Genomic DNA, 144179 nt, shown 5'->3' with positions numbered 1-144179 from the left:
TTTCTTACCGTCATTCATATTATATTCTTTAAAATGTTTTTTCTATATAACTTTCAGTTTAAAACCTAATTAATCAGAGTGCCAATAATGGTAACGTGTCCAGAAATGCGTTCAGACGGTTCATAGAATGGTGACGTTGACGATGACCGATGCGTGTGCAACATTGCAATGTGCATACAGAGCAATATACATATTATGTACCTATATATACATATATATTATACATAATGTATTATGTACATTGTACAGTAATGCCATCCAACAATATAAGGCGCCTGAGCACGAAAACGTGAAATTTAATGATTTCATGCTTTCCCGTGCCTGCCGGCCAGAAAAATATACAAGGTCCGACGGAGAAATATATACTTACTCATATACGCATTTTCGGACGATTCACTTTCAATGATTACCTCAGCTCGATGAATTCGGGCTAAACAGATTTATACATTCCCGCCTTGGAACGCGGACCGCGTCTTATAATATCATGTAGAAAGTGAAATTCACCGTACGGCACGGCAAACAGTTATAATTAGGATTCCGATTGATCGTATTCAAATATACAATCGGATACAGGGTGACTATTTTAGCATGAGCAATCAGTATTTGAATGACAAATGTTTTTTTCTTTATAATTTTAATAGGCGAGATTGGTTTTTGTCCATATAAATTCCAACAATAGCCTTCTCCACCTTACTCAAAATATGTGAAATTTAATATACCTAATATATTTTATAAACTTATTATTTTTAAATCATTACCCACGATAGTTAGTATTGATTAGCACAACACTTTACACCACAGTATTAGTACAGTTTTTATAACCGTATTTAGAATTTACGTTTTTAATCTACGACAGTTTTAAAGTTATTTAAATGTGAAACGATATTATGAGTGACTTGTACAAAAATAATCACCCTGTATACTGAAATAGGCAACAAATTATATTATGATTTATGACGTATCCATATTATAATAATAAATAATAATAACAATAATAATAATATTATTATGTATGGCATATTTTTTTTATTGTTATATTTTGTTTCAATTCAAATAATAATACTTTCGACACGGTAAATAATGTGACAACGATAGTGACAAGTTCCAAAGGTAACGAATTGACACATTGAGTGCTGGATATCATCATTAACCGGCGTTAACAATTCTATATTTGTCAGGTACATAGTGTAGCTTCGTAGACTTATAGTTAATTATTTTTTATTTCGTTTGAGAAGATTCAATTATATTATATCCAGCACAATTTTTCCAATTATTATGGATAAATGACGAACGAAATAAAAATGATTTTTTCCTTTTCGATACCGACATACCGTATACCTTGTTGTAAACAGAAATAATTGTTTAAACAAATTATTTTTATCTAAGACTCAGTGGTTGACAACCCACAGCCCGCCAGTAAAATGTATAATTTTTATAAAAATCCCGAACTAAGATAGTATGGACTGGAAACTGCGGATTTAAACGTTGTTTGCTTGCAGATACATTTGTAAATTAGATTCTAAACCCGACTTTTATGAACTCAAATAAACTAAATTTGATATGATTATACATTTTTGTTTGAAATAAAATAAACTATATTTAGATTATGGTCAATAAAATATGTTATCTTTATAAAAATTAGAAACTATATTAAATTGATAGGTATGAAAAATATCCTAACGTATGTGAAATAAAATATAAATTGTGTATTTGAGTTGTGCAAATAAATTATTATGATGAAATGGGATTATGTATACCTACTATTTTACTATTATAGAAAATAGTGTTAAGAAAAGCGCAATATACGTTAAACCGATTTCTCAATAAATATTATACAATATGATATAATATAACCATCAAAATATTTGAATTTTGTATATAAATATTGTGTAAGTGACATGGCGATGTTGTACTAATCCATAAAGAATTAAGGTTAAGAAAGAAAAAATATTTAAAGGATTATTTTTCTGACTTTGTAGATGTTTAAACGATATTAACTTACACTTAATAATAATGTTGGTTGACTGAAGGTTATAAATTAATTTTATAATAATACGACAAATTAAAAAAAATATTTTAATAAGATTATTCACTATTTAATTTTTTTATTAACAATATATTTAAATATTTTAATGTAAAAACTGTAAATTATAATTGTTTGGGTTATTTGACAATAACTATGGTAAAAATTCTAAGACTTCGCTTAAACTTATACTTAGTTATTATTAATGAGACCTTAGTTAGAATAGATAATTAATTATAGCTAAAATGTAGGTATTTGATAATAATACAATTTATATAAAGTACAAATATTTTTATCAAAATTAGCGTATTCATAAGAATAATAAACTAATATAATATACTCGGTAGTCGTTAGTAGCTTAACATTAAATTGTCTAACTTAAAAACTGATCGCTTCTTTAACGACAAATTGTTAAAACACATGTTGGAATTTTATAGATTAGTGACAACGATAACATGCAAACTTCTTCATTGCTATTTTCGTACGAGTATTTAAATAATAATTATTGCAAATTCATAATAAATTATTTAATATCTTACATAATATCATATTGTTTGACAACGTTAAATCTTGGATATTAAGTTAATAAGAGAGTAGTGAAATATTTACACACATTATAATAGCTTTATTTGTGCATTCTCGAGTCCGTCTAATTAGTATATATTTTGGCAAATATATATTAGACAGGTACGAAAATATTATATAATGGAACTTAATTTATTATAATTTTTAAATAATTATTCATGAACAAATAATGTCTTTGAAATTTGAATTTGTATAGGAACTACTATTACTATGTGTGTAGGTACAATAGTCAATTTGTAGGTAAAATTTATTTCAGTTTTATTACCTATACAATTATATGGATACTGGTTTAGTGATATGAATGTATGATATTAATTTACTGGTAGACTGCTATAAATTTATTATCGTTTCTTATATGGAGTAGAAGTCCGATAAGATCAGAAATTATTTTTATAACACTTTCTATTTTATATTAACTTCAAACTTACACAAGTTTCAGTCAATCCCAAACGGTAGGCTTAATGTAAAATTCTTCTAAATTAAACACAGAACATTGGCATATTACAATATTGTTTATTCTAATAAATCATACAAAATTGTGATAAACTGTAATGTACAGAATAAACTATTAGATAGAAATGATAGAATAATAATCCACTTCAGTGCTGCAATAGCTTAAGCCTTAAGTAAACAATACCAATAAAGAAAAAATTAACACCTGAAAACGCACGAGTAGGCAACACAATGATGCTTTGCTACCAAGTGGGTATATTATTATCATATTTTATAAGAATCGTTCTACACTATTTTTACTGAGGTTTCCTTTCGAAAAATCTTGTATTCTCCAGGTAAAACGATGCATATAAAACACAACTACATATTTAGCATTTATGCAGTTGATTATGGTACCTACTTATGTAATTTCCAAGTTGATAGATCATTACCAGTTACAATGATAGACCATATTTATGGAAAGTTTAAAAACACTCAATCATAGGTCAATAAATACTTAATATTATAATAAATAATAAATATAATACTTATCTATAAATAGTCCACCTTCATGGCATACGACCACACAGAGTAAAAACTGGCAACTATTTTTTGACTAATAGAATGAAATGAAACAAGTAATTTTACTCATAGATGGCGGTGCTTGTACAGGTTTTCATTAATATTGTTAATATATTTTTTTTAAGTCACTTTTGGTCCAATGAAAATCATAATATATGTTGCCTATTGCCTAACGAGGAAATATATAACATTTATACTGCTGACTGAATTTTTCTATACCAGTTTTATTATTAAATAGGAAAAATGAACACATTTTATTATCACTTATATATGAAGGAATATGATCACAGGACACAAGCCTTTTGAGTTTTTAAGTTCATTAATCACTGTCACCTAGTCGATTGTTAATAACTAGAAAAATAAAAAGTTTTTTCAAACAATGTGTCATAATATAAGATTATGTTGTAAATCCACTTATAGCCTTAGTTAATAAATAATATGTATATGTATATATAAATATGTATATTATATCAATAATTATTATTTTTATTACCTTATTATATATATTTACCTAATCGGATTACTCTTGACGTACCAATAATAAATTGAATATTAGATTTTTCTTTACTTTCAGTATTATACTAATATAATATATGATCAAACATAATGTCTTCATAGATATAGAGTTCGTTGTATGTAAGGTAAAATATAATTTAAATCGTCAACAGAACGTTGGGAATGGAGTAAATTGATTGAGTAAAGTCAAGATTAATTTAAATTATTATTCTTAACAGATTAAAGTTTATAATGATATAATTTAATGATATGTTCAGTGAGAAAATGTGTGGCTTTTTAAATCTATATGCCCCAAACACGTTTTTCGAAAATTAATTATCTATTGAGCTAGTGCATTGTAAATAACTCTAATATCATCACCTACGTATGCAGTTTAAATATATTTTTGAAGGACTTTTTTTAAGAGGAGTAGAGGACGTTTCACTAGCATGTCTCTATCTTACTAACACATAACATGGCAAATTGTACGTTAAGAAGAATTCGTTTTATTCCATTATTTTTTATACCAAAGAGAATTTACTTGCCCTATCTTAATAGATTATTTTTTGATATTTCAAAATTGAAGTATCTTATTAGAATTTTAAAATTTAAAAAATGTGTTTATCTTGTGTTATGCAGTGTTAATCCTGTGTTATGGATCAAGGTAGCCCTGACATGTTATAAATATTTACAAAAAATGTTACCTATTTTGCTACGACTATTAAACTATAAGAGTATAATACATTTTTCCGTGTACCTATATTATTGATAAAATATAAAAATTATACTTATTTACAAGTCACGATGGTTCTATATAATAATGTAACTAACTAAAATGCAGATCCACAATATGGAAAACGAGGCCGCAGTATTTTAAAATATTTTGAAAAAAATCAGAATGTACCTAATGGTCGTTATTTTTAACGTGAAAACCTTAGTTATAAAATTGAATATTTTAACTACAAAATAATTGTAGAGCCGTTATTTTGACAGATGTTTTAAAAGCTACCTTATTAAATATTTTAATGATTGAATTATTTTAGGCAAAAATATAATTTCAAAACACTTATAATGATTTTAAATTATATTTTGACAAAGAGTGTCTATAATCTTAAACATAATTACTATAGCTTAGTTTTAATTTATAAAATGGGTAGAAAAATCGCTAGATTATATAATATAAAAATTATAATTTTGTTATAAAATTTCTCCCGCCACAAATTTAATTTACAGATATTGTTGTACCTACATCCATATATCAGTCATTACTTTCTAAGTATGTATTTTTTTGGAACAAATAAAGTCTTAAGATGATGTCAGCTTTGTTTTCTCTCTCTGGTTCAAGCGCAACATGGACAAAACGCATTTCCGCAGGATCATTTTTTTAAGTTTTTGAAGAATCTTAGAGTAAACCTATCACAAAATCGATTGTGGATAATAAGTTTGAGGGATTGGCATATTTATTTGTATAAATATTGCCCCAAAGGCCCAAAACAATTTGAACATTATTTAAATTTATATTTTTTTTTTTTTTTGAAAGTCAAATAGTAAAATAATAAAATATAAAACCGATATACTATATCCTCAGTAATTTTTGTTGTATGTGATCTTACTAAAAATATGTGAAGGTTGCTCAAAAATCATAAACGATTTTAGGTGAAAGCGTTGTATCTATGTTGCACACGAGTCTGAGAGAGAAAACAAATATTTCGCTGACATCTTCTTAATTTTATAAACAATAATAAATTATTGTTAGTCCAATAGTCAAGGAATAATTGAATATTTGATAATTTTATACTCAGTAATTGAATTCACAGATAAAATAATTTCAGTGCAAATTATAAACTCTCAAATATATTATACCTAAAAGCAAATCAAATTTTAAATTTATAATATGGCTATAAAAATTGGTATACTAAGACAATTTTACCAATGTAAAAATTGTATACATCTAGCTCTAAACTTATATTTTTAGTTTTTAATATTTCTATTTTGGTACTTAATTGCTTTATTACGAGCACAGTATAAAGACAAATAAAAAATAAAAATATTGACTTCGCTATAGTATTCTAATTACTAATGCTATGTTGCACGGACCATCACAAGATATTTAATGAATCAGTGGTGAGCTTAATGGTCTCTTAACTTGATTTAGGGGCTCATAATTGGTCCATTCACTCAATTACATTTTATCGAATCATTAAATTAATACATTTTTCATGCGACAAGTCATAAGTAACTTAATACATTGTATTTAATAATTTTTAAATTTATGAAACAATATTATTTATTAATTCATATCTGATAAAAAAGTGATCATAAAAAAAATCAATACATCCTTTCGCCTTGCTTGCGTATAGATAAATTAATAAATGAAAGTACAACATTTTTTTGTTGAATGGGCCTAATTCTTTGTTAAGGGACGATATAAATTTAAAATCTCGATGTTAATATTTACGATTCGGCGCTGGTTTGGTTATATGGATTACTCCCGTACTATTCTATAAAAAACAGTTTAGCGAATCTAGATGTAGAGAAGAGTCTGCATTGCTATAATATAAAGTTATATACTATAGAGTATATACTTTTGAGAGGATAATCAAGATATTTTTTGTTATCAGCCTGTATTAGTCTTAGGAAAACGCGGCCATCACTTGCCTTTTTTCCGCGTCCGTCATTCCATTCGATAATATTGTACTTGCATACATCCATATACTATATTTATGAGTCTAATCATTTACTGTTACGAGACGTATCACTAGTTTTCCGCGGGCGATGTGTCAAGATAAGACGTATATATCAATATTTGTTTACAGGCACCTTGCAGGGATAGATATATTTATGCTTTCTATGACTGTTATTGACATTTATTTTTATTGGTTATTTAGAATTATTTGTATTTATATAACATTTAATATTTGATTGTGTGTAGTACGGTACTATGTATACCTAGATCAATTTGTAAAATGTAAGTTCAGCGTTGGTAAGTTAGTCGAATAATGCGTCGTCCGTCAATTTTTAGTGGGTATAATGGTACAATGGTACATAATATATAATACATTTACAGTATAAACATACAAAGGGACGAGAGTCCTTAAAACATAATTATGTGTAATGCATCAGCTACAGTAAAGTCTATGATCTACATCGTTACTGTAAAAAACTACAATAGTGAATAGTTAATGTAGTGCCAACAACGGAAGAAGGTATCTCAACACCGAGTGGATATTTTAATATATTTACTGTTAATAGTTAAGTAATAGTTTATATACAATGGAGTTATATATAAATATATAAGGGTTGTTTAATGCAATATATAAGTACTCAACCCATTATATTGAACATCGAGGTTGAGTATTCCAGGCCTCATTAATAAAAATCTAACGACATAAGGGTAACCCCGTCCATTCTTATTGTAAATTATAATGTTCGTATATCCATGTATAATATTACTGTTACAATAAAGACTAAACAAGATTATGCAAACTAAAAAAAATAAAACCGCGTAGATGTTAGAGTGGTAAAATTAAACTTTTGAGTAAAAACGATTGAGTATCTGTTCACATAAACATGATTATCGATTAATGTTAAATCATTAATGAAAAACATATAATTTTAAAATATTATGTATATCCGACCACGTGTTCAGTCCGTATCTTTCAACACCAACAATAAATAATTATACAACACATTTTTTTTATGGAAATAATCGTGTTTTATTCATTGCTCTTGTAATTGATTATTGTTGTTGATAAAATACATACTAGTTAACAAAGTTATAGTACAAAATAAAAATAAAGTAAAATAAAAAAAAAAACAAACAAACAAAATCATGTGAATGCACACTGGGTTAACGTGAACGATCAGTCCAATTATCATCAGTACCGTAACACTGCTGTGCTTACATAATTTATTAACATTTATATATAAACGAGTGTATACTTAAAAAAAATTGTTTATAAGTCACGTCGTATTATCTAAAACAAAAAAGAAACAACGGTTGAAAACAAACCGTACCGTTGCATCGTTGACCGTCCAGATTACGGCGCGTGTCGGCTAAATACAGCCAGGTACAGGCAGGGAAGGCAGACAGGTTAGGCGTACAGGTAATAATAGTTAAGTCGGTTGGGTTATAGGTCAGATTAGATAAGTACAAAACCTAAGCACAACTCAACCACGCGTGATGCGTGTTACGACTTACATAATATATTAAATTGTATGGCGTGGCGTGGGTATACGGTTATTACCAGTCCCTGAGCCATTTAGCCCACTTGGGCTCGTGGTAGATGTGCTTGATCTTGTACACAGGCACGGGGTATGGTCTGTCGACGGGCACCGGGACTTTCTTCTCGATGTGCACGGCGTACGGCTTGTCAACCGGGTATGGCACAGGTTTCTCGACCGGGTATGCGACCGTCTTGATGACCGGCACCGGGTACGGAACACGCACGGCAACAGGTTGCGGTACGCCCACAGCGATTGTCCTGTATACTGGCACGGGAATGGCGCGGTTGATCTCAACATGTTGAGAGATCACGTGTTCGGGTCCGTATGATGGGGCGTAAGCCGGTCCGTATCTATAAAACGGATTGAAAAAAAATTTGTATTACAATATCGTAAGTTTATTATGGTATAGATTATGAGGAGTATGGGTCAATTTTTTTCCACCTCCACTTCCAATTAATTTGTTGTCAATTTTGAGTGTTGTTCTTTTAAAAAATATATTATTATTATTATTTTTATGCATATTTTTTTTTATGATTTTCCTCATTGTTTATCTCGATGGACGTTTTCACGGGTTTGTACTCACGACGGCGATCGTTGACTATACAACTAAATAATTGGTCGCGGCCCACTGTCTGTCAACAACACGCCATTTCCGTTCGGCGGAATCGATTACCGAATAACGATTATTACCATGAAAACGTGCTCGGCCAAAGATGTATTACGTGGTCGTAGTGTACACAATATATTATATTATACCAGAGTAATATGACAAGCAGATGGACGTTAAACCCAACGAAATTTTAATTTATAGAGATGCCAAACGAGAGAAATGAACGTCGGAACAATTGCAATAAACATCATGAAATTTCGACTTTCGAGTCGGATATTAATACAACTTACTTATATCCATATACAGAACAGTCACTGCTGCTAATAAAATATTATAAATTATTATAATACCTACACAGTATTATTAACATGCAGATCGGCTTTCTATGTGGATGGACCTCGTGATATAAAATAACACGTTTATAAGATATTTACGTAAGGCTTTGGTTTTCTCTCATTCCGCCATTTGATGTTTATATTTTCTTTGAATTTTTTTTAGTTATTACGCGTGCAAAAAAAAATCTGTTTCGATTATTTACAGTCACATGACTAACCACGCGCACACACACCTCAATTCTTTAGAAGATAAGTCCGGGATACAGGATAATCACTGAATCCGCTTAGTGGGGATTTTTAAGTACCAGCGTACCTACCTATGTATACTTTTTATCGGCTTAATTATCTAATAACCGTGTTTAGGCTTCAGGCTATACATTATATTCAAATGATTTTCGATTCGAATTTATAAATGCTCGAGAGCTCGTATACGCAATTTGAAAAGTGACCGTAAAAATATGTGTAGCTTGGCTATAGAGGATTTAATCGTTACATACAGCATAACCTACTGGGACCATATGAGGGGTAGGGGGGCAAGCGACGCACGACAACACGCAACAAGTAACTATACTTAGGGTAAGCACAATTACTTACCCGGAAACTGAGGGATATGCTGACTGTCCGTATCCGTAGGCGGCAGGTGCGGTGGCGATACCGACCGGGGCAGCGGCGGCGGCGTATGCTGTGGGGCCAGCGTAAGCGGCAGGAGAGGCGTAAGCGGCAGGAGCGGCATATGCAGATGGGCCGTATGCTTCGCCGGCGGACGGTGCGTAACCTTCAGCGGCGGACGGTGCGTATGCTTCGGCGGCGTGGGCGACCGGTGCGTATGCTTCGGCGGCGTGGGCGACCGGTGCGTATGCTTCGGCGGCGTGGGCGACCGGTGCGTATGCTTCGGCGGGGGCGGCGTGTGCGTATGCTTCACCGCCACCGACGGCTGACTGAGCGTATGACTCTTCCGCTCCGTAATCTTCAACTGCGTCGCGTTTGATGGATTGGTGGTCCTCTTCCGGCTGTTGGTCCTGTTGCACCTTTTGCTCCTGTTCGGCCGACGCGTCTTCCGAGCACGTGGCCATGGCCACCAAACACGCCAGACCGATCAACACCTGTCAAAGTAAACAAGTACACTAGCTTATAATACGGTTGGTGAGTATCGTACATTTCCATAGCCAACAGCCGATGTCGGTTAGGTTAGGTTATACTTTGGAATCAGTCGTATCATGGTTGCTGTGGATTATTGTAAAATTTTAATTTTAATTTTAACTAAAGAACACAACGTAGTCAAGATTGACTTGTTTGTGTGTAAATTGTAGACATTTCCGGTTCAGTTTAATATTAATTAACTAGGGATCAGTTGCCCAATGCTAATTGGAAATTATTGAACTATATACGATTGACGGTGTTATTATTGATAAGTACAGAGCAGAAAAAAAAGTTAATAATAATACTACAAACAACTCACGTGTATTTTCATTTTGCCGATTGGTTTCGGTTCGTCTCGATGATAACAGTGTGCGCGATCAACGACAATATTATTATGTTACTATATAATATATACGATAAGAATGGACGGTGTGCCCCTTGGAGGTGTTCGCACTGTGGCGTGTGCTGCTGTTGACTGACGATTTTCACGGAGCAATCGGATTATATATACCACTTTGGTCGGGCGTATTTTTCTGTAAAAAAAAAGACTTTCACCCGGCCAACCGGGGAGACCGTCCGGGTCCATCATCCTGTGCACGCGCGCGCGCCGAACAAACCGGTCGGCGGCGGGACGTTTGTCCCCGCGGTCCCTTGTCAACGGTTGGCACGCGGATGATGTCGGAGACAAGGCATAAACTGTGCTTGTGACATAACTACCCGGATAAACCGGTAGGTACGGATCGCGGCCTATAAGGAATAACACAACAGACGTGTGTGTGTGAAATCACCACTTTTTGAGAAAAGGTGACCGACATGACGCATGTAACCTTAGCTGTAATTCGCAGTTTTGTATAACACATCCGACTCGTCTTTACGGCTTTGTTCAAAAATATTACCGAATAACTACAATTTGGTGGTTTTCTTAGAGCTCATTATTATAATAATTAGTTATTCTTGTAAACTATTGTTAAAGGCAATCTAAGTAGATTTGTTTTCAATATTGGGCTGAAATTTAAATTAAATTTATCATTTTTTTTTTTTTGGAAATACTGTAATATTGATACTTTTGATTATTATTTTAACTCTTTATTTGTATGTTGAATTTTAGCAGCAATATTTAAATAAATACATAAAGGTACGTCATGTTGTCAGTTTTTAGGGGTTGAAACTGAAGAGAGTAACTCAATAAAGTTTTGCGATCTTCAAAATTAAGTAACAAGCTATAATCATTATTGTATTTTAAACCAAAAAATTACGTAGTTTGTTATATTCTATACATTTTATAATTTATTTAAATTCTATTCATTCGGAAATTCGGAACTCCGCGTACCTCTAGGCACAAGGTGTGTATAGTAAACAGTACAATAGTCAATAAATTATTTTTTGGTTTATATGGTATCTATAATAAAAGTCAGACCATAAATAATTTGTTTACAGTGGCTAACACGAATAATGAATATTATGAAGAAAATAATCTTAATATTATAGATGCCGAGTGGATCGATTAATGTATTTTTTTTTGTAAAATACTTAAGTAGATATATGTCTACATGTCTACACTTTTTGTTATACTGGACAGTGGACATATTAAATATTAATCAATCTCGCTACAATTATAACTAAACTCCTACAAATACTTAAATTAAACAGTCACTGATTAATCAGAAATAATCAATTGTATCAGATTTGTAGGTATATAAAAAATGTAAGTAGTACAATAGTAAGGAAGATGGTACAATATGGCCAATACGGGTGAGTGTGAAGTTTAAAAAAATTGCTCACCCGTTGAACTAAGGGGTACCTTTGATAAATATTATGTACCTATATTATAATATATTATAAAGTATAGTATCATTTATTATTTATATTGGAAACACGTAGAAAAAAACTTAAAAATACATGAAACTACAACTTATGTCCTATAAGTATCATTGTATATTTGTATCAGGTATGAGGTAGGTATATCTTAGATTTTTTTTAACGTATCGAGGATCAGAGGAGGAACTGCTGTTGGCATTGCTTCTCCTCCAGCTACTATCGTTTATTGTTGCAAACAAAACATAAACTCAACAATTTGTTTCACCTTGTTGAATATTTCTGGAAACATGTCTGTGATGACAGTACTCTTTTATTTTACTATTCAATTAATAGTATTTAAGTTATTTAACTGTGTGTACTTAGAACAATATAGGCAGGGCTGGATTTTAGTATTACTAAATAAACAATGTGGGATAGGGTGGAAGCAATGTGAAAGCGATCCACACACCGGTCTCATAGAAACAGGAAAAAAAGCAGGGCCAAATTTAGGCTCACGGGCTTCCACAAAATTCAATTTATTAGAGACTATCACAAAATAAGTACCTACGTTCGCTATTTAGCAGTAAGTTCTACCCTGGCTATACCCTTAATTCATAAAGTGCAATGTACAATTCAAGTGTGCAATTTAGATATCATATATGGCATGAGTTGGTATTAGATACGCATGACTAAATTTTAATTAATTAAAATGCATTAATAAATTAAAAGAAGGACCCTGATTAAGGCCCGACATCATCTAAGAAGCCCGTTGACCAAATAATTGGTGATGCTATGTGAAGCTTAAAAAGAGGCAGTGGACGGCGTGGACCGATACGAAAACTAAAACATATTTTATTTTAAAGCATATCTGTAGTACAAGGACAGATCACTTCACTTCACTATTCAACAACCCGTCAGGGAGCTTACAGCTAAAAGTCGAGGAACAATAAAGTTCAGCCAAAGAAGACAAGCCAGCCATATTAATGATAAATTATTATATAATGTGGCATGCGAGAATGTCTTAGTAAATAAACTAGGAAAACGCATAAATGTTCTCAAAATATTTTCAAACAAACCTCATAACGTACCTAACCATGCATTTTAAAAGCATACAGCACACAAATTATACATGACAATGATCAAAGTTACAAAATAAAGCCTAAAACCACAACACAGTCAAAAACACGAATAATACCTACAGTCTCGTCGTAAGCAATATGTAAAAACTACTGAGTACTGAGTAGGTATCGCCGTACCGGTGGTGATTGAATCCTAGAAAATGTCATAACCTTGAATTTACATAGATTAACTGATAAACCCAATGCACTAAACTATTCAGAAAGTCTATAAAAATTAGTTTGAAGTTTCAGAGAATTATCAATTGAACATAAATGTGCATGATGTGTTGTGCAATTTTAAAGCAATTTTACTACACGCTATCGAGTTATTATCACAACAATAATAATTATTATAAGCCTAATCAATATATACTCATATTTTACATAATATTTTTATTTTTAACCTATCTAAATAAATGGTTGTAAATATTTCAATGTGCTATATTCGTAAAAAAACATATCAAGTATCAACCAGTTTTGAATGCTATAGCTATAAAGCTAAAACTAAAAAAAGTAAACATTCTTCATACATGAGGATACTAAATATACTATTAATTGGTTTTCAATTATTGAAGTGAGTATGTAAATGGTGTACGGTGTACCAGAAGTAACTTATCGTCAGTACCTTATTGAATAGTCACATTAAATACTGAAAGAGTTATTTTCGTGATAATTTCAAAATTGTATTTAAAATGAATGGGCGTTTTTATGGTTTTTAATATGTACGTATCACATGCATCACTTAAAGTAACTTTATTTCCAATACATATTTTGATGCCACGACATAAACAAAAAATATATTTTGAATTAATTTTTATTTGTGGGTTATAGTACCTATTCCATATAAAGTCAAGTTCAATTTATGAGAAAAAATACTTATACAGGTTATATTTCCACTTTCTATTGTTTGAAACTTCTATAAAATGTGTTTTATAATTACAGTAAATAAGTTTCCTTATTTAAACAATAATTAATATTAACTCAACTATTTTAATTTAAAAGAAATTTATCCGAAGTTTTTTCAGATGTATCTATTTCCAAAACTTACATAACTATTGTGGGTATAGGAATATTCTATTAATGACATTTAAGTATTAAAAATTAATCAAAGAATATTTAAATAAAAATATTTAATAATATATTTTTAGTTCTTATAGTATTGTTAGAATGTATGTATTTATATATGGTACTCTTTATGTCATATAATCATATAGAAACATTTGATTGAAATTGTCTGAATTGAAAATAAATAAAATGCTGTATTGAAATCAATTTTAAAATATATCTAAACATTTTATTTAAAATAATCCTATCAATTTAGTATAGCAAAATATACAAAAATTCTAGAATCCAATCAATGTGATGTAATGATTTTGTGTGGGCTGCAGTTAATAATTTATGATTTATTACAAATACAATATTTAAATAATTAAAAAAATCATAAAAATACAAAATACAAGATATTTTTTTGAAGTGCCAAATAAAAAAATATGTATATTATATAATTAATTTTATTCAAACAATTTTTTTGCCTCCAATAACCATTTGTTTTATTTCTGTCATCGGTTATTAATTATTATTATTTTCAATAAAAAGAGGAAAATATAATTTTACATTTATAATATATTGAAGTTAAAATACATTAAAAACGTTTAGTTTTTTTTTTCTTAAAGTACATTGAAACAATTTTTTTTAGATAGGTAAAATTATACTATAATTATTAAAAATAAATTTTTCAAAAACGATTATCTATCTGATAATATTAGTTGTACTTGTACATTATACATTTATACTACACCAAAACCATCAGCTTTCTATATTTGTGATATTAAATTTGTCACCACGTGAATTAAAAAATTCAGTCGTTACACATCCTGTATAAACCAATCAATGCAGGATTACCAGAACCAATACAGGTAATCCACCAAATAGTTTCACCGCTTGAAATATCACAATGAAATAAATCAATATAGTGTTAATAATGCCATTATGCCATCCAGTAGTTTTATGAATGGTCTCTGCGTTTTTTAATGAATAATTTTACACATTATGATTTTTTATTTACTCGTCCCTTGCTCGATTATGGTGAACTGGTTAGGAACATCGTATACGTGTGTAATACAACTAATACAAGAAACGGTGGACACAAATGAAATACCATTTATAATGTCAACAAACACTGGTGACAAATTTTTTTTATTAAAAAACAGAAATGCGAGCCATATATACATAAGTAAAACTGTTAAGTCAAACTGGTTTTGCCAAAATCGGTAGAAGGTAACATGTAATCTGAATACATCGTAGGTAGGAACAGTATCAAAGACAATAATTTCCTAAATCATATGATTTCCCTGTGTTACCATTCACTTTCTATTATTATTCGTTAAAGATGACAAGGTAAAGTAGTTTGCTCAATTTTTTTTAGTTAATGATAATAGTTATAAAATATTCATATCATACATTAATACTTAACATTGTAATCTTGTTTTGAGTAATGGCAAACTTCTCATAAATTATATTATTTTGGAATATATTTATTAATTTTTAATTATGTATTACTGAACTAAAAAATGGGCCCCACCAAACAAGGTTCGTGTGAAGATCCATATCTGATCTTTACTTATGATATCACTGAACCAAAAGTCCAAACATTACATTTTTAGTGTGGTCATCGTACCTAAAAAGTTTAGTTGGACTTAAAATTTTGTGAGACATATATTTATACATTATTGTTTGTAAATTATAAGTTATTTATTGCATAATAATACTGAAAGCCGTACTAAGGAATTTTGGAGCACATGGCTAATTTTTTGGTGCTAAATGTGCTAATGTAACCTCTCACTTCAATCATAAATTTGGTTTTTTTTGGATATATCGTTTTTATATTCAATTTATTTTTCAACATTATAAATACTATAAGTATATATTAAATATGTATCGTTGATTGGTATAAATAAAACGTATATGACTGCATTAATAAATTGGGGCCCCTAACTATGTTGGGGCCCGAGACTGCAGCCTCCCTAAGTAGTTCTCTGCTAATACTATATTGAAACAATAATAGTAAATATTGGAACTTCGTTAATATAAAAGATTGAAATCCTTGTTCTCGTTTCTGTATTACACGGTATCTTTGTGACAGCTTTTGGTATACAGCTGTCTAAGATAATGATTTTATTGTGATTGTGAATTGGTAATGAACATTTATAGCTAAAAAACGAGTTATAATTTTATAACTATATCCATTTTAGTTCCCTTCGACATAATAAGTCGAAGGATATTTTCTACTGAATTACAATCCGTTTAAATTGTGTGTGTGTTTTTTCTACGAAGGAGATTGAGTAAATTACAAATTGTTTTTTTATAATGATATTATACTTTGTAAAATATTAATTTTTTTGAATGTTTTTAGTAATAAACATGAAATATTTTAGTGTATGTTTAATTGTATTTTTTTTTAATACACGTCGTCTTTTTAATATTATGCTACTAATTATAATAATATACGAGTATTATAGTTTTTAAAAATGGAATATTTTTTTACATTTGCAAATATAAATATGGGAGATTAAGCCTACTAGATAATTCAATGTCTGTGGTTAATTATTTTACGGGAAAATTAAACTCAGAAATAAAAACATAACAGTTTGTCTGTGAATCAAACAGTGAAATTTTGTTGCAACAAAATATTATATTCCATTTCAATAAATGTCACTTAAAGAACGCACGCATAAAAACCGGATTTACGAGATATTAGAAGTCAACTACCTAATGCGTGTCGATAAATTACACATACCTACTACGTACCTATACACAAATTTACCCATAGCTTTATAGTTATAGTACATTGTTTTATGATTTCCGGTATAATCGCAACGACTTGAGTATAATATATTGTACCAGATTATACAGTTTCAGTCGACTGTTATCTAAGAGTTTGACTTTTTAACTTTTATGTAATACATAAAAAAATATTATAGTTTCGACTCATTAGTCATAAACTTGAATAAGTCAAAATTTGTGAAGTTTTACTGATTCTTCATTTGACCTTAAAATAAATAATAACCAAATATCTTCTCTTATTTCACTGGGCAGTGATAAATTAACTATTAGTTAAGTTTCGTAATTTAAAAAAAAGTGATGGAGTGTAAACGGACCATTTTATAACTCAAAGAAATCATATTCAACAATAGGATAAATCTTCCATTAGGTACTAGACATTTTTATTTCAAAGACCATTTAATTTAAAACAAGTTGTTTTGTCTTTTAATGCATAAATATTTGATATTATATAGTGATAAGTTACTGATAAGTGATAATTATTCAACAACATTGCATTTTTTGATTCAATAAAAATGTCAATGGCAAAATATTATAGTGATGATATAAAAAAAATGAAAATCAATAGTTTATTTCGAATCATTGCAATCTTACAAATAAAATATTTTATGGGTATTTGTTTGGTATATTAAATAGTCTACTAATCAAATCTAATCTCGTAATAAGACTGTAGTGATGGAATAAATAATTTAGGATATATAATTATCTTTAAATGAAAATTAATATTTTGATAATATATTAATATGCATCTATTTATACTAAATTCTTCTTCTTGGAATTTATCGGCCATTAAGACCACTCCGTCACTCATAAAACCTCCAATTTTCCCAATCTGCTGCTCGTGTTGTCTAGCCCTTCATTCATCCATTCAGTGGTTCTGCATTTTTTTAAAAAAATTATATCTTCTCATCTCAACTTATACTAACAAATTATGGAAAACAAAATACCATGTATATATATTATATAATACAGGTGATTCGTTGAGCGTAATTATATAGTTTCATATTAAATTTATCACATTTTGAAAATTAAATAAAAATTGTATTGTATTATGTGCATTTCTTATCTTGGTTACCATTATGTCTACCTAAAATTAAAGCATGTCAACGAAAATTATCTAACCAACTTTTTAAAATGTGCAATAGTTCTTAACATAAATATTTATTAAAATCACCGTTCAAGAGTAATTAATTATTAAGTAATCATAAAGAACTTATTTACTGCTGAGTTGTGTATTGAAGGGTATTATGTTACCTACCTTTATGGATATGAACGCAAAGATTGATTGTTGTTGAAAATGTTAACAATTTGGTTTCGAAATGATCATAATAGGAAGAAGATCGGATAAAAATAAAAAGAAAATGTTGTTAATTGTTGTGTAGTAATAATAGTCTTAAGTACATAAAAAAATGTGGTTTCTTAGTGCTTAAGCAACCTTCTAAAACTATTGTATGACGATATGATGACAACAATAAACAGAAGATTAACATGTTGATAATTGTATCAAGATTTCCATCAGAGTATAAAAGACAACGGATCCATCCAAATGTGAAGTATACGCACTTCGACTTTCGATTAGTTAGTATTGTGATTACTTTAATTTGTATTACCTTTACTTACTTCAACAACATGATGAAATCTTTGGTAAGTACCGAATTCAACTACAGCCCTGATGGTTTTATATTATGTATAACTTTTTTTTAAATGTATAATAACACTTTAGCCACGTTACCTAATTTAATCATCAAATATATATTTAAATGAAGTATGAAATAAGTGTAATTAATTGTCCATAGTCAATAATACAAAACATTTATCTAAAGTCTAAATTCTATTTTCCATATATTATAGAAACTAATTAAATTCGTATACATCAATATCGATTACACAAATTTTTTTACACCATTTTTTTTAAATTTTACTAGTTCCTATTTTGTTCAACGACGCTGGTAGTGCATTTATCTTAGTTTATTTTTATAATTTTTAAACTATTTTATGTTTGTAATTAAATTGTTTACGTGATGTAGTGTTAGGTACAGTAATTATTAGTATATTAAATTAAAATAAAACTTAACACTAAAATAAATAGGGTATTTTACTTTATCCTTAACTTAAAATTTTTTTAAATTCCATACAATTATCAATTTATATTTCTAAAAGTTGTCACTTATAACTTATAGCTCCTATAAAACGAATTATTTAAGCTTCTTGTAAATACTTGGGTCTTAGATCAATGGGCCAATCGTACTGTAAATATTATAGGTATGAATATTTTAATATCAATCCAAATAAACTAACTATATAAATTTGTAAAATTTAAACTTAAATGAATTATCAGTTTTATAAAAATAATTAAAATAAATAACTTTAACTAATAACAAGTATTTAACAATTATACCTAATTTATGGCTGTATAATTGTACATTCTAATGTTTTTTAATTTTTTTTCACTTTTGTTCTATTATTGGATTATTTTTTTATTTAATAATATTATAAATATATATATTGTATATATTGCAATAATCACCTTTATATCAATAGAAAACCTACTTTGTTTAAAGCTTAAAAAATATAAATAGCTCTATACAGTTATACTAAAAAAATGCATATATAGGTATTATTTTCGTAATTGTGACTAATGAATTTAAATTAAATTAAATTCTTAAGAAATTAATACATCAGTATACAATTTTAATATTGTATCATAAAAATGCTGATAACATTGTGCCAATAACTTTGGACAGAATATTTTTTTTCTTTTTTAAAATACTATATTGTATTCATTATAATAAGTACGTTTTAGTGCAATCAATAATGCACATCATAAAATATTCAAAAAAATAATTTATATTTTATTTTTCCTAATATACTCTTATTTTTTTTATAGATTATCATGGCGATCATCGTGTCCGTGGCCGTGGCCGACGAAAAGAATACTGCAAAACCAGATAAACGTCAAATATCTTCGTACAACGGAGGTACTGCAGCTATCGCTCAGTCGTTACAAACCCCGCAGCCGACACCTGCTGCAGTAGCGGTCAATAACGCACCTTCGTATCAACCGAGTTATTTACCGACTTGTGTCGTACAACCTTATGGCAATTCCATTTTCACTAATCCATCAGTACCCGTATATCAGCCTCCGTATTACAACGGGCCCGCCGAATCGTTTGTACCGCAATACCAACCGCAGCAATATCCCATTGCATATCAGCCACAGCAATATCCGGTCTCTTATCAGCCGTCGCAATATCCAGCCACGTATCAGCCACCACAATATCCGGCCGCGTACCAGCCGTCACAATATCCGGCAACGTACCAACCGACACAATATCCAGCCACGTACCAGCCATCACAATATCCAGCCACTTACCAGCCGTCGCAATATCCGGCCACGTACCAGCCGCAACAATCCGGCCAAAGTCCGGTGCCGTATTCGTACAGTTACTTCTCTTCTTCGGCCAACAACGCCAACAACAACGCGCAGTTGTCCACCACCAAGAAGTAGTACGTGTTTTTAAACATTAATCGACCCCGGAGGATATACCTAGTTATATAATACTGTCATACGTATTTTTGTCAAAACATAAATAATAATAAACACAAACGGTTCTTAAGAGAATTGAAATCTTTTTTATTTTATTAATAAACACATAATATAATATTTCATGATGATGCACAAATAATTATATACAAATAAAATAAAATAATATGATTATTAACAATGATTTACAAATACATGAATTAAAGATTGACGACGACGACGACGACGACGTAGCAATTATAGTTCAGATTATATGATTTTTTCCTATTATTGCAATAGCGTGTCGGTTGACGAGTGCGATATCATCTATTAGTAGATAGACGGGGCGTAGTACGGGGCCTTGTAGATTGGTGCATGGTGGTAGGACAGGGGGGATGCGTAAGAGATGGGAGCGTGATAGGGGAGGGGTGCATGATAGGAGAGGGGTGCGTGGTAGGAAAGGGGAGCGTGATAGGGGAGGGGAGCGTGGTAAGAGAGGGGAGCGTGGTAGGACAGAGGGTAGGACAGAGGTGCGTGGTACTTCAGTGGCGAGATGAAGGATGTGGGCAGAGCCAAGGGGGCAGCTGGGTAGGAAAGGGGTGCGTGGTATGCAGGGTAGCCGTAACCCAGTCCGTAGATGCTGCGCTTGTCGGTTGTCTTAGCAGGAGAAGCTTGTTGTTGCTTGGCTTCTTCGGCGGTTGCGCAGACGGCAAGAGCCAACAATAAAACGGCAGCTACGTACTGAAAACAAAAAAAACAAAATGTTATCGTCATCAGTCACAATAATAATAGTTTGTTTATTGATATAAATCAATAAATAATAACAACCCCCTCCCCAAGTGATAAGGGTTGGTACAGTAATAAGTGAAAAGCGAAATTTACCATTAAATAAAAACAATGATCTAGAAATAGAATAAAGAAGTATATCATTCATGTTATAATTGTATGACCTGCATATATCGATGTAGTTGTAAATTTAGTACCTATAGATAATAGTATTGAATAATTTATTTTAGTCAGTGCCGTGGCTGAATTGAAAATATATTGTAGTGATATGAGGTTGGTATAGGTAACTATATTAATTTTATAATAATTAATATTAAGTTTTATAAAATTAATGACAATAAGTAATAAGTAAGTAATAGCCAATAGGTAATAGTAATTATAGGTAAGGTAATCACAATGTCCAATCGACATTAAAACTAATAGTATTAATGGAACATTAAATTTTTTACAAGATAGTACCAAAAAAATGTAGATTATACCTACTTTATACTTTAATTAATAATATTTTTAACTAATAATTATAACTTAGTTGTACACAGATGTTCTTATAATGATTTGTTTAAATGAATCGTATCCATAATAAAAAGTACGAATGATTGTGTCGAATGACGAAACGTGATTGTGGTTTAAGCAGTGCGATGGAAAAATAAATGAAACATATTATATGACTTATGAGATACGCATCGCGAAGTTTATGTACACTTAGAAAAAATAATGAACTCAAGATTAATGGATTTAATATAATGTTAAGTGCGAAAATAAAACAAACAAAATAAACTTACGGATTTCATGGTGGTTGGTTTTAGTTGGTCTGCAAAATGTAGATGAGTGATAATATTGTATTGTGCTTGCTGTAGAAGCTGATTGATTTGTGATCTATTTCAAAGAACAGTTGTGCGTTTTATAGTCCGACAAAACTAGATCAACGGAGCCAGTCAAAGTAGCCGCCCCTGTGCTTAATACCCAAACGGGCCATCTAGTGGTCAGAAAACTTGTTTGCGCTTCGTTACGTCGTGCAATTAAACTATTTTGCCCTTTTTAACACGTAAATTGTATTTCATAATTGCTACCTACCTATTGTTATTCACTAAGGTACGTACCTACTACCTACTGTAACATTCGGTGACCTCTAGCCAGTAACCTTTGTCTTGCATAGTTTCATTCAACGAAAATATTAAGATCATATAAATTAAAAAAAATATTCCCATTTTAAGCACTCCTGCACAGGTACACGCAACCAATGTAATATTATAGATTATATCACGTCATAGTTTGCGTGTACACAAAAAAGTAAGAAAGGTATAAAAAAAAGCGGATTTATGATCTGGAAATGGGCGTAATTCTCTATATCTCTTGTACTTGATCATTTTTTTAATTGTCGCAAATGTATAATAATGACGCGGGCTTTCTGCAATATCCGAAGAAAAGTATAGATGGTGTTTATCAATTATACGAAATTACCATTGTAATTATTTATTAATTATTATTATTCAATTTAATTGTGACATAATTTTGTTAAGAGCAGCAGTCACAGAAATTATTCGGAGCTAGCGGTCAAAACCATGGGCTGGAAATTATCAATAAAAATTCAATAAAATGGATTGGAAAAATTTGATTTAAAATTATAATAGAGAGTTTGTAAGTCTGTGTATAATACATACATAATTCATAAAATATTGGACAACCATAAACGATCTCTCAGAATACAAAACATTGTAATTGAATGTGATACTTTTATAATAATAATAGGTACAAGTACAATATTCAGTATTACACTAATACACTATGACGTATCACGTATGTATGTTTAATTTTTTTTTACCAATAAACACCTGTAATTCATATGGTATTTGGGAGTAAATTTAAATTAATGTAGTTTAAGTATTTCAATTTTTAAGAATGATTCTACTCATTACAAAGTCATATATATTTTTTTTCTTAATTCATTTGACATAAATATAAAACATTGAAATGTATACATTATAATGTTTAATTAATTAACAAGCAACGCTGGAAATTAACTAGTTACTCTTGGGTTTTTGATAATTTAACTACTTACTTAATTAACTTAATTTTTTTTTTTAATTAATGTAAAATCAACTAATTCATTTCTCACTTAATTTTAGTTCATTTTCTCTTCAATTTTATTGTACTTTATTTCATTTCAATTGATTTCGTTTTCATGTCAAAAATATTTAAACTGTAATTATAAAACTGTTTTTAGTTTAGTAAAAAAATAAAAATATATTTGTTCTTAACATTACTTACTTAACTAAATTAACCAAAAACTAAATTGAATTAGAAAAAATTTCTTATTAATGCTTATATTAACTTATAATATTTAACTCAGTTAAAAAAAAATCACTAACTCCCCAGATCTTTAACTTTTCTAATTTAGTTGAAACGTATGTAATAAAACTAAACAAAATAAGGTATACATCTTAATTTTAAAATACCTAGTGTTTTTTTTTTTTTAGATTTTTGGGTTAGTAGAATTTTTTTATTAGAAGACTCAAAATACGACCTTCATGTTGAATAAGTTAGACACCTACGTGAATGGTAAAATGCTCTAAGTTATTCAAAAATTCAAATTCAAATACACATTAAAATATATATATTTTGAGTTCAAAATTGGATCAAACATAATATAATATTTTATTCAAAATAAAAAACATCCTTGATCTAAATAAAACTTGTTTAAATATACTATAATAAAAACTACTGGAGTATATCAATTGCAGAAATCTAAAAATCTATTTCATAAAATGTTTTATCCACTTTATACAATTTCATAACCTACCTATATTATATCAGATATAAAAACTTTTTATTATTATTAATAATATATTAGGTGTACGGAGATTGGTTTAAACATTTACTTAATAAAATGCATTTCTCTTAACAACATACATATTATATATATGTATATAATATATATTAAATTTAATATTGAATCGTAGAAATGTATACATTTTAACAGTTGGCCATGCATAAACTACGGATTTAGGTTATTAACAAAGCTTTTACATTTTATTCATACAAATAATTTCTATTGTATTTTATAGATCACTATAGAAATAAAATAATATAAATTATACATAAATATAATTTGTTTACAAAGTATAATGTAGAGATATGCTACAGTTGATCTATGTTCTACATAACATATAGTTTTTCCGAAAAAGTAAAAAAAAAACAAATGCAATAAAACTCATAAAGCCATAACTATAAATAATGAAAAATCTAGGAACTGCAAGAAAAATAGTAAATATTTACTAAGCCAGCGTATACATAATATCACTCGTTATTAGTAGAAAAAAATGTTCTTTTAGACTGGTAAAAGATCTTTAAATTACCTTTTTATAGTTGTCGTAGAAGATATATTAATTATTTACTAATTTTTGTTTACTACCATTTTATTTATTTATTCTGTAGAAATTCTAAATGATTAAAGTTTTTTTTTTTAAATTTGAATTATTCTATTTTACCTGTACCAATTGATATATTTTTATTAATATTTAAATTAGTTCTCTAGTATAAACTATCTTAAATTATCTTATGAAATACCTTTTATAAAGGTGATAATTTTTAATTGAAAAAAATAGGTAAATACTAACAATCTTTTTGTGTTATAATATGTCTCTGCTATTATTCTTTTTATTTATAGGTAGGTAATATAGAAATAACAATTAATTATTAAAATCCCATAATGTTTAATAATAAGTTTTGTATTGAAAATACTTATTTTTTGAGAGGCTCTTGTTATCATTTTGTTGGTTATTTTTTTATGCAGTCCCCGTGAATTCTGAAATGACACCAGAAAACAAGTACCCAACTTAAATTTTGAAAACAATTTAATCTAATCATTAATGTTTGTACATCGCATATGCTTATTGTAAAAATATCTTTGTATATTTTCAAATATATTATGTAAAAAAAAAAAGTTTTGAATGAAATTAACAATATAGTATCTAACTTAATTGTATGATTTTTATAATTCTAATATAGTTGTTTTATAAGAAAATAATGTGATTATCACATTGTTAAAATTAATTAACTGTAACATTATGAAAGTTTTCAACTATTTACTATAGTCGACACTTATATGGCTTATGAGTAGGTAATAATTAATATACCTTCCCATATACGTATGTACCAAACATTATATACAAATACAATAATTATTTAATGAAAGTGAATTTTATTATTATTATTAAATAGTTATAAGATATATTTTGTTATTTTAAAAGCAATATAAATGAAAATATTAGTTGATTTCGATTATTCATCATAAATACATTTATTTTTATTTTTGGTACAGAATACTAAGCTTACGTCAAAATACATATTAACTTCATATACCTAAATAAATACAATGGTTTTCTTAGATTGAGTTGTACATATCAAAACGTTTTAGAAATACGATGGCTTTGTTGATGTTGTCTTCAATTGGGCTAAGGGCTTCAAAGTGGTTGTCAGACATTTCTAGAATTTTTCTTGTTGCTATATGGTTTTTACAGTAGACAAAGAGGTGCTCGGCTGTAAGAGGTTCTTCTCAGCTTTAGCGCATTACAAGTTGTTGTCTTCGTATAAAATATGCATGGGACATCTCTGAGTGACTAATACGTAGTCCATTTATAATTACTTCATCTTTACGATTCAATGAATGAGCTTATTTTTTATACTCCAGTATGTCGTATATGGTAGTATTTTTGGTTCCTTTAAGTTTTTTTTTGGTTTACCGCCATTCGGATTCCCATAAATTGGTATAATAGGTGCTAATATTCTTATAGATGTCAATGAGCGAGGGATAGATGCTTATTTCCGTCGTAGGGTTCGCTACTGTTTCACTAAGTAGTAATTTTGCCAACTTTCTCATCGTCATCTAAATAAATATTAGTTTGTTTTATGAACGTTTTTATGATTTAAATTACTTATAACTATTGCCTATTTAAAAAAAATAAAAATAAATGGTTCGTGTGTTGAATATGTAGCCTAATGTTAAACTGTTTTGTTCAATTAAGTATTCATAACTATCTCAATTTTTTAATCGGCCCTATAAATAAATGTGGCCATTCTAATACATACAGTAAAAAAAAATGTTTCAAAAAGGATATTTATTTACACAAATACGGCGCAGCAGTTTAAGACTCTATAATATAATAAAATATGAAATATTGTGAAATAATGTGCATATTGCAAAGGTCAATTATACTAATTCATATTTAATAACTATGTGAAAATTATAATATTATAAAACATGGTTAGTTAATAGTTATATTACCGCATATTAACTACACTAATAATGGAATTGTTAGAATGCTAGTTTGATTGTATCAAACAAATATTAAGGAGCATTATTTTGTACTATGTTATATATAGTTGAAACATTATACAGATGTACTTATAAACTACATTGTGAAAACACATAATTGTTTATATTTTAGAATAATAAAAATATTTTGAAGTATTAAGTAATACCAAATTCAAATTTAGCAATCATCTATTATTTATAAATAATTGCAATTTAGATACTAATTATAATTTACTTAATTTCCTAAATGTGTACAAAAATACTTACTACAATATAATTTTTTACACTTGATTAATGATTTGTAAGCTGGTTAATACATATGTTAGTTATTTAAAAATATAAAAATAAATATTACATTACATTATTCATGGAAGTATTAGTTTAAAATTAAGTCTTATGAATATAATAGTTAGATTATCAAAATCTCGCATGTGGATATGCGATTGACATAAATTGTACCAGTTTTCCACGCTGTCCTAGCCGCTAGGTAAGATTTAGGTACCTGTGACTCCAACCAGACTTGAGACATATATCTATGGTTATGATCTAGGGCTTGGATTTCTAAGCATTCGCATATTTTTTTTCTCTAATCCAAATACATTGGCTGTCAGTTACGTCCACGATTTGGCTCATACAAAATTGAATTTTTATTTTTATTGCACAATTTTATTCAAAATGTGTATAACCGTATACTTAGAGCTATTGGATATTTATTTTAAAAAAACGTAAAAATTGTATTTATCTAATGACAATCTATAACTATATTGTTTTATTTGTCGTGAATATTATATCTTATTTATAACCTGACATGATGGGTTACATCGAATAAAATGCTATTTAGGACGCGTTTTTGTCGTGTACATACAAAATTCAATGGTTTGTATTTGATATTTGCTGTACATATTATAAACAAACAATTTCAAAGTGAGGATGTTAAACATGACACTTTCTAAAGAATTTTCAAAACTGATGGTAAAATACTGTATTTTATAGAGTTGTATCCCTCAGGCCCTACTGTCTCATTCTCCATCGTCATGTTTATGTAGTTTAGACATTAGACTCCAAACAAGTCAGTTTGCTTTTGATAATATTGCTATAGTTATTTACTATACCTATAATTGTACGATTTTTAACTCAACTACCCAACTTTTCCACCTGACATAAGAGGTTTTTAACAGTGTAATTAAATTAAATATATTTTATAATTTTTAATTAAATTTGAACGTTGAATCTATCTTAATTCTTAGAACCTTTATCCATTGTTATAATGTATTATATTGTGTATATTATAAATTACTATACTTATTTATTTTATTTTTTATTCATTAAATTGTTGAGTAATTTGTATATGTGTAACAAATTGTCTTGCCTGTTGGACATGTGAGGACATACACAGATTGCCAGAATACTCTATAGTCTATACCTAATCCTATATACATAGCAGACTTTATATAACTATATAAGTCTATGGGTGCTTATGTACTATATCTTTATATCTACTAGGTATTAAAGAAATCAATTTGTTTTTCTACTTGAAAGTAACTATCTTTTATTTATCGAGGTTATTTATGAATCTTTGAAAACCTGCTTTGACGTTATCCAAGATAAATTATGATTTTGTACAATTTTTTTTGTCTAGCACATTTTAATAAATTTTATTATATTAATTTACATGATTTTATTTATAATCACAATTTATTGAAATTGTGGGACCATGAATAAATGGCACCAAATTATCAGTATTAGACATCTGTAAATGTGTTATTCAATAACAAATTTGAATGTTATGGTATCATTAATTTAAAACCTCGTTATTTGGTCGAACTCAAAAATGACTAAGGGTAGATATTTGATATTGTTTTCGAATTTTTATATTAGCATTTTATATAAGTCATACAATTTTAAAAATATTTTTTATCTTTTTGGTCTATTTATAAACAATTTAAAGTTGAAATTTTGTTTATTTTTTTCTAAAAATATGTATAAAAATATTTTCTACTAGGCCAATGGGCTTGAAAGTTGTATACTTGTATACAAGGTTTCTCATGAGCTTTTATAATAGCAATTCAACAATATAAAATATATTAGACATGTTTTTTTTTTCATCAAAATAATGAACATTTTCAAAATATTTTACATTTAAAAATTTATAAAATGTTTTATTTTTATAGATAAGGATTGAAAATTGTAAGCAAGATTTTTCTTAAGTATTTCATAATGTAACCAAAGAATCTAAAAATTGTATAAGCACAGTTTTTTTAATAGTTGTTTATAGTTCAAATTTTTATGGAATTAGATATTTAAACGGAAAATAACGATTTTAGTTATTTTTTGTAGTTTAAAAATATCATCATAATAACTATTAGCATGATAGATCATTTTTCGAATACAATGATTGTACATCATTGAATTCAAATTTAACACATCCATTATAATTACAGTATCCACACGACCACACGACACCTAAATACCTAATGTACTGCACAGCGGTATCCACTAGCCCACATTGTTTTCTTTTAGCAGTCTAAAAACCGGCACACATATTAATATAATATAAAGTATAAACTGTTTTACTTTTGTAATTCATAATAAGAAATAATAATAAAATAATATGTGCACCCATATTGTCACTGTTTTTAATATTTTATCATATTAAAACTAATACTTAGTACCTAATAATTGTCAGTTGTATTCCAAGTCATTATTAGAAGGAAGTGAATGACAATTAATATAGGTACATGAATAACGAATACTATCAAACATCAGCCACGGAAATGTATGATTATTTTCAATACGAGAAGATATAATTTTTCGTGGTTCAGCAAGTTAGGTACCACTGCTTTACAATCTCAACAAGATGTTCAATATTATTTTCTCGTGATTAACGTCACCACTCATGTAGGTTGCCAGGTTCCTAACCTATCAGTTACAGCATGTCGTCAAGAATCGGTAATTGAATATGACACGAATGTGTAAATAGTCTAAACGTATCAAATCTAGCATAATATTGTATTGTTTCATTTATTTTACACTTCTATTACGATTTATTTTTGTAGTATTTTCATGCAATATTCTGATATTGCAATTAAATTGGAACCGCTCAAATCCGTGACGATCGTTACGCAATAACTGAATTAACTGTTAGGGAGAGGGAAAGGTAAGGTTTATTTTCTCTAGGTGTCTCGATTTTAAATAACTGTTTACAAAATGTTCTGGAACTATAATTAAATATTCGACAAATTTGCGCTCTAAATCGATAATTTATTTGTTTAAACCGTTCACAGTTTTTTCGCAGATAATTAATCAACGAGACACTCATCACTCATCAGCAGCTACACACAGACTGCAGCCCGACCTTGGACAATAGAAAACTAGCATTATCTTTAATGAATCTTCGGAATTCTAGGGGACACTGTGCATTCGTGCAAACTGCAAATCCATAACAACCTGTTGCGTCATTGGAAGTTGATGTTCTAGTTATTATTGTCACTGCCTTATACATAGTTTCACTGAAATCAATTAACAACTACTATAGATTATTTCATAAACTAGTTCGATAGAACGTGACAATTATTTTTTCTATTCGTTGTTTTTACTTTTTACATTATTTTCACTTAAAAGAAATCGAAATGGACGAAAAAAGGAAATGGGTGAAGTCGGAAGCTTATTCACCAGTAGTATGTATGCCTATCTGGTAGTACCTAAATAGGTAGCTATATACTTACCTACGTATATTATTCATACTCAAAAAAGACTTTAAATCATCTACAGCTACAGCCAAGTAGGTACTTGGGGTAATCGGAAAAAAAAGTCCCGGTAAAAAAAGTCCCAGAAAAAAAAGTCCCGGTAAAAAAGTCCCGGTAAAAAAAGTCCCACACTAGGAAAAAAAGTCCCGAAAAAAAAATATTATTCTTGTAGGTACTTGTACAGTTCTATAGTAAGTTGTGCTTTGTATTTTAGTGTGTAACTGTGTAAGTGTAATGAATAAAATGCTTGTACATATATTTGTCATCTACCATAATAAGTAATAAATAATAGAAAAAAAAGTTTACTGGAAAATACCAAAATACTTATTCTTATACTGCACTTGTACAGTTGTACTTTGTACTTATTTTAGTGTGTAATGTATTGGTAGGTATAAAATATATTTGTCCGCAGATGAAGCGAAATTAGCTTTAGATGCTGTAGGAGATTCGAAAACTGTTAAAAAACTAGGGCAAACTCGGACAGTAGAAAAACGGCTGCAAAATTTATGTATACAAATACAAGCGGGCAATATCGGTGTTTTAGATTTTTTAACAGCCGTAACTCGTAAGTCATAATATAAGAAAGAGGTGTACCTAATTATAATATTACATTTTTATAGCATTATTATTATAATTATATTGGTACTTTAATTGTATTATTATTATTTACTTTTATTTGACTTACTTATTATTGACTATTTATTATTGTAATAAATTGTAAGTAATTAACATCTTTTATGATATTATATGACTTTGTATGTATTTATATATTCATCGGGACTTTTTTTTCCTAGTGTGGGACTTTTTTTACCGGGACTTTTTTACCGGGACTTTTTTTCCGGGACTTTTTTTACGGGGACTTTTTTTTCCGCGATTCGTACTTGGGAGTTGGGGGTGAAATATTCGTTACAGCCCATACAACAAAATTTGTAGAATACCTAGGTATTTTAATTTATTACCGTTAACATATTTATGCATTTTATTCATATACGATAAAAATGTATAATATAATAGGTATAGACATTTATTAAAAATAATAGTAACTATTGTTTTCAATATATTAAAATTAGGTACATTTTTATCAATTTGATTTATTGGCACATACGTATTAATACACAGACCCATAAACATTATAAGTTGGGTATAATAAATATATATATATATAGGTACTCTGTAGACAGCACTTCCGCATTCATAGTGTGCAACAACGCGTTACTTATATCGTTGCGTTTGTCATATTTTTCGCTCGTTTCTTTTTGCGGCAGACCAGTGATTATCCATCGTGGTTTCTGCATATACCTAGTATGTATTCAATGTACATACCTACAAATGACAATACATATAATCCTTAATGTGTTCAGATGTAATAAGTGACTAAGAAATCAAACTTACGCAAAAAGTATTTTAGGCAGGTGGTAGGTATAGTGGTATACACTATAGACTATAGACTCTATAGTACAGAGTATGGTACGCTTATATTATCTATATATTTGCAAAGTATGGGTACCTATATTATTATTTTTTCTTTCTACCATTTACCGAACACACCTGCCATTCATAGTTGAAAATATCAAACAAATACCAATATTCGTTTGTTTACACGCCTCTGTAGCCGTAGAGGTTTAACATTTAGGTAGATAAAAGGTAAATACTATAACCATACATTCGTGTAGACGGATATTTACCTACTATTTAGTCAAATATTAGAGGACTTGAATTTAATTATAAAATTTAAATAAATAAACAAATACACTAAGCACGATGAGTAGATGTTAAAATTATGTGAATATTAGTGATTATTTTTACAGGAAGAAAACCATATTGTATCCATGTGTACCTAAAGACAAAACAGGACTTTCAAAATTGTTTTTATTTTATTAAAAATTGTTGGGGTGGGCCAGTAAATGGGGCAAAGGTCTAGATACTTTCAGGGCGGACAACGGTCCTATTTGAACCACCTCTGTTTATAAAGGTAGGTAGGTAAACACTTTTACTTTATATAATCGTACAACGTGTACCACTAGAGTCGGCCTGGCACACCAAACGTGAAAGTCAAATGGATCAATTTTTTTAAAGGGCCCCATATAATGAATGGCCTTGCCCCTGTAAAGAAAAATGAAGTGCTGTTAAATATTCTGATAAATACTTTGCAGAGTTACTGTACTCCCTATATAGACCAGGAACACGCCAAGCAAATAAAACATTTAATAGGTCCCCCCTTCCTCAAAAAAAACAGCGGGGCCCAGCCATAGATAATATTATATAATATATATTATCTATGGGACCAGCGGCCCTGGCCAGGCCTACACTGGTACCTATTACTAGAAAGCCTCAATAACAATAATAATATTCATAAGGCTCTCTACCTATTACGTATTATAAAATATTACACACACACACTTGTTGCTGGCCAAGTGGTCACTGATCCACGATCAGTGCTGAAGTGCGTCACTGCGTCAGTGCGTGTTGCAGAATTGTTACTCCCGATCACAATAATATGAATTGTTTACCTTTATGTAGCACCTGCCGGCCTATATCGTTGAATAATATATATCGCCGTGACTAATCAATGAGAAAGTAGGTAACCATGCGGTGGGTCTAAACGTCAATAACACACACACACATTATACCTACTAGTATGTATGTATATATATATATATACGATCTACGAATTTATTATATTAGGTATAGATGTATTGTCCGTTTACTTGAAAATAATAAAAATAATAACAATAATAATAGCCGTACCGTTGCTTACCGTATTGTTTTGATATAGGTTGATAGGTACCATAAAACTTTAAATATAAATATAAACATAATATTATAATTAGGTACCTACTATTAAATTTGTGATCCCAATATAATACCAACGGTACATGGTATATCCCATGTGGTAACATAATAGGGATTATGCGCTATAATTTATTATATATACCTACAGCAGAAAAATTAGTCAGCTAAACTACAGGCCTATTAATTACGTATTTCCTGTAATGAGCTTTCGACTAAATCGTTGAAATGTAGCACTAAATGGGCTTCCCACCTAACTACATTAATCGTCCAGTAGGTATATTATGTTTAGTATCATTATGCATTACTATGTGTAAGATATAAATCAATTGATTTCAAGATAATTTGTAGCTTAATACAAGATATCATATTATTTTTGCTCAATTTAGGACTGAATTTTAATTTAAAAGTCAAAACCAATCTTTGGTTAAGATAGAACTGTCGTACCAACTACTTTTACTTAGTGCTTACTATAAATACTCTAATTTTATTTGTTTGTATACTATTTACTTTTTTGGTTTATCTTTTTTTTCCTAGGCTTTTTTTACTCACTGACTAAAGACCACTGATCTAAATACAATACGAACCCAATAGTATTTTATACAGTTTGCATCGTTCCTTTTATATAAGTACTTTTAAAATCTAAAAGTATCTGTTTTTAAGAATTTTAGTTGTTTGTTTATTATTTTAAAATTGTATGCAGATTTTAGATTCTTAGTTGATTAATATTCACATTTCTGTATATAGGTATATAATAATATCAGTTGATTTGGATGTTTAACAAAAATGTCTAGTACCTAGGTATTTACCTAGTTACCTATAGTTATCTCTGGGTAGGTACCTTGGTATATGATTTCTAGCTTACACCCTTATATAATATTTTATCTTACATAAAAAAGTTATAAATTTTGCCTTATTACCAAATGTGTTGCAGCTGTTTTAGACTGTCATATATTCATATACCTACTGTCTTAAGTTTTAACCAAACATTGTTCCGTTTAGTTTACCTAGGGTGAATTGGAAGTATTACCAATCATGGTACCTATACTTATTACTTATTAGGTAGGTACCTAGGTATGTTAGACTTAGTGCATTCCAGATACATTTTAGTAGTTGGTACATATATCACACAAATCTAAATATATTGAATATTGATCGATTATAGGTAATAGGTAGGTAGGTAGGTAGGTAGGCGTATTAAACAATTATTAGATTTTAAATGCGTAAAATTGTAAATATAGGTAGTTACTCAATGATAGGTAAAATGTATAATAAATCAATTTCTATCTGTCCGATGCATCATGCATATCATTAGTTATGTTTTTTTCATTCGAACTAGGTACACACTGAATATATATATTTATTTATACATTCAAAATAAACATATCATTTTGAACTAAAACACTAAAAATGTAATTAATAAATAATATCCCAAAAGTCACGGGTCACCTACCTACCTACCTATATTATATATTTATAAAGGTTTCTGTATCTATTTATACCTAGCAAATAAAAAATAAAAACCAAACGATATATTTTACTGAGCTATGGGACATGTCGTTATACAGAGAAAGCCGCCATGTATTGGTTTAATATTTACCAATACGCTTACATTCGACATTATTATACCAATCAAACCGTAAAAATCGGAAAACTCAAGTGGTACATGGTGGGGTGGCGGTGGACGGCTGTTATATAAACGGATTTTTCACTTTTCCCTGTATATAGTTTGAATATTGTGGCTCAAGAAACAACAACTGATTTTCATGTACTTATAGGTACATATACAGATACTGAAAACACTGGCAAAGACAAATATAAATTATGAACACAAAACAGGTATGTTTTAATGATTTTAATAAAATAAAATAAAATTGAATTTTACATAGTTAGGTTTAAGTATCTATAATGACATAGGGACATGCTATTTGTTTTAAAAAAAAGGTACCTACCTACCTTTATTATATTATTATACCCTTACTTAGATAGTTAGATAGGTATAATTTAAACAAACAAGTTTTTTTTAACTATACTTTTTTAAATATGTTTTTCTTTTACTTTCTTTTAAAGCATGGCTTCTATTTTTCTTTAAATATTTTGTGTTGTATTGATTTACTTCTATAAGTAAGAGGTAGGCAATATTAATAATAAATAATTACCTACCTACCTAATAAGTAGGTACTCATGTAGTGAATTGTAAATATAATTTTTTATTGCAGAATTAAATTTGGTTACAACTTATTTTTTTAAGTTAGGTATTATTATTATTACTTTTCATATAAATTGTAATAATTAATCATTACCTATGTATTCTTTTATATCCTAAGTATGATAAATTATTTCACAGACCATTATCTGTAAATGAAATTGGTTCTACTTAGTTAATTATTGAATGTATAAAACATGGCTCTTAGTTTTTCAATACAATATTTATTTTATTTTCAATAAGTACCTACTTACCTATTCATGAAGATTCAAGAAATTTGTGAAACATATGTAAATATGTCACTATATTTAATTAATAATTTAGATAACTTAGCAATATTTGTTCATTGAACATTTCCATTAGTTATTTATTATAATTTTTATTTTTATAAACATCTAGCATACCTACATCAGAATTTATAATCTAGGTACTTAATGATTATTGTCAAAGCCTTACCACTAGACAAAAGATTTTTTGCTAAGCCGAATCGTGAATGTTGTATTTATTAATCACAATCTGGAAAGTTGATAACAGTTGCTTAATTGTTTATGTTAGAAAAAGCTAAATGAATTGAAAAGTTGTGTGTCCTGTTTATTCATAATACATTTATATTAACTGGGGAAGAAATGTAAGGCTTTGGAAGAAAACATAAATTCTCTAAACAAAATTGATTATTTTTTAACATACAACTAAAATGTCAACTGTAAATTGATGAAGCATTTTTTACATGTAAAACAAATTGTCAAATATTGCGCGAACATCACATTATCAAGAGATTTAGTTAGAAACAGTCCCAAAAATACTAACTTAAGCATATTTACATTAAAAATATCTTTATAATGTTTAATGGATTTGAATTGTTTATTAGCTAGTTTCTTTTGAAAATGTTTGGATAGAATTGTAGACATTAACATAATAAATTAAATTATTTTATTAATTTGTACAATAAATAATTTGTTAGTGCCATGGTGTGGCGTGGTGGCTACCACCAATTACGTAAGATTGCTAAAAGCTACACGGCACCCGGGTTTTAAGCAACAAAACATGGCACACATACATAAAATACCACATGTTACAACCCAACCAATTCAAAAACCTACTAAAAAATATATACAAAAATAACCCCCTACCATACCACCCCACATCAAATGGACTTTTTTTTTCGACGACGCCGCGGGAACTGTTTTCGCATTGCTTCCTCAGTGCCGCCATTATTTGAACACCAAATGGCCTATATTATTATATATTATAACTTAAGTAAAAAATTTTTTTTTCAGATTTTTTTTGTTATTTTTATAATCTCAATGGTAGCCACTACTTACTCCAGAACTTTGAATAAACGTGACCTACAAGAAGTTGAAGATAACGAGGCACTTTACACCTCACACGGAAATTATGGAGGAGGTGGCGGTGGCGGTGGAGGTGGTCATGGACATGCCACATCATACCAAAGTTATGTGCTACATGCCTTCCACCCATCTAAATTCCACGTTAAAGACCATTGAACATTGAAATTATTCTTCACTGATTTTAAATGAATATAGTTTTTAGTTATCAAATTTGGTCATTATTCTTAGCTTACTCAATACAATAGTTGGGTTTGAAATATAATTTTAATTTTTGTATACAACACACCATCATTATAATAATAAAACATAAGCAATTGAGTAATGGATTGATATTATATTCTAATTAAGATATTATTACAAACAAATAAAAATACATGTTATTGAAATTGTTTAAGAAATTATATTAATTACTTTTAATACAATTAATAAATTAGAAAATGGAATAATTTTATGCAAACTTTTTTTTATTAAAAAAAAAAATAGTGTATCTGAATTTAATAAAACTGTAGGTTTATTGTTATATATAAAGATTTATTTGTAGAATTCATGTTCTGATTCATCCTTTTTGATATTGTTTTTGTATCCTTTTTCAAAATCTTTAGGTAACACAATGTAACGATTTTCGCGCACAGCATGCATTCCAGCCTACAAAATAAAATACATATTATTTAATATAGTTATAACCGATTTTAGTGTTAATAATTAAAATAATTTAACAATTCGTGATTTTTACATTTGTTAAACAGATTTAACTAAGTTAGTTATCTTATAATATTTTCTGTAACTTAGTAGGAGACCCTACCAGTCCTTTATATGGTTAAGTACATTGTGACCTACTGTAGCTAGTTTTGTCTAAAAATATTTGTGTAAGCAATTTCATGATTTTCCATGTGATTGTAAGTGCATTTATTGGTATTATTCAACCTGATAAATCTTTCAAGTAAACATATATAGCTATACATCAGTAAAATTGTTTATGAGTAGTGCTGATTGAGATCTAGTACAGATCAGTGATAAAAGCATTATTTTCTATCATCATCAAATGACATCAATATTTATCGATTGGGAGATATTATAAAAAGATTATTGTAATAATAATTTCATAAAATTTGTTTTGAAATAAAAATTTAAGTTCCAAAATAAATAAATTGGAATGAATTATGAGGACGATTCAGCCACATGTGCCACACGTTTTACTTTGTAATTTTTAATATTAGAATGAATAGAGTTATCATCAAACTTTAAGGTAAGAATACTATCTATGGCAGCTTGATAAGTTTTTTTCGATACATTGATTTTGAAGTATGTTACAAAAATTTTTAAATTGTAAATTATGGGTGAAACTTGACTTAATTAATTTTTTTTATACATAATGCGTTAAATATTTAAGATATGCTTAAATGTTAGTAAATGATAAACCAATATCAGAAGGTTCATAGCTCAATTATTTCCAACTCTGTTCTGCAAGAGAACCAACGATTCTACGCATCCCTCCACATCACCCTGCTATTAAAACCAGTTTCTATATAAAAGGGTGTCGTGTGAGGATGTGAAAAAAACAGATTTTGGTAGGCCCACGGCAGTTCTCTTACTGGACGGAGTATAGAAACTAGGTACAGAAACATGGAAAATACTCTCTGAAGAAAAATATAAACATTTTAATAGTGCATGGACACAAATTTAATAATAAGTTTTTCTGTTATAATTTAAATTTAGTTTGAAATAATTGTTTTTTTTTTTGAATAAATGGAAATTTCAATATTGCCATTATAATAGTAATTAATCAGTTATGCAACTACCAATACAATTCCTCAGTAGGCAACTATGGACTTAATGAGTTACAGGAAATCAGTTTGTTGTTGTACATTGCTTTTATTTTCTTTACACTTTTAAGTTTTACCGAGCAGGCTTATTTATATTTGGTCTTGTATTTTAGACAGAATTGTCTTAAAATAATATAACTATAAGGCAACGTAAATCTGGAATGGTCGAAATATAGAATTGAGTTCACCACAAAACACCATATTTAAGGTAGTCATAATAATCGTTAAGAACCTATAATTATTTCAAAACGCATAATAAATATATTACCTCTTGACAAATTGCGTTAATATCAGCTCCAGAAATCCTATCTGGTCTGGCCACATAATCTTCTAAATCAACTTCTTCACTGAGATTCATCTTGGCTGTTATAGTTGAAAATACTAAACGCTTTTGTCTACGATCAGGCAATGGAAACTCAATTTTTCGGTCCAAACGACCAGGACGCAATAAAGCTGGATCTAAAGTATCAGCTCGATTGGTAGCCATTATAACTTTAACATTAGTTGTTTGATCAAAACCATCCATCTGATTAAGAAGTTCAAGTAATATTCTCTGTACTTCACGATCAGCTCCAGTTTGAGCATCAAAACGTTTAGTAGCAATTGCATCAATTTCATCAATAAATATTATAGCAGGTGAATTTTCTTTAGCCAAACGGAAGACATCACGTACCATACGTGGACCTTCTCCTAAGTATTTTTGGACAAACTCTGAACCAACCACGCGAATAAAAGCAGCTAGAAAATAAAATAATACAATAAAAAGGGTTGTCAAAGTAAATAATTCTTATATGTTCACAGGCAAAATGTATTTTTTTGATTAAATAGAATTTTTAGTTACCTGTAGTATGGTGAGCCACAGCTTTAGCTAACATAGTCTTACCACACCCTGGTGGTCCATACATTAAAACACCACGTGGCGGATCAATACCAATTTGCTTATATAGTTCAAAATGTGTTAGTGGTAATTCTACAGCTTCTCGAATTTCTTGTTTTTGCATATCCATACCTCCAATATCAGCGTATTGAATATCAGGCTTTTCATCTACGATTATGTTTGTTGTCAAAATGGAAAAAATGTAATTATTATTAAGATAACTTACCAGCTTGCAGCATAGATATAGAAGAATCAGCTTCTGGAGGTAAAACATCAACCAAAGCATTACTATGCTTATGCAATGCAACACTAGCGGATGGTTTTAGCAATTCTCGATCGATTGTTGACAATATACGTACATAATAGTTTGATCCAGTAGTACTTCCAACAATACCAGTATTTTGGTCAACTGCTTCTAAAAATTGACCAATTACAAGCGGGACACTCTGAATACGTTTCACTTCTTCTTGTGCATGTAAGTATTCTTTTTTTAAATTACGTTGTTCATCTTTAATATATTCTTCTTGTACAGTCAAAAATTCCAAATATCTTTGTAAGCGCTAGATATTTCAATAAAATAATAAGTTAACAATAATTTTGAGATTCATATTGTATTTAAAAAATAATAATTACAATTTACCTTGTATCTAGAATAATGATCCAAACTGTCTAAACATGCCTCAACATTATTCAAATTAGGGAGAGTGGGTTTAGCATCTTGACTATCATCCTGTAAAAATGAATAAATTAACCTGACAATTTTAAATTATATAATACTAATAATAGTACTACTGAAATATATAATAAACTCAGATTTTTACTGAGTAAAGCAGTCTTTTTTTTTTGAGAAATATTTGAATAATAATAATAATAATAGTAATAATACATTTCAGTTTTTCATTTGCAAATATTTTTAACATAATCAACATAGGCCGGGGCATATTATAAGTTGGAAATTATATGTTTGTAGACTTAAAATTTACATAAAAAAAAAGGACAAAAACTATTTAAATGGATAACTTATGTATTAGTGAATTCTATAGAGAATTGGTTTATCACAAAATCTATTAAATGTCAAGATTTTATAACATAACCCAAGTACCAAATTCAACATAATATGCATTATGTAGAAACAATCATACATTTATGTTATATTTGAATAGTCATTTAAACAAAGTATATTAGGCTAGGTACAATATATTGTTAGGCAATTGAAAATAGTAAATAGTACACAACATAAAAATGATAATACAATTATTGTAAAAAGTATTTAAAAATATTATTATTAAACAAAGTGGGACAATTATGTATAAAATAAATGTATTGCTTTGCGTTCTACTAGAAATGAAGAAAAATTTAAAAAGAATCTAGTGGAATCATTGATCAAGTAAAGTAACAAATGTTATAAATATGAATTTTACAAAACTTATACGTACCCTTTCTGGCAAGACAATACCGATTTCTTCCATTGCAAATTTGTGGTATTTAAAATTTTAAAATTGTAAATTTGTGTGATCGACTATTACGAGGACGAGTATATTAAATATTAATTGTTATTATGATTCTTATATTTTGCTTTTCTTTTTAACGTTATCAAAATGATTAATCACAATTGTAGTGATAATTGAAACATAACCTCAAAAAGTCGTTGTCATTGTTCTATTATTGTTTGTTGTTGTACGAGATGCTGATATTGGGTCCTTTTTCTGAAATTGCATGGAGGAAAAAAACTAACGTTCGAGTTATGATACCGATAACGTGGTTATCGTTGATAGAAAGTCATAGTTAATTGTTACCGAAATGGCGAGGGAAATTCAAAGTATCCGCTACCGCTTGCGAAACAAATGCTCGCTTGTCCAGCAACACAACGCAAGCGCTGACTAACAACGTTGTCGTCTGTTACTTACTGTCATTTGTGAATACTGAATGGACTGCAGTTTTCGAGTTCCGTACGTGTCAATTTTACAATAATTTACAAGCATTCGAGCCGTAGTGTACATCTTAAAGTCTAGGTCATTACATATCATAATAAGTAAGTGTGCATAATATCATGATTTAAAATATTATTGTATGTATAGATCAGTGTTTCCCAACCTTTTTACCACCACGGACCACTTCCACAATATTTTATAGGTCGCGGACCACCTCAATTTTACACAAACTAGGAAGACCTTTTTTTTTTTTTTGCTCATTAACAAGAATACACAACATTTATTAAAATTTTTTTATTATTTTACTGTACTATTATATATAATTATTTAATTATTAAACTTTACTAATAATTTACTTAGTGTGATTTTTGTGGCTGCATTTCTTTGACCAGTTTTTCAATTCTCGGATGAATGGCTACACGCATGTCGTCACTTACGTCCAAGCGATTTCTCTGTTTATTTTTGATCACAAGTAGACTGGAAAATCCTTGTTCACACAAATACGTAGTTGAAAATACTACTAAATAACGTAAGGCAATTTCCCGTAGTTGAATATGTAATGTTGCCCTTCTGCACCAAAATTCCTCAAGGTTCATACCAGAATCAAACATATTTTTGCAGTCAGAGTCATTTTGCAGTTTTAATAGAAAACTAAGAAAGGTACCGCGGACCACCTATGACTGGCCCACGGACCACCGGTGGTCCGCGGACCACCGGTTGGGAAACACTGGTATAGATGAAAGATAATATTGTGATACTCGAAATATATAATTGATAGCGATGACAATAAATGAGTGTATTATTAGGTAAATTTGTGGATTGCGGAGGAACTTATTTAAGTATAAAAATAATATTGCGAACAGAGTGAGCGAATGAAATTCGTCATGGATGTTGAAATCATTTGATGTGTGTGTGAGTTTTGTCTACTCTACTCAATCAATTTCGACTGTTGAAAATCGAAAAGATTTATGGATTATATGATTAAAATATAATATAATTGTGTAGTTATATAGTTCTTATAGATTATACATGAATAGCACGAATCTTAATAACTTTGATGTAAATAATAAAAGACTTATTAGGAAACTCAATAGCTGGAAATTATTCGAATGAACTTACTACAATGTTACTTGACAATTGTAGAAAATTAAATATCATTAGTATGTTGAATATTGAAAACAATTCCTTTACCGACTATTTTGTTCAGGTTTCTGAGGAAAATATGTTTAGATTTAAAAAACTGATAAATTATACCTACCGAATTTTAAGAATCACTCAGAGCAGAATTCGGTTTAATATGATTTTAATTTTTACGTGACATTGAGATTTAGAGTAAGTTGTGCAATAAAGTGTCACTTCTTTAATGTACGGAATATATATATATTAATAGTAATACACTAATACCTAAGGCAGTATACTACCCAATAGGCAATAACAATAGTGAATGTCTAGGATATCGTGGTTTAGTTAAATGGTGTAGGAGACTAGGAACTATTGTATATACCTTCCTCCTGCTATGGATGTACCTATGGAAATCGTATATATTATAACTTATCAATAATATTTATATTATATATAAGTATATAACTGATATATTTCAGTATGTATAGTATATACTTTTATTATATATTTTTAGTCTATGGTTAAACATATTTTAATAACTTTTTTTAAGTATATTTATATTTATTGTATGTGCATCATTTTATAATACATATTTTAGTTTTTGTATTTATTGTTATATGAATCACATTATTTCCAGTTTACTTACATGACCTCTAAAAGTTAGTCTTATCAATATCTGGCCTTATTACACAAGCTATATTCAACTTAACTTAAAAGTCGAGTGTAATGCATTTTTGGTTCGTGTCTTTCCTGGCTTAACTTTATAGTAGGCATGGTTGCAGTTGAACTAAAAGGTTTTCGTCTGTATTGCTATATTATCTACCAGGGTATTGGTGCCTAGTTCGTACCCTGTAATCTGTATAATAATTATTAACAGAATAAAATATGCACATTTAATAGACATTTTTGGGGTAGTCAAACTTATGTCACTAGCATAGATGTCCGCATTACTCAGTATACGACTTACCTATGTGGTTATGCTAAAATAATATAATATATAGCCACTTGTAGTCATACCTTCATATTATAATGTTGTACTAGTTGTAGTATGTTTGGCAGTTATCTTAAACGACTATTTGTGTTATTTAAAAAAAAATGAAGAAAGTCATTGAAATTTTACGCTTGTATATATTTGGTGTATTATTTACCTCTTTTTGTGCAATGTTAAATGATAGGCAGTACTCAGAGCCCTACCTAGGAATTTTGGGATCAAAGGCCAATTTTTTGGTGAGGCACTTCAACCTAAATTATAAATTCAGTTTTTTTGCTTGATACATTGTTTTTGTATTTAATTTATTTTAAAGATTATAAATAATTTATACTATAAGTCTATACTTAATTATTATGTAGGTCATAGGGGCTTTACTTATGTCGATGTCCGAGGCTGCATTCCTCCTAGCTACTCCATAATAATTAGGGCTCTGGTAGTAGTGCAGTATGGTAGGTACATTAAATAGTAAATTATATAATATTATGATATAGGTAACTAGTGGTATAGCTAAATTTACATTTTATTGGATACCTACACCATTTAGCAGATTTGTTACTTAGTTGTCATTATATACCTAAATGTATAAGAGTTTAAAATCGCGTTCTAATAATAATAATAGTATGGCTTATTTTCATTATTAAAAAGTAAAAATTACTTTGTAACTACCTTAAAGTTATAAAAGTGAAAAAGTATAAAGATTAACACACTGTGAGGGATAAATATAATATGTTAATTTATAGGGCCTGTTCACATACAGTATACTATATAGGTGCTCGAAAGTCGAAAGATTATTTTAGTTGTAATTAAAAGTAAGTAAATGCATCTTGAAATTTTGTTTCATCAATGTGTAAACATTTCAATGATATTATATAGCATGTGATCATTGAATTGAAAAATTACTTATTATAGTTTGCCTATAATATAATATTAAAACTTTTTTAAAACTTTTTTCGTTAAAAATAATTTTAATCATTGTGTCTAAAGAGCCAAACTGCAATTACCTAATGTTTTTTATTGTTCCAATTTCCTGTTATAATTATAATTAGGTAACTGAATGAGCTAGGTGATACTGAAAAAAGGTTTTCATGCCTAATTAAATATACTTTACATATAGCCTATCTACGAGATACGAATAGGTAAACTATAAAAAATGTTTAAAATATGAACTGCTATTATTGTATCAATGAAAGCATGCTTTAAAAAAAACAGTTCAGCTAAACAAATTACCTAGTTAATTGCTTATAAGTGCCTACTATAACATAAATCATCCATTTAACCATTTAGAACATAACTTTAATTTTCTATACCTATAATACTTTGTGAGTATTTTGTATACAATAATATGAGATATTTTATATACCAACAAATTTTATTGGATTTAAAATTTTCTATTTGGGTATAAAATATGTTTCAGAAAAATATTCAGCTTTTGATTATGAATTTATGAAATTAAAATTATAGATTTTCATTAAAACATCAATATTTATAAAAATATAATATAACTATATTTCATTGCAGTTCTATCAATATAGAGCACCAACAAGACAGAAAAAAAAAGCAATACGAAATATACTTATTACAAAATTACTCGTACCTACATTTGATTATGCGTACTTCTTTAATAAGACAATACATTTGGAAGAAAATTAGGTAATTGTCTTGAAATATTGCATTTTTGTGTTTTTAAGAATCATCTTGTATATTTTTAACTTCAAGTTCTTTTGTCTGATGGTTATTAAAATAAAAAGTTCACCTAAGTAATTTTTGTTCATCAAAACATATAAATTAGTTCAATGTAATTTAATAATATTTTAGTTTTTACTTTAAAATGCAAGAGTATTTTCTCGAGGCTCTAGTCACAGATAGGCAATGTGTGTAAGTCACATCCTCACATAGGTACGTATTATGGAGTATTGATACAAGAATAATTATATAATAAATCACGGAACCTAAATCCAATTAAGTTAATTCTGGTATTAAGTTTTTGAAATATTATTTCAAAATGGTAAATTTAGAACGGATTTAATTACATTTTACTTTATCTTCTAACGAACATCGATTATTATTTGTTTGATATAAACAATGAGTAAGGGGATATAGATTTTTAATTTAATCTCATTCATAAAATAAGTTACACTATAATATTATGCCGTTACGTCAAATTTATAAATAAACAATATTTCACATTTAGCCTTCATTAGAATGTTTCCTGAAATATACTTAAGCTGCAACTTTTACATAATATAACATAATAAAGTGTCTGAGCCTAACAAACTAACAACTGAATACAATTTGTACTAATGTATTAACTTACTAGTATGTTCCCTAGTGCAGGTGCAAGGTTTTGCTGGGTCCATTGCAATTCAAACTTGTGGGGCAATCATTCGTTCTTAAGCCTAATACTCCTCTATTCTAAGTTGATCATACATTTAAATGTATTGAAACATATTATAATTTTGTATCGTATTAATCATTATTATTTTTATTTATAAAAATCAAATCAAAACAAACAATAAAGCTAATGTATAATTATTTGCATTGAATGTTAAATGTATACTATTACTAAAAAAATATAAGAAAATACAAGTACAGTTAGTTTGTTATAATATACAATATAAATTTGTAAATTAAATAAAATATTTTAAATGTCGCTTATATTTAAATCTTTCTAACTTTTTTTGGATGCGATATCATTCATTAAAATTAATTAACTTGTATAACTAAATTGTTAAAATTGTCCCGTTTTAATAAAAATCGTAGAGAGTCTTGTAAGTCTCTGTTGAGACCTTAAGAGCATTTTGCTTAAAAGTCTGGAAAAAAAAAGTGCAACTTAATAAAGTTTTAAGAATCCTTTTTTTATTTTTAGTATTAATTAAACGTGATATGAGTATCATTATTTTTTTTAAATTAACACATACATACAACATTCTTATTAAAATTTAATTTGTATTTTTAGTTTAAAAAGATGTATCGCAGTATTTTTAGATAATTTTTAAAGAATGATAGCTATTATTTCTACTTTATGTTGCAGTATACTTAGTGATTTAATTTATCCAATTAATCATCTAGGTATGTTAAAATTCAAGGCCACCTTATTTCGATTAAGGGCGTTCTTGAGCTCAATAAAAACTCTTTTTCGTGTGATAGGTTGAGCGGAAAACGGCAATATTTAGTACCTATTATGGCAGTATTGCGTTTCATAATTTGTGATATTATGAAAAACGTCAGTCTTGTATTTTCAAATAGACATTTTTTACAGTCACGTCTCCAAATACGGCAGTCTTGTATCACATAAAAAATTGGGAAATGCCATAAGTCTAACTTTTTGGGTTCAAGAGAGTATTTAATAATACTTAATGAAGTAAAAATAAGAAGTAGGTATATTTTATAAGTATTTTAATTTTTAATTTTAAATGTTTCTGTAAAAAACTCTTTTAAAGAGTTTTAAATTTCAAATCTCTGTTTCTCAAAACTATTGATATTGAGTCGTGACAGTCTTGTTTTAGATGTGCGATGAATTGTGATGACAGTTGATATGTAAAAACTAAGAGACGATAGTAGAAGAAACATATTTATACATTTAGTAGGTACCTATAATTGTTAATTTCTAAATATTCTAATAGTATCCCAAAAATTAAAAATGTAAAATAACTTTGTATTTTACTTTGAACCTATTTTGTATAAAATTTAAAACAATTATGTTGATTTCAGAAGTAAATATTATGGAACCATGGAAAAAAGTGTGCTTATATGTTTCAGTGTATGTGATGCTCCGAGAATTTCGTCCAATAGATCCTTTTATTATTAAGTATCTGACACTTCTTCCAGAAAAATACACCGTTAGAATAGTAAGTTCAGTATAACTGATGAACCAAGGTTAATATAGCTATTAATAATTTTAGCTGTAGATCATAGATATTTGCATGCATAGGAACAGTATACATTTAAATAAGATTGTATTTAAATATTGTATCTATTGTAAAGAAAGTGTTTCAGGACCAAATCACCTTAAAAAAGGATTAAAATTATAAGGCCTTAAAGATGAATATATGGGTAATGGGTTAGCAACTATAGCCAAATACATCCAGTATATATAGATAGAATATTAATGTTTCAACGTACTTAACTACCTTTAACTTTTAAGCATTATCCTAAGCTACCTATATTATAATTATATAGCCAATCATACTAAACTATAATTAGGGCTGAGATTTATGCAATGTGATAAAAAAGCCAAAATAATGCTTATTTATTTATTATTTATTATGGTGTTACAACTAATAATCAATTAAAAATATGTAATAACAAAATTTTTACTATATTAGATCTAGAATGTGTTATTTGTTAATATTATTATTTTTGAATATATAATATTGAATTGAATCAAATATTTTTTACATTAACATAAAATACAACTGTTTTTAATTACTTATCATTTTAAAGTACTACAATTAAAAACCATACAGTCTTAAGAATGAAACCAAGACTTACTTCTTAACACTGACTCACATCTACCTAGTAAATGAACGTTCCACATCAAAAGATGATCGGACTCAATCGCGTTTAATCTTATTACCACAAAGAATATTTCCTACGTATTGTATGGTATTTAGTTTCAAATTAATGTTTATGGCTGTTTTATTTTAATTTTTAATAATTCAGCTGTTGATCCTTAAGATTCAGTCATTTTTAAGCTCTTACTTAACAGAATCTTGGTATTTTCTATCTTTGGTATTTATTGATTCACTTAAAAATGTATACGACTGTCCTTTTTGACTTCGATTTTTTTTTCAAATAATAACCGAACGTCATCATTTAAGGTTGTTAAGATACATTTTTGAAATATCAACAAACGCTGTACCAATACTTTGTCCAGAAGAGAACGAGCCGATTATGCTCATCCCCCCTGCTATTTTAACCGAGAGTATAGTTACATTAAATCTACTCAACCACCAATTTTGATGGTATAAATTCACAAATTATTTTAGTCTTCTTTTTTAGCATTATAATTTATAAACGAAATTTACAAATATATGTATCATAATGATATATATAACTAAAACGGATAGTTTATAATTAGGTAGTGTAAAAATGATTAAATATGTAAAATAACGTATGTCTTATTTTATTGCATTTCACCTGAGACGATTTTATCATGTTTTAATATTATTATCCAAAGGGCTAGACCCTTAAATATAAATAAATAAATAAATAAATAAATTATGACATTTTAAATATTGGAATTACCTTCTTAAACTAAAAATGATTATTCACACGCATAGTTTTATTTTTATTTGTATATATAGAAGGTTATTCTTAATTCATATAGTAGTAGGCAAAGTCAATATTTAATAAATCATATAAGTTGTATTTTATACAAATCTATTTAACAATATCAAATAGGTAGTATTTAACTACATGAAATTGTTTTATTATTAAATTAATACATTTAAAGCATTATTAAAATTATAATTTTAATGCATATCATACTTTTTATAATATTTTATGTATCCTTATATTTTTATAAGTATTCTTATTTATTTTATCCTTATTAATTTGTATGGCAATGTAATACTGTTATTGTACAACCAACTCAATTACGTAATTTGCACTCCAATAGTAATTTCGGTAAAGCTTAATTGTTTGAAATCTTTTAAAAAAGCCTATACTGTTATAAGTTGTACATATAATTATACAAAGCCTTGAAGTAAATTTATAGTTCATCCACATTATTTTCACCTTACTCTTTTTTCAAATTTAATATAGATAAGAGAAGACGTTTATCCAGTGGGTAGTTATGTTAGCGTGTTATTTGTAGTAATCGTATTCCTAGTTACCGATTATCTACAATATAAGCCAATAATAATTTTAAATGGATTATCCGGTATAATGTCTTACAGTTTACTACTAGGATCTCCAACAATAAGTTTTTTGAAAGTACGTACCTACCTAACCATACCTAACTCTTTTAGATTTATTTTAAAATTCTATTTTTGCTTACACAACCAACTCATACATATTTACAATTTATAATTTTTATTTTTTAGTCTGGTCAAATATTTTTAATGCTGTTTAGAGCAGCTGAAGTTGCGTCTTATACATATATGTTTGCAAGTATCAGGAATAAAGATAAATATCAGATCGCTACTAGTATAGTGAGAACTTCAGTTTTGATTGGAAAATGTAGTTGTGGTATAATAGCTCAAATTCTTATATCATATAATATTTTAAGCTATGCATATTTACTCTATTTAAGTATATTTGGTGAGTAAAATGCTATATTACATAGTACCTACTTATTTTTTGTGTTGTTTTAAATATCAGTCATTTGTCATTTTGGACAAAAATAATTGTACAGTCCTGTACATTGTACTAGAACAACAAATTTTAAAAATAACTTTTTCTTAACACGTTTATAAGCGTTTGGGTATAAAAATGTAAATGTTACTGGAAATGTTGACACTTAGGAAATGATTATAATTTCTAATAACGGAAGGAAATGATATCATTGACAAGTACATGATATCATTTTCTAACGATATCAGGCAATGATGCCATATTGCCATACAGCATAGACCTGGTCAGTTTAAATACGTATTTCTGTATGTTTGGCAAGTATTTGTTGCTAAAAATACCTGATTGTTACCCATTCGGGAACTTGTAACACCGGCCGGTACTTACACTACGTACGCAACTAAGAGTAGACATCACGATACACCACTATATACTAAACAATTATAATGTCTTCAGAAATAATTATTTATGTTTAATCAATGTATACTATATATTTAGTTTAAAACGATTCAAAATAAAATTTTTTAAAACAATTATATTTATATCGTTGTAATTTTTTAAGTTTTTTAATATCTTATATGACAGAATACATTTTTAATTTTATATTCTGAAGTAGAATATTAATTTTCCGTTAAAATCAGTGAAGTGAAGTGGCACAAAGGTATCCTTAACAATACTGATAAGTTATAACTTTTAACTAATTAACTTCTTATTTAAAATTCAATTTTTATGTATTGAAATTATTCTCAGAATAATAATATGATTGGGAGTATGAAATTAAAAATACATGCTGTCATTCAAAAGAATAAAAACTTAAAAATATTAATAATAAAAAACATAATATTATTTTTATTCATTACTTGTTTTATAATTAATTTGAATTGTGTTTAAATAATATTTCCAATAACATTAATGCCTCGAGATTAATTTTTGATCATAAATATATTTAATGATGAAATTTAGATATATAAGATATAATAATATAATAGATACATTTTGTTGCATTTTCTACATATTGTCTACACTTAAACTTGTATTTGAATAATTTGTTTTAGGTATGATTTTAACTACGATCTGGTCATTAATTATGCCACCAGTTATGTTTAGTTTGTATTTTTATAAAGTAAAAGAACCCGTTCTAGATGTGATTGTAGATGATAATGAAAAAATTATCCTAACAAAAATCAATGAATCCACTAATATGAACCTAGATAAAAATAATATGAAAGTATGTAAAACATAATATTCTTTGTAATATTTATAATGTGGTTGACTATATAATTACAGAAATTCTTTATAAAAATGAAATGTTCTGAAGTTATTCAAAAGCTATGGGATGATTTCTATGTAACTTATGCGGATGCTAACGTATTTAAATGGTCAGTTTGGTGGTCGTTGTCACTTAGTGGTTATGTATTGGTAAATATTTTTCATTATATATAATAGCTGATATTAAATTTGTTATTTTGCAACAAATCATAGTCTTATAAGACTGATTTATGTTCTTTTAGGTTTCGCAATATATCCAGCTTTATTGGGAAGAAATTGAAGTGCACGGCAAACTAAACTCTTTGAACGGTGCAGTCGAATCATTGGCCACATTATTCAGTAAATTAATGCAATTTCTCTTATTTATCCACATTTACCTAATTATTTTAATTGTATTTTAATAATTATTTAGAATAGTTAGTAAGTAGGGTTCATTAATCAATACAACGTTTGATTTTATTATACTACATTTATACTATTAATGTTTCCTAAATGTTTTGAGGCGCTGCTGCTACGTATGGAATTGGAAGAGTAAACGGAGATTGGGATAAGTATGGAGACATTGTAATGGCAATAGTAGCCATGGGACTTGGAGTAGTGTTATATTTTCTTTCTTTTACTGAATCTCTAATAAAGTCGTATGCCTACTTTATAATATTCTGTTGTACATATCAGACTATGGTGACAATAGCAAGGTAAAATCAAAATGTACCTAAATTATTTATTTCAGAAAATTTTCCATTTATATAATTTGTATTTTTTTGAAAATTATTTTGCTGCCAAAACTACTAATTTTCATTAATTTATTTTGTTTATTTAATCGACTATTAACTCTGAATAGTATGTAATTGACAATTTTCTTATTATTATATAATATTATAACATGTAGATTATAATAAATAGACCATAGACAGTATATATTTTTGATAATGCAAGTTTATAATATTTTGTCGGCATGAATGTCAAATATTTTTTTAACTTTTAGCGCAGAAGTTGCCAAATTCTTGAAACGTAATTGTTATGCCTTAATATTTGGATTTAACAAGTTGATTGCTTATATTTTGATTATTATATTCACTGTGGTCGTCATTGAAGATAAATTTTTCTCTTTTGATATTCGTCAACAGGTAATAGATTTGTATTAATAATTCTATTGTACAACCTAGCATACTTAATTGATAAAAATAGTATACAATAGGTATATAATATTATACTATACAATTAGTCATAAAGTACAGTTATAACTTACAGCCATGCTGTTAAATGTATTTGCGTTAATTGTTTGGTAGGTAGTTAATTAAATGTAGGTTTAACGATTATTTAACAAATGACAGATTTTCAACACAAAGTAACTTAATAAATAACATGCTAAAAATATGAATCAAATTTCTTATTTATTATGTTAAATAACAACTTGAATATTTTGCATTGATATATTTTCAGTTTTTGATCTACAGTGTGTATTTTATGTTCTTGGGATGTTTGTTTTTCTTAATGGCATTCATCTCATCTAGGCGTCTATGAAAAAACCGAATATATGAAAGAACATTGAACTATTGTCGTAACACGTGTATTCTTTGTACAAATATATGGTAATATTTTATATTATATTATATTTTAAGTGTTTTATATTTTATACATATTAATACACTTATATGGATGTATATAAATTAATATATTTTATTTTTTATTAATTTAAACTTATTTACAAGAATCATTTAATATTACGTATAGTTTCTAAAGTTACTAAAATGATTTTAGATTCTGAGCGGATCGATGAATGTATTGATTTTACAATGATGTGCGTTTATTTATTTTTATTTTTGTCTGTCATCATGGTTTGAGGCAGTAAAAGTGCTTCGATTTTTTTCAACAGCAACTTTACTGGTAGGAAAAGTGAACTTAGTTTGAAGTGAAATTTTGAAATTCTCAATAGTTTTCAAGAGCGACAGGAAAAACGAGAATTGGTACGCAAAACTAGTTTTCTAAAAAAATCGATTTTAGTTTTTAGTGTAACTCTAAAAAAAATTACCATAGACACATGAAATTTTCACTGAATGTTTTGTGTTAGCATTTTCTATACACCATAATAACATTTTCAAAATATTTTAACTTGTTATAAGCTGTAGACGGACATTTTAAATTAAAATTTTTTTTTGCTTTTTTTCTATAAATGTCAAGAAAATTGTATTTATTGGATCAAAAAGCATGACAATTGTATTCAAGACTCTTATTATATTGTTACAATAGTAATTGAAAAATATTAAAAATACTTGAGCACTATTTTTTTTTATAAACATTTAAAGTTCAAATGTTGACAACATTTACCAAATTGAAAAATAAAAATGTATTAAAAATGTATGAAATTTTCAATATTTATAGCTAAGGATTGAAAATTTAAAACAAGGTTCCATTTAGCAGTTTTTTTGAAAGGAAGTCATAATAAATAGCAGTATGTTGCATTTTTTTTATACCAATCAGGGCTTATACCGCAGGAGTTTTTTGGTGACTAAAATATTGTTTATTTATATTATTTTCACACTGGTGTCAATTACATTATTACTATATTTGTATACAAGACATCCAGAAAAATAAGTGACTGTTATAAATAAGTCATAATTCTAAGCCACCAAGTAAGTTATTGTGTGTAAGTGGAAGGATCGACTGGATAAATATAATATATAATAGAATATCTAATTGTTGACTATTTACATTTGTCCGAAATGTCGTTTTAACTCTAGAACTACTTCCTGAGATATTTTTAAATCTACTACTACACAATGAACTGAAGCATTGTTTTGAGTTGCTCCGAATAGGCACCCTTCAATCTCAATATTACTCGACTCTATATAACGGGTCGGTCGGAGTTGACAAATTTATCATACTACGTGTTCTCTTGGTGATTCAAATACTTTATCTGTAGTATCCGGCTGAGGCAATCAGCATTACTGTTAAAGACTCAAGAGTCAAGGTCATAGGCAAACATACGGTATTTACTTTAAATTGTTCTTTGTATGCAACGATACATCATTGAATTCAAATTAAACATATAAATTATACTATACTATACTATACTATATTATACATCACTCTATATTCTGTGTGAAACTAAATATATCTATTCGTTTTTGTTTTGTCTATCTTATTTTGAAAATTTAAACTCTATCTTTTGAGTTTTTTTTATTATTATATATATTATTTTATTTTAATTTCCGTTGTTTCTTGTAGACATCGTGTAGTTAGCGGTTTGCAAGGGGTTCATGAGGAAACCAATGCTGGTTTTTTATAATTTGTTTTAAGACTCGCTGTTTAATTCTGAATTGTGTAACGTAATTGAATTTACGTGGTTTTTCGAATAATTAGGGTGTCAAGGTCTGTATTACTATTACACTTGACATCGAATTACATCTTAATATTGCACCACAAATAAATTTTAGACCCATAGTGGTTTTCATAGTAAAAATCTTATTGCTGTTATATGAATGGTACCAGAAAACTTTAGATAATGTATACATATTAATTATGGTGATAATATATCTATTACAGTTATCACTCATCAGCAATTTAGTAATCTAAATAAACAATCACGAGGATAAGTACCCATCTACTTAATAAGTGACTAAATTTACTATGTATTTTTGTGAAGGGATTGAAGTGGTGGTACATTTTTTACATTATAATAAAATGGTTTTATGAAGTAAGGACTAAGGATCATAAAAATGAAATACATATTATATAGGTATATATTATTCACTTTTTTTATTCTTTGGGGCGAAAACACCGCGAGTTCACAATGTTGTTAAGCTATATACTATTATGTTTTTTTTATTACATTATATTTGGCCAATATCAGACAAACGATGCTTTGAACTAAAATAATGTGTTTGGTATTCCCTGCATAAAGGTCATTTTTGTAATGGACATTTTATTTGAATATATTTAACACCAGAAAAAATCAGTTTTAAAAGATTCTCGGGAATCAAAACTATATAATAAATGTCTTGTATATTTCCCAATGACATGGGAACTTATTCGATGCATATATCTGACATATAACATAATTCATATTTTGTATTCAAAGCGGAGCGAAGAATGTATTGGTTGTACACTGATGTGTGGTTTTTATTTATTTGTTTATTTTATTTTTTGTATCTTAAAAAAGATTATGGTTTCTAGAAGAAAATAAGTTTCCAGTACATTTTAAAATTATTGAGAAAAACAAAAATTTTTTTTCCAAAATAGAGAAATATTTAGATAAAAATTATTTTGTTTCTTATTGTACCTAATTAAAAATTATTGTCATTAGAGACTTTACATGTTCACCAAATATTTAATTCGAATTTTCTGGACATGGTATAATTTTTAAAATTTATTTCTGAAACATATTTACGATTCGTAAGGTGTGACCATATTCATGATCCACATACGTCTTGTTTATTTGGTAAAACGTATTATCTCAAACATTATTTCATTAGATGATAGAAAATTCCAGATTTTAACGGTAAGAATTGAAATCGAAAATTTGAAAACAAGTTTTGCATCAACCAAGTTAAACCCGATAGCCGATATAAGTACCTCTTGGTTGTATTATGTTATGTTAGGTTAGTTTAGATTAGGTTATAAGTGGATGTATACATATTTCCTCTTGTAGTTATTCGATATTGATGACACTATGATTATGTTATAGCCTATAGATGACCATTGAGGGTATAAAATTTAGGTACGACTATATACAATTTGCCACTGGCTTCTTATATTTTATTTTATTTGTTGATAAGATTTTAAGGAATAACATTTAAAATAATATTTGAACTATTTTTGATCTTAAATGTTATCTACTTATCTATGTAACTATGTTACATACCTATAACATATATAACATCTCCGCCATGTTAACCATAAAACAAATATGAAAATATAACTATGGAATTTTCAACGTTTGACTGCTTAGTATACAAAAGTCAACAATTGATGGGGATATCACTGGCTTTAGCCCATGAACTGTTGTAAACATGTGTGATACACGTCGATAACGATGCACTCATCACTGTTGTTAGAAAAATGTTCTAAAAAGCTTGTTTAACGGGTGTTTTATTCTTACGCTATTACTGAGATGTTGTTAGCCGTAATAAGTACCTATATATACTTTAAAACTGTAAGGTTTCTGAAAATGTTTCGGTAATTTTCTCTACACAATAGTAATAATAATAATAAAGACTGTCGTGCATCGTATATTAACGTGAATAAATACTTCGTGCCTGATAATTTATTAAACGACGAGAACCGCACTTAGTGATATAGTTGTCTCACGGGATGAAACGCAAGTCAAATGTCGAAAGGCTTAAAAAAAAAAACAATTTATGATAATTTTTTTTTATATTTACTTATTTACCTACAAAAATAATATAGGTATCGCCGTGTGCAGCTTTTAGTGAACAAAATTTTTATTGTGTTTTATATAGGTTTACTAAGTATATTTTTTATGTGGCTACCAAGAGCCAACTACTACAGCTAACAGTGCTGATTAATCTTTAAATCAACCCACAAGCATCGTCACTTATATTTTTGCAGACTGCAGATACATATATTTTTTACATTATCTTTAGGTACTAATTAATATTATTGCAGACAAAAATATAATTAATGTTTGTAATTAAAACACGCATAGTTAAAGAAATAAAAAAATTAGGATACAATGTTAAAAATAATACAACATTTTATTTTTCAATTATTGCAACTACCTATAGGTATTTTTAAATCTGGATACAGGTGCATTGATTTTAAAATATGGATTCCGAATCGGTGATTGTAAACCAGATCGATATTAATAATTTATTCACACTAAATCGATTGTAGAATTTTTTCAATTAGGATTAAATTATCAGCAATTACAGAACCAACGCACTTGCCATTAATAATATAACAATGAATAAGTGACGTTCAAATGTTGTTTTTGTCCTTAACAAGTCACGAGGATGTCCAAATAATTTGTTTCATAAGTTAACGGCTGAATTGGGAAGATATTTATAGTTACCGACAAGTAAGTGAACTACAGATAGGTATTACATTTATATAGCACTCGGATGAAACACGGCCGGAAAAAAAGAACAACCGGTTTCTAGTGCACGTTTAAGAAATATTTGTTAACTATACGATAGGTGCAAGTGAATGAATCGAAAATTTAGTCAATATTAAGTATACATGAATTCAATAATAGTAGAACGATTTCAGTATGCTTATGAGTTATGACATTAATACATTATAGGTAGTGGATTATAGTGTTGTGGACCGGCGCTGACTCATGCACCCATCAATACACAATATTGATAGTTGTTATGCTGTTTTAGATTATGTTCACTAAATATGAATGGACGGCCGTCTCTCCAAGTGAAAGTTGGAAATTACGACCCTTTATGTGATTGAATGTTATTATAATATTATGATGATGACGATGAAATATTGTTATGTATCATTTTTTCTTTCAAGAAATACCTATGCAATCTAATTATATAGGTAATTAAAAATATTGAATATATATTTTACAAAAGTTCTGTAAAAATAATCTATATTTATGCATTTTTCAGTTCAGCAGTTGATGTGATCTATATTTTCTTTGATTCTGGATGTTTGAATTCCATAAATACCTACACGATAAAATGTTTACAAAAATAAGAGCGATTTAAAATGATTCTCTTATTCGTTTTATTTATTTATTATATTATGTTATGTTAGAAAAAACTCTAAATGATGATTTAACAATAATGTGTTGTGCATATTAATGCATATGATGTATTCACATTTTGTTGTTGATATGATTTATATTTTCTGTGATTCTGTATTTTTGAATGCTATAAATATTTATACTATAAAATGTGTATACAAATAAGAGCGATTAAAAATGATTCTTTTATTTATTTTTATATTTATTTTATTTATTTATTGTATTATGTTATGTTAAAACATGTCTAAATGATAATTTAACAATGTGATATGTTTGAATTTTGGTTAGGGTAGCTGTACATTTCGATATATATTATATACATGTGTACAAGATAAACATGTGTATCGTTCATTCAAATGAATTCTCCTACACCCGATCTTTGCTCTGAAATCGTCCCTGAAATAAATATAGTCAAATAGCAATGACTGTCTGTCAAAACCCGAAGTAGGTAATATATTGATAAGAAACAGCAGAATAATGGTCAGAAATTATACATAATATACAAGCGCGATAATATCTGAGGTGACATCACTATGATGACAACAATGCGGGAGTTTGAATTTTGAGTAAGTACATCGAATACACGGAGAGTTTGTGATAACACCGTTGGAGACATTTATATTATAATATGGACGCGTTGATGTAGATTGTAAGTATTGCATGACGTGTTTTCAAGGAGACAGCCCCAGGTGTTTGAAACATTAATTGGTCAAAGACTACTTAAATAATAATATATTACTTCGCGGGTTTATGACGATAGTGACAACGGAAAAGTTGAAACGTCCGAATGTCTTAAGAATTCACAAGTGTCGAAAGATGTATAAGTATGGGCAATGGGTATCATATTATATTCCGACTAGAATTGTAGGAAATTAGATAATTTTATTTATGTGGGTAAATATTTTACAAAATGAACGATACGTTTTAACAATTAAAATGAATGGTGAGACTGTGAGGGTATTTTATCGGTCATACTAAGGGTATAATAGAATTCCACTACTTCATTTGGTCAATTTGCACTCAGGACAGAAAAAGGTAATGTTCAAATTCCAGTATTGCACTCGTTTCGACGAATATATAAAACATATTTATCAACATATATGCGTCAATGGTTGTAAGTATAAATTGTGTTTTTAATATATTATTTAATATTAGTTGTTTTTATTATGATAATATTAAATACGTTCATTTTTAAAAATTAATATACAATAATATAAAAATGGGTTTTGTATTTGAAAATTAATAAATAGCTTTTAACTAGTGTAAACTGTTAATGTCACAATTGATTAATATACTTAAAAATATATCAAACATAAAATTCAAAATATTAATAAAACTACACATTGCTGTGTAGTTATAAATCAATAGCAACTACCTATTGATTTTTATTGGATATCGATTAAGTGATTGTATAATATTGACACTAATGAATAATGATATACCTATTTGACTTACAACCAAGAAACACAACGCATAGTTATCCTGCAAATTTACCAGTTGTATAATATACCTTTTTAGGACACAATTACTATGCAAAAGTACACACTAGTACCTATAGATTTTAAAATATTTTAAGATCATAATAAACTGTAATATATTAATATAATTTATAATATTTAAACTAGGTAAAATGGTCATGAAATAGAATTTGATTTGTTTAAGGTACGAGGATAAAATATTATTAGTACCTAATTTTGTGTCGGTATGACTTGGAGGAAATATGTATGTTATGTTGTATGATCACCGTGAATCATAATAATTATAATAATATTCACGTATGCAATAATATTATGGAATATTTTTTTAAAGTCTTAGACGTGCATGCGCATTATCCTCCCTTGGTGTAATAAGAATTGTGTCAGAGCAGCACGATGTAAACGTTATATTATTTATTTCAGTATAAGTTATTGAGTTTTTCGAAGGAAATATTTTATCATTACACCGCATGTTTAGCTATTTTATTGGTCGTACAGCAAAAAAAAAACTACGATTCCCAACACGGTACACTTTTTTGCATTCCAGATGGTCATTTACGTGTCAAGATCCTAACTATTTATTATATATAATTTGGTGTCGTGCAATATCAATAAAACAATTTCAACGATATGAAATGTCACTATCGCAGGGTACTCACTACAACGTTCGTTTTTCACCAGCGAATTTCGACTGATATAGTTATAAACTGTTTAGTTAATAACTTAAATTAAATTTTAGGTTATAATATTAAGATTTGATGATGAAATAACACTATTATCGGTATATATTAGAATTCCAAATATTGGATGGGGAATATAACATTTTGTGCAGTTTTAATAATAATGACGTCATTTAAAAAAGTAAAACGTTTTTATTTATATTTTTATGATGACCTACAAGCTGAACGTTGTTAATATCGTACAATCGGGTGGATCCGAGTTCACAGAAACAATATCATGATTTTTCAAAAATAACGCTATCACATTATTTCTTGTGAACATGAACATTTCCTCGTATCTTTGATATTATTTTGCAAATATGTATACATATAATATAAATATATAACTATTTGTTTACGAAAAAAGTTCTATATACTGTTAGACTTGTTAGAGTATAAAACATGCATGCATATATGTATTATAAAATGTGTCCTTATCCCGTACAATCTCATACGTGAATTTCATAAAGTAATTTAATTAAGTAGAAAAAAACTCTGAAAACTGGAGTTGTACCAAAACTAATTTTTGCGAGATATGAAGTTAAAAAAAATTGTTTTACCAACGCAATTTAGACCTTGTCATGTTGGTACAACGTGAGCACATGATGACATTACTATTATCAAGAAAACCTAAAAGAACAGACTTTTGTTATTTATTTAAGTATATTATTATAATAGAAGTTTCAAAAAACTAAATTGAAGACTACCTATATAGTTACCAAAAATATTCATAAATTGTGTCACCATTATTATTATAATAGATATTATGCTAATTTATTAAAACGAGCATATCCCAGTCTTATGCTCATATCGTTAGACTTTGTGAATCATCAGAAGTTATTTAGCAATTTGAACAAACTTGATTTTATATTTAACGACTTTTACAGTTATTACATTTTTAGCCATTTATTAGTTCAAAGTTTTAGCTTTAAAGTACATAATTCGCATTTAACTTCAAGTTTTAACAACAATAAGATATTTTTATTCTCTGTTCATTTATTAGAAAACAAGACATATTTTTTTTCATTGAGACTTGAGAAAGTTTAAAAACTGATATCAGTGCCTACAGTTTGTTATGTTTATTTAAAATAATAAAATATATGTTCATGCTAAATAATACTAAAATGTTCTATTTTAAAGCTTTAATAGGAAATATTATACAACTCTATATTCTAACGCACTAGGGAAGTAAGGGGATTATGCCACTACTAATAATGTATTTAATATGCTTTGGGAAGTTGGTTTTAAACCTTATTTTAGAGGAAAATATAGTATCATTTACCTAAAATTAAGCCTAGAACTTGTTAAATATTGAAATATCATAAAATAAAGACATAATTATCTAACTCAATTAGTTTATACAATTTTTATTTTTTTTATTTTAATACTTAAAAGGTATTATATAACAATGTAAAAATTTCCTCAAATTCAAATCGGTGCGCATTATTATGTCCACATATTTTATTTATAAAAATGTGATGATTTATTGATACCAAAATATAACCTTATATACAATGGTCCGTACATATGTGAGCTCAGTAGACCTTATAGTATTGTATATATATTGTATACAATAGGAGATAATTTAACAGCAAGCTTCTTTAAAAAAGGGCGAACATTTTTAACCAAGAGTTCGTAGATTGGTAGTCATTGTTCCATGCGGTGGCTCTGAAGTGAAAATAATTTTTTTTCCAAACAAAATGTAAAACATTAAGTTTAGAATTTAATTAACCCATTATATTGTGAACATGTTGATAATATTATAATACATATTCAAATTTTGAATAATATGGTAAAAAAAGTATTTTTGATTAATATGATAATTATTATTAATAATAAAAATTTCCATGACCCAAATAAAACGTTGCGATAGGTTCTTATCTGCCTTCTAATCTTTCTTAAAACTCCCAAATCGCACCCTTTATAATTAATTATCAATACACCTCCAATCCATTAAAAACATTTTTCACTTCTCGCTTCTTTTATACCATCGTTGTTTAACAAATTACATATATATATATATATATATAATTCTTCATTCACCATTTTCCTCATAATTCACTATTTCTTATTTTTATTTTTCCGTGTTTTTCATTCTTATTATCATTATGTCAATCATAGTATGCATGCTTGTCATAATTAAATAAATAGTGTGTTATCGTTCAGTTGTAGGTAATATAAGTAAATAGTAAGTACTAATATTCTGAATTATGAATTATTATCTAATAAAAGCTCTATAAAAAAATCTATATTTTTCGAATTTTATGTTCCCACTAAAATAAGCTTAAAATTAATAAGGTTTGCATAATATAATATTTAATTTATGCAATATTGATCGCTTTTTCTTCTGTAACTTTGTTCTGTTTGCATTCAACATTTATAGAATTCGTTGTTGCATTGTTTTATAAATCCAATAAGCATGTTGTTATTGTTTTGCTTAACAATTGATTTATAGTCATATATTTGTTTTGCATGACGACAGTCTGTATGGTAAGTTGTGCGATTTCGGTAGACAGTTTGTGTTTTTATTTTTATGTTTCAGTTAAGAGAAATCGTTTTCTTCGACGTCATTCGAAGATAGTATATTATTATTATCAGTATTTGAAAAATGAAAGGTTACAAGACAAAATGCTGCTTCAGTTGTTTTTTTATTATTATTTTTATTATTAAACTTTAACTTATCCTCCCTGTGTCACGAACCACGACATTACACGGTTCTGCTGAAATTCTACGAAGTAATCCCTCTTTACGGGTTTTTTGCATTGCAAGCTTATTTTATATTCATGTCCTGTTTTTTTTTTTAATTGTATTTGCATGCAATGAATTGTAAAAGTCACTTTTCTACGATAAATGTACATAAAACATAATTACCTAAGCTAATATTCTATATGACATAATAACTTTATAATATTTTGTTATATGTTTTGAATTTGATACAATTGATATGACCTATAAGGCTATATACATACAATCCTTACGAATTACTGTACAATAATGTCATATTTTCTCATAATTGTTACACACAACTTATTACCTAAAGACCATTGCAGAATTTTACTGGTGATACATCATAAATTCATAACAGATGCAGGGAAGAGAGGTTTCCCTAGTCCCTAGTTTTATTTGCAGGGAGGCCAACACTAAAGTTTTAAACTAAGTTTTTGCATATTATAGTTTTAAGTTGTTAGAAAATATATATTTATTTTTATAAAAATGTATTGAGAGGATGTGTTGTATCCGTCTTATTAACTCACAATAGCATCATAGTATAACATAGTATAACACATAATATCCATAGTTGGATAGAGACAATATATTATGTGGGTAGGCAATTTTAACCACACAATAATATTACAAAATAAAATATACATTTTTTTAAATGTACTCATTTAATTTACTGTTAACAATTAGAATGTGTATACATTAATCATTCATATGCTATATTTTATCAATAAATTAATGTTATAAAAATAAATTCAGTTACAAAATAATGAACAATCAATAAAAAATGAAACATTTTTAAAAACGTACAAGGTAAGAATCCTGTGGATTTTAGCCACATTTGCCCTCCTCCAAAAAAATTCTCCTAAACGGACGATGGATTGATATTGAATATAAATGAGTTGTTTGAAATAAAAACGACTAAAATCTGTGAAACCAAGTTGTCGAAAATGTTATATGTCAATTGCGTGCTTGTCTCTCTTATATAGTTATGTAAAATACAAAATAAAAAAAATATTTATCGTATTCCGGATTAGCAATAATACCCGATTTAATATGAAACGATAGCGTTGTAATAATATTGTAAGTACATAATATTATTATTATATCGCAGGTAATAACTAATAACAAATAAAGGTAGTCTTCCTTTTCATGACCGGTAAATTGGCTACAATAATTATTCCGCGAGCACCGGGTCTTCTCACAACGCGAGTTTCGTATCTAGAAGTTCAACGTGTATTAATTAATAGTCGTTTATTTTTGTTCCGTGCTTTGTGAAACGTAAATTTAATAGACATTTAAATTAACGTTTCGTTTTATCAGTTGGCATAGACAACGGGAATGGTTCGAATGGGAAATTGAATTTTTTTCTTTCATTTTCCGCAAATACTATACGCCACTACGACCTAACTTATATAGTATACGGGGTTATACTTAAGTAGACCTAAGTAGTGTATATTTTATAGATAAAACATTTTAACGGGTGCTAACAATAATCGACGAGCTTTCATTTGACGAGTTCGGGTTGACAGACTCGGAAATTGTGGGTGGTGACCGGGATCCCAATGCTAATAATGATATACAATAACGATGATAATAACAATAATCATTATAATAGGTAATAATTTATTATTATTCACTGACAGTAGTTGTAGTTATCGATTGTAGTATAGTAATAATGTGTATGTGTGGCTTGGCGTGGCGCGTTGGCTGCTGCCATTCGCGGAATGCGACTGTGAGTGAGTAACGGCCACAGCTACTAGCTCCCGGATGGGTGACCACCTGTGTTCATAGTAGTTAAAAACCTTGCCACACATACACGTGTTTGCTACCCACTGCAATAACCCTAACAATCGTAAAAACAACCTACAGTACCAACCTTATCCCAACCACAGCTCACAACCCCTACAACAGCTAATGGCCTTAGTCGCCGGCCTTAAATTTAATAAAAAAAAAAAAAAATGTATATCGATACAGCTACACAACACGTGGGATTCCAAACGAGGTTTCTCGTCCTGCTGTGATATATATACCCTAGATTGAACCAATTCTAATAAGCCCGTTTGTTGTTATAACTATATCAAAACAATAACTTGTTCAGTAGCTATACATACCCCATATCTGCGTATGGCTATGATCTAGTGTCTAGTAAAAATCAAGTACAAAATGTCGATATAGATGGACAATCGGTGAGTGTATAGATACCATGGGTGTTTAAAAATCTTTTATTTAAGAAAGGATGTGACCCACTATCGCAGATATGAGCGAAAACCGTATAGGACAAAACCGCACTCAGATTTTAAAATATCTAGATATCCCATTACCGCACACAAATTTAGTCGCATATTTTTAACATAGTAAAAAAAAAATCATAACTCGGAATTTGGCCACTCGAAAAAATGTATTCTTCAAAATTATTGGACACCTTTTATGGTTAAGAAATAATCTTTCAATAGTACACATGTCGTAAAACTATTTTGATAGCAGTGCAAGCCATCTAGTTTTTCTGTAGCTCAGTAATTTCGGGTACTCAGTTCTATAGAATCCTCGGAATTTTGTTTTTTGATTTTCGTTAATTCTTGTGCTACCTTCTGGAAACCGGACATCTTATAGTGCTCAGAAGATTACTCAAAGAATAAAGAGACATGGGTACGAAAAACGTCACTGTTCTTTTCAAAACTTTACTTTAGTCACCCTATAAAATTTACATTTCTTACGATAGAAATGCTGCTCTTAATTATTTTGATGTAATAACATGCACATTTTGAATTTTTTAATTCAGATTGAGTATTTTAATTTAATTTAATTTAAATTTAATTCTATGTAATATTTTATAATTCAGTTTGTCTGTTTGTGTTGGTTTTAATAAGTCTGTGTGGTATCGAATGGTTATTGTGTGCGGAAATAGGCTATATATTTTCATAAATCTGTGTGGTATCATACTATTTTTGTGTGTGGTATTGGGTCATGTATTTTGTGCCATAATGAAAAGAAGTGCCGTTAAAAAATAGAAGAAATTTTCAGGCTAAAATATAAAGATTAGGTAACAGTTTAGCTTAAATGATGATTAAATAGAAAACCAATAGTTTGTTATAATTGTATACGTTTTATTTAAAAGGTGGCAATTTTGATTTTCAAGTATAATTTATCAACTGGTCCAATATAGGCAACATGAATTATGGTTCTCAACTCAAACCACGAGGAATTATTAATTTGATTGCCAAAATAATAAACTCATATCAAAAAAGGGTTAGGTTTCCGTGTGGGTCACTATAATAGATCATGGATGTGGTGAATTTGAATTCAATGATATAAAATCATTGTAATAATATTACGATACAAAAACGATTCTGACCGAAGACGGTTTATCAGCCTACCTGCCTACCTATATACTGTTATCAGTTTATTTAATGATATAATTGCAATTTATTTTACTATTAGTAAAACAGTAGGTTGAATTTATTTTTGCAACAATATTTCACTAGATATACTTTAAAAGTTTCAAGTATACACTAATAATACCCATAAAAAACAACTTAAATCGTTATTCTTCGTAAGTATAAGTATCCAATTTTATCAAAATTTGAATTTAAAATATCTATTTAAAAAAACAGTGTTTTTAAAATTATATAAACTTTTAAAATGTATCAACTTATAAAGAACCTTGTATTAAATTTTCAAGCTTTTTGACTCGGTAAAAATGTTTTTATCGTTATTTTAAATTATAACATATATAAACAGCTCAAAAAAATTTAAAATAAAAGAATACACATCAATGTAAAATCAATACATGCAACGCTTCGTCCAGTATCTAAAATTGTTTTAATAATTCATTAAAATATCAAAAACTAAAGTCAATCAAATATGACACATTGAGGTATCGACTTGGAAATAATAATTAATTAAAATAACCTCATAGAATATCATGCAATAAAATGCATATTAATTAAATAGTCAATATAAACCCTATAATTATTTGAATATTGGCTAAAAAGCTAATTAAATAATAGTTTATAAAACTAACATTTTATTTTTAGGTAACAGTTGGTGGTCAAATTTAAACAACTCAATAGTTCTTGAGAAATGTAAATAATTACATTTTAAAATATTCTTAATAAAGAACGAAGATGAGTATTTATAACGACTGCCCGAGAGTGCGAGAGCGTAACAAATATAAAAACAAGCTTTGCTCACTCCACTGTTGGGGGTTACTGCATGAGCAGTGGGGCGTTGCATCAATATTCACCTTCTCCGTTGCCGAGTTGAGTGCTCTCAACGTACCTACCCCACAACACCTCACCCAATCACCATTTATGAGCATTTCACTTATAGTTGTATCCTCCTATTTGCCAACATGCCAACTATAGTGTACTATCTATCGCGACATAAGAAATTTAACTTCAAAAAAGTTTTTCGCAAACGTTTGCCATCACTTTTGGGAAGAAAAAAAACAACCCTTTTCTGAAATCCAGTTCTAGCTGGTTGTATTATAATCATAGGCGGAGATCTTGTGAAATATTGAGGGGGGTTCAAATATTTGATGGCAAACAGACCAGTGGGGGCATTGCCCCCACACCCCCAACAAACTAATTTTTACATTAAATCACTCATAAAAAATTGTTCTCGTTGACTCGTTATCATAACAACTTAAATAGTTACAAACATAAAAAAAAGAATAATTTATTAATAAACGATTTAAATTTAAATATTTTAAACATATTTGAACTAAATTATTTATTTAAAATCTAAATCACAATCTCAAAAGAAATGTATTCCCAAGAACATCAAACAATAAGTAAAATATAATTTAGTATAAAATGGTTCATTTAATCACAATAAACTTTACGATAGGTTTAATATAGCTATAGCGATAGTCCTATAATAGCTATCGCTTCTCGAGAATTAATAAAAATTAGGAAAAGAAATATTTTTCCCATCTAAAATAGAACGGTATAATATGTTATTCAATATAGATGGCCAATTGGTACAAAATATGTACAATATTAGTTATATAAACACAATTTAATATTATTGTGAATTGTGACTTAATTGTTCGGTATGTTACCGTAAATAATAAATTGGTAAATACTAAATAGTGTGTATGTAATGTACTAGGTACACTTATATAGATGTGGATATAAGAATATAAAATAATGAAAAAAATTCTGCAAACTGTACAAAATTACGGTATTGTTTGTTTAATATTCTTAGGGGAACTTTAACTTCAAATCATTTATTTTGGGGGGACTAAGCCCCCGTAAGCCCCCTCCCCCCGATCTCCACCTATGATTATAATATTATACTGTTAATGCGGCCCGGCTTATTAAAATATTTGTCATCGATCATCTTATAAACGACGGTGTAATATTATAATTAGTTGACAAATAAATCATTATTCTTCGACGAGCCTGAAAAAAATCAAAACAAACATCGTCTACTCGAGGTCTACCTATATCACAATATCGAAGAAAACAATGAGAATAAATACAAATATAATAGCTACAAACGGAACAAATACAAAACGTTTCGTATCTGTTCGAGATATAGCCGTACACAAATTGATGTCGCATACCTTGAGTACGATTGCCGTAGTAAACTTTGGATATTTTCCCCACCGGTCGCGTTTGTTCGCGCATAGACAATAGGATTTAAACTTTCGGATTCACTTTAATATTATACCGTGTATCTATATGTATACTTTTCTACATTACATGTTATACGTGCAGCTTGAGAGTACATTGAAAAAAGGATTTTATGCGGGCGAAAATCAAAATAACGCCTCTGATTTTATATTTCCGACGAACGCACCGTATCGATAATGTACGGAGAAATTCTGTCGACACTCGAGAGTAAAATATCTATTGTTGAAAGGAAAAAATCAACAAAAAAAAAAAAAAACACATCGGAAACTTAATTGCGCGTGCGTTACGGTTTTACAAAATATATGCGCACGTGTGCACGTACGTGGCGGCGGCGCCTATATAATAATAAATAAAAATATTAAATAATAATATGATGGAACGAAAGAAACGTATGAAACACTGACACTGTACGTAATTCTATATACAATATATGTCATATATACATATGACTTATTGAAAACAATGTCTGACACACCTCGGAACTAAAATAATGGGTATTATGATGCTCGGGATTTGGAAAATCCGTTGAAAGCATTCGAATCGGATTCTATTGTAATATTATTTGAATGGCGAAAACACCGTGTTAATATCTGTATAGACATCTACCAAATAAGTAAAGTATCGTGAGTCTATTTATCCAAGCAATGGTATAGGTCCATAATCAAAATACTATGTTTTTTGTAACGTTTTAAAAAAAATCCAAGTTTTTAAATCCAAGTTTCGTGTATACCATAAATTCATAGTTATCAATAGGCTTACTAGCTCAATTCCCAAACCAGCTAAACTGTAGTAGGTGTGAATTGATTGAAGAGTGTCCATGTGTACACGATCACCGAATAATAGTCAGAATACGGTTATAAAAAATAATATTATTCAAGTATACGATCGTAGATCAGTGTATAATAGTTTATGTCTAGGAAATATGTGAATATCACGGTGTCAAGCGCCAAGATGTTAATATACTCGTACTGCAGTATGCATTCTTCCAAAGGACAATACACTTACAGTAGATTATTATAGTTATTATATTTACCCATCAAATTAACTGCTTATCATATTTTTTTTTATAATTGATTATAAACTATGTAATTGTTTATTAAAAGATTGTAAGATTTAATTTCATATATTAAGTCCATATATTGGTCATGAAAGTTATCATTTATTTTTAATAAATAAGTTTCACAAACTAATATTCAGAAAACATTTGAACGAATAACCATGCAATAATATTTGTTTTATCTCACCTGTAAAATTCGCTTCTTTTTACGATTAATATTATCATAATATGATCTACAACAAATTATTATTGTACCGAACACATATTGTATTTGAAACGAATAATTCATCGAAAGGCGAACAGTGTTATTTTCACATAGACTGCGCCACCTGAGTGCCATTTTGTTTCGTATCAATATCATCCTTAAGACCACACAACTTTTTTTTATATAATGCTTGTATTAAAAGAAGACAAGAACATAATATTACACTTAGCCTCGAACAGAAACCACATCGTACATACACATACGGTTAAAACGTTTCTATAGGCAGGCGCCTACTTGGAAACATAATGCCTCACAGCTAGGAGTGTCGAAGTATTGGATTTCACATTAGAGAGGACACGAGCCTATATCGTTACAACGAAATCCATCAATAATAATATTATATTATTATCTATCCAATCGTATCGATTCTTGAAAACACTCGCCATCGAATTATAGTCTACGCATTGCACAATAATATTATTTATAGAGGGCTTTATTGCTGAATAGTACTTTTACCCTGTCTACGGGGAACTAAAATACGCGTTTTCGTGATTTTTAGATTTTCGGTCTAAACTCGCTTGCTGTACTACCGCAATGCATAGTCGTTTGCGTTACTCTCGTATTTATAATAATAATAATAATAATAATAATAATAATAATATGACGCCGCGAGTCCGGTGCCGGTGCGCATGCTTGAATTTGGTTATGCGATGCGTGTGCTCGCTACGGGCATTTGAAAATCAGTGGCCGTTAGGGTGTTTTGACGCGAAGGTGTCCAAGTATACGCGAGTACCGAACCGCCTGAGAAATTTCATACACATAAGTTCGCGATATTACGATATAGTACAAGTAAATAATTATAGGTTTAATACAGCAGGAACAATTAATAGTGCGTTTCGACTTGACATTATGTTGGTCCTCGTCGACTGATTAAATCCGTTTTTGCCGGTCGTCATAATACATCTGAGAATTTTCGAACAAGTGTGTTAAGTGGGGAATCGTCGTCTTAGGTGAGTTCTTTTTTACACACATTTCACATATATACGTCAAATGACGTACCTTACAGTGCGTTATCAATGAATTGTTCGAGTGTAAATTGAGATTTTTCGATTAAACTGATTACAATGAATAAAAATATATTTTTAATCAGAAGAATACAATTTTAATTTTTAAACGGTCTTAACAAGTATAAAAAGAAGAAATTTTGGATTCAAATGGTTCAATTACGCATATTATTATGATTTCTTCTTTGAATTTTTTTGGAAAACCCAGTAAAACTATTTTATAAATGTATTATATGCATAGTTATTAGGTAGGTATAGCTAATTTTTTTAGAATATTATATGATTTATATAACCTATATACAAATATTATTATGACATAGCATATACTGACAAAAAACTTAACCTTCAATTAATTTTTAATATGTTTACTGAATATACTTCTCGATTAAAAGTAAAACTATGGTGCAACTTATGACGCCAGGGAAATGAAAACAATTTAAGTTGTTGAGTTTTTTTAGTTATCGAAACATTGAAATATTTTGTGTAGGTAGGTGTTGCGTGGTGTACATGCAGTTTAATTTAAAATTATACGTTATTCGAATTATCCAAGTTTTAGGCTTATATAAAACTTTGGTTTATGGAAAATGTGCTGCATTGCATATAAGATGTTTAAAACTAATAATAGCCATAGACGTAATTAAAATATATTTAGTGACTTAAATTAACATACCTAAAGAATCATTTCAAATTATAATTTAAGCTCCAGCTATATTGTTATTGCATTCAAATACGGTGAAATATTTTTCATACCCACATAATAATGTAATATTCTTAAGCAGTATGACTTATATATATGTATAAAGTATAATGTATAGAACATCATTAATTTGATATTTTTTAATACTGTAAGATATTGTAAAACTATATACCTATATATTTTACTATAACAAAGTGATGTTTAGAGTGTTTTTTTTAAAGAAAGTTTTAAAAATTGACACTTTTTTAATTATATAACTTTTTACCACCCGTTTTTACCCAAACCTTACCTTGTATTTTTTAAACTTAATATAATGTTAAAATTCATATTTTAACAATATTATCGTTCTATGGAGTTTAGTGTTATGCCATAATGCTTAAACTATTTATTTAAAAAATAAGACAACTATATAGGAGACAAAACCATTTCTTTGCATAAATAGGTACCTTACTTATAGTTACAAAAATTTACTAATTTGTACAAATAAAGATAGTATGTATTAAATATTAATTGTTGATTGAGATTTTATGAGAAAAAATATGTCATTTGTTGTGATTAATAACAATTTGTTGAAAATGTATTTAACAATAGACGTATTTATAACATATAACTATATTAGTAATAGCTTTTACTTATACTTAATCTGTTATTTAATTTTTGAATAATGAACATTTTAAAAGTGAAGTAAGTTTCTTAAATTTAAATGTAGAACAAAAACGAATTTTTTTTTGTATTTTAATATAACATAAATTATTCTAGTACAGCATAAAATCTCACAAATAAAAACAATAAAACAGTGAAAGTACTCTTTATATTGAAACAGTATATTTTAGTTTAAAAAAAATGTTGATACAAATATTAAGAGCTAAATGGTATCAAATTAAAATGTATAGAAGTAGTTTCATGAGTGATTGAATTGAAAAAATGTACATGACGCATAATTAACATTTTTTTTTTACTTACTCAATAATTAAATAATAAATTGATCACTTCTATTTGAACACTTCTAATGCAATTATTTTACAGTACTTCTATTCTTAAAAAACTAGTTGTTACATTACGTCATAACATCGATTCAAACATTTTCATTGAAATAAATTATCTACCATATAAATATAATTTCTTCGTCACGTTTCAGTGAATCATTGGCAAAAAACAACATTTGTTAGGACCGCTTAAAAACTATATATTTATTTTTGATTCTGAGCGGTATTTATTTATTTGATTACAATACGTTATCCGTGAGCAGTTAAAAGCATTTCGTGCATTTTTGTGACAGTTTCGCAGAGTTTGAAATGAAATTTAACGTTTGCACGAGTTACTAAACGTCATGGTTTAAAACGTGACATGTTTTTATGAAATGTGACTAAAATCGAGTTTACGGGAATTACATTTCAATACACAAACCAGAACGGTGGTTGAAAATTGTATCGTAATAATTACTTTCTCTTGCCTTCGCCAGAGTATATTTTCGACCCAATTGGCAAAATCTCTGACGATGTTCATTATTCGCGTATTATTATGATACTGTAGGTTATAGGTACATGGACGCATATGGCGATTGACAATTCGTATGCGCGGGCACGCATATAATATACGACATCAAACATTTGTTTTTATTGAGGTAAACCGATCGCTGATATAAATAACTGTAACTTACTGTGTATACTTCTGACTTATATTCCATTATGTTAAGGTTAACCTTGTTATTTTTGTAACGGATGCGAGTAGGTACATTTTATACATTTATTTATTCTTTATGAAGTTAACGAGCTCCACTGAACATGTTTTTTTTACATTTTTACATTCATTACTTATTTACATATTTCTCGATGCCCGACAACTGCAATATCATATAAATTAGTTATTTATTATGGTTTTCGAACGACTGCATAAAAATTTGTCTGTAAAATATGAATTTAAAAATCAGAAACCAACAATTTACTTATATATTATAACATTATATTATGGGATAGTCTGACAGTACCTATGTGATACTAAGTATATAAATCGTAAATACACTAATGCTCTTCGCACGGGTTTCCCGTAAAGTGTCATGATCGAAAAAAAAAATATACAAAATATAGTTATTATAGTTTAAATACGAAAAGAATGTCGGAGAAAAAATATCTTTAACATTACCGTCCATCTTAAAGAATTATATCTGTTCTATGGAATTGCGTACATGAGCTGCCATACCTTACGAAAAACGACAATATTAATAATAATAATAATAATAATAATAATAATAATGACAATAATAAAAAATCTCCTACCATTTTCTATTACGCATTTCTGGTTGAAAAGATAATATATATATATATCCATGTACCTGGCTAAAGTTTATAGATTGTGTGTTGTTTGCTGTCCGTAATAGGCTTGGCCGTGCCATACTTCAAATGCCTGCGATAAATTCAAACGGTATAAGCCGTTGTGTTTTGTGAACAACTATTTTCCGTTGCTGTATACAGTCACACAGTAACGGTTTTCACACGGAAGTTAACACTTTATAAATCACTATGCGTGATCTCCCGTGGCGCGGTATATGTTGTAATTGGAGTATAACATACTATTTTTTTTTTTTTTTTTTTGATGACTTAGTTTCCAACATTTTTCTGTACTGACATTTTTGTCGAAAAACATACAATTTTGAGTTCTTATTTCAACGTTGGAAAAAAAATAACGTTTTATCTCAATAAAAATCCTTTTGTTAAACCACATGGCTTAGTCACATTATTGTTATTAAATTAAAAGTATTTTTCGCTCGACGAAAAGTTAACAATAATGCCGAATGAAGTTTAATCACATTCGCTTCATAATAATTCCAAATAAGTATTATAATTGGAAGAAATGAACATTTTAGAAATGAAGGCACTTTATTTGTGTAGTGGATCAATGTTATAATATCGTAGAATTAGACAAACAACCTTATGCAAATGTTAAATCGATTGGCCAATTATAGTCCACTTAAGGAATAATTTTTAGTTTAAGAAATCCGACGAATAAGTTTTGAAAACCATCACAATGTACTGTCATTGTTAAGTGTACGGAGTTTATTTTAGAAATACACTCAAATGATCGTATAATATAGTTTTTAAGCGCGACTAGTTATTCAAATAATAAACTATAAAACTAAATTTTTGTTTTAGATTCTGAGCGACGACTTGTTTGTTTTACAATGATATATTCTGTGTGTTTTTTGTTGTTTTTATAACATTTTGAGCAGTAAAAAATGATAGTTTAACTTCGATAGTAGTTTTTGATAGCAAATTGGATCTAACCAGTATCTAATTTAGTAGGTTAAAGCTATTATTGTCGGTATTCAATTTATAAGTTAATTACAATAATGTAATACAATTTTTGCTTTATTTAAGACAACAAAAATAGTTAAACGTACCAATAGAAAAGTAAATTACTTATAACCTTCCTAGTTATATAAATAAATAATAAAATAGATCCTTAGGAATTGTGGCTGACACACTGTACCCGCTTAGAATCGTTTTTCGTATTCAACGATTTATTGACATCCATTTCACTGACCTTACTGATTGACGAGGTACACTCAAAACCAACTATACCTACTTATATAAGTAGAAAAAATTCAGCGGTTTTCGGTAAATATTACTTTTATTTAGGGTATTTTAATTTAAAATAAGTTTCATAAGTCTTATTGCACAAGCGTCGTGCAGCTGGGAATAACAAAGTTAAAAAATTTACCAACATTTGATTAATTGGTCTGTGTAAAAAACTATAGAAACTTTTTCAATGTTTACCATGGGATTTGGGTAGTTGGGTACATAAAGATGTATTAAGTTTTTTTTATGAATTACCTTTTTTATTAGGGAGACGGTTTGTTTTTTTTAACTAAGATAATAATATTACTATTAATCGTGGTAATTAGGTATACTAGAACATAAAGTGAGTATTATATAATTATTAATCCCGCACAAATACCCAGACGCACTACTATAGAATCCGATGAATTATACATGAACTTTATCGTATCATATTGAATATTGATATATATAAAACTAACCGTGAATAGAAAAACTTGTCATCGGTAATATTATTATGTCCTGCACTACGGTGGATAATGTTAAAACTATAAAGGATTGAATTGGCGATGTATCACATAAACCTCATAGGTACATCTTAACGTCGAAGCTGTGTAAGCCCGTTGCCGAAGGTACCTATATTAATATAAATGATATTATTATCGTACATTGTAAATGATTATCGTATATTGTAAATGCGTTTTAACTTTTAACATATTAGTAGAACATGATATTATTATGTATTACTTTATTAGCAAGTAGTAGCTATAATTTACTACTTACACCATATTCAACCAATATTATGGTTAATGAATGGGAGGCTCAAACGTTAAGACTATCATGGACGTAAAACGATATATTGATATATTATGTGTCCTTTACAATCACCACACACCGACTAAGGCCCCAGGCACCAACTCTCTAAATTATATTTAAACTTCTTTTTTCCAATGAGATCTTTTTCTATAAATTGATAGTCAGAAAACTTTTTAAAATTTCGATGTATCTAACTCGAAATTCGAACTAGTGGTATTTGAATTATTTAACTCTTCATGCTAATGATAATAGTATATGACATGGGAGTTATGGTGATTTAACCACCGGGTCATAAACTTAAGTTGTTTATATGAATCCATCATAATTTTATAATTTGTAAAAATGTCCAAGTATCTTTAGAAAATGCAAGATAAAATATAAATCAATTATTTATATTTTTAAAACTGTTTTAAGGACTAATACTTTATTGTATACAAATGTCAAACGTATAATTCAGAAACAACTCATTTTTATTTAGATCGGTACATCAATATGTTAAAAAAAATAATTTGTTTATTAATTTACAATGAAATAGTTTGATTGTCATTTGAAAAAATACATTTCTATGCAAGAGAACAGGACACTCCTTAAATGGTATAACAAATATAAACAAATTGTGTTTTGAAATTCGGCCCTTAGTATAGGTAGTTAAAAGTTCTGAAAAATCAAAATTTGAATACATATATAATTTAAGAAAAAATGAGGTAGAGCGTTCTAAGTGATAATCACCCTGTATAGGCTTATACAGTTGTTGGCAATGTTGATATATAATACTGTAAGACAATACCATTGTCTATTATTATGACCATATAGTTACCTCATATTATACTAGGTATATATAATGAATGTTAAAATTTAATAAAAATACATATAATATAATTTAAAAAAAAATATGGGTAGTAAATAGGATTATTCATTTTTATATTCGCATGGTAAACTTCCGTGACATTTAGAATTACAAATTTGGGATGCTTATCTGCAAACACATCTGTTTGTCTTGTATTTTGTTTTACAATGATTTCGGGTATATTATTATCCTTGTACTCCTGAAATACTATTTGTAGGCTGCAGCGGCAGCCGCTGCCTCTAAAAGTGAAATTGGTTTTTCTGCGTGACCTGCTGATTTTAAAACAGAAGCCGGATCCAGTAATTTTGCTTTGCAGGGATTTATTTTTGATCTCGTTTACACGTGTTTCATAAATCCATTTTCAGTGTCTAGAAATAAATTTAATTATTTTTTGAAAATATAGGTATCACATCTCAAAGTCGTATCAATTATTATTTTAAAAATGTTACATCAACCTCAAACTCGTATGTCAACAGATATATTTTTTTTTTGATAGTTTATGATAATAAAAAATATAGAATACAAAATGGTTTATAATATTTTACCATTATGAAAAAACTAAATAAAATATAATATGAATAACCATGGTAAAACCAACATCAGCTTATGCATTATAATAATAATTATTCCTCTTTGAATTTTGACATCCGAGTATGTGCATTATTGAAATAAATATGGCGATACATATCATAATATAACGATAACATTGCAGTCTGCTGATAAACTACGGAAATACTGACGAAAGTCAACTAAACCATTAATTTCTAATGTTTGATGCTTGTCTAGGTCTTGTCCTCATTTCCTTAATTGCCAACATTTCTTGTATCGTTATTAATACGGGTATGCAGTTTAATAAACGATTTACATAATATAATAAATAGACTAAAATTAAAACAGCTTTTTGTTTTTGGGCGGGCGCAAAAAAAAAGAAAAAATTCGATGAGACACCTTTTGGCTTTCACAATCGAGTGATTACGGGCAGAATCAATACGATGTTATTATTGTTATTATGATCCGTCATTGAACCACGATATCGGGAAACTCGTTCCTACCCGTTCGTGGGGGTAAACAACATCTGTCGTCACGATATATTTATGGTATATACAATATATACAGGGTACTTTCGCAATACGGATTGAAAGTAAACGACTTGTATATATAAACTGTGCGGTGGTAGAGGGGGGGGGGTGTGGATAAGGGCCGAGAACGGCCGGACGGTATGCTGCGGGATTAACGTCGGCGATGGCGAAAGAGTAACGGCTATAATATATATTTATATACATACATATATATATATATATATATATACATAATGATCGATTGTTTATAAGCTCTCACCATCTCCCTTATACTTTACCTCCGTCTCTCTTGCAGCTTTCGTTCGCTCAGTCACTCTAGGCTAGGCCTATAATATGTGAGGCAGGCACAGAGATGGTGTGCATACTCTGTTAATGGGGCTGCACATACACCTATAGTACAGTAGTGTAGTTGTTGTTGCCGGTGTAATTTAACCTTCTAAAACAGTGACCTCTACCCACCCGGAGCCGCGCCCACCTAATGGGTCCTTCAAGTGCAAACAAAGTCCGCGACGCCGACCAGGTCTCGTACACACACACCCACACCCGCCCACACACACACACACACACACACACACACACACACACACACACACACACACACGCACACGCACATGGGTGGCCGTATACGTACAATACGTCTGTACAGACGCCAGAAGACTTTTAATCAGAGCACCAAGCAGAGAAAACAACGTATTTGTGCGTAAGTGTGTGTAGTTATCTCGGTGGTAGCTCAGCTGCATATGTACAAATAGAGTGGTACCCGGGTTAGCAGCCCTAACGTTTTTCCATTTTTATTTTTTATTTTTATTATTCGTTATTCTCGTTTTGTTGTTCTGTCTGTGAAGCCATAATGGTATATACATATATATGTGCACACACATATGTACGTGTCTGCAGTCTGTATAATGTATATTGTATAGCGGAGTAAGCCGAATGTGTAATATTATATTGTACGTACAACATTCGAAGTACGTATACGTATACGTATACATGCGTAATAATTATGTACAGTGACTGCAATGTGAGAAGGTTGGAGGTTTATTTTTCGTGCCATAGACTTATTGCCATCCATCACTTGATTCTACTTGGCTTTCATCTTACGAATTATATCGTTACAAAATGGTTTTTTCACGGTCTGTCGTAATAAGTTTATGACATATTAGATGGATGGTATATGCATATCGCATATCAGTATAATGATATTAAGTTTACCAATATGCTCATTAAAAGTATCCGTAGTACATCGATTAGGAACAAATATTTCTTCTAGGATTGATTACCCAAAAACGATCAATTTTTCATTTGAAACTAACACTACATAACATCATTTTCCACAAATATTATAGAGGCTAAATAAAAAATTCACAAATGTACTGTTAAGAGATAAAATGTGTGCTCTGTCTTTCTTTTATCTGAGTTCTATAAGAACTCTTATTTTTATTTTTTATTAGTCCTTTAAGCCTTAAGGTACCTATCAATAGGCACATTGACAAAATGTGAGTACCTTGTAATATGAATGATCTAGTCGTGGGCTAATATGTTTAAGTGTCAATTTTTCTGAATTTTTTAGGCTGTTAAGTTGTAGTTTTAAATTTCAAAAATAAAGGTAATTTAGAATTTAAGCACCTGTTATACTATTAACAAGATAGGTATGTAAGTAAACTATTTTGGATAACAAAATAAAAATAAAATCATAATGACTAAATATAATATTAGATTCAATTAAACACGATATTTACGTACAAGAAATTGTTCTCTATTTTCCGTCCTAATCACATTAATCGGCCACCGTGGTTGTTCATAAAGAGTCAGGATGGCAGCTATTAAAACTTTGGCAATTGAACCGCACGATTACTTTTGGAGACAAATGAAAGGTCAGCTGGAGTTTGAGCCAATTTTATATATATATTCTATAGAAGTGCCAAAACGCGAGAAAAACTAATACCAAAATAATAATAAGTTTTTCAAAGTTGTTTAATGAACATTTTGTTAAAAGTAATTGAACATTTGAGGAAATTAGAAACGTGAAGGCATGTAATATCTTATCTAGACTTACGTTCAATGATGTTCAGTAACAATGCCTTATGGAAAATGGAAATCTCAATATTAATCGGTATATAATAATACAATAATATTGCGTACACCTATTCCGATAATAATATTTTTGTTAAACATAGGTGAGAACACAAAGTTATAGATTTGTTTTTGCAATTATAACTGCATAAAACTAAATCATTGATTATCTGGGGGGTAACATGTTACGATAAACAGTATAATAATATAATAACAATAATAATATCGTAAAGAATGCAAATTAGGTTTGAAGACACGCCCAGCCCAATAACGCGATTCAACCATAAATAACAATATATATAATAAAGGGGAGAACAGATGTATTTTAATGTTTATAAGAAGTGACGTACATTGGTATAAAAGTTTTGAAAGCTAGCTACTTCTCCTCACGAATAGTTAGCATAATATATATATAAGTAGACGGTCGATTTGTATATTGTTATTATTATTATTGCATATTATCCAATAAATCTTTGTTGGTTTAATTCTCAATTCTGGACGGCATAATATCAATTATATAATATACAAACGTCCTGCTAAACAAACAGCTTGCATTACATTATTTGATTAAGAATTAATTATCACATATAAATAAATGCAAAGAGTTCATAATTATTCTATTTATTATTAATATTAAAATTTTTGTACTAATATCTACCTACCTAATGGGTGTATTATTTCCAAAGTTAAAATTTCCGTTTTTGTAGAGATGTATTCATCGGTACTTAACATTGTAAACATTACTGTAACAAATGTAAGTACCTAGTCCTAGGTTATAGCTGGCACTATCATACTTTTATAATGTTATGGCAATTCGCAATAGCAATGCATAATTATTTAATATTATAAAATTAGTGTTATACAACTATATTGTTCTTCGTCATGGCAAAATTATAGGCAATATAGGAAAGCCGCCATAATAATTGTTTGATTTAATTTAATTGGTTTTAGTTGAACTGTAGGATTTTTGTTGGAAAAACTAAATTTTTTTTTTATATACCTTTTTCTAAAAAGTTCAGTGATGTTACATCGACTATTATAGTGGTCGGAACTAGAGCGTTGCCAAGACGATCACGTTTCTTAGAAGTATCATTGTGGCGTAGACGAAAGGAACATTACTAGGTAAGAACTTATACATTATACATTATTTATAATCCCTGACAAGTGACAATTGTGTGGCTCAATTTATCTCTAATGGTTTTAAACGCAATCATTCTACTCGTATTAATTGCTTTTCTCGTAATCGCTTTTGTTGTACAACACAACAAATTATATTAAGTCGGGTATTGTGCTGATGTTTGAAATTTGAATTACATTATCTGCCAATTTATTGATAACGTACGTGTTATTTTCTGCAAAAATTGGCTATAGGTATAGAGCCGTATAGGCAGTGGAACGAAACTATTTTTCCGTTTTTATTTTTTTGTTCGAAAATAGTGTAGCACTTAATCAAACGGGTTACAGTTACAATATACATATCTAATGCTCTGACGTACAAACAAACAATTTCTCGAAACTGAATCAGATGTTTCATATATACTATTGTACTGCTGTTTACACAATAAATATATTAGCAAGCACAAAATATGATTATTAGAATCGCATTATTCAGACAATATCCGTCAATGTGGTCCATTGTAATCAACTTACATTATTTATAGTAGGTAGGTATAACACAACCCTGTTTGAGGCGAAGACTTTCCAAGTACCTGTGACTACGGGAATGGGAATTAGTTACCCAAACATAATTGAAAACTATAGTGCTTAAAGTTAAAACTATTTGCTGTACCTAAAGTCATGTTGAAGAGGCTTATCAGTTGTATTATAACATTATGTCGATACGTATACATTATTATACATGTTTCCATATCCTATGCGTATATTAGGAAGAACGTATTATAAATTAAATTTGAAATTTTTTTGTATTCTATATTTACAGTACTTAGTAATTAACGATCGATCCCTACAACTATAATACAGCATAATATAAACTAAATACTCATAGACAGTAGTACAATATATTATTTAAATTTTCGACCAAACTTATAATTTAGTGTTTATAATAACTATATTATCTAGAGAAAGGTAACTCTCTTATCGATGAAATTAGATTAATTAATATAATATTTTTAATAATATATACAGTATACACCCTAATCCAAGTCTATATCATTATAACATCAAATATAATTTACGTTACTCAAATTTACATCCACCTTCACCGCGTTACTTCCATTTGGAGGATTAAATTCGATCGTGATAAACTGTATATATTATATTTTTAACTTGTGTACTTAATAATAATTTTATTCTTTTATAAAAGATTGATGTGTTTGTTATTTTTTGAAGAGAAATATGATTTATCTTTTTTACTTATACGATTTATATAAATAACTTAATTTTAAATAATAGATTTTTTTACTAATATCAAGTCTCTTAATGAGTTTAAACATGTACACACATTACACATATTAAGTTTGTACCCGTGTGCAGTACAGTCTTCATTTCAGAATTCAGGAATTAACGTATATAGTTGTTATTATAGAAATTAAAATTTAATAATCAAATGAAGATTTTTTTCTTTTTGAGCGAACAAATGTTTTCGAAAAACAGCTACAATTCATTGTTCTGCCATTGGATGATAATATATTGACATTTTTAAACCACTTCACATCATATTAATAATATTATACAACATTATTGTACACGGCACCATATGAATGTATTAATTATTTATCATTAGTATTTTATTTGGTATTTGTTTTATGCATTTAAATGATATACGCAATAATGATCGATGGTTAAATTAATACATTATAATAAAAAAAAACTATTATAGAAAATAAATATTTGTTTTTGTTATTATTTATTTGTAATAATTAGGGCTCGGATGTTTATGCACTTAAAACTACTGTAATATGCATGCATTTATGCACTAAAAAATTACGAAATATGCAAACAAAATATGCGCTAAAAATTATAAAATATGCATTTTTAGTCAATAAAAACACCAAAATATGCACAAAAAAATGTATTACAATTCATAAAACAAAAATTAGTTAGTTCATTTTATTACATTATTAAATTATCAGCGTTACACTGTGATACAATAGTTTTTTTAATTTGATCAAACTTGTAGCTGCGTCTGTTATCGGAAAGTAAATTTTTGTAACGTGAAAAACTTCGTTCTACATCTACCGACGTTATTGGAGCATACTTGAAGAATGCAAGATCCTCAACCTTCAAATCTTGTTCTATTCCTTCCATAGTATCAACTTCACCAGAATGTATTTTAGAAATCTGTACCAAAGTTTTAAACCCAGCATTCTTTTCAATTACGTTCTGAAATTTGTCGTAAATTTCTTTTCCCACTTTTCCATTAGCCATTTTGAGGGTTTCTCTAGTATTATTGACAACATTAATTGATTCAAACAAAGTTAATCCAGATGATTCTAATTTAGTTATATTGACTGGTAAACATCTAAAGTTGGACTGAATGAATGTTAAGTTTGGGCCTAAATTTGGCTCAGCCATAATGCTAATACTTTTTTCGATTGAAACTGCGTCATCTGGGTTTAATTTTGAAAATACATTTTGTATAGTTGTAAAATTATCAGAATAGTAAAATGCCGCCTCTAACCATGTTCCCCAACGTGTTATTATAGGCACCGGAGGTAGAGGAATACCAGAAGCTTCTGTTTTAAAAATCTCTAAACGTGATGGTGTTTTCAAAAATACTTTTTTAACGTTTGACACAAGTCCGTCTACATTATTGAATTTTCCACGAATTGTTTCCGCTACTCTATGATGTGCATGTGCAAGACAGGTGACGTGCACCATTTTTGAATAAAGCGCTTTTAACGAATTTGCAGCTTTAATCATATAGGGGGCGGCATCAGTAACAAATAAAAGAACATCATCGTGACGAATACCTTCTGGCCATAAAAGAAACATCGATTGATCAAAAACTTTACTAATTGTGAAGTAATTTGCTTTATCTAACTCTTCAGAGTTCAATAAATACAATTTACCCGGCGTATTTTTATCAAGAATACCAATAATCACGTTTGCTACGTAGCGGCCTTCGCAATCTGTTGTTTCGTCTATAGAAACAAATATTTTTTTGCCAACGACATCATTCCTAATTTTTTTAATTGTTTCTTCATAACAATCAGTTAAATAATTTTTGCGTAAAGTTGACTCTTCTGGTATTTCTTTACCTGTATATTTTGTTAAAAAATTACGAAATATTTTATTATTCACCTTGTGGAAAGGGATATTGGCTCCAAGAAACGCTCTACACATATCCATGTAAAATGATGATTTTTTACCGACCACATTGGAAATTAGTTGTTGTGACTGAGTTTGTTTCTGTCGATCAGCTGTGCGAATATGTTTGGCTGTCTTCAAGTGTTGTTCGACGGTAAAGCGACGTTCAGATCCAACTTTAATTTCACACACTTTACAATACAAAACTGTTCCATCCGTAGAAAAAACATCGTTTCCAAACTCGTCTACAAAACTTTTAAGACGAATTGAACAAGACGACTTACATTTCGGCATTTTTAAATAAAAGTACAACTGACCGCGGAAAAATATAAATAATAATAGGTACTCTTAACGACCGACCGGGAAACACGGCGATTAAAATCGTACTAATACGTGGCCTGGTCGTCGCCACATACTCATGGCATGAAGTGTATACAAAATTAAATCGTTATCTAATAAATATTCCAGACAAGCACGATATAAAAATACCTAATAAGGAACATTATTAATACGTAAATTTAATATTTACGTTAAATTGTCTTGAAATATGCATTTATATTCTTAAAATCAAAAATTATGCATTTAAAATACAAAACCACTAAATATGCAAAAATATGCAAAATAAAAATAGCATTATTTTATTCAGTAGAACATGAATCAAATTTGTATCCAGGTTAGCAATAAATTGGATAAATAGAAAAAAATATGCAATTTCATAAACATCCGAGCCCTAGTAATAATATTCAAATGGACGAAACTGCATTAAATTGGGGAAGTGTAGTTTTTAGTTACAACTGATATCACAAAGGCAACTGACTAGGACGTGAATTCCGCTTTAGAGTGTAATGCTATTGGTTCAAGTGAACGACGAATGACTCTCCTACAATATTATTATAAAATATGTCTGTCTGTCTGTCACCGTCTATCATATCTGGACTTGAAGTTATCGTCTAGCCGTTTAAATGTTCACAACAATTGTATAACGATCATCCCTTTTCAGATCAAATAAGAGACAGAAACACAGAATATGTCACTTTAGTACGTTTTCCAGAAGTAGTATGTAAATGCCGTCATTTGCAAAGAAAATGTACCTATATGATGAGTTATAGTTTATAATGATAAACTTATAAAATATAATTTGAATACATCCTCAAATTTTTTGTTAAAATTTTTATTTTAGAACTTTAACATTCTAAAGAACAATCACGACAGTTATATATCTGGTATTAAAAACGCCTGCTTTAAATGATTTATTTTTTTAAAATTTTTTTGTGTAGATGAGACCTTTGACGAGAGACTTTCCTAATATTCTTTCAAATAACCTTTTTTTGTTTTTATAAAACGGAACCATCGACAGACATCCACGGACTTTTTATGGCCTTGAACCACAGTTTTAGGAACCAATGTGGCTTAACAATTTAAGTTACTACAATACTTACGTCGATGTAGGTAATATCTTCCGTTGAAATGCACTGACTACCATAAAATCAGCCGATTCATTCTGATCCTGTTCATAGTCTGAGTTATTAAAATACCTATAACCTATATACATAACGTTTATTATAAATTAAATGAATAGCAATCATTGATAAGTCACTGATTCTTGAAGTTCCAGTAGTTTTACAACAATATAGTATGAAATCACCACTGTCGTATTATTTATACAATCCTTTTAATTTTCTTGTACAATAACTATAATGAACTCTTTTCATGTTATTTCTATTTAAACCGAAGTCTGTCGAATGGTAGCTTATATTATACCGTACTTTTATAGCATGTAGTTCAAATGTCCCCGAACAAAAATTGTATGTCCAGGATTACTGTATATACGAGTACAGGGTATACATATAATTATATGATGTATATATACCAGAATCAAGCGATTGATAGGTATCAATCGTAACGAGTTATATTGAAAATATAAATTTTATCAATTCAACAATAATTACTATGGATGATCAAAGAAAAAAAAAATAATTACAAAGTGATTCCATAAGGTCTTCAGTTTTATCGAGAGTGCACCAATGTACATGATTATTTGTGAAATGTAATAAATATAATTATTTTTAGCTTTGTTCACGGCATTTACGTTTGTTGAAATGAATAATTGATCATATTGAATAATTATTGAAACAAATTATCGTTCAAAATATATACAAGTCGAGACCTTAATAATTTTACTGTAAATATGTAGTTTGAATAATTTAATTTAATTTATAGGTTCTTATGATATTCGGAGCCAAATGACAAGGATCGTATTTCTTTTATTGTAATAAAATTACCTATATTTAGTTTATTTAATGAATTTTGCTTGGTTTCGTTTTTCTCAGTGAAAAGAATTCTTAAAAACTTCAATTAATTGTATGTATTGATTGACATTTGAAGAATCTTAGCCGGTGCTTTAGACTTTGGATGGACTGTATTATAATTGTCTTTGTAGTCTTCTTAAGCGTTAAGCATAAATGATAATTACTAACAAATTGCGATGAATGGGGATGTCCACTGAAACAAGTTTTTAATCAAATCAATTTTAGTTAAAATAATCAATCTAATACAAGATTTAGAAATTTTTAAAAAATGTGATACGCTGATCGAAATCTTGTATTACGTCTGGGGATTTTTTTTTAACGAATATAAGTACCAATAACCTAAATTCTATAGATACAAATATAATATTTGTACTTAATTAAATTGTAATCGTTGAAATATCTTAGATGTAGGTATAGTGTATACTAGTAACCTTAAAAAAAAATTATCCATACAAATATTACAGTTCACAAAACTTATTATTACTGAATAAAATATCGTTACTAAATAAAATAAAAATCCAATTCAAACTACACAGATTTACTTCATATTTTGCAATCGAGTTTAAAACCATCCTGGTTAAAATATAATTTTATGAAAAGCATACTAACGAATAACAAAATTCTGACAATTCGTTGCACTTCGCGTGATCGTTCTCTAATTAAATATTAAAACACTTGCGGTGGTAAATTTTAATCGTTATTTTAAATTGACGTGAACATGTGTGAGGTTATTCGAGCACTCCATTAATTCGCATAATGTTAATTTTGAAATTTAATCCAAGCCAAATATATATTTAATATGATAGATAGGTACCTTTTAAAAACACTGATGACTTACTGAAACCGTGGTATTGACAAATCCTATTTACAGGTAGTTTATTGATTTTAATTAGTCGGTACTTGGGGATAATTTTGACCTAAATTTCTGACTGTAATTTATTGTACTTTTTTTTGTTTACGTTTTAATTGTTTCATGAAAAATAAACTTTTTAGACAAATACTATATCACTCTGGTATTTTCGAATTGTATACTTCTACGATATAGGAACAATAAATGAAACGTATAGATACACCGCATTGATTTATCAAATTTATAACGAGTGTTTCTGAATGTGTGCTGACTTATAATCATTAATACAATAATACTCAATCAAAATGGTAGTTTATTTTAATAAATATACATTTGTATAAACCATTTTTAATACCATTTGTTATCTGTTAACATTGTAAATACACAATACTGCCCGAAATCAATGACAGTAGATTTAAACATTTAGGAGGTAAATTATAATAGCGTGGAATGCAATTTAAATGTTTAACACGGCGTATCCCTATTTAATTATACGTCTTCATCATCATAATTAAAGCGCGTATTTAATTCAAATATTTAAATAAATATTTTACAGTTTAAAATTGAAATATATTTATATTATTAACGTGTGTTGTATTTGTATAGTGTTTTAGCCAGAAATAAAATGTTCAGAGATAGTTAATTTTTTGAAAAAAAAAATGTTTTGTTAATATGATAACCTATTAATAACCTTTATTGTGCATTAGTTACTTTAAAAACGCGTGTCAGGTTAGAGAGCCCTAGAGCCCCTAGAGCCTGGTCACGATACTAGATGCGTGCACATTGCAATCAATGCAGGCCAACACTTAAAGTGTTGTTTAAAACTCACTATACCATCAAGGAATAATCCGATAAAAGGTGAAGTTTTTTTTAGAGGTATGTGGTGATACAGACATTTAAACTACAGGCATTTTTCTAATTGCGTTCCTACAGTAGCACAAAGACAGTTTCTTTTAAAATATAATTCTAAGTGTAATGCAGGTAGGTTTACAGAAGTTAACTGGGTTGTTGTAAAAGTTTTCCTTTTGTCACTTACTTATCTTCTATATCGGTAAGGACAAAACTGTTCCACAACAACAATAATAGAGTTCGCCTCAAATATGTAGTTAACTAAGACTCATATGAATTACATTTCCAAAGTGCATAGCCATGAAATTCCAAAAGGGAGTGCTCTAAAAAATAACAACTTAATGGACAAAATAAAATACATTACTTATAGTTTCCAATACCTGCTAATGTATTTTTAAAATTAATTCATATTCAATAATGACTACAATATGGGTTATCTATATGGATAAAATAGACAATGTGTGTCTGTGGTTTATAGACTCAAAATCTACTTGACTGATTTTGATAAAAGTTTAAAAATGAAAATCAACTCAAAATATATTTATTTAGTGTTTGGCAATCAGTTGTATTGTTCGATATCATGATATATATATATATATATATATATAATATATATTATTTAATATCAATTATGAGTAGATCTCTAGGAACAATAATGCATAATCATGGCTTCGTTAACTAGTGCTTACGCTGTTTTTATAACGATGTAATAAAGTGGTTAGCTAGTTTTATTTTTGTCAGATTATCTTGAAAAAATATCTGAAATATCTTTACATTGAATTCAAATACCTAGTTTAAGTAGCCACATAAATACTCACTTTCGAAAACGGTACGGGTCTGCAGCTACTACTATAGGTGAATTTGAATATTTCTTTTATATACCTGTAATTCATAAACACGGTCGATGAGAGGGGTGCTGCTACCCTCATAACAACCCCTCACTATGCCACCACATTTTCCACACTAATATACGGTACTGAGGTTTTCAAAGCGTGTCAATTAAATATCGTACAGCTATACTCGATGTATACTTGTCGTATCTAATGTATTATCTATATATAAGAATATATTATTATTATATAGTTTTCATACCTATAGGTAGGTAACTACGATGAAATATTCATGAATTGTTTATATTAAAATTATTTTTCTCGGCGTATATTTTAATTTTTAAGTAAATATAACTGAACACATTAACATATATAGTATATAATATGCTAATATTATAACTTGCTAATAATGTATGAACTTTGGACTGCGTACGTAAACAACTGCAGTATTCCGCTGCAGTGCATTAAAAAGTGCCGCAATTGTTTTAAGCTCTTCCTACTTTAAACATAATTTTGGTCTGATAATTTATGACGGAAGCAATATCAAAATACAAAACTTCTTCACTGAGGATATAATATCATTTTTTATTTTTTGAAGCTGTCAGTCTCTTCCGGAATAGTTATAAATTATATTGAAAATATTACCAAAAATAATATTTTCATTCTGCATACATAATCAATTTATTATCCAAAGAGAAATTTGAATAAGCGTTATGTACAGTTTAAATATCTCGGTAATTATTATTCAATTGCCACATAAATTACAATAACTTATTTGAACAAAAGACAAAACTATAATGCTTTGTATTGCTTTCATTATTGTATTGCAACATTTGAGATCGACAAGCACAAAGTGTGTAATTCTATAAAAAGAAATATACAATACTCATAGCTACAAATTACAATGGTTACTGTTTTATAGATATACGTGTTGCATTATTAACTCACTTCACCCATACACAACGAAATATTATTAAATTAATATTTGTTGTTAATTTGGTCATTTTTGGTTACTATTTTATTTTTGTTTAATAAAATTATGTATAACCTTAGGTTACCAAGTTTTTTCTGATAATTTGTGTTTTTATTGGCACGTAGCATACAATACAACAAAGAATAGTTAATGATAAATGGATTATAATAATTTAATTTTCACTTATTTATCTGTGCATATATTTTCAATTATTTAGGAAATGAATAGGACATTCATATTTTCCAAACAATAACTTAAAACTATAACTTTTGCTAGAAAGAATGATCAGTTTTATGATACCTACTTGCCAAAATTAATGTTTTTGAGTGAAATTATACCTATCAGTGTAAATATTGCATTTTTTGTCATAATATCATAATATTAATGTATTAATTTATGTAAGTACTAGCTAGGTACGCTAAAAATAACGAACTTTCTTTTAAAAATATTATCTTTTTTAGTTTTTTAGTTTATAAAATATTTACATTGTATTGATGTGTTTGACATAATGATTACACATTTATAGGTCGTATTGATTAATAAGTAATAACAAGTAAAACGCAAATATCAATTGTATATTTTAGATACATGTTTAACAGTTTTTATATTTAATATCGAAAAATGTCCAAAACGTAAGCGGTGAGAAGTCGAAACATTTTATTTTTAATTGTTCGCAAAATTCTATACATTCCACTACAACAATACCATTGGGTGATAAAAGCAGTTATACTTAATATGAAAAATGAATTCTGCGCGTGTTTACATTAATATTTATTTTCACATTGGTACTGACGCACTGTACCTACATATATTTATACCTTTCAGTATTATATAATCGTTCAAGTCAGAATGCGTACACCCTTACACGATCTATATATAACATGTAATCTATATTTATATATACGTGAAACGTTTATAAGAATAAATAAAAGTACGTGTTCCTATATATATATTATATATAATTATATGTAAATATGTATGATACATATTTTAAAGTTCTGAAAAAAGCAAACGTGTAAATCGGTCTTTCAGCTACATACAACTATTACAAAAAATACTACCTACCTAGTACCTATATTTCAATTCTTCATGATTTACATTTGAGAACACTTATAAACTTAATGTTGTTATGTAGATAATACCTATATTGTATCGATTAAAATTTCCAGTTAATGTGGTAAAATAAAAAACTATAACGTATTATAGCGATAATAAAAACAATATGTATACATAAATATATTCGGTTCTAAATCGGTCAGTTTACAAGGAAACTTACATCGTTGATCGCTGAAAGGACACGAAATTGAGACGTTTTATTTGTTGTAGTGCGCGTGTGACTTATCATCAACCTCTATGGTTTCGCACGACTGACTTTGAATCTTCAAAAAGACCCTCTAAAAACGTGATCTCGACGATGGACCTTTTGACCATTTCACTTAGTGGCTCGTCAAAATGAATACACGAGTTCCAATTTCGGAGCATCCCTTGAGACTAAAATTGTGTGCAGTACGACATACTTTTATGTAATACGAAGTTTGTAGCATGAAATTAAAAAGTGTGCAATGGAAATGACAGTGATTGTATAAAAAAAATTAATTATTCATTTTTTTAAAATATAATTTTGTGTTTCGTTTTTTTAATTTTATATTTTGATTTAATTATTGTTAGAAAAAATCTGAAATTTAAGCTTATCATAAACTTGAAATTTAAAGTTGAATAATCTTTCAGTTTTCAACCTCAAACCTCTAACGTAAGATGGATCTGCATCTGTTAATATGGCCACAGAAAGTCGCTGACCGATATTTGGTATCCGCGGTTGTATACTACCTATATATTGGTTATGACCTTGCGGGTGTGAACGGGGTATGATATCGACTAATATTAAGTATGCATTTCAATAAATAAAGTATTCGAATATTTTTACCATTTTGAAGCAGAGTAGGTAACGAAAACATTTTTCTACATAAAAATGGCCAAATGTGTACAACCATTATACATTATATTCATTATCATGACATTCATCTGGTCGTTTTTGGTTGTTAGTTTATTCTTTTTGAAATAAAAATATTGAAAACCTTAAGTCACAAAGTTTTTTCTAATAATTTGTGTTATCATCATAGCACATGGCATACCTACAACAAATAAAACATCGTAATATAATAGAAGTTGATATTATATTGTGTAAATAAAACGCTAATCTATTATACTTACGTTGAGACTGGTCGGAATTCTTCGATTACTTATATTATTATACAATATTATTCAGCGATAGAAGCGGTCGTCGCTCCGTAGCTGTAGTCGCTGTGAACGGATGGTATAGAGTGGTATATAGTGGTATAAAGTGGTAAAATAGTTGTAAGTTTATCATGTAATGTCGCTCGCGAGACTGCCGGGCCAGCGCCAAACGTCGGCGAGGAATAATAATTAGCGAGCCGGCCAAGGAAAACCACGCCGACGGACGAAATTAAAACAAATTAAGCCAACGGCCATAATATTGTACAGTGTATGATCCCATCGCACCGCCGGGGCCCACCGAACGGCACTGCAAACCGTTTCGCCGCAGGAACCCAAAAGTCTGGGGACGAATTAATTTTACCGTCTCCGGTATACCTTCGCCCACGCATACATGTATATCGTACGTATTTCACCTCGGGTAAAATGTTTTAATTATACTCTAATAATAATAATAATAATAACAATTAATTACATTTTACTCGTAACGTTATAGGTAGTATTATTATTATTATTATATATAATATAATATGTATATAGTACCTATTTACGCCTCGCTATATTATAATAATCGTATCATTTATAGACGGTACATAATATACGGGGCGTATAATAAGGGGCATAGGGGCGTCACCCAGAGTTTATTTTATTTTTACCAACACTCACTGACTACTGTAATAAACCATTTTGTTTTTTAATATTTAGCTATTTTTAATTTAGCTATATTATTCGAAAATTTGATAAGCCGTTATAATGTGATATAACATCAATCAAATCAAATCAACATTGTTGTGAGTTAACATAGTATATTGTACTTCCTCATGGTTTTAACATTTTAATGAGCTTGTTTGCCAGCTATTGAATGGCACCAAAAAAACAAAAAAAAATCATTGCTTTCATAAATTAATACACGTGTATTATTTACCTTTATCAAGACTGAAACCCACAGACTGGCCATAGTTACCAATGGTTTATACGTTTATGTGACATTGATATCTTATATATTTTTCAAATATCTATTCACTTTCCGCTTATTGGTGACTGAGGTCAGTACACAAAATCGAAAATATTTGTGTGGACATGTGCTGATAATAATGTACAGTGACGTTAATATAATACGAATGATATGGGCAAAATACAGTCCAAATTAATGATGGGTGGTTATTTTTTTGTACACTATTATGTAATTAATTATAGTTTAATCATAGTTTATAATTTATATTGTACTATTCAGGATTTAGCATATGAAGTGTTTGCTCAGTGTATCATTGCAGTGCAGGTAAATAAATTGTGATATATAAGACTTGTGCTATAAAGATAAAAGATAATATGAAAGGTTTACATCAAATGTAATGATAATAAACAAAAAGTTTTTAAAAAAAACCTATCACTATGTATGAAATTCTTTTGATTATTTTGACGAAAACAGGTGATAATACTCCAAGAATGAGAAATTAGAACCCGTTGTGAGATCTGATATTTATTTTATAGTATTAGTCTGCGGGGTAGCTGCTAGTATCTAACTACTTGACGCATAGAATTTTTACTAATAAATAATGCGATTTCACCGGTCTGGGACGGAGATGTTAGGTAAATTAAATTATTTTTGTAGATAATAAAGTAGGTACCTACACACCGTAAACTCGGGTGAAACGTAAGGATTTTCAAGATTTACTGAACTTTTAGCTTCAATTAAAAATCAATTGCAATTAACTATCCAGTTGTTACTTGTTAGTCACTCTGTTTTACTGTTATGCCACGTACGTGTCGTTTTAGTTTAAATTTTTCATTTGGTGTTTCAGGGTAACTCAGTTAACATTAGCCATTACTCACTGTAATATATTCAATTATAATTTAACTAGAATTAATATACTTTCAGGTTGGAATTAATTTCCGAGAGACTTTTGAAATCGGCTTACCGAGAAAATGTGAATCTTTTTTTATAGGTCGGTATTTTAATTTTGACAGAAATACGAATGTCCCCACAATGTATTTTCGTCAGAAAAATGATATCGCCATTTCACCATTTTATTGAACCACACGAAGTTTGTACTGAGTACATTTTATGTGAAAGATGTAATTTTCCTTGGTGGCCTGAAGTAATATTGAACAAACTAACAGCTCATTTAACCTATAACTTTAGTTTCCGTTTTCAGATTAAAACTTATAGAAAGTATAAAGACAACTAGGCCTGACCATCATTCTACGGCCGTGATTATATTATAAGTCATCGATAAGTTAAGTTTACGCATTACATAGTGTGTTGGTGTGCTTGAATAATGTGTTTAGTTTCACAATTTGCATAATTCTTGTACATAATTATTGTTGATTAGTGATTTACTTATACAATATAATTATAGTATTGTATTTTGGTTTTAGTTTTCTTTTTTTTTATGTTTAATAATAGTAATCATTGATATTGTGTCCAGATTTCAGAATAAGTTTCGATATTTGTTTTTTTCTTTAGCTTTTTGAATTACAATGATAGTTCTACAATTATTGTAGTATACATTAAACGAATTACACAGTTAACATTACAATATTAAGAGTTTCGATACTTAAAAATGATATAAACACCCATTTGCCTTATCACCGACGCTCATTATAATGTCGCAAACCCAAACTATCTATTCCGATCTCTATAATATTATATGTATATGATATAAGACATAATAATATGTCTGGATATAATCAGTTCATCTACATTTTTCCCATTGTCACTACCACTTTGTCTGTTATAGCCACATTATTAAAACATTTGTCGCTACAAAAAGGGCCACTCACTTGGTGTTTCTACCGTCAAATTGTCATTACTACTACTAATCCTAAACCACCAACATCTATAGATCTCTTATAGGTGCGTTCAATGCAGCGAAAACTATAAGCCTGAGCATCTTTGTCGTCGTCTCAAAAAAATCAGTGCTGCAGGTTATTACGGTGACATTTTATAGATTAAAGTGTTGTCTTTTCGAATCAGCATCATGTACAAATTAATAAAAATTCAAAAAATGGCCCTTATTTAACATAAAAATAAGAATAAACCATGCATTACTATTAAAAACAAAAATATATATAAACGCAAATGGAATTTTGTTTTATAAATCCAAAAAAAACTTATAATACTGTCATTGTAATTTAAATTGTTTTTCTGTGTTTGAAATGGTATTTGCAATTAATCTTTGTTTGAATTTCGGAATTATTTTGGTGCTTGTTGAAAGCATTTCAGTCGATTTATAATTTCTTAGAATTTACCACGTTCGAATTGTACCTATACAAAATATGTTATGTACTACACAAAGTTCGATTCTATAGACCTTAAAATGTTCATGAGTTTTTCTTACCATTAGTGTTTGTGTGTGATCCAAGTGACCAGGTGCATATGATTCTCACCCAGTTCAAAATAACATCTTATTTTCTATTGTGATAAATTAGGTTTTTTCAATGGTCTGCAGTATGTTTTATTTCCCTTAATTTGATGCCTCTGGATGTGTACCTACCATCTAAAGTGCAATTTCCTGGTAATATATTTTTGTCAGATCATACTTATTGGGATTCGATTTAATGTAGGTACACAGTTGAGTATACACTGCACCTATCATGTCGTTCACATTATTTATTTTCTGGCTGCGAAATCGACATTTTTATTTGAAATTATGCCACATCGAGGCTTATTATGATGATTTATATTTACTTCAATATCTGTTTCTGTCGAAAGCAATAGGTAGTTCATATTATAAAATCTATTATAACTTACTTACCTATGTGGTTTACAAAACAAAATAAATATTAAAATATTTTTATAGTAACATAAGATATTTTGTAAAAAAAAGACAATGTTATTAGAAAATTGAACGGAGGTACGCAGTTTAAAAAAGTCCTTTATACACGTACTATAAAACTTTTAGAACCACTTTTATAAACTTTATAATATTGTTGACTATTTCGTGTTGACGAGTTTTTTTAACCTTTACTTTCAACTAAATAATATGTATGAACCTATTAAATCGTTTTATGTAATAAGACTTATAATTGATTGTTTGAACTGTTTGGGTTTAATTTTTTTTTATTGACCAGGTTTCTTTATCAATGCAATAATTTTTTATATTAATTTAGAATTTGTAATACATTATCAAGCCTAAATTTGTTTTAATTTTTAAGGTTATTAGTTTAGATTTGCATTGTTATTTTGGATGGTTTTTATAAAGGAATTTGAATTTAATACTGTCATTGTATTGTTTTTTCTTGTGTATAGCGAGATGGAGGTTATCGTTTCAATATGAAGTAGATACTTATAATGGGTACGTCAATGATATCAACTTTAATTTAGAGCATGTTTTATTTTTATTGTGTTCTAAAATATCATTTTTGAAAAAAATACATTACGCTTATCACAATTGTATGACATATTATAGTCTACAAGCAACATTGTTTCACTAATATGATAATGATAATTACTCTGAAATAAGAAATATTGATTTAAAAAAAATAGCAGCATCTGCTTTTTACTTAAAACATATAATATTAAGGACCTATTTTGGAAATATCTTTCATTACTATTTAATTAGAATGTACGAATACAATCTATAAAACTAGTAATGCCACCTTTTATATAACATAAAAAATAATACATAATAGCATCCTATCTCATAAATGTTAATAACAACGTAGAGTCCTCCGATAGTCATTAATAACGAATCAACTTTTTAATTTTGTTGTTTGGATTTATTAGAAAGAAAAAAAAACCATTTCTTGTTCACAATTTATATATCATTATCAAATTATTGTCAATATCTACAGCTTTGTGTTCGATTGCCGATGCACGATTATAATTAAACAATTACGAAATTAAATCGGGAACGTTTAATACACAATAATATTTTGTCCAAATAGCAGCAGTTCTCTTTGCAGTGACTAAAAGTAAGATTCCCAATGCCTTATGCTTTGTGCCTGGCACTGCGATTTGCGTGAGTGTGTCTCACAATATAATGCGTGTAGTAAATTAGCATAATATAGGGAAATATTGTTGGTTTATTATCTCGTCGTACAAATCTTAGACATCATGATGGTAATTTTTTTTTTGTCAAAAAAGACTTTAATGTTATCATATCGGTCGGTGGACGTATACCTACGTATTACTCACTGTGAAATGAATGGGCGTGTATAATATTATGTATGAGCATACGGCAATTTTATTTAGTTGCATATAATTGCTGACTGAGAAAAAAAAGATTAAATATAACTGAATCAAAAATAAGACATCTTATAGTCATTGGATATTATATTTTGTATAGTATTATTGTTCCCAAGTCCGGGGGCTTAGATGCACTCACGAGATGGCGGTCGTCGGCATTCTCCCTGATATATCAAGTTCTTTAGTCTTATATTATAGTGCTGTTATTTTGGTACAATCGCTATAATTTTATTATTAAACAGTAAAACATTTTTTTCCTCGACAAACATGAATTATATTTTAATGGTAGCACTATTGATACTATGTGTTTCTAGTTTTATGATCGTCTTCCTTAACGATTATTTCAAATGGTAGGTATATGTATTGTATGATATGATATAAACATAGTACCAATATAATGTGTTAATATATTGCGAACCCGCTTTCTAATGTATTACATTTTCTTTTCCAATCGCAGTTACGTTAATATTAATACCACAATTGTAGATACAACTAGTCGACTAAAATGTAATCTAAGCTATTGTGAAACTTTTCAGGAATACGTTCTTAGGTTTCCTTTATATTAGGTACTGAGTGTTCTTTTATACTTTTTCTTCTTTTAAATCGATTTTTCCACGAGACAGAGAACGAGTAGAAATCATTGGCTGGCTGAGTTAAACAAAATAAAACACACGTTATGTACTATACCGACGATGTTGGTCATCGCCGTTGGTCATATATATTGGAAAATAGTTTTCCGGCATACGTAACCATATAAAATCAAATAAATTACTTGTTCAGACTGACGTCTACTGCCACTTTTATTATTATATTGGTACGTTAGAAAATGTCTCGTTCGATTCTTGACAATTACGTGTTCATAAGACGTATAAAAAGGAAAACAATCAGAGTAATGGATTACTCGAGAGTTTTACTCATAGTAAAAAAATAAAAGTCCATACGAAAATAAAGAAGTTAATAGCTGGAGAAGGGTACAAAAATAGTTAGTATTAAACGTCTGTAGTATACTACCGTAGATCGGTTGATTTAGAACGCTCTTATGGTTACTTTCATGTGTACAGCGCTTTGTGCAATTGTATATCTTCCATTATCAACCATTGTATTCTGGAGATTCGTTCATATAGTCTATAGTAGTTGCACACAATATAAACTAGAACACGTTTCGCGGGCATTACGTCGTCGTAGGTATGATGTTTTCTTTAAGCTGATGTCAATACAGCTATTTCATATCAAATGTTTTTTCTTATCGAGACTAGAAAGCGATTTTTTTTTTTTTATCAAACTTTATTTGAAATGCTTGTGACAAGGTTTGTATTTAAACGATGTTAAGATTTTGATATAACTGATTACATAAATATATGATAGTTATCAATTTTATTTTTTAATATAACAGACAAGACCAACTCATCTTGGTGGCTAAAATTATTTATGCAAATTCAGAGTTTAGAAGTTTAATAGTAAAATATTATGTCAGAAAAGTTAAATGTTTTATATATTATTTATTTTAAATGCTGTTATCGCTGGAATAAAAAATATTGCAGCTAAATTGCGTAACCTCTACTTTAAATCTTCAAGTGTAGGTATATAACATTATTTGAAATTTCAGTTGTTACAATTATTAATTCTTTAAATCTGTTTTTCATACGATAAATTAAACAATTGTAGTTAAGTCATCTACAAAAATAATTTTCAAATTATTAATTTCTTATTTATTTTCAAAAACTTGCCTCTTCTGTTCAAACGGAATTGATTTATAAAACTTTGTTCTGCGTACAATTATATTTGATTTTCTAAATGGTATAAATTTTGATGTTCATATTACATAGAACAATCGGTCCATGGAAAGTATACATACATGTAATTTTATAATATTTTAAATGTTGGTAACTTATTAAGACATGATAAATTATTGTAAATCGATCAATGATATTATAATATTTAAGTGACAATGTTTGAATCATAGATAATGGAGTGTAGACAAAAAGTATTAAAAATTATGAAAATAATGTTACATAAATAAATGATATATATTTAATATCTATACATAAATAAGCAGGTACATAAGTTAAACATAACTTTAATGATTTTTTCTTCATAACCTTTATCTTAATGCTAATATTATAGTTTATTATTGAAATACCTAATTTATAACACAATTTCAAATTAACTATGATTTAAAAATATCATTATTAAATTAAATTTTGTCGACTGTAAATATTTTAGTCACATTTTTGACGAATCCTAACAGTGCACAAATTTGTCCGTATGTATATATATAGGTATATAGTTTTATCATTTGCTGGATATGAAGATAATCGAGAATAAAAAGAGCAGTATCCTACAATTGTTGTTGAAATGTCCTGTTGACGATAATTATCGGAACAAGGGTTCGTCGGACGTCGACGACGTAGCGATGGCAAATTAAGGATAAAGTCGAATACAAGAAGGGAAAACGAGGAGGAAACCCGATAAGATCCTTTACAAGCTTAATCCATTGTCGAGGTTGCGTGCGACTAAATGAAGAGAGAAAAAGTTGTGTACTGTTTATGAGTCACGCCGAGGGTTTTAATGTCGGTCAGCATTTATCATCACTTGCCTATTACTGTAGGATCAATACCTATAATATTTGTACATCAGTAGAGTACCCATACTTACGATTTTTCAAACGCATGGAGTATGACGAGATTGTATTTAACCGTATTTAAGATATCAAATTTAATTTATTGTGACTGTAATCATCATCTAATATTGGGTCAGGGGATTTTAAAATAAAACTATTCGGACATGTTCTTATTGGATTTAAATAAGATAAAAATACAGTTGTATTATTTTTTAATGTTAAGATATTGTTTGAAAACCATTTGATTACTATTTTTTAAAGAGTTGTCTGTTATTTTTATTACTGAATCTACACTGAAATATAAAAAAAAAATGTCCAGCAATAATAAAAATATGGATTTGATTTATATTTAATATTTATATACTACCGTTTATAAAACAATATCAGTGTGTAATATGTTTATCAGTATACCACGTAGGTTAAACACACGATAGCAGGTACTTCCGTGGCTGCACCACATTATTTTTGTTTAAAATTTTACGTGCATGGTCGCCATACATATACACCTACTTTTGTACATTATGGTATCATCATTATTTCTTTTGTAGTAAAATGTTGCATTATATTATACTGTGCTTAAAGTGGATTAAATGTTGAAATGGCGTTTTATGTGTTAAAATATCATTGTTTTATCATTGGATGATAAGCTTTCATTTATTAAAAAAAAATAAAATGTAACGATTATGAATACAGCAGTTAACAATAATATTTATTGTTTGGTTATTACCAAATACAACACAAATGACCTATTCACCTATTCCTTACTGAAAATTAAAATGCAGATTGGAAAATATTAATGTTTGCTTTTAATGTTACTTAAAAAGTGATATTGATTTACATTTACATCAGGGACTGAAAAACAGCTTTGGATCCGAAGCTATATGAAAATATCAGGAATTGGAATCTCATCGAAACTATTATTTAAATTATTTAAAAACTCAAACCTTTATTCATACGTAAGGTTAATTTTAAATGCCTATGATATTTTTTTATAAAATTAACTATACAATTATAAAATAATAAAATCTGTGGATAGATCTTGAAAATTATAACAAATACAATAATCACTATTATTTTGGACTTCAAACGGGAATAAACAAAGCGTTGGTTTAGTAAATTGTACCTAGTGCATTTTATGGTCCCAACCTATGAAAATTTAAAAACTCAAAAATTAAAGAAACACATAGTTTAAAATTCATTTTTCAATTTGGCTAATGTTGGGTCGTACAGAATCGAACTGGAACCATATTCTATTTAAAAGCATTACCAATCTTTAAATGAGGTTATAATCTGTCTATAAGAACTGGAGCGACACCTGACTCCTGAGCTACCATTCTCGTCTTTTTTAGAACTTAATTGTGCCAATAGTTTTTTAACGAACATATGTACTTTATTATTGATACTTTCTTTTATAAAGGTAATTTTTTTCTTTTTTTTAATTATTGATAGATCATAAGTTAATATGAGTTATATATTAAAAAGTTGGTACATCATCGAACAAAACATTTAATATATAATAATTTATACATTTTTTATTTTTATTTTGTTTAACAGTACTGTGCGCTTATTTTATATAGGAGAAAAAAGTATTTGAAGTAGCTATGGAAGACTCTTTGCATTCAATAGAAACGTTTCGAATGGATTACATTAATAAATAAAATAATACAAAATTACTAAATGTAATATTTTAAACCTTAAAAGATACATAATAATTATAAATTATAGAATATGATGAGTTTAGTAAGCATAGAAGTTTATGACGAACAAAAATTTGAAAGGCTTCATTTTATCTTTTATAAAATATTATAACATTATAATATAGAGCGTATTATAAATCATACATTAAAGTAGTGATTTAAAGTCTTACGCTTAAAACAATATTATTCTAATTTTTTTTTTTTAAGAAGCTCATTGGGCTATTAATCCACTGTACGAAGGAGTATTGAGAAGCAGATTACAGAATCTGTACCCAAAACTGGATGTGCATTGTGCACTGAAGAGAAATTAATTAGAATTAAGTTATAATATGGGTAGTAAAATTTTGCAGCAATGTAAGAGTCTCTTAATATGATAAGTCTGAACTGGAAGTCACATTGATTTAAATGAGTGATAATTTTAACTATAGCATACAGTTTAGAAGCCAACATTTGCTTGTAAAATAATTTTTGGTATTGATTAATGAGTTATTCTTTCATTTATTTTTAAATTTTACATAACAATGTTTTAAAATTCTTTTAAGTATTTCTACTCTTCACACAAATTTTATGAATATTAAAGTTGTCGAAATTTTAGGATGAATTATTTCAAAATAAGTAAATACATTTTAACAACTTATGAAAATTAGCTCTAAGTTATTATTTATTTTTATTTTTAATATTTTCAAACTTGTGAAATGTATTATTTTACGTTGTTAATGACATTCATATTCCAAATGCAAACTTACAAAAAAAAAAATGTATACTTAATATTTTTAATATTTTACTAATTTATAGAGTTATATTAACAAAATAGACATTAATAAAAAATTATATGCTACTTGTGTGTAGAATAAAAAAATTACATTAGTAAATACATGTAATTTTTTTATGAACTCAAAGAAAAATCGAAATGGAATTTTCGATTGACTGTACTTTTTACGAGAATATTGGAGTAATGGAGCACGAGAATATTTCTTAAAAGTGTTCTCAGAAACAAAATATAATAAAAAAAACATGTTATTGTGAACCAATTGCATCTCACTTCACGTAGAATCTGAAATTTATTACCACTGCACTTCATATAGGTACAATCTTATTAGATATTTATATGTTTTCATGAATACGTTTTTTTGAGTTAAGGTATGTAAAAAATAAAATAGCTTGTATGGAATAGAATTTTATCTTTAAAATATTTGTCCGAGACTTAACGAGACTACATATATAGTAATATTAAAAAATGATAAAAGGCTTAAACAGCAATCCCAATTTTCGGACACAATTTCTAAAATACCTACCTGGTAAAAAAAACTTATTTTTCAATGTAATTCAATGTAATATAAACAAATTTTTGTATGATATTAATAACTAAATGTTTTTAATTTATTTGATAGGTTGACTTACACGCGATATTGATCAACATCTCCGTTAATAATTTAATTGCCAAAAATGAATAGCATTGACATCATCTAATCCCATCATATTGCAGCTGAAGGTAAGCCTTTTTGAATTTTTAATTACGTGTTTACTTTGTGTTAATAATATTAAGCACGATTGTTTTATTTCTAACTATGCCGTGGATCTGGGTATATTATATTATATTAAACTTACACATTTTGAAGTAAATGATTAAAATGCAGTTTAAACATCGTCTCACCAAGCTACTATGAATTAGATAAGGAAAATATGTGTTACCATAACGTAAAAGTTATCACATAAATTTAGTTTATGATGGATAGCTCGTAAATTGCACATATTATATAAAAATGTAAATGTAGACGAATAATACTATTATCTTTAAAACTTTTGATATTATGAAGTTTTATGGATAAATTTCTTCATGTATTGCACTTAACTAAATATATGTTTAATGCTCGTTGTCATAATATATACGGAAAATCGATTTATTAATTTTATTTTTTACTTAGGTAATGAGGAGATATGTTATCAATTTTGTTTGCCTAAGTATGGTGGAATTTATTCAAAACCAATAAAATATGTCTTTCGTTTGATAAAAAAAAAAAAAAAAACAAAAAATATATACATTTTTAAAAATAATGTTAGACACGCCAATGGTATCCAATATTACGAACATATTGATCGGCAATAGGTTTTCCCGACCAAATTGCTAGTGCTTGTATACATATATCACAAGACGGATTATTTATTGTTGTACAAAAATAATATTTTTTTTATCTCACGACCTACCTACCTACCCTCTCGCTCGCCGCGTTTCATAAATACAGCAAGTACAGGAATGTTTCATATTGGTGAAACGTATGCATTGTAATTTATAATATGGGTAGTGGACCGTGCGCGGCGATCGAGTGCCAAACACCCGTGAATTGTCGACTCACCAAAAATGCAATTCCCGTCAAGTTATTTAGACTAAAAAGGTTATCACGCTCAAATGGCATACCAGCGCCAGGCAACCGTTCGCGTATAATTTTCGTGTATATATATATGACATTATATCTACTGCGGCGTGTGTAATGTTATCCTGTAAAATGATTATTTTTTAAAATAGTTTACGAATCCCGTGGTCGGCCACCACCATAATATACCACCGGATGCCTCAGTAGCGACGGGCATTTTCCGACTACAGAAACCTTACAGTTATTTCAGTACATGTTTATTACATAACGAGCCCAGCCCAAGTCGATTTATTTTTGGGGTTAAAACGTATACATCACGAGTATATTACAAGACAATAAATCCAAAACATTACAAAAGTGTTGTTTACTACCCTTTTTGAAACTTATGCATAATATACTCGCATGACGCATACGTATCATATATACTAAGTATGTTATATCGTGCGATTATTTCAACAGTTTAATTAACGCTCATTATTTCAAAAACTATATACTTTTAGATTCTGCCCGGTGCGATTTGATTATGCAATTATGTGCTTTGATCGTTTTGGTCGTCGCCTTTTGGTGCAGAAAATAGGCTAAGGTTTTCAATTTCAATATCCAAAATGTTTTCTGGTAGGAAAAAGAATATAGTATTGGTACTTTGAAGGGTCAGAAGTAAAAAATTCTCTGTTATTTTTCTAATAATTGGAAAAAATAGGAATTTTTAAGCAAAACCAATTTCTGACAAAATCTTCTTAATTTTACATTTTAAAATCTAAGATTTTCTTATTTTTATTTAATTATTTAAAATCATATAACTGTACGTAGATACTTGACATTTTCACCAAATACTTAAATTATTTTTTATAAACATGGAATAATTTTCAAAATATTAAGATGTGTTCTTTTTGTGCTATTTATGGACATTTTGATTTTTTTTTAGTTTTTTTGTCTATAGTTGTCTTTAAAAAAAATACTTGCTCTGTCAAATGCTTGAAAATGTAGTATATTTTTAAGTATATTATTATATTTGGCATTTTTCAAAATATTTGAATAATTCTAAGCTAATGTCTCTTCACGATGTTCTATGATACGGTTATAATGGTTTAAAAATTAACAACAATAATAAATTATATAATAATATACTATTCTAACAGTTAAATATTAATTATGTAATAACTACAATATTTTCTGCAAAAATTAAATCAATCTACCACAGTACTAATAGTAAAAACAATTTATTTGATAGAAATATCAAAAAATATACTTTTTACAGTTTGTGGAATGATAGAACATGGTGTACCACTTGTACCAGAATCATTTTTCGTATGTTTGATGTATTATTGACTTCAAATAATTTGTATGTGTACAATTATTGTACACATACATTATAATATTTGTTGTGACATAATCAATTACTAGGTACACCGACACCTAATGCATACTATAGCAGTTTTAAAATTGTTTTTGAAGAATATTTTTAAATACATGGAAACCTGTATATTTTATTTGTATTCTTATTTTTATTTACAGTTTTTTTTTTTTTTTGTAAACAATTTTAAGAACACCAAAAAAAAAATATAAATTTACATGTACGTATTTGAACATTTTCAATTAATTTTTTTTTAAAAAAAAGTTAATACTCGAGGTAGTATTTATTGTTAAAAGAATCCCCCTGTGTTTAATATTTCACCACCGAGTATGATGTAATACTATGATAATACAAATATAATTTATTTTAAATCTAGGACGCAAAAAAAATGTCAATTGACAGCGCCACGTGGTTTTTGACTAGTTCTGATTTTTGCAAGGACGTGGGCAACGATCGTCATAGTTTTCCTAGATGTTTTTGAAAAAAAAATATCGCTTATAGATTATTATATTATGTTAAACTGCGTGTGTGCACGAACAATGGGAAACGATCGTTATAGGTACCTAAACGTACGTCCACGGCGGTGCATATTGTATATATTTGTGTGTGTGTGTTTAAAATAAGTGGCTCGTTCGGCTTTTTCAGCTTTTCCGAACGATTTGCCCACGGAAACACAATCCTCGGGTCGGCTCATTGTTTAGTTGCGGTTTGATTTTCGGGCACCTCGGATCTTCTCCTCGTCGACCCTCCTGCTCACGCCTCCCGTAGGTACCCACCTAACCACACCGCGGTTGTTTTCGAGTTTACACTACGACGGCGCGGGGGTGTGTTGGCATCGTATTAGAATAATAATAATAATCATAATAATAATAATAATAATAATAATCATAATAATGACTGGGCGAGTGTGTTTGCGCATTTAATAGAAAACGGCCAAGAGAAAAGCCAGGCGATGCATGAAATGTACAGATAAGCTCCTCTCGCTCATCCATAACCATGCTATCCGGAGGCCGAGAGAAAATTCGCCGTTGTTTGATCGTAAGCTCCGAATTCACATTACCGTGGTTTCATTCAAAATGTCATGATAGACATTGCGAGCTGTAAATTAATTAACAACTTAATCAATACACATATTATTACATTACACCTCCACCCCTAAAGCATTTCACTTATACGGTCGTTAACAAAACGTATCTCCATCTTGATTTTTAACGTTCTCTAGGCTAGGTATGTTTAAACAATTCAAAGACTGAGGATATAATATGATGTTTGCCCACACTACACCCACCATTAAATTACAATTGAATTATAATTATTATCGTTTAATAGACAAGTAATGAAATATTCATTTTTTTCGATTGGTAGAAACTATATTAAATCTTAAATGTGTTTATTAAATTATTTCTTCACCGCGGATCACATTTTATTCAAAAACATTAATTTGAGTTTGTTTTCAATATTATGTTTAAGCAATAAAAATATAATTTAAAAAGTTTGTTTTCAAACAGATTGAAAATAAGTGAACGAGTTTTAAATTGAAGGAAAAATATCCTCTAAGTATGTTTAAAATAAAGTTAGATGAATATGATTAAAGAAAATATGAAGACAAAAGACATAGAAGAAAAAAATGAATATTATAATTATTGTAAATTTAATTTATTATTTTTATTAATAATAATAGTAACAATATTGTATTCATCTGATTTTAATGATGATGAACACCATTAATGCACTTATTATAAATGTACAAAGCAAGTAAAGTACCACGGTACATTTTTATTTATTATGAAATAATTAAATTTTTTATTTTTGAACATGGCTTTGATGACAAGGGTCATAATATATAATTACATTTTTCGAGTTCAGGTTTAGATTTAGTTGTAAACTGGCTAACTCATATTGTCTATATTTTGGTGAAAAATACATATAACGATTTCCATTTGCGCCAAAGACACTATTGTTTTCACTTAACAATACTTTTATCATTCGTTGGAATTCTTAAAGCCATATTCTCTCATTTCTTATGCAGACATTCTATACGAAAAGTTTCAAACAAATTTAGGTATAGACTTTCAAATCTCATAAGAGTCTACTTCACGTATAATATATAATACATACAAATATATATATATATATTTAAAAATAGTTTTGATGGGTTTTTTTTCAAAGCTTTGACTTTAATATACTGCATTTAACTAGGTATATAATGTTCCTTTTATTTATTAGGTATCTGTATAAATATGGGACTGTTCAAGTTCGTACCATAGAAGCATTTCAATTCATCACTCTAAGCATGATAACTAATGCACCTTGGTTTGTATCCAATTCCCATCCACCACTCTGCCGAATTTAAAATCGAATCAGTTATGTACCGATTGGGCACCGAACACTACACACAATTTAGTTCAGAACTACAAACTCATACAAACACGCTAGTATCATACATTTCATCAAAAACAAAACCTATAAATAATCATTGATTAAAAAGAAAATATCGCAGAGAACTGCTAAACTAAAATAATATAAATATATACTAGGTATGTATAAACATCACAAAAAACCTGTGGTACAGTCACTGGATAGCCGGTCCCATCATAATACATATTTGTTAGTTTATTTTAAACAAAAAAATTGCTTATCTCATTATTGCTCATTTTACTGAAGCATGCGCAGATTTCCTATGTTATTTTTTGTTTCTCATGAGTCGACCTTACTTCAAGAATTGCCAGATGTTGGTAATAATTTAATTAAAAAAAAAAAATTATACTATTATTATTAGGTTCATAATATTATTTTTATAACGGTTGATATTATATTAAAATAAATAATATTTTTTATTCATAATTCTGTAGTTAATATATTTAAACATTATTATTATGTGATCAGTGTTCGATTTTAGAATTAAAATTATTGTGTGGAACTTATACATAAAGTTTTTTCTTTTTTAAAATTTGTATTATATCCCTTTTTGTCATTTGAGATGTGGTTATCATAATGACACTCTAGCTAGCTTAGTTTTGTCAGCCGTTAATTCTAAAATAACTTAAAACTTTCATGATTTGGAAGTGGAAGATACTGAATACTGTACCCTTAAAATGTATATAAATGAAATACACGTAAGATGTTATGTGACATATAGTTCTATTGTATAATATATGCGTTTTAAAATAATACAAATATTACACAATTTAATAGAACAATATTTCTTATTTTTATTGTTTTACTAGGTATCTATTTTCTTTGTGTATTAAAAATATAAAATAATCGTTCTGATTTTTTGTGATCTAGAATCTATTTATAATTTATTATAAATATATATATTATTAAATTATATATAAACAAAAACCGATATTTTTAAAAGTTCTATCGAAACAAAAAAAAGTTCAATTACTATTAAAAATAATTATGAATTAATAATAATCTTATTTTATTGTTATTTATAACAAACGTATTTCATTTACTAGCATTGTAAATAGCTTTGATAGTATTGTTAATACATTGAATTTTTATTGTAAACCTATACTCTATACTTAGAATCGAGTATATATATATATTAAATACTATATATATTCTAATAGAATATGTAATTTTTATTTTATATTATTTAATTCATAATATTTTATAAACATATAGATTTACCACAAATCAGTTGAATAATGTGATTTAAATTCAAAATTAGTAAATAGGCTTGTAATTATTTTATTAGTATTTAATGGATATAAAAATGTTTATTTTCATACATTTTATGGGATAAATTTCTTAAATTGTGGTAAAATAAAAAAACGAACTATTTATTATAACGAGGGCAGGCTTTAGTGGTATTTGGAGTTTCAATAGAGAAACTTTAAGACAGTACTTCCTTATTATGTTTTCACAATATTGGAGCATTTGAACCTTCGACAAGATGAAGTGTACACAAAATGCTTGTCTGTAACAAACAATATGGACCTATAATTAAAATGATAATATAATGATTTTAAAAAAAACAGAAAATTGCTATAATATTCTTAACTAAATTATAATTATACATGTTTAACTAAAATTAACTAACATTTTAGAATTATTTTTACATAACATTATATTAATAAATTATCTTTCCTAAGTAAATAAATACCTACCGCTAAGAATGTATAGGAACAAGTACATAGTTCTGACAATTTTATGTGGTTTTTAAATATCTAGATTAATTTTTTATTGAAAACAATATTTTAAGTAATATTATGTTTACATTTTAAAATAAAAGCCAATTCATTTTTTACATACAAGTATAAAACATTTGTATTCTATTTTGTTTTTAATTAAAATATAATTAAATAAATAGTTATTATTTAAAACAAAAAATGCCATTGTTGTAAAGAATAATTAATTGAAATTGTATTGTTCAATGTTAAAAAAAAATCTTGCTAATACATTATTTTTAAATTAAAGAAAGAGTTTTTATTTTCCAGGAATTATTTAAAATTCTATTACAACCTTCAATTAACTCATTTGAATTCTTAATACGATTAAACCAACTTTCTAAATTAAAAAAAAAATTATACCAAGCAAATTAAAAATAATAATAAAAGTAGATAAATCTATAAATAATCCACATTCGTGAACTATATTTAAGATATGTGTTGAATTTTAGAAACCACACAAATTATGTATTACATTTGTCGATGATTATTTGTATTAATCTTTTATTTTAATTTATTACTTAAAAATAATTCAAGGTTTATTAATTCTGTAATAATTTGTATGTGATGATATAATGAAAGTAGTACATTCCATATTGTTTGTAAGAAATATACGGAATGTTTAATTGATGATCAATATAATTTTTATTTTATATACGTAAAATAAATAGTTGATTAATAAGTAAACAATTCTCTATAATTGCTGAAATCCATAAATACATTTCTGAAGAAATGATTGTGTCCTATTAGTGTGTCAAATGAAATGTATGTAAAAAATGTTGAAGTCTATTGCATTCATTTTCATTTAATTTTGATAGTCAACGCAATCATTGAAGTAAAATTGTTATCAAATAACTAAGTATTCTGAAGTTATACTTACTATTATAAAAAAAAATACTAAATTTAAATCAAAAAAGGAATCTTATATTAATGATTAAAGTGTTTCATTTAATGTTTATAATTTTTAAATATACTTAAAGATTATATTTTCAAATTCTTGAGACCTTTTATACTATTTAAGGGGTGTACTTTGGATATATAAACAGTTTTTCACATGACAACCCTTCTTTTTACTATAAATATTTAATGGATATTCTTTCGGAAAATGTTGACGTACCTATCAATATTCATACCAGTAATTTTTGAGTTATTTAACTTTGTATACTAAGGAAAATAGATCTATATTCGGGTTAGGCTAGTAATTTATACAAATATTTTATAAATATTTATAATTTATGAAAATGCCCCAAGTATAAGACCCGGGTAGGTATTAGATTCATTACCCCAATTTTATATTTTTGTAAAACTATTTTTATGGCTATTATATAAAAAATATTTTATTAACAGTAAAACTACTAGTTAAAATGTTGAATTATGTTCGTTATCAAAAAAATTATCTACTAAGTAAGATACACAATTGAAAACGTGAGGTTCCCATTTGAAAAATTCGAGGTTTACATCTCCAATTTATAAGTATTACAAAAAAATCTCAAGAGTGTAAAAACATGATGGTTTTTGAGTATTTTTTAAAATTCAAAAAATCAAAACTTACATAAATTTATTGAAAAATTTGGGGGCGAGTATGGTTAATGAATCTCTCTGTATAAGAGTCAAACATTTATTTATTCGGACATATTAAATTATGGTATTTTAATTCGTTTTTTTATAAGTAAAATTACCGTTGGTGTTTTTGATGTATTCAAAAGTTTTGAGCTGATAATAGTACAAGATATATACGTTATAAATTACAATATTATCATATTTATACTATTACATTGTTTATGAAACTCTTCAATTAAACATTATTTTAGTAGCTGTACCTTCTCGGAAGTTCTGCATTCAATCTTCCCTATATAAATTACACATCATTGGCTATATCTTTTAGACTATTATTATATAACAACATGTAATATATGGACGCAACATCATCAAAAATATTTTACCAACTCGTTGCTTTATCCTAATATTAATTTTGTTCGTTAATTAACCCATCATACATAATTTTATCTCGTTTGATCTAACATCGACTATACGTACACTAGCAGTTGAATTCATACATGGTACCTATGGTCATTACTGTAACAGCGTGGCATGTCAGTGACATAGCCAAGTAACATACATTCATAAAAATGATAAATCTCAATAATTTTCATATATTATAAGCTATAGTACATATTGTGATAGTCAAAGAAATAAATTATGATTTACAATAGCTATTGACATTTACGAATAAAATAACACAAATTCAAAATACTATTAGTTGAGTTTATTATATTATTCTAATACCCCCTCGTTTACCGATCAACGAACAAGGTTTGTCAAATCCAGATAAATTGTTCCGACCAACCGTATACAGTAATTTGTCTTACATTGCTCTGCAGTCCACTAGTTAATAAGACAAAAATGGAAGCCATGATATTTTAAATATACAATTTACTGAAAGTACTATTGTAACTCTGATGAAATGGAAGTGTAAAATTAAATGATAGAAAGTAATTAGTAATACTACTATTATTTATTATTATTATACTACTATATCAGGTAACATCCTATAAATAATTTTTGTTACGAATTTGTGTTGAAAGTAATAACTAAGATACAAGTACCTAATACTACATATTTGTGATTCTATGACCACGTTATTTAAATTTTATTTTATTTTTCATATTTTGACATATTAAAATTAATTACATCACAGTGAAACTAAAATAAATATTTGTTCTAAATTACAATAGTAAAATGTATCATAGTACAATAATATACTAGATATTAAGAACAATTGAACACATATAATATATTAAACGTTCATTTTAATTGTATACTATTTAAATTAAATGTTCGAATAAAATAAAATTTTTAGCATGATATTAAAGTTTCCTAAAGCATTTTTTTTCAATATTTGACAAAGTTAATAAATTTAAAGTTGTTGAAGTTTTTGCGCATATTAATTTATAAATGAACTATCTTTAATCATTTCCTCGATCTAACACATGTTATTATTATTGTTGATAACAATACAAAATTTCAAAATATTGTCGTATGATGTATCGATATCGGTGTACCTACTCAATTCATAAACTCTAAGTAAATGCATGCAGTGGAATTCTCTGCCATGACGTGTAGGTAGTGGAGTTGTCAGCAGCGGATGTGTTCAAACAGTCAAATAAAATACACGGCAAGTGCATTTGGAACGTCTTCCGGAAACGACACGACATTTAAATTCTATTGTTTGCTAGTGTCTGCCGAGAACCAATACTAATATTTTGATCAAACAATAGATAGGTAACAACATATACATTATTATATGATATGTCGCATGTTATATACTTTCGACGGATTTCTTTCAAGACATGCTATTTACCCGAACTTTACTTGTACAATACACACTACGTCAGTAATATTATTTGATTGTGCGTCGTTGTTTCGCAGAATAATAGAGAAGTTGTCTGTAAAATCGTACACTTTGTAATAACTTTGGCCTGCAATTTATTCTATGTTTAATGTTTATATATAAACTATAATGCAGAACGTCTACGAGTAAATAACAAATACACTTAAATCTGTATAACAAAATAAGTACACGCCGAAAAGATAATAATTCGATGATTAGATGGTTAATTTGCCTGAGTTCCAGTTTTTCTAAAAACCACTTTTGAGCGAAAAAAATTGTAAACTCTAATATATAGATTTAAACAATTATTGATATAATCGTCCGTGCAATCGACATTTAACTTTAATATTTTTTGTTTGTATTTGCATTTTTTGCAATGGTCTATACAAATACAGAGTTAAATATTTATTTTATTTTATAGTTTTAATTGTTGTTTAGAAACTAGAGCAAAATTAATTTATTTGATTTTAATTTAAAAGACATTTATACTATTTATAAATTAAAAAGAAAGGTATTGATATTCTTTTTTAGTTTTAATTTAAATAAATATCGAATAACATTTATTTCAGTACTTGAATGAAAATTGTTAATTTTGTATATAGGTATTTGATAAAAGCATTTTTTCATTCTATTTTGAACTTTGGTATATTTACCTATATTAAACCTATGTGTGATTAAAGGGGTATTATATTTGTTTTTAGATTCAAAGAATAATTACTATATGACGTATACATTTTATGATTGTTTTGAATATTTATACTTTATTATTATTATTGTAGTAGCTTTTTTCAATGACATTTTCATGCAATCCGATTGATAGAAAAATGAGTGAATTGGTAGTAGTTTAATTAGTTTTTATACGTGTTATAATGTTAAATTAGTGCAACACATACAGCAATGCCAGGATCCGTAATATATTTTCTGAAGACATATTCGAAAGCCTCTGACCAAACTTGCTATTACCCAACATCATCTCCTTCCTTCAGCAAACTATATTGGCCGATTTCATTTAAGCAACATTATTATTATAAAAAATGTATCTACTGAAAATCATTCATTTTTCTTAAAACTTATGTTATAACACTGTAACGCATTAAAAAGGGTTATTATTAAATAAAAAAAAATGTTAAATAAAAAGTACGATTGTGAATTAAAATAATCTCTGTTCCGTGTATTTCTTAGTTAATCTTACACTAAATTATAAATTTATATTAATATGACTGCGGGTTGAATTTTTTTTTTCATCACTTGTGTTATACAATACTGAATAATAAATTATTGTTAATAAATTAAAATTTGATAGAAAATAACTGTGTAGTTAGGTTAGTGGAATAAATAATAGTTAAAAATTAATATAAATATTTTTCAAATGTGTACACATTTTATGAAAGTCTCAATAGTTGTTCGTTCTTGAATCATAACAAAATTCATTTTGTCAAAAATAAATGTAGCTTATATTATAGTTTACCAAACCTAGTTTCCACCCCACTCTCACCTACTCAATTATCAAAATAAGCAAAGACATTTTTAATTTTTGATCAACCCCCCCCCCCACAAAAAAAAATGTGTGAATGATAAACTAGCTACTTAAATTTAATTTTCTATCAGAAACTACTTCCGATGTAGAGGTTGAAGCGATTAACTCACACTAGTTAATCACAGCTAATTAAAAATATGTTCCAATATAAAGACAATATAAGTAATTTTTAACATCTAGATTAAAATCCAAATGGAACTGTTGCCATCTCTTTTAATATAAGGTAGTTATTTTCATTTGATTAACAGGACTTTTACCATAAATATTAATTTAAGCTATAAAATAATATTTCCTTAATTTTTTTAGTTTGAAACTAAAGTTGTATTTGGAATGACTAAGAATAGACATTTGAAATGTAGCTTGAAAAGAAAGAAGTCGTTGAATATAATATTATAAAAGTATAATTATAACATAATATTCTATACTTACCAGTAGTTCTCAATCTTTTTAATACCGTGACCCACATTGTTTCACTTTTCAACAATTTGTGAAAAACAAATTTTGTATTATATAAATACGTATACATTTTTATTAGGTATTTGGTTTTTTATAGGTTTATAATTAATATGAATACAAATATAATTAATATAATTAAAATGTACTTTTTATAATGAGGTACCTAACACAAATTTCTTGGAATCTATAAAATTCAAAAAAATGTTCCCGACCCACCAAAAATTGACTGACGACCCACCAGTGGGTCGCGACCCACACTTTGAGAAACGCTGTTCTATACAATTACACACGTATACACGCAGGACGCATGTCGATAAAACTCATATTTCTGTACTGGATTGAAGACCTGCGTCTATCAAGCCATTATTCAGTTAAATAAATTACACCTCACGAAGCGTTATAAGTATGGTTTAAAAATTGATGTGATTTTAAATACATCAAGCGTATCTCAAGAAACCGAGGACCAAAAACGTATCATCTATTGAATCAAAAGAAAACCACATAGATAAAAAAGATCCATCATTCAGAAAATGCGTGTAATTTAAGATAAAATGTTTAACGATTACCTCAATAATTAAGCTAGAAAAAAAAATAAGAAAGGATGCCCAAAAAGTGTTGACGCTTATCAGAGAAAATAAGTTATATATGAGAGTTGTATGCAGTTGCTTTAGAGTTGCTTAGTTGATGAGAATATACGTGTAGCACTCAGAAAATGAATTTTGGAAAAGTATTTCATGCAATTAGTTATTAATTATTAGAAACGCTTACAATTAAATTTTTTAGAAAACATATGGTGGTGTATAAATAATATTTAATTAAGTAAAATCTATGAATTACCCAATTTCGGGAGTACTAAAAAAATGTATTAAACACCATCGATGGCGAAATCACATGTGATATAAAATGTCCACTGAGAATAATAGATGGAAACCAAAGCATGTGAACATGTCAAGGTTTTTGTTTAAATACACTTGCCAAGTTAGACGTCAAAATAGGAAATATATAGTTTCTAACAACATGAAGTTATATATGTGAGTTTAAACATCACGTTTCAAACAACTATTCATTCGTTAATGTCTTAACAAATAATGAACAATAATTACGATTAAGATCAATTATTTCCAGTGTTATTCCTTATAACAGTGGCACATAAGTCTTAGATGATATTTAGATGTCATACGTTTAAACGTTTTTAACAAGAAACACATTAATATCAGTAATAATAATGAAACTGCTTAAATTTATTTTGGAATTTCAACTGTATAATTATTATTTATTATTCATACATTTTAAATCATAAAAACATACTTATAAAATTATAAATTAACATTAAACTATTATTATCTTAAATCTAATACTTTACCACAAAATGTTTACATCAAAAAATTCTTGTCCTACCTCACAATAAACATTAAAAACATTACCAATGGTGTGTTCAAAAATCAACGTACATTATTAAATAAATACTATTTTTTTTTTTTACTCTTCTATATTAATTATCAATTACCATGAAATTGTTATAACCCACTCAATTACATATTCAATTATTTGATTCATTGTTGCGCATAGTTTATAACTAAATATAATTTTTTTTTTCTGCATAAACTAATATTATGTTTTTCACTATTTACAGATTAAAACTAATTGTTAAAATAAATATAAATACATATCCTAAAAAATAGTTGTTTAAACATTCCTTTCTGATCGATTCTCATATATTATTATGAATTAACTAAAACGTTGTAACGTTTATGTTTTGTTTCATATTCATTGCTTATAAAATATGAACTTGGCCATGCTTGGAAATATATTATATGATGACATTTTAGAGGGTCTTTAGAACGTTTACGTAAATAAATGAAATTAAAAAAAAATAAAGCACCCAAAATGTACGCCTGGACGTTATTGCATCGTCGTTTTATTTTTCATTTCCTCCTTTCAGTCGTACGTACCTCGGTAATATTATTTGTCTTCCTTTCGCAATCATACAAAATACATTTTCTTAGCCGACTTGAAAATAAACGATCACCCGACTTCTAAAAGAACACTACGTGCTTTTAAAAACTTTACAAAGCGTCGAGGTTCGTAGTAAAAATTGCAAATACATGCAGCTCTCAATCATCGGTACACCATCTGTCGGGAACATATTACGATTGCAACAACTCTTTTAAAACTTTTCTATTCGTTTGCCATCGATATTATTTTCGCAGCTTCAACCTGAAATCTCAATATAAATATTATACGTAGTCTGCAAGGTATTGGCGTATTGCGGGTTTGCTTTTACATATGGTGAGAAAACTTTAGGCAGAGGGTTAGCGAATGAAATGAATTAATATCCATCGAACAGTTTTATACGAAACGTATATTGTGATGCCTGAGTGCGTGTACATAAAAAATGTATATATATATATATTATGAGGCTAGCGAAAAATTGTTTGCAATAATTGCAGTTGTTTCCCTATTTATTCAAATCATATATAAATAAATCGCATTAGATCACATTTTTTGAGATCGAAAAATTATTCCATTTTAATGCGATTTCTTTTAATCAGATTAAGCTGTATACAGTGTTCACTAATTACTATATGTATACTAATTTGAGTACATAACCGTACATTGTACATACCCTAAAATATACATGATATGTTAGCATATTATCATATTATACCCAGCCACACAGTGATTGTTTTAATTAGCCAGGGTGTAAACATTTGCATACCTACCACCTTTTATGGAATATGTTACAATATATTTTTAAACGGAAATGATATGCCCAAGTCGGGTATAGTAAAAAATGTATTCATTCAATGGTTTACATAAATTTAAGGGGCCAATTGTGGGCCACCAAATATCATATTTAAGGACTCACTTTTGATTCATCAAATGTTTAGTATTTGTTTATGTAACCAAGAATAATTGGTATATTAAATACTGTATAACCCAACCTATAGTTATAATGTGCATATTATATATGTCTTCTCCAGTAGTGATGTAAATCTAGAACTATTAACTAATAAGCATACTACTTATAGATAATAACAGTATTATATTTTATACTTTTAAGTTACAATTTTATAATTTGACTTAAATGTAATCACGTTTGAATTATTACCTATTTTTTTAAAATTTAAACTCTAATAAATGGTATATCTTGACGTGGACGTGACGACTTCAGTCCAATCATTGATCGTCTTACCTATTTTTTTCCCATGAGAGTTGGGAAATCCTTTGGCGATAAAAGCTTTATTTTTTAGTTTAACTGTCTTCAAATATGTATCTATTTGGATTTTGAATATTGATAATGTTTTACATTAATTGTACGTTAAATGTATTTTTAGTATAAAAAACGTCAAGTTGGCGTTTACGTTATTAGTGGCATACTAATAATTTTTTTCGCACAAATAAAAATCATCTTTATATACGAACATATTTTAATTTAATAACTTCGACTATGCATAGCATTCAAGACGTTTTTATTTTTTTTAACAAAAATGCTGTTATGGAGCAACAGTTTAATTTAATATTGAGAAACCACTTGTAAATGTTTTTTTTTTGATTTATCAATATCTATATTTCCTTTATAATTTTTTTTTTCATCTTTATTAGAATCGTCGAATTAGTCGTCTACAAAACGATTTAAAAATTGTTAATGATGAACTTATTTGAAATTAGTAAACAATAAATAAATAAAAGTCTGCCTACGAAAATAATATAATACATTTTTAAATAAAACTACTTTCTTAATAACTTAATATTAAGCATTATTTAGTAATATAATATAAAGAACGTATTACTATACCGTGAACATCTCGATATTGTTTTATTTCCGAAAACTTAAATTCATGGTTTAAAGGTAAAGGTTCCATTGCCGATTTCTGTGTTATTTTTAAACTCCGTACCTTTTTAAAAAATATCACTTATCAGATATTTTACGATCTCAAAGTTCCTATTAGTATCTTTTTAATCCTTATTAGACAAATATTGAAAATATTTTCAACACAATTTATTAGAGGACTGTCAAACCTGATCTGCAATAAAATAGAATACCTTGTAACGTACGTTTCCCCAGCCCCCCACGTATCAATTTTTCCAAATTTTTTTTCCCAACATTTAGTACGTCATTTGTTTGTATTTGTTTGACCAAACTCAGAATTTTTTTGATGTCGGGGCTGGGGAAACGTACGTTACCTTGTATTTATATAACGGTCGTATAGTACTTGTATTTAGCCTCTTGCTTTTTTTTAATTGTTGTGTGGCAAAAGAATATTTTGTTAATATTATGTTAATTATCAAAACAGTAATAAGGTAGAGCAATTGATAAAAAAAAATTTAATTTTTAAGTTGTGATCGTAACGATCCCAGACTTTTGAAATAAAAACTGATGTTTCAATTGAATACTTACCTATTTATGTTGGTAGATAGATAGGTACTATAATATAAGGAAATAGCACATTCATCAATTATTTAGAATAGTTTATTGACATAAGCTATTTTGTTTTAGGTTTGTTTAATCCTTGAATAAGGCAAGTTCCACCTAAAACTGGTATGTACTACAACTTAATAAGATCATGTAACAAATTTACAATAATACATAAATGTGTGTGCCTTGGTAAAGGAAATAATACGATTTTTTGAAAACTACCAACTGATATCTGAATTTTGGCCAACTCCTGTTTAACCGTTATAGTAGTAAGACGGCGACTTGTATAGGCAATATAGGTACATACTTATTAGTCTATTTAATATTATAATAGTGAAAGCACAAAAAATACGATGCGTAACTATGTACTAAATTATTATTATTTATTACCTACCAGTATGGCAGTATGTATATATTATAAACATTAAATCAAATATTTTTGAAATTTTGGAAAATGTATTTGTCATTTCATAAAATTTTTTTATAATTTTTATATTGTTCTATATAAAAAAGAGAAAATCATTTTATACTTTTTTATTTAATCAAAAAATACATATTTTGTTTCGCTTTACATTAATTAAACACAAGCGTGTGTAATAATGCATAGAAAGATACGTGCTGTATAATATTCAATTATTAATATAACTTGGTACATTTCAAATATTTTCAATATTTATTTTTTTAGGATATTATAGGTATTATATTAAAGTGGAATTTGAAAACTATTTAATCTAAGATCTGGGTTTGTTTTTCTTCGTATAATATTAAAGTATCCTAGTGTAAACGAAGCTACTCCCAATTCCAACGAATAAGTTAAACCTTATCTCCCTGAACACGTTGCACGATTCGTGTGTTTACAAAAATATAGGGAAAGAAAATACAAAAAAAAAATGTAGGTAATGACAGCTCAAATTAAAAATGGATTGTATTTAATAGACCTATTTACTGTTTTTCAATACAATTTTTATTTTAAATTGTGAAATTGATTTTCATTAGTTGCATTTGTTGTTGTTGTATTATGATGAATAAATTAGTAATCTCATACATTTTTTTTTAGATTTCTTCAGCTGCAAACAATTTACAACTTTTACAAACTTATCTACAGTTTTTTAATAATAATGATAACATAACTGATAATGGAAATAAATTGTTCTATAGTTTTTACGTGGAATCGTTTTAACATTATTCTTTTTTCTCTTATTTAAATCGGCACATTAAGTTAATTTTATAATAATAATCTACGTTTAAAACCGATGGCAATAATTAAATATTATATTTACTAAATCATTCTGGATTAATGAGTACTAAACTATTTAATATTATTGTAAACTCAAATATTACAACACTAAAGATATTTTTAGGATTAAGTGATGGGAAATGATACAATTAAATTCTAGATTAGCTGGTACATTATATGTTATATGTTAAATGCTTATATGCATATTAATGTAAATATACAGCCCGTAAATTGTTTACGAACTCTCGCCTTTAAGCGCTGAAAAAAGTTAGGCCCAGTGATTCAATTGTAATGTGCTGATGAGTTACTTCTTATTTAACTTGATTAATCATTACGATAAATTTGAAGTTATTATATAATATGCTTACAAATATTTTTATACATCGTGATTAAACCATATTGTTTACATAATCACAACAAAATAAATTGCGTTTATTTTTAAATTGACTATGCAATAAAATAGTTTATGTTAAGATTTAAAATGCGTGTTGTCATTTAATATAGTCATAATTCTATAATCCCATTATATTGTTCGTATTTATTTGTATGAATACACGATTTGAAATTAATTACATTGTTTTAGTGGTAAAAATTGCATACAATGGAAATTAGGTAAAATAAACTAATTATTTTTCACAATCGTTGACGAAATAATTTATTATGTATTATAAGGGAAAAAAAAGTGAAAAAGTAACATAGATATTATGGAACAATAATAGAACAGTAATGTTGTGCAGCTGGTGACTTGAGAAAAATTGACCTGAATACAAGCCTAGTTCTAACTTCTAACCACGTACCAAGACAAATCGTCAAGTTTCGTTTTGCTGGGAAACCTTCAAAAACTATACGTCCGCACTAATAAACTTAATAGCGATGATGATGATAATAGTACCAAACTTTACAGCCTTTACTGTCTATTAAAAACGGTTAAATGCTGTTCGGGCGACGAGACGTGAAACGACGTGTCATTCGGTCTGTCGGACTCGGCCGTCCAACTCGTCGACCCGTTACACTGGATAGCAGCTGTAGTCATAACAACCTCCTGACCGGCCCTAGAACAGTTAACCACATTTCGAGTTTAGAACCTTGTTTAGATGCCACGGAAGTTCTTGGAATCCCTTAACCACACAGGACGGCTATGTACAGGTATATTAAAATACATCATTAATAGGAATTCGGTCTTGGTTTAATAAACATGCATATTTTGCAACAACATTATTTGGTATAACGTTACAATTTTAACCTTCGATTCTGACACATATCAGTGTAATATAATACTAGTCGTAAATGTAATGAGTACCTATACAAATATTTTTTAATATTTGAAAAAAAACAACCATTTATAACAGGATTTTAGATACGTTAGTACTTTTTTTACCTCGGGCCGTAAAAAAAAAACTTTACTTTAGTCATCAGAATTTTAGGTATTGGTATATAATTTCATATTTAACGACGTTTTTATTGTACTCAATAATTTTAATGACTTTCTTTAATACTTAACTTAATGAATACTACAAATGAAAAAAAAAATTATATCGGCTTACATTTCCAAAAATTATGTGGCGGCAGGCGAATAATTACTGTACTCGTTGCTCGACCAATATTATCTATACTGTAGATTCTACAGCCACCGTGATCGTATGAAAATAAGATTATAAGATACGATAATGCTATTTACATTATTAAATGACATTGTAACAACAAAAACGTTACGGTATGGCGATACGGGATTAAATATGAAGAATGTATACTGTATTTTTTTTTTTTCGTAAATTAAAATATTATAGTTCTTTCGAGGTCCAGATCCTAAATGATGGCCGGCCGGAGTTGGTCCGAGGGCCGTATTTTGGCCACCACTGCGTTAGTATAAACGAGTGTAAATAGAAGTCTGAATTAAAATGAAAAGTAACTTTAGTTTTACATAAATTATAAGTTATAAGCTTATAACCATTAAAGAATTGATTGTACGTATCATTTTTAACTTAATTAATTATTCGGTTAATATAATATGACGGCTTTTAACTTATATTGTTATTCAAACAGGCAAATGATGCTCTAAGTATAATACGTGCGCGAGGTAGGTATATAATAACAGTTTTGTTTTTTTGTTAATTGACTAACCGAAGTTAACTTAGTAGTTTTGTTTGTAAGATATAAACTTAATAAATTTGCATAATATTTATTCTAACCGTATTTGAGTCATAATATTGAGAATTTATCTCCCAAAACCATTTGAACACTGGGATTTCTGAATTTAATAGCCAGAAACTATCGTATTTAAATTGTCTCTCTACTCAAAAGACCTTTTGCTGTTTCTACTTAAGATTTGTGTTAAAGTGTGGATCATAACTGTGCTGTTTGCATTGTTCTCGATAATTCTAAGAAAAATCATTAAGATTCGTCAGTTGTACACTTTAACCTGAAACATTGTCGCATTGATCATACCTTAAGTAGGAAGTCCTTACAATGCCTACTCCATTGTTTTCTAGTATTTTAATATATGAATTATATCCTCTAAGTATATTAATCAAGCAAATCTGTTTAGACGGATAATATTTACTTCAATAAACTAACCACTGGCTTTTTATAATTATATGTTCGGTAAAGACGATACTGGATTATTATGTGAAATAAATTCCAGGGTTCCCTAATCTTCTCACACTTTATGTAGTTCTCCGCTCGTTTCCTTCTGTGTATAACAAAACCGAAGTCATGACTTGCACGACTGCATTATAGGAGGCTTTAATCTAAAATTGAGAAACGTTCGTACTAGTAACTCGGATACTACTTTATATGTCATTACGTTTGTAAAGATAATTTTTTATGTATTCTTATAATACCTACCCAAAAGTTTATAAGCCACTGGATTATTCCGTTATGATATGATTGGAAATTATTCTATATATATTAAAAACCGCAAGACTATCAAATTGTATTATTTTATTCAAGCATTTTTATTTATAATACGAACAAGTTTTGTACAATGTTATTTTGTATTAATATATAATATAATTTTATTTAGATTAAGGTTAAAAGGTAATATTATTATGAATTATACTAACATAATAATATTACATTTTTTTTAATAATAGGCACCTACTTATGTATTATACTAGTAGATAATACATGTTTCAATAGAATAAGCTCTTTATTTATCACTGTTCACAATAGTTAAAGTTAATATTATAATATTACTTATTTTTAATTTCGATGTTAGATAATTTTGGAATGTTTGTATTTTTTAATCTATTATCTATGATGTATGGACACTTATGCTCTGACGGCAATCAAATCTTTTTTGTTATAACATAAATAAGATTTTTCCGCCGTCTTTGGTTCCGTTAAAAATGAAATATAACCGACGATGTAAAGGTCTAAAATCGTACACATATGATTGATGAGTGTTGTTTCGTTGGTGGTAAGAAAATAGAGGAAAACGCCGGGAAAATTGGTGTCATTGAAACATGCCAACCGAATACTCGTGCCAATCAGTCCTTCTCGTGTCTATATATGGGTCCCAAAATTGGCAATTGGTTTTTATACGTATTTTATGTAAACATTGTAAATCAGTTTTCAACCGAATGACAGAGCTTCATGCATGCAGGTGGATATTACCAGGAACTTTATTTTACCGTGTGTCAAATCAAATTATCCACGAAATCCCGTCGTATTATGGTTCAAATATATTTTTAAATCTTTACTTCAGCTTTGAATCATAAATAATAAGAAACATCTAAGAATTATTATGATTATTAGGACTGTGCTGAATTTAAATTTCAAATTATATTAGGATACTTAACGTTTTTTATAAAACAGTGAGGTAGGCTTTTTATTAAATTACTAAATGAATTTTGTGTCATAAAATTAAACTTATAAAAACTAAATTATAATGTTTTATCATATTTTTGTTTGTAAAGTAAAATGAGTTATTTGATAGGTAATGCTATTACATGTCTTGTAAATTCTCAGAATTCCATAGTGGGTAATGGAAAAATGATTATAAGCTAAACGTGATATAATTCTTAAAAATATCCATCTTTTATAAAAAATACGTATATCTAATTTTTTGATGATCAAATTCGTTTGTTCAATAGTAATCTTTATTTAAACTGTTGGGCCTATCATAATATAGTATTCATTCTTAAAAATATTTTTTTTCAATAAAGTATAATCTTTTAAGTATTGAAGAAATTTAGATTTTACTAATACTAGATAGTTATTTTTGTCTATATATTTATTAGTTACTAATTATTATAAGAAGGTTGAACTGTTATTATTAAACTATCTACAAAAATAGTAAGAAATGTTTACAATTGATATCATCTAATTTAATATTAAAAATAAATTACATCATACAATTTTAAAAGTTATTTGATTAAAAAGTCCATCAATATATTACTTGGTTTTTGTGATTTTTTTCATGCTCTTTATCCTAAAAATATTAATACAAAGGTGGTTTTTAATCACAGTTTTCCGAAAATTGTTTTGATTATTTAAATACAAAATAACCATATATTTAATGGTATTTATATTTATTTTTAATTATTCAAATACCTTATTCAAATGGTTGAAATAACTCGGAGAAATCGTGAAACGTTAGTTAAGGTTTCTCATAGTAATGAATTTGAAGAAGAAGCCAATATGGCAATATATTGTTCACTTAGTTTTCCAGTTTTAACACTGATAAGTTATTATTTGTGTGGTTACTTGAAGAATGCTGTTTATCCTTTCCTATCTTTACCAGACCTCCATAAGGCCATAAACATTAAAGACATTCCAATTGATTCCAGCTCAAATGAGATCCATTACAAAGAACATTAATCAATTAAATAGGTTTACATGAAATAGTACATAATGAATATTTTAAGATATACATTGTATATTACAATTTACAGATTATTACTTATTAAATTCAAATAAATGTATACGATTTATTAATATTTTTGAAAAGGAACTGGGAAAAGTTTTTAAATTGTTGTCAGTCGATATTATATTACGTGATGTAATATATGATAATATATGTCTAAAAAAGTCATAAATAAAAACTGAGTAATATCATCAAATTTAAAACGACCGATTTCCCATCTTAACTATAAAATTATTGCATAGAGTAGTTGATGGACGATGGTATTTTTCTATTGACTCTTTTCGAGTAGTAAAAATGTTTAAATAGTTTTATCTTAATATATTTGTCGATTGTAAATAGAATCTTGATTGTACTTCAGAGCGGAAAAGTTTGAGATTTTATCAGTAGTTTCTTTGAGCGCGAGAAAAAAATACCGGAACTCTGCGATATATATATATATATATTTAATATCAGAAATATTATTTTAATCGTTGTGCACCACTTGCTTATAACGTATATTGATGAAGATGTTGATGAGAGTTAAGTCTGTTTAATCACGGTACCTATTTGTGTCCTGTCGATTTTTTACTAGTTTTCTAGTAATATATACTACCTAAACAATTTAGCCAGATATATAAATGTAATACATGTTGTACTTGTTTTAATTATTTTTAGTATTATAATAAAAATCATGACTAAGTTAAATTATTGGTTTTCTAATTCAATTAAATGAAGTAAAAATTGATTAACTAACGGTATTTTAAAAATAAATCGGTAGGTATGCATCGAAGAGAGCAGTATTGTAATTTCCCACTATTTTCGTTATAAATTTATATTTAAAAATCACTTTACGTACGATGTTGCCATATACGTACTATACGAAACTAACGCTTCAAATCAATCTCACCTTCTGGTAATAATTCGATCGCTATTTGCATTAAAGGGTTCCAGCAAAATAATATTAAGCGTTGTTAGCGATTTCGGAGACTTTTATAATATGCAACAACGAACAATTTGATTTAAGTCAAACCCATTTGGGTTAGGTTAAAAATTTATTTTTGTGTGATTTTATGTCTAAAAAATAATAGCCATCACCTTATTATTCAATTGCCATAAATATTTGTTCATGGGAATAATTTTTTGTCTTTCAAGAAAAGCAGACAATTCTGTCTCGTAAAATTAATGTGGCGATTATATTGTACTAGAAATGTAATTTAATATTTTTAAATATTTAGTTAATCATTAAACTCAAATTTAATTATAAATATGGTATTATGTTCGTATTTTTTTTTTTTTTTTGTGAAATGAGAGAAATAATTGTTAGACCCTAATTTTGTGTCTGTTTTTATAAAAAATATATTTGCTTTCATATAGTGTTAAAAGATAAAACCATTAAGACGCTAATGGAAAACTGTATAAAAATAGTTTTAATATTACTTGACTGTAGGTTTTTATTTTATAAACTAATTAATATTCTTAAATAAAAAACAAAATTGTATAATATTTTACTTACTCTATGATATGTTTTTTGGTTTTGGAAGAATATTGTTGCAAAGACATTTACATTTTTTTTAATCTATTGAACGACGTAATGTTCTGAAATTTTTTTAAGAATTTTAAAGTTATATACATTACAACGGGGACACAAAAATATGAATCACCAAAAGAAAACAATATGCTATTATTGACTCTCTGTTGATTAAAAAATACTCATTTCGGAAGTGCATTTAAAAATTTTTTTTTATTACTTAACTCATAAAAACGAACAATATACGATGGTATTTTTCAACTTCATAGTCGTAGAGTTTAAAACACAAAAGTTGCAACAAAAGCTTATATTCGTAGGATTCGTTATAACTTTATAAGGTTTCATGCTGTATCACACAAAGGGGTAATAGTATGTTAGCACATAACATACACCAATTCGTGGCCGGTAGGTGTAAGCCCCTAAGAATGTTTATGTGGTCTATTATACAATATTTTTCGTTGATCTTTTTTTTTCTTCGGAAAAAAAACTGTTTTATATTTTACGCAAATTCATATAACTTTAAACTTAGTGTGATATATTGTTATATGAAATCTTATTTGCATAATGCCATGTACTTTCAAAAAACGTATAAAATTTAACCAAGATAAAAATTTTTCCCATTAACTTGATGTCATACAAACTTTTTTTTTACTACTTTCAACGTTACTCAGTTTTGTTCTTTTAGGCAAATCTATAAAATTTTTTCTTTTAATTAGATTTGTTTATGATACGTATACATAATATTATCTACCAAGCACTTATTCACAAATATTTCCAGAGTAATTATTAATCAAAAAGTGTAATGTTTCAAAAAAAAAAAAAGAAAAAACTATTCTAATCGAGTTCCTATAATTATTGTTTATACCTAGTTCTATAGTTTGGTATGACATTTAGATTAAAAATGCATTTTATAACATTAACATTTTATAATAATTTAAAAAATACAAAAATCTTTAACTTAATCTGTATGATAAATTATAGTCATGAGTCATGATTTTATAAAGTAGTTTAATCTCATATAGATAGATGACTTTTTTGTATCAAATTCATAAAATAATATTTAAATCAAATTTTCATATATTATTATACCAGTACAAATCTATGGACCTCACGAAATATATTCATTAACCTAAAAAGTATCCATCTGGAGGTCGTTGAATTGCATAAATTGTTAATAATAAATAATAATATATCCTACCCTGTCCCATATTTTTATTTAACATAAACAGTTGACATATTTTATACGTTTCATACCTTTTCAGTTTTCGTATTGTACAATTTAGAGACAATCATAGATACTACGTGATTTTAATGCAGGTACAGCTATAAATTGTTCATGTTGATGTAATATGATAACACCTTATTTAAATGTATTTTATAATTAAATAAAACTTGAAAGTTTTACTTTAAAGTACTTATTTTTGGATATTATATCATATAATAGAATGTGATCTTGATCTACACTACGAATACAGTGTTTTCAAATATTCATAAATTATGAACATGTTCTGTACGACTTTGAAATGTCTGAATATTTTTTCCAGTGTAATGAAAAAATACAATTTGATATGTTTGATACAAAAATATTTTTTCTTAATAAAAAAACATTGTATTTGACACTGTTCTATCACTAAACTGGGAGGTCAGGGGAAACAACAATTCATAGTTTGGAAGGTAATTTTGTTATTTTTTTTATTCTGCTGCGGAATGATCTATGGAGATAAAATTACGCTATTTTATCAGGGTCATGAGGATGCAAGAACTGAAAATAAATTCGATAAATTGACTTTCACTGGACAGGGTAGTAAATTTGTTTACGATTTTTTCTCATTTTTTTTTCAATCACGTATAAAAATTGCCTGCGGCCGACATGTTTTATTATTGAGTTATTCGATTTTGATGGCCTTATTGTGTGCAAAGAACGAAATCAAATTTTCGAGTGATATAAAAATATATAACTTTTACCGGATGTGCTTTGATACTTGCACTTTGATAACTAGTCCTTTCCTTTACGATCGATTTATCAGTGGATCGGTGGAAGAATCAATTCAGTTAAGAAAAAAATATTTCCTTTTTGTTTCAAGCGCCGGTATTTTTATAATCAACAATCGGTCATGGTAATATGATATGGTGAATTCAATTTAGCACAGTGTTTAAATAAATTACAAATATAGGTATATTTAATATTTATGTATACTCTTGTGTTGAGTTGCTGAACAGCTGTCATAATATACCTGTATAATAAAACTGTATACTACCTTCAATACTAAACCATATGTCTACTATATCATATTTAGGGAGCATTGACTTGTGGGTCATCAAAGCATTTTTTTCTATATATTGTGACTGTTGTAACATTAATATGAATGGGTTAACTGCTGGTTTTTTCTATTTCTCTAAAAAGATTGTGATCTAACTTAAAAATATTGAGTATGTATAAAACACCCATAAATAAGTAATACATATTTTTTACAGTATTAACATGTTTTTCTTATTCATTCCGTTGGTAAACATTTGTTAGCATAGCAGAAGTGCTGAGAAATGTAACCCAATAAGTTCAAACCATTGAAAACCACTGCTTGAAAAACGATTCTTAGCGAAGATGCTTGTCTATCTTACTATGAGTACCTATGTTTTATAATATTCAAACTATTAAGTAATTTATTTTACTATTAGTAAAATAGTATATTGAATACATTTTTGCTAAAACATTTGATACATTTTAAAAGTTTCAAGGCCCACGAATAAAATGTTTAAACTAGAAAAAATAACTTAATTTATTATTTTTTTTTTTAGATATCTGATTTCGTCCAAATTCAAACTAAATTTAATATTTATTAAAAAAGTGCTTATATAATTAATAGATTTTTTGATTACGGTATGAAATACTTATGAGAAACCTTGTTTGAAAAGTTAAATTCTAAGCTATAAAAATTGAACATTTTGTATATTTTTAACTACAAAATAATTTGCGAATTTCCATGTTATTGTCAAAATTCGAACTTTAAATGCTTATAAAAAAATCCATGCCGATTTATCTTTATTATTTTTAAGTAGCTATTTTAATAATCTATGAGTAATATTTTATTAAATTTTCAAATCTTAGATATAAAAAGAAACATTTTTATGAATTTCAAGCTAAAATTATTTGTAATTTCATGATTATGTCTAATTTTATCAAAATTCTAACTTGTATTAAATTTTCAATCTTATCGATAAAAATTTTTAAAAAACTAATTCAAATCGAAAATTGCTTATGTCTATTATAACTCAAAAAGAATCAATCGATTTTAAAAATGATCATATAAACATTTGGTGAAAATGTTAAGTATTTATAGTTCTTTGTTTTTGAGTCATACCAAAATTTAAAAAAAAACAATAGATTCTATCGAATTTTGATTTTGGGTAAAAATGGCCATAATTTTTTTCCCTTTAGATTTTCAAAACTACTGGGAATTTTCAATTTTAATTTTACCACTTAAAACCACCGACCAGATTTAATTCTCTGCTAGAAACGATATTGAAGTTTGAATCTAAGCGTTTTTTCGACTAGGTAGGTACTTACCGTGTACACGGACACACAAAAAACACACATTATTGTAAAATCAATACTATCACCGTTCCGCTCAGAATCTAAAATGAAATAATGTAACTATGAGTTTTTATACTTGCAGTTGTCTGATTCTTACATACAATCTAGTATTAATTATTAATACCTAATGAGTAAGATTTACATGATATATTTTAATTCTGTAAAATATCTCATTAGTAGAACGATTTAAAAATATTTCGTATCTTCATTACCATTATATTGTAACTGTTTATCATAATTCACACTGACATTTGTTTCTGATTACAATAAAATAATTGTAGAAGGTAAGCATTTTGCTGTTTAATTTGAATAAAATTATATCACCCAATGATTATATATAATTAAAAATTATTGTTTAAATTGGTTATAATAATGTTAGTTCGAGCTTTAAACACAAGTATATATGTATAATACCAATGATAATATTTAACGAGTAAATAGAGAATAAAATCTAAATTATTTTGCTAGTAAGTATGTAGTAATTATAAAACAAGACGATTTCAATAAACATAATCCTACTGATAAAAAAATCTTAGTTAGTTCAACTCAACTTGACTGTTTATCTCTTTATCATTTGACTTTTGACTATTTATATTAAAATTCTTGAAACAAATAAAATAAATAATATACAAGGGATAAAATATATTGTTTTTATTATTAACATTTGCAAAATTGTGTAAACAATTGTATTTTAATACCTACCTTATTTATATTCAATAAAAAAAAAACGGGATGCGAGCTATATTATATCTGCCACGTTCCAAAAAAAAAGATTTTAATTTGAAATCGAACGTATAATATGACGTATAGAATGGAATGATACACGTTTTTATAAAAGCATTTCCAACGTGACTAGTCTAAAAAACTCCGATTATGGCGTGGTGGCTTATTAAATTAATATTACGTCCAGCAACTGAATAAAAAAAAAAGAAATTTCAAAATGTAGTACAAAATATATTCAAAAACAGTCTGTTCAATTTAGAAGGTATAATTTGTGCATTGTTTGTGTGAAACAAATTCAATACCTACTTATATGCAATGTATAGTTTTTTATTCATACTTTTGTTCCATTAGTGTCCAGTTGAAAAGTTGAAATGTATTTAAAAAAAAGTATTATGATTAACGTTGGTGTTTATCAAAATGTATATTTAGTGATGTATGGTACCAACAAATATTCACAGAGCGTTGAAAACACAAATGAAACAGAGTATGAAGGAGTTCATTAAATTTATAATTGGTATGTAAAACCAGCTAGGAATTAAGGATCCTTAAAGGGTTAGGTTTAAAGAGCATGAACCATTTTTTCGTTTCGTAGTCGTAGGCAGAGTGGGGAATAATTCAAAGAAGTAAAAATAAAAACCTCCCGAATCGCGAATGCCACTCGGTACGTGCCAACAAGAATGTAATCCGATACGTATAATAGAGGGGAGCAAAAAAGTTGAAAAAATATGCTTTTGTTATCTTACCGAGGTAACTATAGGTAGTTCGTTATGTTACGAGGAATTAAAAAAAAAAAATAACAGACTAGCCAGTGTTCAGTTATAACAACGATTGGTGTTCACGATTTGATGCCAATTATTAAAATCCCAAATTCTTTGAAGGATTCCCCAGCATTTTGTTTTTAATGGCAAAAATAAACGAACATTTTATAACAATATACTTACCTTTTTACGTGTATTAATTATTAGGGTAGTGTTTAGAGTAAAAGTACTAACTAATAATATTTACTTAAAAAATTATAGTTTTTGGATTGTAATCATTACTATGCACATAAGTACTCATTTCGAATTCGTTCTTTAATAGTTTTCTTAATGGCAATCTATAAACTATGTTCGTAAAACTATATTTTGTTATAAACCGTTTCGATCATACATAAAATTACATAGATAGTATCTCTCATTCGCTCCCTGGTGGACACATACCTAGCGATAGATAAAGTATAGGGGAAAGTCCACTTGGTAGCGGGGAAGAGCGCATCTCAGGACGACTATTGCTGTGACACTACTATTGTTTTTTTGCACAAGAAATAATGGAGACCGGAGGAGATTCAATGTCAACACCAGTCCCCTCCCCCGGTTCTTGATAACAAGGGGAAAAAAAAGAAAAAAGATAATATCCCTCATATGCTAAATTCACTCACTCGGAAGAAAGCCTTACAATAACACTTTGTCTAAATTAATAAATTGTGATCCATGATTAAATAATAAGTATTTTGCGATACCTATGTAATTAATTAACTTTTGCTATAAAATAATACACAACGTAGTTATCAATTATTTTTGATGTTAGAATTTGCCTGACATACAACGTGAAATGCGTGATAACGAAAACAACATCAAAGTTTTTAACTTTTACTGTTAATTATTTTTATTTAATTCAAGTATGATTCGTTTGCAAGTTTAGAAAGTCGACTAAGTAACCAATGATGGATTTACTATGAAATTCGGTTGACTTGTTAAATTATGAATATGGATAATGTTGAAAACAGATTCTCCATCTGTTCAAAAGGTTTAGAATGAACAACGGTTCTACCTGCTGCAGTGAAGTACAGACGGATTCTGTAATGGCGAACAAAGTAATCACAAAAGTACCAACTTGAAGAATGATGAAGGTACGCTTGTAAATAAAATACTAAAGTATGAGTAAATAATATAATAGTTTTCTTAACAAACGTCGGCGTGAAATAAAATTGATAGTTTTCATATCGTCGAATACATGATTAAAACATTTATAACTTAGATGGTTGAATGGTTCACAGTTCTATCAATGGTTTGCAATCTACATTAGTTTTAAAATAATATAATTGTTTATGGTAAGATTGTAGTAAAGTAAAAAGATAAAACACAAAGAGAGTCACCGTTATAAAACTATTATAAATATTTATACGGACAATAATAATAAAACTGCATTTTTATTTTTTACAATCATTAATAATAATACTCTTAGCGGGTACATTTGTTTGTCACCTAATATATTTGTGTAGTTTTAATTGTTGTAAGTTAAAAACAATAAATGTACACAACTTTAATTTGGCTTGGATCTTTATATTTTTGATATATCAATACATGTAAATAGAATTCGTCTTCTACTTTCTAGTTACAAGCTGTTGCGGGGTTTATTTGTCATACTATATAAATAAAACTGATTTTAAAAGCATTAATTATTTTTAAGATACTTGAGAGTTTATAATAATACTACGTTATAATAATATTACTTTTTATAACTGAAAAAGAATCAATATGATTAAAAAAAAAACTTACCATATTAGGTAACAACAATAAATGATTCAGTATAGTTTGTATTACCTACCTATTTGTTTGTAAAAAAATATATTCGGTTTTAATGTTTCGTATTTCATATAAATCTGAGATCCTTAATTTATAGAAGTAATTTATGTAAATATTAAAAAAGATGAATTACTAATTTCTATTAAGTATTCAAATAGTTATTTAAGTTTTACAGTATTGAAAAGGGGCTGGTGAAAGAGAATAATATAATAATATGTAGTTTTGCCATAAAATAAATACTCAGAAAAACTATATTACTCAAAAGTATCCATCATACGTAATGAAAACTTAATAATATGCGAATATGCCTAATTAACCTAACATATTAGCCTAGATAGCTATTATTAATTTTGTTAAGATTCTTTTGTTTTACTACCGTAGATAAATATTTTAATGAAATCCATTCATTTTAATCAGAGATTCCTTATAAACTTCAAACATTGGTTAACCATAATAATATACAAAACACTGATTTGACTAGTTGCTATCCAAAACATCACAGGATAATATAACTCAAACATATTTTTAAAATAAAAATATCAACAAATATAAGTACATTATTTATGAAAAATTGATTAAATTCAACAAAATTAAATTATACAAGCAAACTATAATAAAGAACCTAACCGTAATAAAGTACACAAGCAAACATGGCCATTGTTTTCAGATTAAGCAGCACCTATCAGGCAATCACAACAAAAGTTTTTATCAAATCACAGAATTACCTGGGTAGGTTAATATCCCTGTACCTAAAACTTTTAAATGTGTATATGTATAAGTGTAATGTACGACCAAAACTAACATAAACGCGATTTAGATTATATAGATCTAAATTGTTATAGGTTTAGGTGCTAAATTGTAAAACCAACACCAACATAAACATTTGTTTGATCATACAAAACTAAATCTTATTTTAGGTGTTAAATTGTAAAATCAAGAAACTGCTTACGCTGCATTTTATATTAGGTAGGTATGCTGTTTGATTTTTCCACATAATTTCAATATTTTTGATTTCTTATTCTAACCATAATTAAATTTACATAAATGATCATGTTCGTGTTTTAAATACGAAGTACCAATTTAGATGCGTACAGAATACTTATTGATTTTACGGTGACGTATGAAGTATGTTTTTATTTTTAGTACGTGATCACAGTTTTAAGGATAAAAGTAGTGTTCCAAAAGTTGTGATAGCGATTCTATCGATTGTCAATTTAACAAAGATGGTAATATTTAAACTACCTACCGATTTTTTTTTCTAATTCTTATGGAAATCGAACATTGTTTCACTATTTAAGTTTTTTATTTAAAAACACCGATATCTGAACGTAACGACGAAAATAATATGGATTTTAAGCATTTTGCTGTTATAAGAAGTACTCTAGAAAGTATAGCATAATACCTTAAAGACCGGATAGTAAGAAAAACTTATTTTCCAATTTTTAATAGTTTACCCTAGTGTAAAGAAAAAATACTGACATCGAACATTTTGTTGGAATACAAGTAAGAGTGATTTTTATTGAGCTCAGAAACATTCAAGATTAGAATAATGTATTTAAAAAAATATATTTTATCCTTAGCGTATTTATTGGTTTATAAATGTCCTTATCTTTGGACAACGACTTCTTTTTTGTTTTGCCGACCATTCTTTATTTATTCTTGTTTCTTTTATCTTATAGGTTGTACTAAAAATAAAACAAATGGTATCATTGACCGTTCGTTTACTTTAGTCAAACAACTTTCATATACAGAACAATAAACTGTTTGGAATACGAAATTCTACGATATCTCGTTAACTTATTTTTCGTTCGTGTTTTAATAATATTATTGACGATTAAAACTTAAAATCACACATAGGGTATCCATCTATAAAAAAATAATTTTTGAAATTGAAAAAGCTATATTTATCGTTATTACATTTATCTTTTTTTTATTTTTTATTATGCTATCTGTTCACGTAAAGGACAACAAGTAAAAAGAAAAAAATAGTTCATGGATCACGGAGTGAAGAATTCCCTTCGGTGGAACTTCGATCATTTATCTAAACATGTTATTTAAAATACCATATTGTAACAAAGCACAACTACAACACTCTTATCTCCGGGAGCACGTATAACATGTTTACATATTATCGTAGAACCACTAAGTAGGTCTAACATGTATCAGTTCATTTTTAACCGTTCTTCACTATTACATAACTTTACGGTATTTAAGTTTGAAAAGTATTTTTTTTTCAGTTGCATACCGGTTTCAATACTTTAGCCAGCTTAAATATATTATAGGACCAATCGTGTTTTTTTTCTAATATTCTTTAATATAAAATTCATTTTTTTTTAAAGTTATAATTCTAATTGTCTTTGTTAAATATTTGAATTCTTGTACTCACTTCTATAATGATAAGTTCTTCTAAACTCATATACATTTTCTGGCACTAAATTAATTATTGATTTTTAAGTAATTCCTAAATGAGTAAAATATACATAATAAATTGCAATTAAATTAGTAATTAATGTGGTCCAAACCTGAGGTTTATGCCTTTGCAATAGAACTGTTTTGATTTTCTCAATAAGTGTTTTTTTTCTAACTACATGAAAGTTGGCAGAATCGATGACATTAAAATATTAATTTGAACTATCCAACCAAGTAACGAGCTGTGAAGTTTTTAATAATACTGTCATTACTGTCATTATTACTAGTTGTATGGTAAAATATAAATATAAATTACTATAAGTAATAAAAATTGTATTTACAAAAATACTGTTTTTGTGCGTAAATCATAATATTCAATTTAATGAATTATCTCATTAGAATTTAATGTTTCGATAATACTATCATCCGTATCAGTCAAATAGAAATATAACTCAACAATTTTAGGCACCTATACTTAATTAAATATTCATTTAAATATTACTTTTTAATCTGAGATACCTGTACTAAATGTAACACCATTTAAGTTTTCAAAAATATTAGTGATATGATCTGAAAGTCATCGTTTACTACCTCTGTAATACCTGTCTTATATAAATTACCATAACTAGTTTAAATAGTAAATTTAATTACTTAACCTAATTGATGAACAATCAAGTATCACGGAAAATATGTCATTAAAACCTATTTTATGTAAACTGTAATACTGTAATACTGTAATTTACAAAATTATCTTGTAGAATAAATTCCAAGAAGATACGCCATTTAGCCAGTTAAAAAATAAGAGGCATGACCATTTTATCAATATTATTTTTCTGAGTTATGATTATTTCATACCTACTGTGTGGCCACAAATTCTCAAGAAGTAGAAATCTGTGTGTATCGAATGCATTTCATACAAGAATAATCATAGATATAAATTAACAACGACATCAGCCGATGAGTATTTTCTAAGATGTGTCGGCGGAATTTTATAATTTTGGAGTTACGTACTTCGCTGTCCTCTGCTGCAATTTTCTGTGATATTATACTCGATTCACATAGATGTAACACATGTCGCATATAGGACATTACGTACATAACTACGTATAGTGGTGAATAATAATTGTACTCACGCATCGATACTGCGGGTGTATATACCACCAACGTGTTAATGCGGCAATGCGACAGACAAGTACGTCTTTTATACGGTGCACGTCAGTTAACACGACGACGACAACGATGGCGATGGTTTACGGATGTGGTCGAAATTTATTACACAGTGGCGTAGGTAATAAGTCACGGTGAAACGCCATTTCGCCACCTATTCTAATTCAATCGATATTTGGATTACAATAATTTGTTCTAAATTATATTTAAGGAATCGTTACATCGATGGTCGGTTGACGTGATTGGGCCCCAGGACTATCAAATATAATAATATGGAGCACAAATCAGTGTTAAGGATAGTGTTATGAATGTCGTTATAGACCACTAGATTTATTCAAACTGTGCGTGGTGGCTCCGACAGGCATCTCGAAGATTTGTCATTGGAATTCCGTGGCGTAGAAGAGGAACGATTCCAAAGTTGTATTCCAAACGTAATTTTCAGTTATATGTATTCACATTAATATTATTAAATTTGTTATCTTGACATAATTGATATCGAACAACCACCGCCTGTACAGCGTGAATGCAATGAAACAACTTGCAGTGACTGCAATTTCTATTTTAGATTTCCATTTTTGAGATAAATACAATATTTTAAACATGCTGATTCCTGATTGGTTGATGGTTAACCACGATTTTTATTCAACAAGTCGGTCGTTTAGTCTAACATTATACTTTGGTTAGCTGATCAACCGATATAATATTAACATGATTTTGTTCGAGGTTTAAAAAATGATCTGTAACGAAAAATGAAGATATAATAATCAGGAAATAATACCCCGAACCCTTGCATTTTTTTAGTAATAAAAAAAAAGTATCTATGTACATCGGATGATGTCGAAGTATGGTACAGCAGTAAACCATATACCTATATATATAATATACCTTATAATGTTTCAATCAGACGTGTTCTGAAAAAATTAAGATGCTGTGCTGTGCATCTAAAATATACAATGTAGATTTAATATTATTTTTAATGTATACCTGTCAGATATGGGACGTGTGTTGTATGATGTATGTGTCCAAATTAGGGAATTATCATTATATTTCAAGAAAATCGTAAATGAAAAAATAAATGAAACGAAACATGAAAAACTTCTTGATTTACGGCTAAGCTCCGTAATGCATTGAGCTTTTCTGAGAATCGTTTTTAGAATACGATGATTAATAGTTCTCAAATTTAAGAAGACAGCCCATTTCCTACACACTTTCCCAAGTGATCTACCAAAAAGCAATTTTTACAGGACTAAATCCCAACTGGATCTCAATGAAGCTAGACGGGAGCTCCACACCGGACTTATCAACTAATCTGCTTTTCATTTCGTAACTTAATATGAACTCACATTCTACAATATATAAGCTTAAACTTTCAGGTACTTACGAAAACTTATTGCATTATACTATGTAATATTATATATATATCATTATTATAATATTCAAAATGTTTGTTGCGTGAGATTTATAATATTACTAGCATATAAGTAATTATAAAGATGAAATATTTAAAGATTAATTTAATTTAATTTACACATTTTCTTTCATTACATAGTCGTTTTTATCATTTTATTCATACAGGATTTAATATGTCTAAGTACATCACATAAAATAATTATGCAATATTATTGATTTTTTTTTTTATTTAAAAAATAATACTTATTAACCAACATTATTTTGAACATTTGCATGTAATAACATAACTAAATTGAACTTTATTTCCTTTACGTATATTATTGTGGTTGTTATTATGCTGTATGAAATGCAAAATATATGATGTGTTACTGTTTGATTGTAAAGGTAACCCTTCCAAAAATAATTACTTTATATAAGCTCTAGTATTTAATGTTCGTGTCAAATTATAATTATATTTCTTAACAGTCTGTTTCTTTAAGCTAAATGCGTATTATATTGATATCAGTTGATATTATTCAAGTATATTTTCTAATAAGAAATGAACATATCAAAGATTTAAAAAAAAAATCCGTTAAAATATCGATCCAATCATATGCACAACATATTATGTATGCGAGAAAAAATGTTGAAATTTTAACCACTATTATAGCGGTTATGACTCTTCAAGAGTATTAGAGAAACGTTTCGCATCATTTCACTCCGAGCTGCATAAAATTACCATTGGCATTATTATTTTACAAAATACGGAACACGCACTTGGAACACCACCATGTACACCTGTAAAATTATGTACGCAATAATAATTATTGTAATCTTCTAGACTCCTTTGCAGAGTGGTTTAAATCCAATTTCACTCGGTTCATAGGCGGTTTGCTTTAAAAAAAGTTTTCCTCTTCTTTTCGTAAATAGATATCCAGTAAACACTTTATTTTGTGTTATTACTAAACAGAATTAAGATCGGTACTACATTTTTATATATGTACTAGTTCACGGTGTGATTGGCAAGGAATATTATCATTATTTATTTGTTAATAATTTAAAGGATATATATTATGTCCGTATAATCTTATTAATTACATTACAATGAGCAATATAACTATAGTAAGTCACAAAATTGACTACTCCACCCCGTGGCAAATATAATGGGGCGTACATTAATCTCCCTCTAAAATAATATTATAAAAAGTTTTAAAAATCATCAAAGTTTATAATATGATTATATTATTATAATAAACATAAACGTATAATTAAAATTAATAACGCCCTAGTTCACAGACATTAACAATAAACATACCTAGGTACTTACAAAAGTATAAACTTGATATTTTATACATTTGAATAAATACTTATACTTTACATAGTGTGTATAATTTAATAATGATAAATCCACATTATTTACTAAATGTTACCATGAAAATTTTTTATTTGATAACTATACACAATTTCTCTGCATCTTTATTTACAATCTTAAATAATATAATACAAAGTACAAACTTATCATTATTTTTCATTTGTGCACATATTAATATTTAATGGTAATTTGAATAGTTACCTACTTTATAAACACTAAAAAGCTAATGCCACGTGAAACCAAACAAAACACAAGTTCAGTAAAAATATATTTTTTTTTTAATATTTCATTTATCATGTTTAAAATGTTTCAAGCTATAACGTGTTATTACAAGTTTGATACATTGTTTACATTATACTGGTATTTTAACTATTTTCTACATATTATGTTAGTAAACAGTATTGATTTTGATGAGTAGTGAAAATAGATACGGAACTTATATACATAAATATAAAAAATAAGAAATATTATATTAGTTATTTGTAGCCATGGGAGTTTTCTGAGTTCTCTGATAGAAGTACATCCTGTGGCAGCCGGAGTCTGTTTTTTTTTGTTTTGGATCCAAGTCTATAATACCAGGTTACTTCTGAATAACAATATATATTATAATATAATAGTGTTCAAAAAATAGAATGGTGAATAAAATATTATTTCGAGATTTTCATTGGCATTTAGAGGATAAAAATAAATAACGTAAAACAGAAATTTAAAAATGATAGACAAATACCAAAAACTGTCTCTTTCTGTGACATATTGATGATTGATTCGGGTTGTTATCCAGAAACAGACTTTTTAACAGAGAATAAAAAACTCACACGAAGAACTATAAATTCCAATACAGCTATTTACGAAGCCATAATACATTCATTCCCTGACAAAAAACAGCTAAGGCCCATGCACTATTACTATTTCAAATTAAATTATAAATAATTTATTTAAAGCTTAATGTAAATTATATAAATATAACCAATATATCGAGTGTTTATACATTTTTCGTTAAATGACAATGATGGCTTTTTAATTTACTTTACTTTCATATATTTTATTCAATGAATACACTTAATAATATCAATGAATCGTTAATTTTTTTATAGTTTGTACGAGAAATGTATTTAATGTTTTTATGTTATACCATATTATATTGCTTACAAATTATAGATAGACGGTAAAAGAACCCCAGAAAATGTCTTATTATATATTTGGTACATGTTAATAAAATATGTTTGTACTACATTTTAGCGATTCTAAGCAAAGCGATGAATGTATTTTATTTTGAATTTGAGTACTTTAATAAACAAAAAACATTTCTACAGTAGAATGCAAATTATAAATAAATAATAATATTGTCGATACTTGAAAAATTGCTAAAATTAATTTTTTTTTAAATGTATTGTTCTGTTTATCCATATTATCCTTACACAAACTTCAATCGTTGTTTCTTATAACATAAACTATGACCTAGTAATAAATAAAAATAATTTCAAATATTAAAACATATTCCACAATAAGAAGTTGTTAAAAATATATTTTGTAAGAAAAATTTAAAAAATTAATTTATGGTAATAATACCATTTAAATGGAATGGTATTATTTATTTGACTATTGTGAAAATTTGTAATATTTAAATTTAATACAGAGTATATATGAAACTTAACCACCCAAATCTAAAACTACACGATTGAGTGTTTACAAAAAAACCTACTCCTTCGCAATTTAATAAAATATAATGAATGTATTAAACACCTAGTTCTGAAAAAGCTTATAACCAGTCAAATATTAGCAATTTACATTAAACTGTTGACAATTACTTTTCTTCATTCAGTGACAATCTAAAAATATATCTTAGTTTAATTCGATATATGATATTATTATTAAAATTATATATTTTTAACTGCATTGCATTGTAGTCATATTATTAATCAGTTGAGTTAGTCATAATATCTATACCTTAATAAATTCTGATGTATATTGTTTAATCTGATTAAACCAATATTTTACATAATATGTTCCATTATGGTATTATTATTTACTTGTATACCTACACTAATAATAATATCTAATAATGTATTCATTAAAATGAAGACAATACATGTCTTAAATTATATTCAGAAAACAAGACATAACAAGTTTACAATTAACATATACAAAATATCGTGTATATTATATTTTTCAAGGAAGTCATGTGTAGAACTTTATAATAAAACCTACTAACAGTATTATGTTCTATATTAGCGTTAAAACTTAAAACACCGCTGATTTAATTACTAACTTGTCGCTTCTGAGTATTCAAAGCCCATATTAACCAAAATATTATCGTATATCAAGTGTGTATAATAAACTATATGAAAAATGGTGACTTGAGTTTTGTAAAACATGACCGCATTTTTTGTTATAATATTAAGGATTTTTGAATTCGAGTCAAGTATTATTTCCATTGAATAACATTAAATTTAATATATAAAATCGATTAAAAAATTAATATATTTATTATATTCATTGTATTTACGTTTAATATTCACAACATTTTAACTTCTTGATTTCTCTGAGTTTTTATCTAATAAACAATAATTGTAAAAAAATACTAGTATATTCTAAAATAAATAAGAGTACATTATTTGGGTAAATAAGTTTAGTTTCAGTTCATTAGAACTACTCACAACTTTAATCAAGTAAATTGTAAATTCAATGTCAATACAATGTACATGAATATTATTTACTTATACATTGTAAAGAAATAGATTATTTTAGAATAACCCAAGGTGTTGAATTGTGTTTGTGAAAACTTGTTGATTTAAATTAAATATGTTTAAGGTACATTGTATTGATTTTTTTTTTATAAAAATGTTTTATTTGAATTTCAGGGTTATAACTAGGCTGTTCACGTCCAAAGCACAAAGCGTGGTTAGTACAATAATATAAACGCACTCAATAATTGTGTCCACTCAACGACGGTCCATATAGATGAAGAATAGGAAAAGGAGGCAAGTGAAAATTCATATTTTTAACACGTTTGGTTACTCAATAAATACTTCATGTTTCATAAATTAGTTTAAATAGGTATATAGAAGTCTGGGTCGTAAATTTTTTGCAGCATTGTAGTAATTTAAATTATCATGTGGCTTCTCTAACTATCTAAAATGAGATTGTCGTATAGAATTCGATTTCGTTTTATTCAATATTTAACTACCAAAATAATAATAACCATTATATTTAAATAATAAAAAATTCATAAAATATCGTTGTAAGTATTCATCAGATGATTAAATAAAAAAAATATGAATACGTAATAACTTTCTGTGAATAAATTTAAATAGTAATGTAGGTATGCAGCTATTAATATTGATATCAATAAATAAATTATAATATATTTTTTTACAATAAAAATATTTATCAATAGATTAGACAATTGTTTAGATACTTATCGTACATATTTTATAAAGTAATATACTTAGAGTACCCATAAATATATTATGAGAAAAAGTTAAAAATTTAAATGAGAAATGTTTTTCACATTTATCAAGTCCATTATTTGAAACTGGCACACTTTTGGTTATTTATTTATGTATATAATAGTCTTTGCGTTATGATTATAAAAGTGCCCAATGTAGTATATGCCCAAACTTTGCAGAATTATTATTATTATTATTATTAGTTTATCCCGCCCAGTTTATAACAATGCAAAGTCTTAAAACAATAAACTAAAAAAAAAATTATCAATGTTGTTCCATTATCAATAGTTGGAAAACTTGAAAAATGGTTAAGGAATAGAAAAATGTTTTATAAACCAAAAATTCTTGATCTTGATGATGGGTTTAATAAGAAAAGACTATTCCAATAAAAATATTCCAATCCTCATATAATTATACTTAATATATTAAAATTAGTATTATAGTTTATTTAACAAATATATTATTTGTATAAAAGTAATAATAATAATATTATTATATTA

General features: G+C 27.9%; 5 protein-coding genes and 2 long non-coding RNA genes across 9 annotated transcripts; 4 read left to right on the top strand and 3 right to left on the bottom strand.

The window, feature by feature from the left end:
- Positions 1-7808: 7808 nt before the first annotated feature.
- LOC111042302 (protein transport protein sec31-like) lies at positions 7809-10924 on the bottom strand. The gene is made up of 3 exons (XM_022326865.1): positions 10749-10924; positions 9884-10392; positions 7809-8694 (listed from the first exon to the last, which is right to left on the bottom strand). Exons 1-3 carry the CDS (start codon positions 10758-10760, stop codon positions 8361-8363), a joined length of 855 nt encoding a protein of 284 aa, XP_022182557.1. The 5' UTR covers positions 10761-10924; the 3' UTR covers positions 7809-8360.
- A 7814-nt stretch (positions 10925-18738) lies between these two features.
- On the top strand, positions 18739-20796 carry LOC111042289 (adhesive plaque matrix protein-like). The gene is made up of 2 exons (XM_022326842.1): positions 18739-18828; positions 20072-20796. The coding sequence occupies exons 1-2, from the start codon at positions 18814-18816 to the stop codon at positions 20690-20692; spliced, it is 636 nt and encodes a 211-aa protein (XP_022182534.1). The 5' UTR covers positions 18739-18813; the 3' UTR covers positions 20693-20796.
- A 56-nt stretch (positions 20797-20852) lies between these two features.
- LOC111042286 (cuticle protein 12.5-like) lies at positions 20853-22389 on the bottom strand. The gene is made up of 2 exons (XM_022326838.1): positions 22276-22389; positions 20853-21448 (listed from the first exon to the last, which is right to left on the bottom strand). Exons 1-2 carry the CDS (start codon positions 22282-22284, stop codon positions 21038-21040), a joined length of 420 nt encoding a protein of 139 aa, XP_022182530.1. The 5' UTR covers positions 22285-22389; the 3' UTR covers positions 20853-21037.
- A 14823-nt stretch (positions 22390-37212) lies between these two features.
- LOC111042296 (26S proteasome regulatory subunit 6B) lies at positions 37213-41067 on the bottom strand. Its single transcript, XM_022326860.1, has 6 exons — positions 41035-41067; positions 40239-40328; positions 39825-40158; positions 39563-39766; positions 38990-39459; positions 37213-37543 (listed from the first exon to the last, which is right to left on the bottom strand). The coding sequence occupies exons 1-6, from the start codon at positions 41065-41067 to the stop codon at positions 37430-37432; spliced, it is 1245 nt and encodes a 414-aa protein (XP_022182552.1). The 3' UTR covers positions 37213-37429.
- Positions 41068-41424: 357 nt separating this feature from the next.
- On the top strand, positions 41425-52795 carry LOC111042292 (thiamine transporter 2-like). Of its 2 annotated transcripts, XM_022326849.1 has the most exons (10): positions 41426-41630; positions 47354-47490; positions 49409-49579; positions 49690-49906; positions 50992-51164; positions 51224-51355; positions 51448-51544; positions 51708-51900; positions 52191-52332; positions 52649-52795. In XM_022326849.1, the coding sequence occupies exons 2-10, from the start codon at positions 47365-47367 to the stop codon at positions 52727-52729; spliced, it is 1332 nt and encodes a 443-aa protein (XP_022182541.1). In that variant the 5' UTR covers positions 41426-41630; positions 47354-47364; the 3' UTR covers positions 52730-52795. The 2 variants fall into 2 exon arrangements, with proteins under 2 accessions (XP_022182542.1, XP_022182541.1); XM_022326850.1 differs by lacking the exon at positions 52191-52332 and having other exon boundaries at positions 41425-41630; positions 52649-52759.
- Positions 52796-56949: 4154 nt separating this feature from the next.
- Positions 56950-57882, top strand: LOC111042312. Its single transcript, XR_002605425.1, has 3 exons — positions 56950-57245; positions 57553-57718; positions 57790-57882. It is a non-coding gene; the product is annotated as an uncharacterized LOC111042312 (long non-coding RNA).
- Positions 57883-70493: 12611 nt separating this feature from the next.
- LOC111042304 lies at positions 70494-143416 on the top strand. 2 transcript variants are annotated; one of them, XR_002605424.1, is made up of 4 exons: positions 70494-70755; positions 103087-103187; positions 119485-119526; positions 143092-143416. It is a non-coding gene; the product is annotated as an uncharacterized LOC111042304 (long non-coding RNA). The 2 variants fall into 2 exon arrangements; XR_002605423.1 differs by lacking the exon at positions 119485-119526 and having other exon boundaries at positions 143092-143406.
- The last annotated feature ends 763 nt before the right edge of the window (positions 143417-144179 follow it).

This window comes from Myzus persicae, unplaced genomic scaffold, assembly GCF_001856785.1.
Source record: "Myzus persicae strain clone G006 unplaced genomic scaffold, MPER_G0061.0, whole genome shotgun sequence".
Taxonomy (NCBI): Eukaryota; Metazoa; Arthropoda; class Insecta; order Hemiptera; family Aphididae; genus Myzus; species Myzus persicae.
The sequence above is the reverse complement of the archived record's forward strand: the minus strand, read 5'-3'. Positions and strand labels throughout refer to the sequence as shown.

What these genes read in the sequence shown, in the direction of transcription:
- LOC111042292 (XM_022326849.1), top strand. Translation starts at nt 47,365, where the DNA reads ATGGAACCATGGAAAAAAGTGTGCTTATATGTTTCAGTGTATGTGATG. An exon ending in AAAAATACACCGTTAGAATA is followed by an intron (nt 47,491 to 49,408) that starts GTAAGTTCAGTA and finishes AATTTAATATAG; the next exon opens with ATAAGAGAAGACGTTTATCC. An exon ending in ATCATTGGCCACATTATTCA is followed by an intron (nt 51,545 to 51,707) that starts GTAAATTAATGC and finishes AAATGTTTTGAG; the next exon opens with GCGCTGCTGCTACGTATGGA.
- LOC111042296 (XM_022326860.1), bottom strand. Translation starts at nt 41,067, where the DNA reads ATGGAAGAAATCGGTATTGTCTTGCCAGAAAGG. An exon ending in ATCATTATTCTAGATACAAG is followed by an intron (nt 40,159 to 40,238) that starts GTAAATTGTAAT and finishes TGAAATATCTAG; the next exon opens with CGCTTACAAAGATATTTGGA. An exon ending in TATATCTATGCTGCAAGCTG is followed by an intron (nt 39,767 to 39,824) that starts GTAAGTTATCTT and finishes ACATAATCGTAG; the next exon opens with ATGAAAAGCCTGATATTCAA.
- LOC111042302 (XM_022326865.1), bottom strand. An exon ending in GCATATCCCTCAGTTTCCGG is followed by an intron (nt 8,695 to 9,883) that starts GTAAGTAATTGT and finishes TCCGTTTTATAG; the next exon opens with ATACGGACCGGCTTACGCCC.